The sequence below is a fragment of the Cuculus canorus genome, chromosome W (genome assembly GCF_017976375.1).
Source record: "Cuculus canorus isolate bCucCan1 chromosome W, bCucCan1.pri, whole genome shotgun sequence".
Lineage (NCBI taxonomy): Eukaryota > Metazoa > Chordata > Aves > Cuculiformes > Cuculidae > Cuculus > Cuculus canorus.
The window spans coordinates 70,265-209,962 of record NC_071440.1 but is presented as its reverse complement, the minus strand read 5'-3'; the positions used below and the strand labels follow the sequence as shown (position 1 = coordinate 209,962).

Sequence of the window (139,698 nt, the reverse complement as noted above, 5' to 3'; positions counted from 1 at the left end):
GGACCCATTGGATCATCGAGTCCAACCATTCCTAACACTCCCTAAACCATGTCCCTCAGCACTTCATCCACCTGTTCCTTAAACACCTCCAGGGAAGGCGACTCGACCACCTCCCTGGGCAGCCTGTTCCAGTACCCAATGACTCTTACTGTGAAGAATTTTTTTCTGTTATCCAGCCTGAACCTCCCCTGGCGGAGCTTCAGGCCATTCCCTCTTGTCCTGTCCCCTGTCACTTGGGAGAAGAGGCCAGCTCCCTCCTCTTCACAACCTCCTTTCAGGTAGTTGTAGAGAGTAATAAGGTCTCCCCTCAGCCTCCTCTTCTCCAGGCTAAACAACCCCAGCTCTCTCAGCCACTCCTCGTAAGACTTGTTCTCCAGCCCCTTCACCAGCTTTGTTGCTCTTCTCTGGACACGCTCCAGAGCCTCAACATTCTTCTTGTGGTGAGGGGTCCAGAACTGAACACAGTATTCGAGGTGCGGTCTCACCAGTGCCGAAAGGATGAGGTACTTAATGTCTCCTTTGCCTCAGTCTTTAATAGTAAGGAAAGTTGTTCCCTGGGTGTACATACCCAGGAGCTAGAGGAGCAGAACAAAGCTTCCATGATCCAAGAGGAAGTGGTTAGAGGCTTGCTTGCCCAATTAGACACTCACAAGTCTATAGGGCCAGATGGGATCCATCCAAGAGTATTGAGGGAGCTGGTGGACGTGCTTGCCAAACCCCTTTCCATCATCTTCCAGCAGTTCTGGCTGACTGGGGAAGTTCCACTGGACTGGAGGCTGGTCTGTCTTAAACACTGTATGAGTGTGCCTGGGGGCTTTGCATGGCTTCCTTCTTCCCCCTCAGCTGCTCATGCACACCCCAAGGGTTCACACAGTGGTTATTTTGGCAAGGGTCTGTTGAGGTGCCAGTGACCATGGAGCCCCCAGCCCTCATTCAAGAACTTTCCCAAAGGAACCTTTGCGCATGCCCCAGTTTGAGAACTTTCCACACAGAGAAATGGCACAGGCACAGCGAGCCCCCTCCCCACATGTGAACAGGGCACAGATCTGCCCTATAAATGACCCCTGCCAAGAACCCCATGTGTGTACCCGCTACCCCATGGACCAGTTCCTGAGGAACTGCTGTGCTCCACTGGTGTGGTGATTATTTTCCTTTTCCCCTACTGCTTCTTCTCTCTCTTTCTCTCTGCCTTATTTTCTCCCCTTATTTTACCTCACTTCTTTTTTTCTTGCCACTTTTAGGTGAATTTGCTTGTATACAAGTTCTTGCTGTAAACTGTTTGTTGCTTTGACCAAGTTCAAAGTAAAGAGCTGTAACTTTTGGCTGTGTTCAAAGTTCAGATTGGAATTCCGAGTAGACCCCATGTAGACAACATGTATAACATGTTTATTGGACAATTTTCTCTGGACATTAGAAAGAAACTACAGAAAGTAGAAGAGGCAGAAAGGATGTCTATTTCACAGCTTATTGAAATAGCTTATAAGGTTTATAACAACAGGGAAGAAGAAGAAGAAGCAAAAAGAAAACCCAAAAATTACAAGAAAGCCTTTTGGCAGCAGCAATAGTGAATGCCTCAAGTCGGGGCCAAGGTTCTAGAGGGAGAGGGGGCAGGCGGAGATATGTTCCCTAACCTGTGAGTGAAAACCCCATTGTGATAAATCAGTGTGCATACCATAGAAAGGAAAAAAACTGAAGATCCCAGGGTCCAGACCACCCATAAAGGGAGGTCAGGAGACAGAAGCAGGCCTGCTGATGTTGGGAATCTATGATTCAGAATGAAGGGGACCAGGGGTGAATTTCAGAGTGTCCCTAGCAGATCCCCTGGTTCCAGTACAGCTGGGGAATGAAACCATAGAATTTGTAACTGACATTGGAGCAACTTATTCAGTAGTTAACACTTGTAAGGGTTCATTAAGCAAATTTTCCATGCCAAATTGTTGGTGTATTGGGAAAACAAGAGGTCAGGCCTCTTCTTAAACCAATGGAATACAAAATTTGAAACAAAACACTAACTCACAAATTTTTATACATGCCAGAATGCCCAGTGCCTCTTTTGGGAATGGGCCTGTTAAATAAGCTGCAAGCACAAATAACATTCTCTGAAGAATCTATTCAGGATCATGTTCCTAGGGATAACGTCTGGAGAGCCCAGTTATACCCACTACAAGGAGAAAACTGTTGGAGGAAGTGCTGTCAGAAATATTGGATGCAGTAATTCCAATGGTGTGGACAACCAAAGTGCCAGGTCAGGCAAAAACAGCAACACTAATAAAGGTAGAGTTAAAGGTCAGTGCCCAACCTGTAAGAAGGAAACAGCAGCCTATAAAACTGAAGGCAAAAGCAGGCCTAGAACAACTAATAGCAAATTTTCTGCAAAATAGACTGTTATAAGAATACTAATTGGAATATAATACTCCAATATTACCTGCAAAAAAGCCTTAAACCTACAAATATAGATTGGTATGGGGGGAAGGCGTTGCCCTCTATATCAGGAAAGGGATAGAATGTGAAGAGCTGTCATTGAAGAGTAGCCACGAACAGGTTGAAAGCTTGTGAGTCAGAATAAAAGACAGAGGAACTAACAGGAAGCTTGTGGTTGGTGTATACTACAGGCCACCTGATCAAGGAAAGCCTACCAATGAAGCCTTCATCCTCCAGCTACAGGAGGCTTCACACTCGCAAGCTTTCATCCTACTGGGGGACTTCAACCACCCCAACATATGCTGAAAAAGTAGAATGGCAGGCTGTAGGCAATCCAGGAGCCTCCTAGAGTACATTGAAGATAATTTCTTAATCCAGCTGACAGAGACCCCCACCTGAGGGGATGCAATACTGGACCCGATGGTCACTAATATAAGTGAGCTCATCAGTGACATCAGGATTGGAGGCAGCCTGGCCTGCAGTGATCACATCCTGGTGGAGTTCAAGGTCCTGAAGGATATGGGGCAAGCGAGGAGTATAGTCAGGACCATAAATTTCAGGAAAGCAGACTTCCATCTCTTCAAGGAGTTACTCGGTAAGATCCCCTGGGACATGGTCCTTGGGAACAAGGGAGCAGAACAGAGCTGGCAAATATTTAAGGATGCTTTCCATAAAGCATAAGAGCACTCGGCCCCCAGATGTAGGAAATCAGGCAGGGAAGGGAAGAGAGCAGCGTGGCTGAGTGGAGACCTGCTAGTCAAACTGAAGAGTAAGAGGGAACTGCACAGGCAGTGCAAGCAGGGACAGGGAACCTGGGAAGACTACAGGGATGCTGCCTGGTTGTGTAGGGGTGGCGTCAGGAAGGCCAAGGCACAAGCTGGGGAACCAAGTGTACATCCAGACGTGGAAGGATGAACCACTGGCTGAACAGTGGAAAGGATCCTATATTACGTTGCTGAAAACCTATACTGCTGTCAAGGTGGAAAGAATCAACTCTGGGGTTCGTTATACAAGGGTTAAAAGAGCACCTCCTTTAAAACAAAAGCAGCATATTTCTAGAATCATAGACTCATAGAATCACCAGGTTGGAAAGGACCCACTGGATCATCGAGTCCAACCATTCCTAACACTCCCTTAAACCATGTCCCCAAGCACTTCATCAACCCATTCCTTAAACACCTTTAGGGAAGGTGACTCAACCACCTCCCTGGGCAGCCTGTTCCAGTGCCCGATGACTCATTCTGTGAAGAACTTTTTTCTGATATCCAGCCTGAACCTCCCCTGGTGGAGCTTGAGGCCATTCCCCCTTATCCTGCCCTCAGTTACTTGGGAGAAGAGGCCAGCTCCCTCCTCTCCACAACCTCCTTTCAGGTAGTTGTAGAGAGCAATAAGGTCTCCCCTCAGCCTCCTCCAGGCTAAACAACCCCAGCTCTCTCAGCCGCTCCTCATAAGACTTGTTCTCCAGCCCCCTCACCAGCTTCGTTGCTCTTCTCTGGACACACTCCAGAGCCTCAACACCCTTCTTGTGGTGAGGGGCCCAGAACTGAACACAGTACTCAAGGTGCGGTCTCACCAGTGCCAAGTGCAGAGGGAGAATAACCTCCCTGGACCTGCTGGTCACGCTGTTTCTGATACAAGCCAAGATTCCATTGGCCTTCTTGGCCACCTGGGCACACTGCTGGCTCATGTTCAGTCGGCTGTCAACCATTACCCCCAGGTCCTTCTCCTCCGTGCAGCTCTCCAGCCACTCTTCCCCCAGTCTGTAGCACTGCATAGGGTTGTTGTGCCCCAAGTGCAGGACCCGGCATTTGGCCTTGTTGAACCTCATGCCATTGGCCTCAGCCCAGCAGTCCAGCCTGTTAAGATCCCATTGCAGAGCCTCCCTACCCTCCAGCAGATCCACTCTTCCACCCAGCTTAGCGTCATCTGCAAACTTGCTGAGGGTGCACTCAATGCCTTCATCCAGGTCATTGATAAAGACATTGAAGCAGACAAGAAGGCTGAGGGACTCAAGAACATTTTGTCTTTGTCTTCTCTGGCAACTGCTCTTCCCACACCTCTTGAGTAGATGGACTGCAAGGCAGGGACTAGGGAGCAAAGCCCCTCCCACTGTAGGGGAGGATCAGGTTCATGACCACCTGAGGAACCTGAACATACATAAGTCTGTGGGACCTGGCGAGATGCACCCCAGAGTCCAGAGGGAATTGGCCGATGTGGTGGTCAAGCCACTCTCCATGATATTTGAAAAGTCATGGCAGTCAGGAGAAGTCCCTGGTGACTGGAAGAAGGGTAACACTGTGCCCATTTCTAAAAAGGGTAGAAAAGATGACCCTGGGAACTACTGACCTGTCAGCCTCACCTCTATGCCTGGGAAGATCATGGAACAGGTCCTCCTAGAAGCTCTGCTAAAGCACATGGAGGATGGGGAGGTGATTAGAGACAGGCAGCACAGCTTCACCAAGGGCAAGTCCTGCCTGCCCAACCTAGTGGCTTTCTATGATGGGGTGACCACACCAGTGGGCACTGGAAAACCGATGGATGTGATCTATCTGGACTTCTGTAAAGCCTTTGACACGGTCCCCCATAACATCCTTCTGAATTGGGAGATACGGATTTGATAGGTGGACTGTTCAGGGGATAAGAAATTGATTGGATGGTAGTATTCAGAGAGTAGTGGTCAACTGCTCAATGTCCAGATGGAGATCCATGACAAGTGGTGTCCCTCTGGGTCCATACTGGGACCAGTGCTGTTTAATATCTTCATCGATGACATAGCGAGATCGAGCACACCCTCAGCAAGTTTGTAGATGACACCAAGCTGAGTGGTGCAGTTGCCACACCAGAAGGACAGGATGTCATCCAGAGGGACCTGGACAAGCCAGAGAAGTGGGCCCGTGTGAACCTCATGAGGTTCAACCAGGCCAAGTGCAAGTCCTACACCTAGGTTGGGGTAATCCCCGATTTCAATACAGGCTGGGGGATTATGATTGAGAGCAGCCCTGCAGAGAAGAACTTGGGGGTGCTGATTGATAAGAAACCCCACATGAGCTGGCAATGCACACTCACAGCCCAGAAGGCCAACGGTGTCCTGGGCTGCATCCAAAGAAGCGTGGCCAGCAGGGCAAGGGAGGGGATTCAGCCCCTCTGCTCCGCTCTGCTGAGACCTTGCCTGAAGTCCTGTGTCCAGCTCTGGAATCCTCAACCTAAGAAGTATATGGAGCCATTGGAATGGGTCCAGAGGAGGGCTACAAGGATGATCAGAGGGTTGGAGCACCCCCCCATACAAGGACAAGCTGAGAAAGTTGGGGTTGTTCGGCCTGGAGAAGAAAAGGCTTTGAGACCTTATAGTAACCTTCCAGTACCTGAAGGGGGCCTACAAGAAAGCTGGGGAGGGACTGTTTACAAAGGCATGGAGTGATAGGACTAGGGGCAATGGCTATAAACTGAAGAGGGGCAGATTTAGACTAGACATAAGGAAGAATTTCTTCATTATGAGAGTGACAAGGCCCTGGCCCAGGGAAGTTGTGGATGCCCCAATCCCTGGAAGTGTTCAAGGCCAGGTTGGATGGGGCCTTGAGTTGCCTGATCTAGTGGGACATGTCCTTACCCATGGCAGGGAGGTTGGAACTAGATGATCTTTAAGATCCCTTCCAACCCAAACTATTCTATGAAACCTTTAAAAACATATAAAGATCTATTCTAAAAGGGCAAAGTCTTAACTGTCAGAGAGGTCCCTGTTTAACCCTGACCTCCCAATATAAAAAGGAGCTATTTTATTCAGCACATTAACTCAAAGAGTAATTTACATCACTGACTGTCACTATTACTGGCAAGTTTACCCAGGTAAATTAAGAATGTAACTTAATAATAAAGAAGTATTTATGTTCAAGTCACACTTTTTAGTTCCAGATGACAACTAAACCGAGGCATAGCCAGCTGTAAGAACGGCAGATATTGGCGTTATTTTAATGATCAATATAACTAACCCCTTCTTGCACACTAAGTGCGCTTCCAATAAACTACAATTGAATCCTAACACTTAGGCACTTTGTTAAGTTAATAATAATTGCACTTCTAAGTTATCCCAATACTTTAAGAGCAATAAAAACACAAACTAGCTTTAAATCAATAATAAGACCTTGGAATTGAGTCAACCATAAGGCTAAACCAGTTGATTAAATAAATACTTATTATCTGAATATCCTCTGCTAGGGAAAAATACCTTGGAAAAAAATCCCAAACAAATAAAGAGAAAAGATGTTTCAGATATACACCTCTCTAAGTGTTTTCTAGGCGAAGTAAATATGAAGAACACGGATCAAAACCGGGCACTTCCCAATGATAATTAAATCCAGCTCAATGGGTTAGACAAAAGGGAAGGCAGCGCCAAAAGTTCAGAGTGGCACGTCTCAGTCGTCTCTCTCTCCCCTTCCCCCCCGCCCCGGACACCGGAACACAAAAGACCCAGAGACTGCCGAGCTAAGGAGCAAAAATATAGGAAGGGGTGCCAAGCCTTAACTGTGGAGGCCGGCACCCCCCACCACGGCCTCTCACAAACCCCTGAATCGTGTTCGGCACCGGCTGCTGCGCGGCTTCCCTTATCCACACCCAGACCCCGCCCCTCTCCCAGGGAGGACCGAGAAAGTCTCATTGTCTCGCTCTCTTTGTCTGCCCCGCCAAGGGGGTGGGGGGAGTGAGGTGTGCGCCAGGCCGGCCCGCGGCCTTCTTCCGCGTCAGAGAGTGAATGAGAGGAAGGAGACTACCAAAGGAGACGAGAGACGCCCTCGCAAAAGGTAGCAGAAACGCCGCGGGGAGGCCCAAGCGCCCCACCGCGCCGTTCCTCTGCACACACCGCCACCACGCTAACAGTTCTTAGAAAACAAGTCCATATCCCCCTTTCCAGCCGCCCCTCAGCGCCCGCGTACCTGCTCCAGGGAGGGGACGCGGAGCGAGAAACCGCACGGCCGATGTCGGAGGCCCTGCAGGTGGCTCCGGACTGTTTCTGGGAGAGCGAAGTGCAAGAGTGTGAGGCAGGAAGCTGGCGACGCCACCGCCGCTTCCCTTCTGCGGCAGCGGCGCGGAACAAATCGCGCGACGCGCAGGAGAAGGATAAAAGGAAGATGCAAGAAAGAGAAAGAATTAAGAAAGAATAACAAGAAATGAGGGACCCGTACCCACCGGTCAGTTCCGCCTCTTCCTGGCTGCTGCTGAGGCTTGCACGCCCGCGCCCTCCTACGCGGAGGAGGCTAGGAAAGGGGAAGAGAAGACGAGGTACACGTGAAGTAGCTCATGGTACTGCCGTCATTGCCTGTAGGGTCACCTCCCCAAGACTGGGGACTATACGAGAACGGACAGAGACTCGGCGCGTGCTCTGAGAAGGTCGCCTGCCCATCGGGAGGCAAGGAAGCGGAAGGAGCCGTGTTCAGAGCCGTGACAACTGTTTCGCGCGGCTTCACCCCACCCACAGGAATGGGATGGGACTATGCGCAAGTAATTAAAGGAAACAAAGCCTTCCCCTATCCACTTTCCCTTATAACAGACATCTCCGACACTAATTAACGGTTCCGTTTAAAATTGCACGTGCAGAACAGAAGTCATCGTTGTAGAGTTAACTAAAAGGGGTTTATTAAACCCCTTTAACCCATTCTTAAATCATTAAACGATAATCAAGCAATGATTAATTGATGATTGAATGAAAATTAAATAGTAGTCAAATGGTGATTAAGTAATAATTGAATGGTAATTTAAGAGTGATTTGACAATTATTTAAATTATGTTTTAGATGATAATTTAGGCAGTGGTCAAGCACTCTATTACTCACTATGTTTCTAATAATTAAGCTACAGCTGGATATATAAATGTCATTAGCATACAATACACCTTTAGGCCTAATGTAAAATGTCACTTACCCCATTACAGATATCAGGTACCGGGTAATGGGTCTTTCAGCCTCAAGAAGTAACCTTGAGAGGTGTCCCTGCTCAAGGGGGAGATCCCCACTGTGCAGCCTGCTGCCATACAGGAGAGATCAGTGGGCTTGAGGGTGCTACAGTTATTTATATGATAAAGTGATTGACTTGTAGTCAAATTCCTGCAGAGAAGGACTTGGAGGTGCTGGTTGATGAGAAGCTCAACATGAGTTGGCAAATGTGTAGGAGTGCAACTGTAGCAGTTTTAGTTTTGTCTAGTCCCAGCTCAGACTGGTATTGTTGGCTCCTGATAAGACAGGGCCTAGATTCCTTAGTTCCTGAGGAGATATGGCCTAGCACAGTTCTCATGTTTTGCATATCAAGGATGATTTCAGTCAGGCCTACATGTCAGTGATGCCTGAACCAAAGTACTCTTCACTCAGTCAGAGTGGGTGCATCCATTACAAGCAGCCATTAGTTTTTTTAACCACACACTCCCTTTTTAGATATTCTCTGGATTCATTGGCTATTTTCTACTTATTTTTTTATACCTAAAGAGCTATTAAGCCACTAGTTTGCTACTTTTTTAAAAAAATAAGTTATCTGACTTAATGAATTGTCTGCAGTGATAAGTCAGTTTTAAAAGAAAATGGGACAATTCTGTGCTTGATGGTGGATTTTTTTCTGTGATATTATAGTATAAAGAAATTCTATTTCTTGTGAGTTTTACTGATTTAAAATTCTTAAATTTTGAGTGTTTATAAGCTATTTGCTAAAAGTAAAGGAATCTCTGTAGTATACAATGATATCAGATTGAAACATATGTTTTCCAGACAGTTGAAACAAGGATTTATTATATATGGATAGTCTCTTTGTTCTATGGCCTACCTGAAGGTTTACTGTATTTCTCACAGACTTTATTGGTTGTGATCACTATAAACATAGGGTGAACTTGAAATCCAAACCTTGACTTGCATTCAGATTTGCAAATTTGTGGGTCACTGAACCTCAAAATTAAATATTTATATATTTTTGCATGTCCAAATTTTAGATCAGGCTTTGTGTCTATTGGATGTTGATAAAGCTACGTGTTCAGAGGGTGTAACACTGACCTAGATAGGTAAGAGAGAAAAAAAGGTTACATCACTGTGGAGAGAGGGAGTTAGTAGGGTGTGCAAACCTGGAGAGCATGGAAAGAGGAAAAAGAAATCAAAGGAAAGAATAAAGCTTATTAGTTCAGAATTATTGCTCACTGTGGGAGCAACACAGGGTAGCTCATAGTTTCAAAACACTGTTAGTAGGTATAGGAGAATGATTACTTCATCATAGTAAATTAAAGGCAATTAAAATATTTGTAAGGTAATATTTCTGGAAAATAAACATATAATGAATACATATATCTTTGAATTTTACAGATCTTCTATTCCTAAGCTGCTTTAAATAAATGTTGTAGATAATTCAACTTTGCTTAAATGCAGTTTCTGCCATACTCTATTGATTTTCTGAGGCTACAGTATATTAGGACATATTTATGGGCATCTTTAAATCATTTAATCTGAAGAAAATAGCTAGAATTGGAAGGTATGGCAGGTACACCACTGAAATAGTTGGAAAAAACTCTTTTTGCCTGACATGCCTTCTAGAGCTGATCTTTCCTTGTTTGTCAGAGGGATGTCTCCCGAGACCCAAAAAGCTTCTATCAGAAATGGATAAATCTTTCAGGTAAATGGAATTGTACTGTGCTGAAGGACAGCATGCTCTGCAGAAGTATAATGGAGCTCCAACACATAAAGGCAGCATGCAGAGAATGAAAGCAGAGACAGGCTGCAGAGGAGGGATTGAGAAACATCTTCCAGGCATATAGGGATGGTATGAGGGAAAGTTAAAGCTCAGCTGGAGTTGAGACTTGCAAGGAATGTCAAGAGCAAAAGGAAGAGCTTTGTTAGGAAAATCTCATTCCCTAACAATTGTACCAATTAGTCTTTATAGTATGAAACTGTATGAACCTTCCTGTTGGATGAGATAGTGAGCAAGAAATGGCCATGAGTGTTGTTAAGCCACTGGAGCAGTAGTACAGAACATTTAATATCGAGTAAGCCATGGGCCTGAGAAGAATAAACATCGCTGGCAGAAACAATAAGGCATGAAAACAACAGTGGTCACAAGGAGGTTGGAATGAGAAAAACATACCGTGGAAAGTTTTATGAGGGACTTATGGAAGTGGTGTTGACATTTTTAGTAAGGTATAAATATGAGCTTGTAACAATAAACTAGGTCTTAGCTTGAAATGAAAGCTGAGTCCGTGCATGTTAATACACTACAAATGGCACCCATATTTGGTCTGAACAGAGGCTCAGGTAAGGAGGAGCATGGTCTGGTGGTGTACATCGGCAGAACGATTGGAGGGGCTGAAACGAAGCCCAGGGTGCACCCGTAGACACCTACCCACTGGACGGAAGGTGAGGAAGGTGATGGGGAACAGAATAACCCAGGAACAGAAAGATGTAATAGATTTATTTAAACATACTTTAAAGAAACAAAACCAAACACTAGAAATTAATGACCTTAAAGCACTTTTTGACTCGCGGAATAATGACACCAAATGCAGAGTTAGGTGCAGGTATGTGGCTGTGCACAGGGTGCAAGGGGGATCTTTCCTCCAAGCTTGCACACCATGCGTCAAAGCCAACACATATTTATTGTGCTATATTATACATATGCATTGGGTTAACATACATAGTCATGACATAAAGCCTTTGACACGGTTCCCCACAACATGCTTCTCTCTAAATTGGAGAGAGATGGATTTGATTGGTGGATGGTAAGGTAGATAAGAAACTAGTTGGATGGTCATATTCAAAGAGTAGTGATCAATGGCTCAAAGTCCAGATAGAGATCCGTGACGAGTGGTGTCCCTCAGGGGTCTGTACTGGGACCAGTGCTGTTCAATATCTTTATCAATGATATTTACAGCGAGATTGAGTGCACCCTCAGCAAGTTTGTGGATGACACCAAGCTGAGTGGTATAGTTGCCACAGTGGAAGGATGGGATGTCATCCAGAGGGATCTGGACAGACTGGAGAAGTGGGCCTCTGAGAACCTCATGAGGTTCAACAAGGCCAAGTGCAAGGTCCTGCACCTGGGTCGAGGCAATCCCCATTTTCAGTACATGATGGGGGATGATGTGACTGAGAGCAGCCCTGCAGAGAAGGACTTGGGGGTGCTGGTTGATGAGAAGCTCAACATGAGTCAGCATCGTGCGCTCGCAGCCCAGGCGGCCAACCGTATCCTGGGCTGCATCAAAAGAAGCGTGGCCAGCAGGTCAAGGGAAGTGATTCTGCCCCTCTATTCCTCTCTTGTGAGACCTCATCTGGAGTACTGTGTCCAGTTCTGGAATCCTCGACGTAAGAAGGATATGGAACTGTTGGAACGAGTCATGAAGAGGGCTACAAAGATGATCAGAGGGCTGAAGCACCTTCCATATGAGGACAGGCTGAGAGAGTTGGGCTTGTTCAGCCTGGAGGAGAGAAGGCCCAGAGGAGATCTTATAGCAGCCTTCCAGTACCTGAAGGGGGCCTACAGGAAAGCTGGAGAGGGGCTATTCATAAAGGCTTGTGGGGACAGGACCAAGGGGAATGGGCATAAACTGGAGAGGGGCAGATTTAGACTAGACATTAGGAAGAATTTCTTCACTATGAGAGTGGTGAGGCACTGGAACAGGTTGCCCAGGGAGGTTGTGGCTGCCCCATCCCTGATGGTGTTCAAGGCCAGGTTGGATGGGTCTTGGGCAGCCTGATCCAGTGGGAGGTGTCCCTGCCCATGGCAGGGTGGTTGGAACTAGATGATCTTTAAGGTCTCTTCCAACCCAAACTATTCTATGATTCTATGACTTTTCCGAGAAGTGGGTAGGGTTAGTAAGATTAGTCACTGGAACTCGATTATCATAGTAAGATTAATTACAGGAACTCATTATCATAGCTCTCCTCCTCTTAGTGCTTGCACATTTTCTCGTGATAGTGGTCGATAGGGTCTTTGGGGATGAAGGCAGGCAGTCTTCCTCACGTTGAACTTTTTACCTTTCCTCCTTGCGTATGCTATTAGAGAGCCTAGGCCACCTTCGGGCCTTATCTGGCCCAGCTGGTGGTTCCTTCACAGGAGGATAACAGTCCTTGTTATCTACTTTCAACTAGATAGTCACCACTGCGTTAAGAAAAAAACCCTTTATATCAGAATTATATATTTTAGTTAATATTCTACTTTCATTTGACGTGGGCTCGGGATCAGGAGCCTTCTTTTGATGTTTGCTCAGCATTCGAGGAAGAAACCTGGTATAAGATCGGAGTTTGATTATGGGATCAAGCAACTCGGTCAGACAAAATGGCTAGTAAGTTGTTTGGTCCCTGCCAGACTGTTTCTGAAGCGCTAAACGTGCATGTCTGCTCCACAGAGCACAGCGATGATACGGAACTGAGTGCAGGACCGTCAACGACTGCACTAACTCCCCAACCCCCTAAAATGGCTGCGCTTGCCCCTGCACTTCCAGACGGGGATGATGACAACCCCTTTGATCTGAGAAGGAGCCTGATTTATTTCCACTGTGTCCCTCAGACGGATGGGCACAATTCAGGAAGGAAGCACAGCAGATGTCGAACTGTTACAAGCTTTTACTGTGATTTATTCATGGGACGCTGGTCCCCATTGGGAACCAATTAGTTATGAAACAATAAAGGAGATTCAAAAAGCTGTAAAAGAGAATGGACTAACTGCTCCGTTCATGTTAAATTTGGTAGAAGGCATCAGTGACACATATCACCTTACACCACAGGATTGGAAATTGATTGCCCGATTGATTATGACTCCTATGCAGTATATTATCTTTACATCAAATTGGAGGGAGTCAGAGGCTATAGCAGACATGGATAATTTGCAACGCCCACAGGATAGCCCTTTGCAACATGTGGGGCTTGACACTTTAATAGGCGAAGGCAATTATATTGACAATGTAGCCCAAGCTAGAATACCAATAAAAGGGCTGTAACAATTGCAGGCTATTGTATTGAAGCCACTTAGAAATGTCCCTGATGCTGGGACTCACGTACAGTCTTTCATTAATATTCAACAAGGAGCTACAGAACCATACATGACTTTTTTAGACAAACTACAAGAAGCTCTAAATAAGCAGGTAGACAATACTCCCGCTAGAGAAATTTTGCTTAAACAAATAGCCATAGAGAATGCAAATGCAGACCGTCAGAAAGTTTTACTGCCTTTAAAGAATAGAAACCCATCACACTGCAGTTCGGGTCATCCCTATGGCAGTTAAGGACCCCTTAGGAAGCGGACTTAGTGCACTGTTAATTGGACGATCATCTGTCACAAAGCAAGGATTGTTTTACCGGGATTGATTGATGCCGATTTTATGGGAACAATACAAGTAATGGCTTGGACGCCTATGCCTCCTTGCTTTATACCAAAGGGCACTAGAATTGCTCAGTTGATTTGTACCCCATGCAGCAAATCACATATGGGGAGAAGGAGGCTTTGGCTTGACTGACCAGCCCATGATTCTATGGACACAGAAACTGCAAACATCACGACCCACATTAACCTGCAAAGTACGACACTCACAGAGCAACAAAGAACAATGTTCTACCGGTATTATAGACAGTGGAGCAAATGTAACAGTTTTTTCTTTAACAGAATGGCCATCAGATTGGCCATTGACCGAACCACTTACTGCTCTGACTGGGGTGGGGGGAGTGACTAGCCCACGACAAAGTTTACACTCTCTAATCATATATGGACCTGAAGGTCGTGTGGCAACTGTCAAAACATACGTTCTGTCACTTCCCACTGTATTATGGGGTAGAGACTGCGCAGCACAATGGGGTCTGATTTTGAGTGCCCATTTTTAATGGGGGCCACTGCGGTGCAGACCACCCTTCCTCTTACTTGGACTACAGATGAACTGATTTGGGTGGAACAGTGGCCCTCGGCAATGAGAAACTGCACCACCTTAAAGCTTTAGTGCAAATACAAGCTGGACACATTGCACCAACTACCAGCCCATGGAACACGCCTGTGTTTGTAATGCAGAAGAAAAGTGGAAAATGGTGTTTATTACAAGATTCATGAAAAATAAATGCAATTATTGAGCCTATGGGAGCATTGCAATCAGGAATGCCCTCACCAACAATGTTACCTCAAAACTGGGACTTAACCATTATAGATTTGAAAGATTGTTTTTTTACTATTCCATTACATCCAAAGGATGCATTCCATTTTGCTTTTTCTATTTCTTCTATTAATAGGGCAGAACCAAACCAACTGTATCACTGGACTGTATTGCCGCAATGCATGTGTAACAGTCCAACAATTTATCAGTGGTTTGTAGCAAAAGCTTTAACACCAGTTCGCAAATTATATCCTCAAGCCCTGATTTATCATTATATGGATGATATTTTAGTTGCAGCCTCAACACCAGAACAGACGGCTAAAGCTGTTGCAGCTGTAACAGTAGCAGTTACCCAAGTAGGTCTTTGTGTCGCACCAGAAAAAAATCCAAAAAATCCAAAAAATCCCTCTGTGGAAATATTTGGGATGGAAAATTCAAGAACAAACCATTCAAACACAGCAAGTTAAACTTCTAGATTCTGTAAAGGTATCGAACGATGTGTAAAAATTGTTAGGAGCCATAAATTGGGTATGCCCCTTGTTAGGCATCACTACAGAAGAATTACATCCTTTGTTTATGTTGTTGAAAGGAGATTCAGATTTAACCTCTCCCAGGCAATTAGACAAAGATTCTTTGGTTGCATTGGACAAGGTCACTAAAAAGCTTAGTCAGAAACAAACATTTCACAAATGTTTAAACACCCCAATTGTATTATATATTATTTCAGCCAAATTCCAACCGTTTGGAGTTTTAGCCCAATGGGTAGAAGGTGTGTCTGACAAATTTAGACCTTTAGAATGGATATTTTTACCACATCACTTTTCTAAAACAATAACTCAGCATGAAATGTTAGCTATGTTAATTCAAAAGGGTAGCAATCAATTATTGGAATTGGACAGGATGGATCCCATTATCATCTATATTCCAATGACTCAACAACAGGTAGACTGGCTTTTGCAACATTCTTTATCTATACAAATTGCATTAGCAGACCTTAAAGGACAAATCAGCATTCACTATCCTCTGAGTCCCCTTTTGAGTCTGTTTGAGTGTATGAGCCTAATTCATACCACAAAATTAAGTCATATCCCTCTTAAGGAGGTGTTGACACTTTTTACAGATGGATCAGGGAAAACTGGGAAATCAGTGATTGTTTGGAGGACCAAACAAGGCATGTGGAAATCGGACATTTGTAAAGTGTCAGGATCACTTCAAATTGTGGAATTGGCTGCAGTTGTTAGATGTTTTAAGCTGTTTTCATAACCCATAAACATTGTTACTGATTCGGCCTATGTTGCTGGCATTGTTTCACGCTTGGAGAATGTCTGTTTAAAGTATGTAGACAATGGACAGTTATATGCTTTTTTTTAAAGGAATTGAAATACCTGTTAGACAATCAACGTGAACCTTATTTTATAATGCATGTACATTCTCATAGAAATTTACCAGGATATTTCGTTGAAGGTAATCACCGAGCTGATGCTCTGAACAGCCCCTGTAATCATTCCAGACGCATTACGACAAGCATGTATGTCATGCTTTCTATCACCAAGGTAGTACAGCCCTTAGGAAAATGTTTCAGTTAACGCATGAGCAAGCTCGACAAATTGTACAGATGTGCCCTGATTGTCAACTAATCCCCAACACTACTTTTGACGGCGTAAATCCTCGTGCATTAGGTCCACTTGAAATATGGCAAAGTGATGTAACGTACATCCCCAAGTTTTGACGTCTAAAATATGTACATGTCAATTGACACCTTTTCTACCTGCATTGTTGCTTCTGCACACATGGGAGAACGGGCAAAAGATGTAAAAAAACATTTATTATATGCGATTGCTATTTTGGGAGTGCCAAAACCAGTAAAAATGGACAATGGCCCGGGGTATGTTTCAAATATAACAAAATCCTTTTTTCAACAAGGGGGAATCACACATCTCACGGGCATCCCTCACTCACCAACAGGGCAAGCCATAGTTGAATGAGCTCATGGTACATTAAAAAATATGTTGTTAAAACAAAAAAGGGGGAGCCTGGGATACGCCTCTCAAGAGAGACTATCAAAAGCTATGTATGTTTTAAATTTTTTAAATTGTTGCCAAGACAACATTCCCCCGATAGAGTGATATTTTATCACAAAATAAAATGATAACATGAGTAAAGCTAAAGTAATGCGTAACCTAGAAACGAGACAATGGGAAGGTCCATGGCTATTAATAAAATGAGAGCGAGGGTATGCTTGTGTCTCTACAGATCGTGGACTGCGATGGATGCCAGCAAGATGTGTACGACCTGCATTGCAATAATTGTGGGTATTTTATGTTGTACAACCGCCATTCCATGGATCCCCGCACAACCCAAATCGTGACAGTAATGAGAGAAGGAAATCTGAGAGAACTACAGCCACTGCTACAATTGCTGCCTTGGGTCAGCAGGACCAAGGGCCTTTTAGACCCTTGGGAAATAGAGGCAGAGGAGGAGTACGAGGCCAGAGGCAAGGGGAGTTTAATTCAAGATTTGTCCAGGAATTAAGAAGCAATCAGGGTGCATACTGTAAAAGATTCAGACACTGGAGAGGACAGTGTCTGGAATTGGGACAGGATTCCTCGGGACAAGATGTTGTAGCTGAGCTCGAATGACGGGGACCTGGGGAATCCACCCTAGCAGATCCACTGGTTAAAATAAAGCTAAGGAATTGGAATAAAGAGGTTGAGTTTTTGATAGATACAGGAGCCTCTTCTTCTGTTCTAAACCAACAACTGATACCTCTGGATAAGGATTTTGTGATGGTAATAGGAGCTACTGCCCAAAACGAAAAAGCATTCTTTATGCAGCCCATTAAATATAAATTGAGGAAACAAATGGGGTTACACATTTTTTTATATTTGCCAGGGGCACCAAGACCATTGTTGGGAAGAGATTTATTAGAACAATTAGAGGTGGAAATAATATTCGGACCAGAAGGAGTAAAATTCAAAGTGAAATAAGAGCAACTAATCAAAGTATTGAGCCTGTCTTTAATACAGGCAGAAAAAAACACACTAGTACCAGCAGAGATTTTGGAGCAGGTATTTCCAGGTGTATGGGTCTGTGGAATATCTGGAAAGGCCAAAAATGGGAAGCCCGTGAAGGTAAAATTAAAGCCAGGGGCCACTCCTGTGAGAGTCAGGCAATATCCCCTATGATTAGAAGATTGCAAGGGAATAAAGGAGATTATCGACCAATTTTTGCAATATGGGTTATTAAAATAATGTAAATCAGAATATAATACCCCAATATTGCCTGTAAAGAAATCAGATGGGAAAAGCTATAGATTAGTGCAAGATTTAAGGACCATAAATAACATGGTAGAAGATTTACATCTGGTAGTGGCAAACCCATACACCTTGCTGACCAAATTAAGAAATGATCAAATGTGGTTTACCGTATTGGATTTAAAGGATGCCTTCTTCTGCTTGATGTTGGCTGAAGAGACCCAAAAATTATTTGCGTTTGAGTGGGAGAACCCCGAAACTGGTAGAAAACCACAACTAACCTGGACAGTATTACCTCAAGGTTTTAAGAACATCCCAAGTATTTTTGGGAACCAGCTGGCTTGAGACCTGGAAACCTGGGATCCTCCATCTCACACTGGAACCCTGCTGCAGTATGTGGATGACCTTCTGATAGCCATGCAAACTAAGGAGGACTGTGTACAATGGACCGTAAGTCTATTAAACTTTTTTGGACTAAGTGGGTATCGAGTCTCTCAGCAGAAAGCCCAGCTGATACAACAACAAGTTGGTTACCTTGGTTTTGAAATCTCCGAAGGACAGAGGGAGCTCGGGACAGACCAGAAAGAGGCTATTTGCCACACACACATGCCAGAAATGGTAAAGGAGCTCAGAACCTTTCTGGGAATGACAGGTTGGTGTTGTTTATGGATATATAACTATGGACTTAGTAAAACCATTGTAGGCACTGCTGAAAGAACACCCAATGGGATCACTGAAATTGGCATGGACCAGGGAGGCAAGAAGGGCATTTGAACAATTAAAGAAGGAATCAATGACGGCCCCAGCTTTAGGCCTTCCTGATGTTTCAAAGCCATTCTGGTTATTTTCTCACGAAAGACAGGGAATGGCCTTGGGAGTGCTGGCACAGCAGCTAGGCCCCTATAAGAGGGCTGTAGCCTACTTCTCCAAGCAATTGGATGATGTAAGCAAGGGGTGGCCTGGATGCCTACGGGCAGTTGCAGCTGTAGTTCTGGATATACAAGAAGCCCAAAAATTCACTATGGGTCAAAAAATGACTGTAATGGTGTCACACACAATCTCAGTGGTGTTGGAGCAGAAAGGAGATCATTTGCTTTCCCTTTCTAGATTTTTGAAGTATCAAGCCATATTGGTAGAGCAAGATGATGTGAATATAATCACCACTAACATTGTGAATCTAGAATCTTTCTTTAGTGGAGTTGCTTCAGAACCAGTGGTACATGACTGCCTGAAGACGATAGAGGCAGTATATTCCAGCTGCCCAGATCTAAAGGAAAAACTGCTCATGGATGTGGAAGATTCCTGGTACACTGATGGAAGCAGCTTCATGAAGCAAGGACATCCCAAGGCTGGATATGCTGTGACCACCACCAGAGAAGTGATCAAGGCCAGACCATTACCCCCAGGAACATAAGTCCAGAAAGCTGTAATAATCGCCTTAACTCAAGCACTGGAATTAGCAAAGGGAAGGAAGATAAATATATGGACAGATTCAAAATACGCCTTCGGAGTTGTGCACGCTCATGGTGCTATCTGGAAAGAGCGAGGACTCCTTACTGCCCGAGGAAAACACATTAAACATGCAGCAGAAATTCTAAAGCTGCTGGAAGCTGTAAATCTTCCAGAAGAAGTAGCTATCATGCATTGTAAAGGATACCAGAGAGGTAATACTGACCAGGAAGTTGGTAACAAATTGGCAGATCTTGAGGCCAGGAAGGCTGCTGAAAGAGCAGAAATATTATCTGCTTTAATTCCAGACAGTAAGCTTCAAATCCCTGATTCTGATTTAAAATTGGAGAAGTATTCAAGGGAAGATAGAAACTTGATTAACGATATGGCAGGAAGAGAAGGTAATGATGGGTGATTCTATGTTCCAGACGGATGAATCATAGTACCATCGGGGGTACTGTGGAAGTTGGTCTTGGATGAACATAGAAAAACCCACTGGGGCGCAGATGCTCTGTATAAACAATTGAGTAAGAAATTGGTTGGTAGGAATTTGTATACTACAGTAAAACAAGTCACACAAGGATGTGAGATTTGTCTGAAGAATAATCCAAATACAACAAACAGAATACATGTTGGAGTAATTGGGAAAGGTAAGAGTCCGGAACAACAATGGCAAATAGATTTTTCTGAACTCCCAAGAAAAGGGGGGTACTGACATTTACTAGTATTAACAGATACTGTCTCGGTCTGGCCAGAAGCTTCTCCTTGCAGGACAAATAAAACAAAAGAAATCACAAGGGTATTGTTGAATGAAATTATACCTCATTTTGGAGTGCCGACAGTAATATCATCAGATAGAGGTACACATTTTTGTGCTGAAGTGGTAAAGAAGATTAGTAAAATTTTGGGAATTGATTGGCGGTTACATACTCCATATCGACCACAGGCTAGTGGCCAAGTGGAGAAAATTAATCACCTGATAAAACAGCAATTAGCTAAAATTGGTCAAGAGGCTAATTTGTATTGGCATCAAGCACTTCCTTTAGCCTTGCTTAGGATTCGAACCAAGCCAAGGACTAAGGAAGGTGTTAGCCCCTTTGAATTTTTGTATGGAAGACCATACCAAATGCATTATACAGGGGAAGATCATACCCAATTAGGTGAGAATTATCTGCAACAATACCTGATTGGTTTGCGAAAGCAGTTAGACTTGCTTGAAAAAACTGTATTAGCCACGCGGGCTAGAGGTTTAGATCAACCAGTGCACACTTTTAAACCTGGGGATTTGGTTTATGTTAAAGATTTTACAGGAAAACCGTTGGGAGAAAAGTGGAATGGACCATACCAAGTATTGTTAACAACCTTCACAGCAATCAAGATTAAAGAACAGCCGACTTGGATCCACCGTTCTCGAGTGAAGAAATCACCTACCAGCCAGTGGACAACAGAACACTTGATACCTTTAAAAATAAGGCTCACTAAAGCAAAGTGAACTGTAAAGATGGAAAAAAATATTAATAATATTGTTAATGTTTCCATTAGGAGAAACTTTATTTTCCCATAAATGGGATGCCTCAATAAACATTTGGGAAGAACTGGCTCATGTAATACACGATAGTACAGCCTTTTGTCTGAACACCAGCTCTTCAGTACAAGATGTGTTTACTTTGTGTGCTTTGGGAATCCCCGCAAGCATTCAAACCCTACGGAACTATACTTGGTTGTCAAATTCTGCTATATCTCATCTCACTTTTGCACATCTCCTCGATATGGGAACCATTACAACAAAACACGATTCTTCCATTATAATGATCAATGTTCGACAAGTATTACCAGTTGCTCATTGTTTTAGAGTGGTTAATTGTATCAAAGACTGTAAAGTTTTAGATCAGAGCAGAAGAATATAATGTAACCACACTGAGAATGTCTCTTTTAATTATGGGCATGTGAAACTTCCCATTGGATGGTTTATGTTTTGTGGCCATCAGGCCTATACCTATTGGCCTGCAAATAGCACAGGTGGTACTTACACCATAGGGCGATTAACTGTATTAATGCCATCGTAAACCCAGTTAAAGGTCTGGACAAAATGAACAAAGAGGAATGTTCACAACATAGATCCTGAATGTAATTCAGATATTACCATCTACAGTAAAGTCGAAATGACACTAGCTTCCTTTTTAACACCAGGAGTAGCTGCGGCCATGAATTATAATACCTTAAAGAGGTTTATTTGTAGCTATACCAAGAGCCTCAATTATACCTCTTGAGACTTGAAGGCCTTAATTCTTGAAACCAGGCAACTGCATGATGCAATTTTAGAAAACAGGGCTGCAACTGATTATCTGTTATTGAGACACCATAAAGGGTGCTCTGATTTCGAGGGCATGTGTTGCTTCAATTTGACCGATCAATCTCAGACTGTAGAAAACTCTATAAAATATTTGTATGGCATTCTCAACTCCATACAAGAGTGAGAAGGTGTAGATCTTTCTTGGTTAACTTCTTGGCTCCCAGCCTTATCCTGGTTAAAACAACTTTTTCTTTGTATTGGGATTACTAGTTTTGTTAACCTGTATAACGTTTCAACGTGCATTTTGGTACTATCAGCAGACAGTAGGAGACTGAGACATGGAAAAGAAATCGGATCAGACATGCAGTTGAAACAGGGAAATATTTTAGGAAGACTTTGAACGAAGAGGACTTGTGACTCTTTGCAAAAGAATTTGCAAGGGCCTTGAAAAGGGGGGGAATTGAAATGATGATTTGTAAATGGTGAGGTGGCATGTCAACTGTGAGGCGTTAAAAATAAGATCGATGACTAAGATAATAATAAAGACCTTATAAACACCTTAACAACTCTGAGTGGGATTGATTTAATTCCCCCTGAATATGCAATGAGGTTCCAGGAGTGAAGTGTGCTTGTCATTTTGGGGAAAAAATATGACTATGAAAACAATTCTGTGTATAAATGTTCTATGAAATCACTGCTTGGCAGAAGCACTCTGAGGACAAATCCCGAGTCTTCTACAGTGCTGAATAAAGTGTACTTGCCTTAATGGTTAAACTAAACTATTAAGTGCAAGTTTCTTTGTTTCAAATATCCTCGTGTGATGAGCTGACTAAATGCACAAGCTATTGAAGTAAGGATAAGTGTACAAACAAAATCTTGAAAGTAGCTTTTTTTTTATTATTTTGAACTCTCATCACAACCTGCATAAGATCGATAGATATCTATTTCATAGAATAAAACAATTTTTTTTAAAAAAGTTCACCTCAGATATTCGAAACTTAGATATTAAAAGAGAATAGTGTGTTTTTAAGAGTGATTGTGTTTTGCGGAATCAAACTTTATAACCCAATATGAGTTATAAAGCAGATATGTGTTTATTTGCTGGTAGGTATGAGGGGGAATAAGCTCCGCCCAACTCACACACTGTATAGCTTAACAAACAGCTACTTATAGTGTAAAGACATGCATATTTATGAGCATCTACTACATATTCATAACCTTTTCCCGCTTCATATTATAATTAGTTCTGGAAGAATCTCTTCAGTCTTGCGCCTGCACAGCACCTCCCGGTTGTCGTGGGCCAGGGTCTCAGGGCTGAAGTAACTCCTCTTCCTCAAGTGAACTCACCCTGAACTCAGTCTGTGTGCAGGTGCAGTCCCCTTCTGGTTACTTTCCAAACCACAAGGTAGTGATACTGCTGATGTATGCATACCAGCTTCTTCTTATCAGCAGAAGACCGCATTCCAGCTTCTTCTTATCAGCAAAAGTCTGCTTACCAGCCTTCAAGGCCTCCACTAACAGGCAGTGTGAATTGCAATGAACTAAGCTTTTTCCCCTATATGGTGTGGTTTACAATAAACTAAGCTTCTTCTAAGTTTCTTCCCCTATATTTTATATGTTTACCTATCAATTGCTTGCTATGGACTAGGAACATTTGTATTTCAAATCAGGAAGACACTTTTCAAATATGACTTTATTTATAACAATTTTGTAGATTCAGAGATAAATTATGTGAATTTACGAAAAAAGAAAAAAACTAGGGATGCCATTAGTCCTCTTTGGAGTGGGGAGGGAAAGGTTGCATGGTTACATGCTTTTACATATCAAAGTACCTTGTTGCCTTGGTTTTAAGTATTCTCATGGATAAAAAAGTGATGATTTTTCTGTTTTATTTGTAGCAATGCGGGGTTAAAAGAATGATTTTCAATAAGCCGAAAGACTGGTCATATGATCTCTGCTGGGCTCTATTTGCAGTATGCATCTGGAGGGCCTCTTTGGGGTGTCCTGGGTCCCTTAGAGGACAACTGCATACAGTCCCATTTAATTTATAGAATAAAAGGGAAAATAACCCAGAGACATCACATGCTTGCCCTTTGGTGAGAATGCATCCTTATTCATGATAAGGCTGTCCTGCTGAAATAGCTCAGTTGGTAGAGCACCAGCACTGTAAGCCTGAGGCTTGCAATTTAAATCCTAGCAGGGGGAGATTTGCAAAGTACAATTAGAAAGCATTACAGATTTTTTTCCTTGAGAGCTAAAGGGTTGGAAAGTAAAACGGACAGGTAGTTTATGTGGCTTTTGAGTAAACTATTACTTTTGTCCTACAAAAACTTTTCCAACTCTTGATTAAGGTAATGGAAGTGCTAATGGCCTACATATGGCTCATAGGACTTGTGGTAGCTGGCTTCTTAATGGCCCTCAGTGTTATCTTGATTGCTATTGATCATAGGCACCTGCATAAGACAGTTATTATGAATGGCCTGTCTGGGAGCTCTCTTGTGGTATTTATAGTAGCCAATTTCCTTATGAATTTGGGATACAAAATACCGTATGATGCCTTTGCAGAATTCTGTTTACAGCTGGTTTCTTCAACACAGCCTCCCCTGTGGTATGTGAGACAGAAGATATGTTATAGCTCAATTGCTCATCTTGACATTTATCAATTTTAAGCACTGGATAAAAGTGATATTCATTATTTGTGGCCTCATTGTAATATACCTTGCAATATGTGTTGCCATGACCTTACCTGAGAGTCTTGGGCATCACTTAGCAAACTTTGTTATTAATTACACTTTCAGCCTTGTCTCTACCGCTCAGTTTGGCTGTCAGCCAGAGGAGTTGAACTAGGGGAACTACACTTCCTCGTATTACACTGAGCTGATTCCACTAGAGTTTGAACAAAATAACATTATGTTAAAAATGCTCCTGAATTTATTTAATGTGTCTCAGGCAAGGTATATGATTAGATTAGTAAGGTTACTACTGTAGGACATTCTAAGGCACGCCCCGGCCTGTTTCTCTGGAGAGTCTCCCATCCCTACCCAATCGCTGCGGAGGGAGAGATGGCTCATCAGCGGGCGGACCAGGTATGTGATCTGGGGAATACCTGCAGGGGAAACAGGGGATGGACCTGATAAGCTGTGCAAAGATGTCTCACGTGAAAGGTGAGGGTAGTAGAGCTTATCAAGACTCTATAAGTCGCTTTGGGTGTGGTGAGATAACTATACTGCTGGCCCCTGGGAATTGGTGGTTTGGGCCCAAAGGGGGTGCTCACTGCGATAACAGAAGCACTGGGAAGAGTATGATACCAAGATCCCGTATGTGCTTATGTGGCCCTAATACTTATAAGGCTTTACTCCCTAAATGGTGTGATACCTGTATTCTGGGGATTTTATCCCCTGAAGCCTTTGAAATTAAAACTCTATTACCTTATAACATTCATTGCCCAAACAACTAAGTGAAATAAAATACAAAACAATCTGTACTGAATCCATTTGTTATCTGACGATTTGGCTTTCACCAGTTTGCATGAGCTTTCCTTCCCTGGTTAGAGTACCAGTGTTGGAAAAAGCTAATATAACTGTTTCATCTTCTCTTGAGAAAGTTGAAAATGCTACAGTAGATGCAATGCAAGCCATGCAAATAGAAATCACATCTTTATCCCAAGTAACATTGCAAATTCACATGTCCGTAGATTACTTATTAGCAGTACATGGAGGTGTATGCAGTGTACTTAATGATACCTGTTGCTTTTATGTCAATTAGAGTATGGAAGCAGAAAAAGATGTAAATCGAACACAAAATTAAAAGTTTTACATAAGGTAGCTGAAGCAAAACCTTTTTACTGGTAGGGATGGTTACCAAACACTGGAAATTTTTGAAAAAAAATTATTTTCTTATTAGTTATGGTAGTTGTCTATGTAATAGTACGATTGTCTTTATGTTGTTTAAAATTAAGTTATAAACAATTGGAAACTAGAATTGAAGGAATAGTTCACAGTGAAGTAAACCAAATGTTCTTAGAATTGTAATTAGGGAAAAAGCGACATGATGAAGTGTTCAAGAGGATTGCTATGATAATTAAATACTGCTCAGTTGCAGAAGTTCATAAATAATTACTGAAACATGTAAAAATAATGATCAACTAAAACAGTAGAAGCAAGAATGGATGATGCCACATCATTTTTGAGCGCACTGCTGGTTCTTATTCAGCTGGCTGTTGACCAGCACCCCCAGGTCCTTTTCTACCGTGCAGTTTTCTAGTCACTCTTCCCCAAGCCTGTAGTGCTGCATGGGGTTGTTGTGAGAGAAGTGCAGGACCTGGTACTTGGCCTGGTTGAATCTCATATAGCCCAGAGCCCAGTGTAAGAATGTAATTTGATAAGGATAACTGGTATTCTAATTGCAGCTGCACCAATTTATAAAAACAATTTCCTTTTTAGGCCAGTTTGTAAACAAAGAGAACCATAGAGTTTATGCCTATTATCTTAGAAAGTTTTTTCAGTTATAATAATCACAGTAATTTTATCCAGAAAATTGCATTGTATATTTATTTCCAAATTGTTAGGGACATCTGACTTTAGTACAGATGACTAAAAGTAGAAACTGTTAGGTTATGTGACAAAAAGCTTGTCTACACAACATCAAAAGACCACAGAGGAAATGAGCCCTCTGCCCTGGCCCCTTCGAGGAAGGCCTCAATCCCATAGGCCAGGATGGTAACTCATCCCAGTGAGTCAACAGGAATAGCTCTTCACAGACTGAGAAGGGGTTTACTACCTAGAACTGTTGGACACATTCTAAGATGTAGGGGGAAGGGTATTATGGGATGTTTAGGGGAGAAACCACAGACAGGGAAAGGGATGGATCTAGGTGATTTGGGGAGGCATAAGTGTATGAAAAGAGAGGGGTTAGGGAATAAGAAGAATCAGTCATTTAAACAGTCAGTATGCTTGTTGGGCCATGCTCTGTGCCTGTTCAATGCTGTTTCTCCCATCTTTTTATTAAATTACTTTTCCTGGGTGAAGAACTCTGTTCTGTGTGCATGTTTGTGCCGGCAACTGGAGTGAGTATAGGGGTGTGAGTGACTGCATGATTGCTAGTTGAGGAGATTAATGACACGGACTCCGATATCTTGGGTCGAAGACCTTTATTGCTCTTAGCGAGCTCCTTATATACACAATGTTATGTTGCGTCTAAAACTTGGCATCATTTTTGATTGGTTACAAACAACTGTTCACGCGTATAAGTTTATACTACTATTGGTTCGTTGCTGCTGTCCATACACCTAGATCAAATGCTTACTTGGTTAATTAGCTTTGCATATTTTACACACTTTTCCCCTAAGTTATCATATACATACATATATAGCCATAGCTTACTGTTACTATCCATTGTTTCCTTTTATTACACCGTTCACGGCCCTTCAAGGGCATTGTGGCCTTCGTTAATATAAAATGTTTCTACAATTCCCCCTTTCTTTTCTTTGTCAACTAGAGCGTGTAGTTGTTGATATTGCTTTTTTATCATTCCTTGGACACATTGTAGTATGCAAGGAATTATCCTTAAAATCACAATGATCACCAGTAAAATGATTCCAATTTTCATAACTAGTTCTTGGAGCCAACCTCCGATGCCCCATCCAGACAACAACTGCCTTAACCAATCTGGATCATTGTTATGTTGTAATTGTTTTGTCAAATCCTTCAGCTGTTTCAATTGATGATGTATTGATTCAGAATGATCCGATAAATTCATACAATACATTCCTTCAAATTCTTTACACCTGTGTCCTTGTGCTAATACTAAAAATCTATTGCAGCTCTATTTTGTAATGTAACATGCCTAACACTATCAACATCAGTTAAGAAGCCACTCAAAGCAATTGAAGTAGCATTAGTCTGCTTGCTCAAACAACATCCCAAATTTGTCAGCTTTGTCAAGGCTGCTGCAGTTGCTACCCCATGAGCCAATGCTGAGGCAGCTACAATTTCTCCAGGTTCCCAGAAAGCTGACTGTACTCTCACAGTAAGCCCCAAATTGATTGATAAATCATTTATTTCGTTTCTTGTTATAAATCATAGTGAGATTTGGAGTTAGTAGTGTAAGCCATCCGAGGCTACATGGCCCACCGTTAAATTTCAACAGAATTCCTCCTCACACTCTATCTCCATAAATCAGAAAAAAAATTCTACAGGCAAAGCAACTGAAAAAGAAAAAGAATGTGATACTTTAGGAAAGGTATAACTGTACCAGGCTGTAGCATTTCTATACACAGGTAAAGAAGCATTTACATTCTGACCTTTCCGAGTGATGTTATAGGTATAATTATACATTACACAGGCATCCATTATTACTAACCCATATCGCTGGAACCTATCTTGGACCGCTGCCTGTAATGACACAAGCATATCCTCGTCCCCAGGTTACCAATGGAAATGGACCTTCCTAATTTCCTTCCCAAGTTCTTACCATGATTTTCACTTGATTTTTATGTTCAATCATTCCTGTTGGCATGGTTTGCACGTTTCACTATTATAGAGATTATCTCCTGGCAATTGTAATAAATTCATAACATATTGTACGTTAGCTAACCTATTTGCTGTTGTTTCTCCCTGTTCCCTCTGTTTTTGTTTTTGCAAAAGATTTTTGATGGTGCAATGCGTTCATTCTACAATTGCCTGTCCAGTTGGGGAATGTGGAATGCCAATAAGGTGTTGCACTCTCATCTGTAAAAACTGTCAACCCATTTACCGGTGTGGTACTACACTTAGATTTTTCCTCTAGACATTCTTGTTGCAAAAAGGTTATCAACCGATGGCCTGGATGATGAATTTTAATTTGTCCACTATAGTTCGCCAAGGCCACTTGTAATTCTAAACTGTTCTGCATACTCCATTGTAAATATCGTTCTGTCATTGGAATGACTACTGTTTAGGGCTCTTTCCCATTCAAATCCTCTATCCGATCTTGACCTTTCATGATTAACTGTGAAAACATTTCTACTCTTGTTACAATCATCTTTGATGGCTTATGAGATAAGAACTGCCATTCTATAATTTTTAATTTGTCCAAATTGGTTTCAACCCATTGCATTATTAACCCAACAGGCTGATAAGCGTTATTGATGATCAAAAAATCGACAAGCCACCCATATACTACACGATGTGCTTGTCTGTTGCTTACTGCATTTTCTATTTTTTCCAACGTTTGTTCTGCTTCCTTTGTTAGTTTCCTTGGTGCTAATATATCCGTATCTCCTTTTAACAACTCAAACAACTCAACATTTGATTATCTACCCCTATCAAATTCCTGATCCAACTGATATTACGCAGCAAGATCTGCACATTGTTAAGCATTTGGATGTTAATTCAAAATGATACCCTTTGTGGTTTGATGGTTTTATCCAAAAATTTTCACCCCAAATACATCCATGGTGCAACACTCTGCACCTTTTCTGGTGTGATATGCAACTGATGTTTTTGCATCATGTCACATAATTCCTGTTTATACCCTTCCAAATTATCCTTCCCTGTCACTAGTATATTATCCATATAATGATACACTAATACCTGTGGATATTTTTTCTGAAAACTTTATGAAGTGGACTCATTGTTGGTGCATTTTTCATCCCTTGTGGTAACACCACTCATTGATATCTCTACACCTGTCCCTGTCTGTTTGTTGTCGGAACTGAAAAGGCAAATTTTTCACTATCGCTGGGGTCAATAGGTATGGTAAAAAACCTGTCCTTTAAGTCAATACCTAAAATGTTCCAGTCTCTATAAATCCTTGAGGACTGACCAAGGGCCATCCTTCTGGCCAGTCTTTTTCTGCCATGACAGTGACATCTGCAACTGTATCCACCAACACAGTTATTTGAATTGTTTGATTTTCTAATATCAATGTCACCTTTAATTGTGGTTTTGATTTTTGAATTTCTAATGCCCGTGTTATCTGTTTATCTTGTCCTGTATATCCAAAGCCTCCACTTGCACTTTTTTTTTTTTCCCCAGTTTGAGGGGCTTTACTTTTAAAAGGTACTAATTGTGCTATTAGACCGAATGCCTGACACAGAATAACGAAAACAAACAAACATACTGGATGACCATCAAGTCGTCTGTGGGCTTTTCTCTGAGTAATGGCTTTTTCAATTTTGCCCAAAGTTTTTTGCACGCACTGTCACTCGTAAGAGTAGGAGGTGCTGTTAAAGCCATGTCCCCCTTAGGAAGATCAAATAATGGACTTAATTCTGCATTAGTAATACCCAAATAAGGTTTAACTCGATTGATTGTTCCTAGGAGCTTTTGTAAATCGTTTGAACTACTATTTGCAATTTGACTTGCTGAGGTTCAGTTGTGGCATTCAAAATTTCCACTCAAGATATTTCCAGGTCTGAATTTTTTTTCCGGTGCGACTTGAAGGTCTATTTTCTGTAATACAATCTTCGAAATGGTAATAATTGAGCAACATAACTGCTTTGAGTGATATACACAGGTGGGAAAGGAATATAAACCATAGCTTGTATTTGTCCAGTAAAATCAGAACTAATAACACCGGGTTACACAAAAAGACTTTGCAAAGTAACACTCGAATGACCCACTAACCAAGCACTTAAACCATTACTGATAGGACCAAAAGCTTGGAGCGATACCTTGTGAACGCATTAATCCCTTATTTTGATTGAGGAGGTTGTGGAGAAGATCCAGGCGGGAGCATTTACTGTTGTCACATGTCTCCACCACGCACTGGGTTGCTGGTTTCCTTTGTTCTTTAATGTTAACGGTTTACCACCAATATCGTATTTGGAACAGCATTGATTTGTAAAGTAAGAACGTTTTCGACATTTATGGTAACGGTCCAGGCGTTGTCAAATTCTTGGCCCCTTTTGTCTGTTTTTACCAGTATGGGAATTTTCAAGACTGCAAATGCATTAACTTTTCTATTCCTTTGCAGTTTTTTAATATCAGAGGATACTCCTGTTGGAGGAGGGGAGCCCCAGAGTCAATGATTCACACCTCCTAGAGGAGTGAATCATTGCTCGTTTATTGTAACATCTGAGGGTCTATTTATACAGATAATCAGAGTGCATGTTTCCATGGAATCAGAATATTTACAACATATCCTAATCGTAAAGTCACACTGTTGAACTACGCACCCGGTTCCCATGCCTGGTTCTGACTTTATCAAGCCAGCCTCCTCATTCTCATGAGATAGCAAAGCTCTCAGAAAACATCACAACCTTGAAGCCTTATACTAAGGCTTTGTATCTAAGAACTGACTATAGGCCTTTGTGTCTAAACATTGATACTTTAGCACATTCCTTTCTACTGATCGTCATAGGCAGGGTTGTGCAAGCAGGCTTCTAGGATTACAGCATGTCCAGTTTGTTCCAATATATTTCCTACAATTCCTCCTTTTTCTTTTTGCACAACCCAAGCCTGACTATCTAGACGAGTTGCTATTCTTCTTAAACATGCGAACAAACAACAACCAAAGAGCAACATTAAAATCAACGGTAAAAAAGACATCATTAACGACTTCATCAAAGAGGATAGCCATCCTGTAATTCCCAATTTTTGCAACCATGCTGTAAGCAGGTCCTGACCAATCGTGATCTTCTTCAAGTTATCCTTCAGCTCTCAGAGTTTTCTATGAATGCTCTCAGAGTGAACGCTAAGATTAAAACAACACTTTCCTTCTCCCTTTTTTTAATTTTTAAATTCTATCCTCTGCAGCCTTTCACTTCAAAGGTCCCAGGTAAATCTACCCATTTGCCAGCTTAGTGAATGTTTGAGATAGAAAGGTCTGAGAGGTGCATTTTTAAGATTAATTAAAACAAACAGAGGCTCAAACTCCTGTAACCAAAACCCAAATCTTACAGATGTTTAAAGCACTTTAAACACACACACACACACACACACACAGAACCACCTTTTTGAGAGCTTAATATGCCCGTACAATATTGTTTATGACCAGTCAATAAGAGTAGCATGATGGTATGAATATTTAAACTATACACGGTAGCGAACACACAAAATCACTATACGACTCGTTGGATATTGATCTTAACATTTGGAACTTGGTTATCTTCTGCAAGTTCTTTCTTCAACTGTTTAGTTGCTCGCCGTCGTCACTGGCTGGCCTCTCGTGATGTTGGCTGATCGGAGCAGGCCACGTCCATTTACTGGGCACCCATACAGGTCTGCGATCTGTGGAAACACAACTATATCCTCGCCCAGTAAATAAAAGCGGGCTGGGTCCTTCCCATAAACCTGTGGTAGGATTCTTATACCTGATTCGAACTTCAGAGATAGGTTGCATTTTTGTATTACTGTTGTGTATGACAACAGGAGGCTGTTCTAACCCTGCAGACAAACTCAAGTAATTAAGGGTGAACAGCACCTTGCTCAATCTAGTCTGCACATCCCTGTCTCCAGACATCTTTTGCTTAGCTAGATAATCCTTTAGAGTGCGATTTGCTCTCTCAATGACAGCTTGCCCTGTTGAAAGGTGTGGGATTCCCGTGATGTGCTTTACTCCCCATAATTGTAGGAATTTCTGCACCCGTGTTCCGACTTATGCAGGGGCGTTGTCTATCTTAATACAATGTGGGACTCCCATTATGGCGAAACAGACTGCAAGGTGTCGTATCACATGAAGTGCCTTTTCCCCAGTTTGTGCTGTAGCCCAAATAATTTTTTAATAAGTGTCTATGCTAACATGTACGTATCTTAAGCACCCAAATTCTGGTATATGGGTTACATCCACTTGCCAGACCTCATAGGCGCTCAGCCCTTTTGGATTAACACCTAAGCCCAGACCTGTTCCATGTGCACTGCATTGAGAGCAGGATCTTACAATCCCATGAGCATCTGCCCAAGTGAGGTCAAGCTGTCTTTTTAACGCTTTGGCAGATTGGTGAAGCATCTCGTGGCTCTCTCTTGCCTTGGCAAAGGAGCTGACTGGTAGTGACACTGACTAATGAGTCAGCAACAACATTGCCTTCCCCCAGACCCACAGTAGTGCAGCGGCTCCTTATATGTATTACACAGCACGGTTGTGTTCGGAGTGCTATTGCCTTTTGGATTTGTAAAAACAGTTCACCAAGTCTCTGATTCGCTGGTAGCTTGAGAATGGCATCTTCTATTTTCTGTACTACTCCCACAGCATATTGGGAATCTGAAACTATATTCAGAGGAACATGCAGCCAATTGGACAAGGCCCAGGCTATGGCTGCCAATTCAAGTGTTTGGAGAAAATCTGTAATATTCCCATGTATTCTGTGGTCATTCCATCGTCCATTCATTTTCCACACACATACTGCCATCCTGCTTTTCTTTCCGGCGTCTGTAAAGACAGTCTGCCCTTTAACTGGTTGCTGTACTATTTTTAGTTTTTCCAACTATTGATATCATCCGATAAGCTGTATGCGCTGATCTGTGGGCACCGTGCTTGTTACTTTACCCTGGAATCCAATCAATGCTGTCTGCATGAATTCTGAGTTCCTTAATATCCACTCAAAGTCTGCTGTTCTTATGGGCAAACTTATCCACTCTGGTTCCTGACCACATATCTCCTTACAATGCTGCCTACCCTTTTCAATGAGGTGACTGCCAACCTCAGTCCTTTGCCATACACTCTTAGGGGCTGTATAAGGCAGAAAAAGCCATTCAAGCAAAGTTAAAGAATTCGAGTCTTTTGAGGATATTTTAGGTCGCCTGGCATCATTTGGCTCCCTTCGGGCAGGGGACTCTCCCCTTTTTTCTTTTTGCCAGGTGGGCCATTACAGTAGAATGGCAAAAGGGTGTTGTGAATTGTAAATAGTCCTACAGGGACATCATGTAGCATTCGATCAGCAAAGGATTCCAGAATCTTGTCATTCAGAAATCCCAACGGAGCTTGGTGCAGTGGAAGCCACTCGATGGGTTGGCCTGGGTCTGTCCCACGAAGGAGTGGCATAAAGGGTGCGAGTTGTTCATTTGTTATTCCTGCAATATTGCAGATCCACTGTAAGTCTCCAACCGATTTCTGAGCATCGTTCAACGTCTTGACACTAGATGTCAGTATCAATATCTGTGGCCTAACAGTCACAATAGCTATAGTCCAACCTAGATACTTCCAGGGTGCCCAATCTTGGACTTTTTCGGGTGCTATGATGAGGCCCTTATAATTAAGCTGGGATTCCAAGCATTTAATAAGCATATCTGTGATAGGTTCCTTCTGACAAAGCAAGATGTCATCCATATAATGATAGATGAGGGTATCAGGGAGCTATTTACGAATAGGCTTAAGAGCTTGAGAAACAAAGAGTTGACTCATGGTAGGAGAATTCTTCATCCCTTGAGGGAGGACAACACATTAAAATCTTTCTGTTGGTTCAGCTTTGTTTATCAATGGCAAGGTGAAGGCAAAGCGAACGGTGTCTTCTGGTTGCAGCGGGATAGTAAAGAAACAGTCTTTCAAGTCGATTACCAATAAGTGCCAATCCTTTGGCAACATCGTTGGCAATGGCATACCTGGTTGCTGTACCTCCCATAGGCCACATCTGATGGTTTACCTTGCGACGATCACACAGGAGGCGTCACTTCCTGGAATCACACTTTTTAGGCGTCACTTTTTAGGGATCACAAAGATAGGTGTATTCCAAGGACTGGTCGAAGGTTGGATGTGTCCAGCTTGGAGTTGTTCCTTTACTATCTGATGTACGATTAGCAGCCGTTCCTCTGTTAATGGCCACTGCTCAACCCAAACAGGGTCGTTAGTCTTCCATTGTATTCGAGGGATTGCTCAGCAGCGGCCATTAAGATAAATTCGAAGATGGAGGAATGGTCAAAGTTGCTCCAACCTGGGATAACATATCACATCCAATCAGTCCTCCGAGATCTCCAGGTAGAGGCATAACATATGGTTTTATTGCAATGTCTTGCCCCTTGGACAATTTCAGCTGAATCACATGACATCTTTGTAATGGCACGATGCCACCACCAATGCCCTGTACTTGATCCAATATAGTGGTCAAAGGCCAATCTCAGGGCCACACTTGTGTGCTGATGATGGTGACATCGGCATCAGTGTCAAGCATCGCCCAGATCTTTATTTGCTTTTCTTGTTTGCTAACTGTTAGATCGATCATGGGTCGTTCATGCATCTGTTGTACCAGATTTACCATGGCATCTCCCGTGGACCCAAATCCATGGCTTCCTCTTTCTGGGGTGTTTTGAGACCTGTCCCATATGGTGCATTCTCTTTGATAAAGGATCAGCTGTGCGACCCTAGTCCCTTTTCTTATGATCAATGGCGGTGAAAGTGTATATGCAATAACCATGACTTCCCCTATGAAGTCGGCATCTATAACTCCTGGCAGGATAATTAGTCCTGCGAGTCCAGTTGAAGACCTCCTGATAAGCAGAGCACCTGTGGTGCTATTGGTGGAACATACTGGCCCCTTCACCCCAGTGGGAATTTTCTGGGCTATGTTAGTCATCAACGTCACATGTCTTGCTGCTGCCAAATCGATTCCCAGGCTGCCTCGGGTTGCTGGCGGGGACAACTGCTGGATGATACTAAAGGGCCCGCCACTTTTGTCATCACGCAGGGACCCTTCAAGCCTGGCTTTCCCGTTTTTTGCCAGTCTGCATAAATCACCAGCATGATTGCTTTTCTGAGAATGGTCACACCACACAGTTGCAGTACATGCCTTTCGAGAATGCCCCTTCCTGACGCATTTATAGCAATCTCCTAAACTGACCCTCCTGTCTGTTTGTGTTGGCATTCTTCCAATCTTTTGTACTGCCGTGGCTAGAAGGGAGGTGATGGGAGACATAGCAGCTGAAACAGCTTGCGCTATCATTTTTCCTTGCTGGGTACTTTGTGCTCTGCTTGCCACTTCTATCATATCAACTACCTCAGAAGATTTAGGGAGAGTGGCTAAGGTCGCTTTTGTCTTTGGATTGGCATTCTTGAAAGCAAGCAAATTGAACATGCTTTGCTTTCCAGCTTCGTCCGTTCCCGTTTGATTTGCTAACACTGCTGATAATCGGTCAACGAAATGAGTATACGGCTCTGTGAGTCCCTGCTTCACGTTAGTGAAGGTGGACGATGGATCTTCCCCTGGTAATGCATATTATGCTTGCCGAGCAGTGACTGCAGCCAGATGATGTAAGGCTATTGGATAATTCAACTCTTGGGCCATGTTAGAGTATGCCCCCTGTCCAGTAATCATCTCTGTGGTTATTCCTGCTAAAGGATCATTGGGAGCTCTTGGTCGTGCCACCTCTAGGGCAGCCTAAAGAGACCTTTCCCATAGGATTTGTTGCGATGGTGTGAGAAGAAGTCTGGCGATGTTACGACAATCTATGGGGGAATTAACATAAGCCGTATGTATCCAATATAATGCAGATCTCGCTTCCTCGGATTTTATTCCTCCCTTCTTTATCACCTTTTTTATTTGCTGTAGAATTTTCCAGTCACGCTGCTCGAAATTAGGTTGTGGGTTATTTGCATTAAATACAATCGGCAAAGCAAGGGAGCCTGCTGGCTGCGAATCCCCATCTAAGAGAGCATCTCGAATAACTCCAGACCACCTGTTACCGGTCCTTGGCCGACATAAAGGCTCGGCATATTGTGGGCACTGAAGGTGCCGAGGGTGTCATTGGCACACAAAGCTTATTAATCATCTCTCTAATTGAGGAGGCAGGGACAGCGGACACTGGACCTTCTGGATTTTTTATACGATCTTCTAACAAATGAAGGGACTTTTTCATTCTTTCCTGAAGAGTTTGCATCGTTGATTCTACCTGTTTTTGTAACTCTTTAAGTTCAGTGGAGTTACCTGGCATTTCCTCTACCACGCCATCTTCTTCCTCCTCTGACTCCTTGCTACTTTTTTCTGGCAACGCAAGGGTCTTGGGAGGGGAAGGGAGAGGTGGGTATAATTTAGCCCAACAGCTTGATCCACCCTGCACCTTATCAGTGCAGCTGGCTACTGTGGACACATGCGGTTCCTGTGTCATTGCACTTCCACCCTCTGATGGGTGAACATCGTGTGCCTCTGATGCAATGGGGTCGTCTAGGTCCTCAGACGCATTCCCCTTTTTTACAGCCAGATTTAAGAGCTTGCGGACGCTGGTACAAACTTTCCCAGACATTCCTTTCATTGGGTAATTCTGGCCCAGCCCAAAGAAAGCACTCACGTGACTCGTCGTGGTAGGATGAGTTTCAGCCGGGGAATTGGGGGGGCTATGGTGAGCACAGCGGCAGCGGCAACTTTTGACTCCACCGTCAGCGCTTGTAAAGTATGAATGACAGTCTGCCAAGTTTCCCCACAGCCCCCAAAAGGCTCTTAGCCCTTTTTCATGATCGTGCAGTCCCATAATTCATCCCCCACGTTGTGCCATGCAGCCCAGTCAAAAAGATGAGAAGGATTTGCAAGAAATCCTTTCTCCCTAGCCCATTGAACGAGCTTCACTAACATCTTTTTGGTAACTGCTTCACCTCACTTAGCGAGAATACCTAATAGCAGTTTTTGCGCTGCAGCATAATCAGATTCCATGTCTGCAAGCAAGAAAAGCAGAAGGAAGGTAGCGACTCAGTCCGCAGTCACTGACTCGTGGCCGATATCTCTGCCGGCTCCCCATAGCCTTCGCTCCAAAACCCGAAGCTAACCGCTCAGCTTTTTGCTAGGGGTTCAGCTTTTCGCTAGGGTTCAGCTTTTCGCTAGGGTTCAGCTTTTTGCTAGGGTTCAGCTTTTTGCTAGGGGTTTCAGCTTTTTGCTAGGGTTCAGCTTTTCGCTAGGGGTTTCAGCTTTTCACTAGGGTTCAGCTTTTCGCTAGGGGTTCAGCTTTTTGCTAGGGGGTTCAGCTTTTCACTAGGGCTCCTGCTTTTAACCCTTACCGCTTTTCACTAGGGTCCGGCATCGAAGATTCACCCTTTCCGCTTTTCGCTATGGTCTCTGCTTTTACCCCTTTCCGCTTTTCGCTAGGATTCGGCACCTTACCACTTTTCACTAGGGTCCAGTGTCGAAGATTCACCCTTACCGCTTTTCGCTAGGGTTTGTCGTCAAAGATTCACCTTTTCCACTTTTCGCTAGGGTCTACCTTTTGGGTGCCACTTGTTGGAGGAGGGGAGCCCCGGAGTCAATGAATGAGTCCTCCTAGAGGTGTGAATCATTGCTCCTTTATTGTAACCTCTGAGGGTCTATTTATACAGATAATCAGAGTGCATGTTTCCATGGAATCAGAATATTTACAACATATCCTAATCGTAAAGTCGCACCGTTGAATACTCCTTTTGGACTCTTAAATCATGCTCTCAATTGTGTTGGGCTAAAATCCCCTTTATGGTTGTCTGCACTAGGACCCAGCAGTTGCTGATCTAAGAAGGGGCACTGGAATGCAGTGTTCTTCATAAATTGTTACTCCCCTAGAGAGATAAGGACTCCCAAGCTGAAAGAAAAAAACCTTCATATTCAAAAAGAAATCAGCAGAAAGGGGGGGGGGGGGGGGGGAAGAAGGTGGGGGGGGAACTCACACACAGCCACAGGGCTGGGGTTTTTTCCCATTTTCTTTTTCTATTTTCTATGTTCTTTTTTGTATTTTTCTATGTTCTGTTTTTCCTTTTCAATTTTCTTTTCTGTTTTTTACTTCTGTATTTTCTATTTTCTTTCTTTTTTTTCTATTTTTGGTTTGGGTTTTTTTTTGTTTGGTTGGTTGTTTTCCATTTTCTTTTCTCTCTCTCCTTTCTTTTTTTCTAAATATTTTAAAATTTTGTCCTCTGTAGCCTTTCACTTTAAAGGTCCCAGGTAAATTTACCAGTTTGCCAGCTTAATGGACGTTTGAGATTGAAAGGTCTCAGAGTTGCATTTTTAAGATTAATCAAAACAAACTGATGTGCGAAAACAGACAAGGGGGGCTGGGAACATTCGTTAGAGCTTGGCGTTGTTCGCCTTGAAGACCTTGGAAGTTGATAATGAAGGAGCCAGCTAGCAGAAGTTTACTGATAAGTAGGCATTGGAATGCAGAAAGCTGGCTGCATTTGGTTCAGGAGTTTGAAAACAGCCAGAGGAGACTGAGTCTGCGCAAAGTTCAAAAACAAATATATTCATCCTGATGAAGACTTCCTACTTCATCCCTAAGACCCTGGCCCATGACCACCAGGAGGCACTACACAGGCACAAGACTGGAATGAACTTTCCAGATCTAATTATAATATGAAGCAGGGATAGGGTATGAATATGTAGTAGGTGCTTATACCTATGCATGTCTTCACACTATAAGTAGCTGCTTGTTAAGCTATACGGTGTCCAAGCTAGGAGGAGAATCCCCTTGCACCCCAGCACTGGAAATAAACTTACCTGCTTTATAACTCATTTTGGGTTATAGGATTTGATTCCGCAAAACAATTTGGCACCCCAGATGGGACAACCCTCTCTGCCCGGCTGCAGGATGGATGGGGAGTGGGACATTCTAAGGTGCTCCACGGTAAGCTATTTCTCTGGAGAATCTCCCATCTCTACCCGATTGCTGTGGGAGGAGAGACAGCTTATCAGCAGGCGGATCAGGTATGTGGTTTATGTATGATAATTTGGATCTACCTGCAGGAAAAAGAGGGGATGAGTCTGTAAGTCATGTATGGGACGCCTCACGTGACGATGAAGGGCTAGGTTCATTTTTCCGAGACCCCGTAAGGCCGTGAGGGGGGATATGAATCCCCTACTTGCTCCCAGTGAGGAGGTGGCACTGCCCGCCCCTGGGTAAAATAGCGAATTCACGGCTGTGGTCTGGGTGCTCCCTGCTGTGATGGCAAAGCACCAGGTGAAATATAATCCCAAGATTCTCATAAATTGGAGAACGTTGAGTGAGGGATTATGGTATAATCCCAAGATTCTCGTAAGGTGGAGAACGTTGAGTGAGGGGTTATGGTGTTATATATGGTATTATAGATAATATTATAGTATATACTATTATGAATTGGGTACTCCTTGCTGAGGAAGCAGGAGTGCTGCATATGAGATAGCTATCATCTGCTACACCTGTTGCAAATCTTCAGTATCGGTACCGTGTATATTTTAACATCGTTAAGAGCTCATTTTAAACTTCTCATATGTTGTGGAGTGTTTGTATGTGAGTGCATGGGTGCATGAGATGTGCAATTGAGCGCAAAGCGAGTGCGAAGTTCCAATCCACAGTTCTGCTCTCCTGCGAAGGGAGCAGCCAGAGACGAACGAAGCAAGTGATCACTGCTATACTTTGTGTGTTTTATGTCATAAGTATACTCTGTGAATTGTTTGACGTATAACAGAGTACCAGTGGAACTGAAAGGGATAGCTTACCAGGGGATGTTCTTCCTCCATAGACAGCAGCCAGAGGTGGACGGAGCTCAAAATGTTGAAAGACTTGCAAATTGTTTAGAAGCCCTGTTTGTCTTGATCCTAGGAATGCACCTATGAAGCCTTTTAATTCCAAACGTCCATTGAGCCGGCAAATGGATATATTTACCTCAGACCTTTGGAATGGAAGGCTGCAAAGGATGAAATTTTAAAATACCTAGTGTAGAAGAAGAAAAAAAAAGGACAAAAAACAGGGAGAAGAGGAGAAGCGGCTAAGACTGCTCCTCCCTTTTCCCCCCTTCCTAGTATGCGAGTTATGGGAGTTAGGTGCTGTGTGTGTGAGTTAACCCTTACCCTCCTGGAATGTGAGTTAAGTGTTCTGTGTGATAGAAAAGAATAATTTGAAAGTGTAAAAGCAAAAGTTTTGCATAGATGGGGAGCCAGAATTCTGTAGGCTGTGGGAATGGATCAGATTTGGTGTTCGGACTATCATAAAGTTTTATTGTGCTATTCAGCTAGGTTGGGATCACTCTATTGTCCTGAGTGTCTGTAACCTGTAGATGGGAATTGTTGTTGTTGCTAGTCTTGTGGGAAGACCCTGAGAACTTAGAGACAGGACATTTGTAAGTGTTTAAATGGTTTGTGGAAGTTGGAGAAAGGTAGAGTCGGAAGGTAGTATAATGGGGGCAAAACCAAGCAAGAATTTCCTCAGGTAAGCCCATTAGGATGCATATTACTGGAAGGAATTGGCAGGGGAGCCAGAGGCTCCATGAGTTAGAAGAGGATTTCAGTACCGTTTTGCAACTAATGTTGTTTTTAAGGAGAGAGGGAAAGTGGAATGAAGTGTTTTTCACCCTCCAAAACCATCCAGAGTGGCAAAGGGATGGTGGGATTTTGTCGCTGCAGGACCCTATGGGTACTTACCTTTGAGCGGGAAAATAACAATTTAAAGGTAAACTGAGGCAGTGTTGTGTGTGATGTGCAGTATTGAGCAAGGGTGCACTAGAATAAATAAAAATCACTGGAGAGCAGAACAGAACAAGATTTATCTGATTTGCTTAAGCCTCCCCCTCAATCACAGGAATGGGATGTGGGCTCAGACGGGTCCCCCCCCGAATATCCCGGTATCTTCCTGAGTCAGGGAAAGGTCTGCTTTGACAGTTTTACAGGCACCTCTCTGGGAAGAACAAGACAAAAAAAGAAAAAAAAAACCAAACAAACAAAAAAACCCAAAACCCAACCCAAACCAAAACTGATTGTAAAACTGTAGGGGATTTGGAAAGAGTATTTCCCACCCAAGACCCAACATGGGATCCAGACAGATCTAAACATGTAGAAAAATTACAGGTATATTGGGAGTGAATCTCGAAGGGAATGAAAAGGGTCATTCCCAAACAAGTAAACAAGGTCCCTCTAAATGACCATCTGAATTCCTAAATCGACTGAGGGATATAATGTGCTGCAACACACTGCTGGATCCTGTATCAAGGGTAGGAATACAACAACTAGGTTTTGGTTTTGGGCCAGTCTAAAAGAGGAATAGTGGCTCATGTGAAGGAAGACTGACGGGGATGTGGGGAATCCACCCTAGCGGATCCACTAGTTATAATGAAGCCAGGGAAAGAGGAGAAGAAAGCAGAATTTTAGTTGACACAGAGGCAACGTATTCAGTTTTGAACTAAGCTTTGATGTCCCTAGGAAATGACTACATCATGGTAAAAGGGGCAACTGGCCAAAGTGAAAAGGTGTATTTTTGTGAACTTCTAAGATATAAACTGGTAATACAATGGGGCATCTGCAGATTCTTATATATGCCCAACTCCCCAAAGGCACTTTTGGGGAGAGATTAATTAGAACAATTGTGTGCAATAATCAAATTTGAAAAGGGAGAGATTACTCTGGAGGTAAATGACCAGCAGTATATGCAAATAATGGGTTTATCCTTAGTCAGTGTTCCCACAGAAGGAAATATCAGAGAAGAAATTACAAACCAGGTATATCCTGAGGTATGGGTCACTGATGTGCCTGGGACTTAGGGACTATAAATAAAATAACCATAACCTTTACCCGGTAGTGGCAAATCCATATACCCTGTTAACTGTATTAATACCTGAACTAACCTGGCTTACTGTTTTAGACCTGAAGGATGCCTACTTTTGTCTCCCTCTCCATGAAGTCACTTGGAAAATATTTCCATTTGAATGGAAAACACTGAAAGAGAGTGCGGAACTCAACTCACCTGGATATTTGGTAATCAACTTGCAAAGAGGATCTTGAGGCCTGGAAGCCCTACCTGAGGAAGGGAGACTGTTACAGTATGTAGATAATACCCTGATTGCCACCAAGACAATGCTTGCATGACCTGAACACTGTTAAACTTTCTGGGGTTCCAGGGATACCGGGTATCTAAAAGAAGGCCCAAATAATGCAATCTACCTGGGCTATGAAATCACTCCTGGACAAAGACCTTTGGGACAGGCCTGAAAAGAGGCAATATACCAAACTCTGTGACTGTAAACAGTGAAGGAGTTACGAACTTTCTTGGGGATGACTGGGTGGTGTCAGCTATGGATCTATAACTATGGACTGCTTGTTAAACCCCTGTATGCACTAACCACTGCCAAACAGAAATACCTCCAACAGAGCAAAGAGGCTATGCAAGCTTTTGAACAGCTGAAGAAAGCCCTGATGTCGGCCCCGGCCTTAGGACTTCAAGATGTGAGTAAGCCATTTTTCCTTTTCTCTCATGAGAAGCAAGGGATTGCCCTAGGGCCTGGCTGTTTACGAGCAGTTGCGGCCGTCGTGCCATATATCCAGGAGGCACGAAGATTTACCCTGGGCCAGAAAATGACTGTTAGTGTCTGGAAGCAAGAGGTGGGCAGGGACTTTCTCCACAAAGATTCCTAAAATACCAAGCTATAATGGTGGAACATGATGGTATGCGAATTGTGGTTACTAACATCATCAACCCAGCTTCATTTCTCAGTGAAAATACGGGAGAACCAGTGCACCAGGACTGCTTAGAGACCACTGAGGCCATATACTTGAGCCATTTGGACCTGAAGGACAGTTCCATGGAAGATGCTGAGGGCTGGTTCATGGATGGAAACAGCTATGTCTTAAGCAATAAAAAGACATACCAGTGCAAAAACATCAAGCATGCAGAGGGATCCTGAGACTGCTGGAAGCAGTCCAGCTACCTGAGAAAGTGACAGTCATGCACATCAAGGCACACCAGAAAGTGAATTCAGAATTGGGGAGGGGAAATGAGCTGGCGGACAGAGAGGCAAAAGTGGCAGCCAAAGGTGAGGTAAAAACAAAAGGGGCTTTGATCCCTGACAGGCGAATCTCTGTAGAAGGTAAGCCAGAATATACCAAGGAAGATCAGATAATCATAAACTTGCCATAGACCTGGAAGGGTCATATAATAAAGAAGGGTGGCTCCTCACTCCACAAGGGAAACTAATCATTCCCCCTTATTTAATATGGCCTTTGATGAGGGAAGAACACAGGAAGAGACATAGCGGGGCAGAAGCTTTATATAAACACCTAATTAAAGGGATTGCAGCTAGAAATTTATACACCATTGTGAGACAAGTGGCTCAGCAGTGTGACCTTTGCCTCCACACTAATCCCAAAACTATCCCAAAACAGGAATGGGCCAAATTGGAAGAGGCAACAGGCCTGGGCAACAATGGCAGATTGATTTTTTGGAACTCCCAAGACAGGGAGGATGTCGATACTGATACCTTTTCAGGTTGGCTGGAGGCATTCCCTACTAGAACAGGGGGATAAGCAGAACATTAATACAGGAGACAATACCGCACTTTGGGGATCCAGTAACTATGTCTCCTGATAGGAGACCACATTTTATGGTTAATAGGACTATCCATAAAAAGGCATCCCAAATTACTGTCTCAACTATGCCTACAGATAAGAATACAAAGACTTGTATTTCCAATGAATTAGACTGTTGGCATAATTTTACATTAGTACAGACCGTTAAGGTGGTTTGTCTCTGGGCCTGTGATGCCATTTGGCTCTCATTCAAATTTAAATTAAATACTATAGCTAAGCCTGTTACAACCCAGAATTTATGAAATTAGTCCATATATAATCAGGAATACAGGCCAACAACAAATGCTGTTCAACCCAGAATGGCCTCTTAAAGGTGTTGAACTGCTAATGCAAACTGATATTTCTGAAATTCAACCAGCATGCTCTCATTTCCTAAAAACATCCTTTGAGGGCTGGACAGCCTGGCTGTGAAAACAAGTGCCCTTCAGGGGTAGAACACAAAGGGGCCTAAGCAGAGTGTTAGAGACAGAATTGGAGGTCCTAAATGGAATTGACTCAGAAATACTAATGAATAAATTGACAACAAGAATTCATTTGGAAAATAATGCAATCGATTCTCAAGACATCTGCCTCGACACTGAGAAAAGCATCTGTCCCTTTGAGGTCCATCCAGATGCTAATCAGAGTACTGTACTTGTATATATCATAGAATCATAAAATCACCAGGTTGGAAAGGACCCACTGGATCATCGAGTCCAACCATTCCTAACACTCCCTTAAACCATGTCCCTAAGCACTTCATCCACCCGTTCCTTAAACACCTCCAGGGAAAGCTACTCAACCACCTCTCTGGGCAGCCTGTTCCAGTGCCCAATGACTCTTACTGTGAAGAATTTTTTTCTGATATCCAGCCTGAGCCTCACCTGGCAGAGCTTCAGGCCATTCCCTCTTGTCCTGTCCTCAGTCATTTGGGAGAAGAGCCCATCTCCCTCCTCTCCACAACCTCCTTTCAGGTAGTGTAGAGAGTAATAAGGTCTCCCCTCAGCCTCCTCTTCTCCAGGCTAAACAACCCCAGCTCTCTCAGCCACTCCTCATAAGACTTGTTCTCCAGCCCCCTCGCCAGCTTCGTTGCTCTTCTCTGGACACGCTCCAGAGCCTCAACATCCTTCTTGTGGTGAGGGGCCCAGAACTGAACACAGTACTCAAGGTGCGGTCTCACCAGTGCTGAGTACAGAGGGAGAATAACCTCCCTGGACCTGCTGGGCCAGGGTTGCATGTTTGAGAATTGCTTGCACCTCTATAGCAATAGATGAGATAATTATGGATAGTAAGAATCACTCTTCTAATCACAATTTCTAATTTCTGTATTTGTAATTTTGTTAAGATTGTTGGGTGTGAGTTTTTCTTATTTAGCACCAGTCGTATCCCATCAGCTGATAAAGTCCAATTATACAATATTTCACAAATTATCACCTATACCTATTGGAATGAATCTTACATTGGTAAAATAATGAAGCAGTTAATGAAATATCAGGACTTGATTATAATTCTGGACAAGGTCCAGGAAAGTGGGAAAAGACCCTGATAACAGTCCACCACAACACAGAGGAAAGAAAGGGGGTCCTAAAAAGGGTAAAAGAAATTGGAGGGACGTGCTGTTTGGATGGTCCCCTACCGCGACTGGCATTCTAAATAAGTTGTGTCACCCTATTATTAACCTTCTGATGCTAGTTTTAGTTAGTTTTGTTTCCTCTGCTGTTATTTATTTGGAATTCGAGAATGCTACAACGACTAACAATTTTGACTTCCATGGCTAGTGCCCATGAGAATGCATTAAAAGGGTAATTTTCCAACAAAATATCATCCAATTCCCTTTCAAGAAACAGATTATACATTTGGCAAATGAATTTGCCCATGTTAAAAGACAGGGGGGAATTTAAAAACAACCAGAAGAGACTGTGCCTGTACGCAGTTCAAGGAAAAAACTTTTTTCATCCGAGGAATACTTCTTACTTCATCCCTAAGACCCTGGCCCACGACCACCAGGAGGCACTATGCAGGTGCAAGACTGGAGCAAACCTTCCAGAACTAATTATAATACGAAGCGGGGAAAGTTATGACTATGTAGTAGGTGCTTATAACTATGCATGCCTTTACAGTGTAAGTAGCTGCTTGTTAAGTTATACGATGTGCAAGCTAGGTGGAAAACCCCCTTGTACCCCAGCGGTGGAAATAAACATACCTGCTTTTTAACTCATTTTGGGTTAAAGGGTTTGATTCCGCAAAACAAGGCTTGCCCTTAATTCTTACCCATAAGCTCTCAACTTGTTCCTTGGCCACCTCTAGGTTGAGCACGATCCATTCCAGTTGCTCCCTCACATTAAGAGCAACTCCACCACCTTGCCTTGCTGGCATGTCTTTTCTGAAAAGCACATAGCCATCCATGACAGCATTCCAGTCATGCGAGCTATCCCACCATGTCACTGTGATCACAATGAGGTTTTAGCCCTGCAACTGCACACAGATCTCTGGGTCTTCCTGTTTCTTCCCCATGCTGCATGTGTTGGTGTACAAACATTTCAGAGCAGTACTTGAGCATGCAGGTTTCCCAGGAGGGTTGGAGGATGGTTTGCATTGTTTCTTGTGGAAGGTAGATAAGGAATGTGTGTCACTTCCCTGGTTGGCCTGTCTCATTTCCCAGTTGGATGTGATGGCATGAGCATTGCCATTTTGGACTCTACCTCCTAAGTCCTTCATTGTACAGCGTACTTCACCAAATTGACCAGTCTACTGCCAAAGATTCCCTGGCCCTTTCTAGACAAGTGAATTCCATCCCTCCATAACAGGCTATAATAATTGAAGAATGTCTCATTCGTATAAAAGCCAAAACTCTCCTGACAGCACCAGCCACGTAACCAAGAGTGCATTTATATGCCTATTTCTGGCTGCCTCCTTCCCGCCAACTGGTAGAATAGAGGGAAAAAATAACTTGGGCACCTATATCTTTCACTCAGATCCCCAAGGCTTTATAGACTGCATTCACAAGGAAGATATTGCTAAACTGGAGCAAGTTCAGTGGAAGTTACCAAGCTGGTCAGGGAGGCGGAGCACTTGCCTTATGAGCTGATGACAAGGGAACTAAGGCTTATCACTTAGTGTGATTGACCAGTGTGACTTGTCATTGCCTCAGTTATCATGCCAGTCATGGGTTTGTGTCTCTTTATTTTCTTGTTTGTGGCTTCCTCCATGCCTTATTCCTTTTTTCATTGAACAGGTCCTTGACCAGATACCCCCAAAGAAGCAGATGGTCTCTCCTTCCACATACTCTTGCAGTTTTCATTAGCTTCCTTTTTTTTTTTTTTTTTCCAAACAAAAAACAAACCTGTCAGCAAAACAGTTCTTCATTTCCCTCCTGTTCCCTATCAGAAATCAGTAATTTAAAAGTCAGGAAACACCATGTGCTGAAACCAACACGTTAGCATTTTGCCATTTATTTCCTTCTGCCAAACTCTGAAAAATTCCTTTGTATAAATTAAACAATGAAAAGATGTTATTTTGAATTCTATATCATTACAGTCAACATAACAATGCATCTAAAAATTGTGTGTCCACAATATAGCAGGTATACATTTTTAGGAAATGGAAAAAAAAGAAATTCTAGGCTTGTTAAAAGGATAATGGTCCGTATTTTTATTAACAGGTTAGCAAATCAAAATGGATTACAATATTTACATGTTATTTGAAAAATAAAGTAGTGATAAAAGCATGTAACAATTATTTATTTTTTAAAATTTTTGGTAGTTATTACAAACACTCAGTCCAGGTATGAAATTTTTAAAAGACATTTGAAATGAGACCAATTGAAAAACAAATACAGGCACAAAATTTATACTTTTCCCTCCAGTGCATTTTCTACATGATGCTCCCTCCTTGAAAACCAGCACACACTCCTCCAAAACAAAAAAAATCCAGCAAAACCACAAGTGACAAATCTTTAACAGCAAAACACCATGCTTCTCAAATAGCACCAATTCAACAAATGCAATTTATTTGAAGCTGTCTAGGGCAACATTTCCTCAGTAACTTCTTTACTGCCCCCCAACAAAAAAAAAAAACAACCCAAGACAAAGACACGTGCATTTCTAAAACTAGTTTTTTAGTCAAGTATTTCCTACTTTTTTGGAAAGAAAGTCTTTGTTCAAAATCCAAACATACCATGGGTACCAGATCCTGTATTCCTTATTCAGGCAAAATTTCTGTTGAGTAGGATTTCCACCAAAGAAAAAGTGCAGGATCAGCCACAAGGTAAGTAGATTCCTATTCAGTCTATACTGGTCCCCTCATGCTAAAAGCTAAGGAGTAGGGGGAAAAATTAGCAACTCCCATCTTGGATCACCTAGATCTCCAGACTCAATGTAGTATTTAACTATTTATCTTGTGCTTGCAAAAATATGCAAGAACTGACATCATACTCTCCCACTATACCAAAACAAAAAAAAAAAGCACACCCACTCACCCCACAGACCTGGGTGGTGGGGTAGGGGGAAGAGATGATGACATCAATCTTGACAGAAAGTACTAGTGCGAGATGAATAGATGCTCATTTGAAAACTGCTAGAATAATTATGAGGACCGATGTGTTTGGCCCATAAGATGCATTGCTGTGCTGTTAGTTTGGTTTTTCAGTTTAAAAAAAAAACAACCAACCTTTAAGTTTTAAAAATTATAAACACTCACATAACAAGTTTTATATTCACAAGAATTCCTTTCCCTGTCCCCTTCCCCTTTGGAAAAATATAACACCACCACTAATTTTGCATGAGAAAGTTAATTGTGTCATTTTTGCAACAGTTTAAGCTGATAGGAAATAAACATATGGGAAACAAAACCACACAATCAGTCATATTAAACCTATCATCAAATACTAAAATTATAGTTGAATGCTAACAAACAGCTTACCTGGAATAAAGGATGGCAATTCATAAACCATTATCTAGAAACTAAAGACACTCTCTCCATTTTTTTTTTTTTTTATTTACTAAAATAATTTAAAAAAATCACAGTATTTTAGGAAATAAAATCCACAGTGGGATTTTAAGCACAATTTGTTTTCCTTTCTTTATTTCTTCCTCCTTTCATAACCTTGCCCAGTAGTCTTTCTAATTATGATAACAACAGGTAGTACTAACAAATGCAGAGATGTCCCTTTGTTAATTTTGAGGTATAAGGAAACTGCTTTAACCTCTTTTAAGCAAAGAAATTTCTGGCTTGTTTTTGTTTTCTTTTCTAAAGCAGTTGCATTGTCTGGAAAATCATAATATACTGAAATTAGAAAAATGCTCCAAAATTTGTGTATTGAAAAGTTACATCACCCCTCAACCATGCTCATTATGCTTCTGTTTGCACGCAATACAAGTCTCAACTGCAAAGTACATTGTGTAATGTATAGACACAGGGAACTGTGTCATTAGTCCAATATGAATGTAACTTCCCATTGTCAAGATCCAGAAGAAAAGATGCAGTGATATAATGGAACCACTTATTCCATCATTTAAATAACTTAATATACATACACTCACATAGGTACCAGTGCTTTGAAAATAGATCATTCATTCCTAAAAGCAGCTTTGTTTCTTCCTTCTGCCCACCTCTTCCTGTTCAAGTAAGTTGATTAAAATCACATCAATTTTTTATTTGTTTTTGGCCTCTGAGGTCTCTTGGAGAATTTTGTCAGCAGCTACAACACTGACTGTAGTTTCACTGTGATGGGACGAGTCCACCATTTTCTCAGTGCTTTCCTTTTCTTCTACTGTCAGTGCATTAACAGTCTTTTCTGTGGTCTCCTTCAGTTTGCTGTCCTCTCTGCTCCCTTGTTTACTTTCATTCAGAGCCCTGAAAACCCAAGCAGCAGAAAATGGAAACCTTTACAATCCAAACATGCTTTGGATACAAGGAAATAGGAAGAGTACATCTCCAAAACAGTTAACAAACATTAAAGTTTGCAACATTTCAAATACTTTTATTTAAACAGACAAGAAATAAAATTTTCTCTTATAACTTATCCCTCCCTAGCCTAGCTACAATATTACATTCAAATGTCTTGCCAGTAATTCTGACTAAGATTTCCTCTTTGATGAAGCCCTAACCAGCAAAGACATCTGTTCTATTGAACAGATCTTTGTCAAGAGAAGGAAAATGAATGGTCCAGAGATGCCTATTATTGCACAGCATGGACTGATATTTAGGAGTGTGAAAGGAAAATATCTTTACTATTAACTTCACTGTGTGCTTTTTGGGGATTACTCATTGAGATTTATTTTTTTTTCCTTCACTTGAAGCCGTTAACACTTCTCTGTACATAACTCTTTGCACTGGAACTCCAAGTTTAGTTGCAAGCATGCTAAAGAGAAATAATAAAGAGGAAAAAGCCCAAAGAAACCCAGGTTCCATATAATTTGCTGCCATTTCCATGCTACTCTACTGGAAAGTAAATATCAACAGACTCAAGTAATGTTAATTTTGGACCAACAAACCTTGAAACGAAATTTAAACTTTAGGATCATAGTAAAGAAAATTTATGTGCTACATTTAGATTTGATAACAATAGATTTTAACTCCCAAATAGAGGGATTTTCTGGACCGATCGACATTCTGTAAATCCTTGGCCATCTGTAGATAAAAGTTTCTGTTGGTTTGAGGTCTGATGTAAACCTGAAACTGGAAGGGTGTTTGGACATATGGAGATATTCAGGTACTGGTTTAAAAACAATAGTTACCTTGGATTTCTGGGTTCCTGGGTCAAACAGGATGCATCTGATTGAGTAAATACATTTGATAATTGCATCCAACAATGTTTGTGTTAGACAGAATTCCTCCCTCATTAGAATAATCTGTCATATCCCTGTGTTTGCTTTCGTTACAGGGCATTTTAGGGGAAAGGGAGGAATGGATGAGGAGATGCACAAAGATCAACTGCTACATTTGGCTGCTATGCAAAGGAGTCTCCAAACCAACTTACATGCCATGCCTCAGAATATGTCGTTCCCATTCAGAGCCCTCTGTAAATGATCGGCCACAGAACTTACATGGAAAGCGCTTCTCTGGAGTTCCACTGTCAGGATACATCATGGACTCTGGGAAAGAACAAAATTATCTGCACATTCATGGACATCAGGGCAAGAAAGGACCTTTATGATTATACTCCGATCTTCCCTACTGCCCTTCAGGGAAGAAAAAATATCCCGAAGAAGCAAAAGATTTTCCTTTTAAAAAGTAGGTATTTCTGAAATTGTCTTCCCTATCCTAAAAATGCAAGATGTGAAAATTCTATAAGCACCACTGTTGGTAAAAGCCCATGATATTTTTTTAATATCTTAAAAATATCTTAGGAACATCAGACAGGCAGGAGACTTACAGAAGATGGGCCCTGGTTAATGATTACCTTTTGTAATTTTTGTGGTATGAGAACATGTCCTTTTAGTTAAAGTTTGTTCCACTGTATGGTTCTGTTTTCTCTAGATAAGAGAGACTAGGCTTTTGGAAATAATAATGTAATTTATTAGCATGACTTCTGAATGGGAAACTGGGGTCTTAATTAAATTAAGAAGTTCCACGCCAGCAGTTTAGAGATACTGCCAATAACTGGGAGGAGATTGGGAGGAGTTGACCAGTAGGTGAACTTAGCAGGCACTTTTTGGAGTGAAGACCACTAGGTACCCCTAAAGACCCCCCTTTGGAACATGCACAGAAGGTGCAAGGAATGACGTGGCAGTTATTATAATTACATGTAAATACCATAGAGTGTCCTGAGTTGGAAGGGACCCACAAGGATCACCAACTCCTGTCTCTTCACAGGACAACCCCAATGTTCACACTGTGGGGCTGAGGGCATTGTCCAAATGCATCTGGAATATTGTTACTGCTTCCCTGGGGAGCTGTTCCAGTGCTCCACCACCCTCTGGGTGAAGAACCTTTTCCTAATGTCCAACCTAAACCTCCCCTGGCATATCTTCCTGCCATCCCCACGGGTCCTATCATTGGTCACCAGAAAGAAGAGATCAGCACCTGGTCCTCCTCCTTCTCTTGTGAGGAAGCAGTAAACTGCGATGAGGTCTCCCCTCAGTCTCCTCTTCTCGAGGCTGAACAGACCAAGTGACTTCAGCTGCTCCTCACATGGCCTCCCCTTTAAGCCCTTCACCAATTCCATATCCTCCTCTGGACACTCTCCAGTAGCTTTAGATCCTTTTTATACTGCAGCACCCAAAACTGCATTCGCGGTGGGCCCTCACCAGTGCGGAGCAGAGCAGGACAATCCCCTCCCTCACCCAGCTATCAATGCTGTGCTAGATGCACCCCAGGACACAGTTGCCAACTTGGCTGCCAGGGCACACTGTTGGCTCATGTTCAACTTGCTGTCGACTAAAACCCCCAGATCCCTTTCCACAGGGCTGCTCTCCAGCTTCTTGCTGTAGCATATCGAGAGTTGTATTGAGACTGTAGTATATCGAGAGTTGCTGTGTCTCAGGTGCAAAATCCGGCATGTGCCCTTGTTAAACTTCATGCGGATGATGATTGCTCAGCTTTCCAATTTGTCCAGATCCCTCTGCATGGCCTCTTTGCCCTCAAGAGTGTCAACAGCAAATATGTGATTACATGCATGATGAATAATGTATGGCTTTGTGTAACTTTGTGTACAAATGAAGGCGACGAGCCCCTTGAGGTGTGCTTGATTTGAGAGAAACCTTTAGACACCCAGGATTTGTGCAAACCTGAATAAAACAATATCTCTCTCAGTGATATAGTTATTGGCTTATTGCACACTGTGTAACAGATCCACATTTTGGACACCACCACTAAAGTCAATTAACTACAATATGGAAATGAGGAAGGAATGGGACTTTCAAACTAATGCAGTACTTTCCACTTAGACACCTACATTAACAGCTAAGATTTTGTATTAATACCTAAAAATGAACTGAGGTTCTCTGAATTTACTAGGATTTCAAGAAGCTACGGAGCCACCTTGTAGCCTTTCAGTACTTAAAGGGGGCTTCTAAGAAAGATGGAAAAAAAAATTTAGCAGGGCCTGTAGTAATAGGACAAGGGGTAATGGTTTTAAACTAAAAGAGAAGAAGTTTAGGCTAGATATTAGGAAGATATTTTTTTCGCTGAGGGTGGTGAAGCACTGGAACAGGTTGCCCAGAGAGATGGTAAATGCCCCATCCCTGGAAACATTCAGTGTCAGGTTGGATGGGACTCTGAGCAACCTGATCTAGTTGAAGATGTCCCTGCTCACTGCAGGGGGGTTGGACTAGATGACCTTCATGAGCCCTTCCAATCCAAATCATTCTATGAAAAGTCACAATGTACATCACAGCTGAAAAATCCTATCTTCATCTTGTCTGTTCTGTCTATTTGCTGAGATGTTTTATTGCTCATTGTATTTGAACAAGTGAAGAAAATGTGGGGGTTTACATCAAAGCCAACACTGAAAGTTTAGTGTGGAAAATAGCTTGAAAGCAAAACCAAAAGAGAACATTGAAGTCAATATGTAATTTTGAAATCAGTGGTGCAAATCTTAGGAAAAAGAGAATTGGTATACTTGGCATCTGACAGTCATAAGAAATTGTCATCCCCTCAACATGAAGTCTCATGAACAAGAGAATACCACTGAAAGGATAGCATCTTAACTATACAGGTGTTTCCTAATAAGTTATATAATACTTTTAGGGCCTCATTTGCAGAAGTGTCAAGCACCTAGTTTTATATCCTGAGGGAACAGCATTCCTGAAAGCAAATCCCCATGTGAAAAGAGACAGCTTTAACAAAAGATGAAATATTTTCTAATAAATTAAGATCACCACATAAATCTTTAAAAATAATTGCATGGATCATCTCACTTCATTCTTATTGCTGGAAATGAGACAGCATATACTCAGAGCATTAATTTCTTAGCATGAATTATCTTAAGAATCTAAAGAATGTCTTTCTGACTCCTCCCAAATTTCATAATGAAAGAAAAGGCATTTTTGCTTCATTGCAGTTCTTATGCCCGCTCACTTGGTTTCTTCACTCTCAAATTTACTCCATTAGATATCAGCCTATAAACTCAGAACCACCCATGTACTCGATTTTCTGCTCCATATGTTAAATTTTGTAACGGTATTTTTATAGAACATAGAATTAAAGAATCATGAAGTTTGGAAAAGACCTCTAAGATCACCAAGTCCAACCATTAGCCCAACATCACCATGACTACTAAACCACGTCCCCAAGTGCCACACCTACACGCTTTTAGAACACCTCCAGAGATGGTGACTCTACAGTCTGTTCCAATGCTTGACAACCTTTTTGGTGATGAAATTTCTCCTAATATCCAATTTAAACCTCTGCTGGCACAACTTGAGGCCATTTCCTCTCACCATATTGCTTGTTACTTGGGAGAAGAGACCAACGCCCACCTCGCTACAACCTCCTTTCAGGTAGCTGTAGAGAGCAACGAGGTCTCACTTCAGCCTCTTCTTCTCCAGGCTAAACAATTCCAGTTGCCTCAGCCACTTCTCATAAGACTTGTGTTCCAGCCCCTTCACCAGCTTCGTTGTCCTCCTCTGGACACACTCCAGGATCTCAATATCTTTCTTGTACTGAAGGGCCCCAAACTGAACACAGTATTTGAGGTGTGGCCTCACCAACACCAAGTACAGGGGCATGATTTACTTCCCTACTCTTGCTGACCACATCATTTTTGATCCAAGCCAGGATACTGTTGGCCACCTGGGCACACTGCTGGTTCATGTTCAGCCGACTGTCAAACAGCATCCCCAGGTCCTTTTCCGCCAGGCAGCTTTCCAGCCACTCTTCACAAAGCCTGTAGTGCTACATGGGATTGTTGTGACTGAACTTTAGGACCCGGCACTTGGTCTTGTTGAATTGCACACAATTGTCTTCGGCCTATCGATCCAGCCTGTCCAGTTCCCTCTGCAAAGCTTTCCTTCCCTCAAGCAGAGCAACACTCCCACCCAACTTGGTGTCTGCAAATTGACTGAGAGTGTACTTGATCCTCTCGTCCAGATCATTGATGAAGATATTAAATAGAACCGACCCAAACACTGAGTCTGGGGAACATCATTTGTGACCAACCACCAACTGGATTTAGCTCTGTTCACCACAGCTCTCTGGGCGTGGCCATCCAGACAGATTTTTACTCAGTGAAGAGTATACCTCTCTAAGCCATGAGCTGCCAGCTTCTCTAGGAGAACGCTGTGGGAGACAGTGTCAAAGGCTTTACTGAAGTTTAGGTAGATAACATCCACAGCCATTCCCTCATCCATTAGGCTGGTCACCTTTTCATAGAAGGTGATCAGGTTGGTCAAGCAGGACCTGCCCTTCATGAACTCATCCTGGTTGGGTCTGATCCCTTGGTTGATCTTCACTTGCCTGGTGATCTACCTTCTGGCCCTTCTTGTAGACGGACATCACAGTGGCAAGCCTCCAGTCATCTGGGACCTCCCCTGTTAACCAGGACTGATGATAAATCATGCAGAGTAGCTTGGCAAGCTCCTCTGCCAGCTCCCTCAGTACTCTTGGTCGAATCCCATCCAATCCTATAGACTTGTGACTGTTATGGGGGTTTTATCCTGCTCCCATCCCTGCCTTCCAACTCAGGGGGTTGAATACCCTTGGGGATAACTGGTCTGACTACTAAAGACTGAGGGGAAGAAGGCATTAAGCACCTTAACCTTTTTCTCATCCTCAGCAGCAATGTTCTACTCTGTATTCAGTAAAGGATGGAGATTCTCCTTGGGTCTCTTTTTGTTGTTGATGCATTTGTAAAAGCATTTTTTTTGTTGTTGTCTCTTACAACAGTGGCCAAATTGAGACTGAGCTGGGCTTTTGTCTTTCTAATTTTGTTTCAAATTTTTGTGATGTTTCCCACTGTAATGGCTCTTTACACTTAAAAAAAAATCCCTTCAATCTAGAAGAATAAAAGCTTATTTCATATTTATTAGCATCAGTTCTTTACAAGAGCAAGAGCAAAGCAAGGTCCCCTTCTGATATGAGCAACAGAAAGTCAATGCCCTGGGCTCCATTTACATCTGGATCTGACACCTATTGTTAATACCATAGACACGGTCCAAATTTATAAATACCACTTCTGGCTTGAGCTAAAGCAGAACCAATTCTCTAACTTTTCAGCTAAGCCTCTTCTAAGTAACTTCAGTTTCTTAAAGTTAACAACACCTTTTTCAGACTGTAGTTGCCCCTAGAAGTGATTAGCCTGATGTTTATCACCAAGGTAATGGGGCATTGGTATGTAGAAAGGCCATTGCTAATGCCTATTTCTATGGTGAAAAAGGGTCACACCTGTAGGGAGGAGCAGACAAGACTGGTAACCCCAAACTGGCCAACAAAGTATTCCATGCTAGACACGTCATACTTAGTATAAAACTGAGGGATCACAAGGGTCAAGCTCTCTTCTTCGATAGCACATATCCAGTGAGGATCTCGTCCATCTGTCTGCCCCGATCCCAGTCCGTGCATTCCTGAATCCAGTTCGAGTCCAGCTCCTGCCTGCCTCCGAGTCCAGCCTGGGATGTTCCCCACACATGCCCTGCAGTGTCAGTGGTGAAGTATAGCTGGGGAAGTCTGATTTGGTTTTGCAATGTTGGAATGTGATTTGGAGGTAAGGAATGGAACTACCCTGGCTTCAGAGTTGCCCACCAAAGTGATGGCAAAAGAGGAGAGATGCAGGATGTAATGCTTTGTAAGCACTAGGCAGACAGTGGGCAGACAACAGTCCCCAAAATAAGCTTGGCCACTGAATTATATCCCTCACTGGTATTATGTGGAGCAGCAAAGCTGAACACAGATTACCAAAACAGAATAATCTGACAATCCACTAAAATACCCCACTTATGTCTTTTTCTAAGCCCTCATAGATGTTATCTGCACAGCAAAAGATGTTATCAGTATTTCCCATAACATTTTGTTTTGAGCGTGATTTGGTTTTCTTAAACAGAAATCTTGTCATAAGCATTAGAAACACAAACTTCGTCCAGGAAGTGTCTTGATGAACCCTCCATTTTGCCCATACTGACAAGCTGCCACCACTTTTATGTGTGAAAGCCGACAAGGGGGGCTGGGAATGTTCGTTAGAGCTTGGCGATGTTCGCCTTGAAGACCTTGGAAGTTGATAATGAAGGAGCCAGCTAGCAGAAGTTTACTGATAAGTAGGCATTGGAATGCAGAAAGCTGGCTGCATTTGGTTTAGGAGTTTGAAAACAGCCAGAGGAGACTGAGTCTGTGCAAAGTTCAAAAAGAAATATATTCATCTCGAGGAAGACTTCCTACTTCATCCCTAAGACCCCGGCCCACGACCACCAGGAGGCACTACGCAGGCGCAAGACTGGAGCAAACTTTCCAGATCTAATTATAATACGAAGCGGGGATAGGGTATGAATATGTAGTAGGCGCTTATACCTATGCATGTCTTTACACTATAAGTAGGTGTTTGTTAAGCTATACGGTGTCCAAGCTAGGAGGAGAACCCCCTTGCACCCCTGCGCTGGAAATAAACATACCTGCTTTATAACTCATTTTGGGTTATAGGGTTTGATTCCGCAAAACAACTTAAGGAATCTGTCATAGAGTCAACAGTTGATCTTGATGGAACTGACAGAGCCTATTGCACTATCCAGCATAAAAGAAGAAGCAACTGTACTCACCTTTCTCTTCAGTCTTGTGGCTTAACTCTTTTTCTTCCTTATCGCTGCTGGAGCTCTCTGTTTTATCCTTCATTTGTTCCAGTTGATCCAAGTTAACATGTCCAACCAGCTCAAAATTACGACTCACCTTAAAAGAAACGGTTTTGTCAACAATAAATGCCATCATCAACTATCAATAAAAAGCAACACATCAACAAAGCTATAGGCTGAAATGGAAAATGTATCAGGCACCTGGTCAAATTAACACTCATTATGATGTTTTGGCTGGGACAGAGTTAATTTTCTTCATAGTAGCTTGTATGGGATTGTGTTTTGGATTTGTGACCAAAACAGTCTTGATAATACAGGGATGTTTCAGCTCTCGCTAAGCAGTGCTTACACAATGTCAAGGCCTTTTCTGCTCCTCACACTGACCCACCAGTGAGCAGTCTGAGGGTGAACCAGAAGTTGAGAGAGGACACAGCTGGGACAGCTTTTTCACCATATTTTCTCACTATGCTGGTTTTGGCTGGGAGAGAATCAATTTTCTCCATAGTAGCTTGTATGGAGCTATATTTTGTATTTGTGACCAAAACAGTGTTGATAACACAGGGACTTTAATTAATGCTGAGCAGTGTTTACACAGCATCAAGGCCTTTTCTGCTCCTCACCCTACTGCATCAGCAAGTAGACCGGGGGTGCACAAGGAGTTGGGAGGGGACACAGCTGGGACAACTGCCCCCAACTGACCAAAGGATCTTCCAGACCATGTGACATCATGCTCAGCAATTAAAAGCTGAGGGAAGAAGACAAAAGGGAAGGGGATCTTCAGAGTGACGTCCTTTGTCTTCCCAAGTCACTGTTACACATGATGGAACCCTGCTTTCCTGGAGATGGCTAAACATCTGCCTACCAATGGGAAGTAGTGAATGAATTCCTTATTTTGCTTTGCTTGCATGGGCAGCTTTTGCTTTCCCTGTTAAACTGTCTTTAGCTCAACCCACGAGTTTCCTTACTTTTACCCTTCTGATTCTTTCCCTATCCTACTATGGGGACTGAGCAAGTAGCTGTATGGTGCTTCATTGTCAGCTGGGGTTAAATGAAGACACTCATTTCCCTTCAAACACAATTACATTCACTGTTAATGATTCTGATTTCCTTTTTTGTACTAAATTTATCCATATTTGCTTCTCAAAATGATCCTATTATTTGAGAAGCTTCCCTAATTTTGAGGTATTGAAAGTAAAAAATCCAAGCAATGCTAAGCACTCTATTGTATCTCTCCTTTCACGGGAGTGTAAAACTGATAGGATCAAACCACTATTGCACACTGTCACTGCAGAAAAACCTTTTGTGAATGCGTTATTCAGCCTCGTGTGTGAAAAACTGGGACCTGAGTGATCACTTTGACAGACAGCTCAATTCATTGAGTGTTCTTATGGACATTTGGGGGTAGGAGGCATGGAATGGGGGAACAGCTGCCCTAGCGTGGGTTCTCCATGGTTTGGAGTCCCTTTGAGAATATCTATCCGCTCCACCACAAAGCACCTTTTACTCTGTTGTTTCCCTCCTGCTCTCAATTTCCTTGTTCTCTACATTTCCACCTACTCTTTCCATCATTTTCTACCCTTTAAAAAATGTTTTCACAGAGGCATCACCAGCTTCACTCACAGGCTCATCATTGGCCAGCGGTGGGTCCATTACTGAGCTGATTTGAACTCTCTGTTGAGCAGAGGGCAGCCCCTGAACTCCCTTCCACAGAGGCCACCCCTGCAGCCCCCCCATCCTTCTTGCTACAAAAACCTTGCCAGGTTCACTCAATGCAAGCATACAGCTTAAGACAGTACATATTGTGAGAAGAGATCAGGAGCTGCCCTGTGCAAGACAGAGCTGATTCTAGCCAACTATGTGATGGATGCATAGCTGGCTAAATCTGAGACAATCAGCTAAGCCAGCAGTGCCTCTATGATAACATATTTAGGAAAGGGTAAAACACTGCATAGCAGTGTGAGGAGCGAGGAACAACCCTGCAGACACCAAGGCCAGAGAAGGAGGGGGAGGAGGTGCTCCAGGCACCAGAGCAGAGATTCCCCTGCAGCCCATGGAGAGAGCCACACCAGAGCAGGTGGATATTCCCTGAAGGAACTGCAGCCCACAGAGAGCCCATGCAAAAGCAGATTCTCCTGATAGGAAGTGCAACCTGTGGCGAGGACCCATGCTGGAGCAGTTTGTGAAGGACTGTGTTCCCTGTGGGAGGGACCCTACCCTAGCGATGAGGAAATGTGTGAGGAAGAGGTAGCAGCAGCAGAAGAACTGTTATGAAATGACTGCAACCCCCATTCCTCATATCCCCTGCACCACTCAGGGTGGAAGTATGTAGAGGAGTTGGGAAGGAAGCAGTGAAGTTGAGTTTGTGAAAAATACGCTGGGAAGGGAAGGTGTTTAAGTATTTTGGTCTTTGTTTCTCATCACCAAACTCTATTTTAATTGTCATAAATTAACTTAAGTTTGCCCAAGTCAAGTCTGTTTTGTCCCTGACAGTAATTGGTGAGTGATCTCCCTGTCTTTATCTTGACCCATGAGCTTTTTCACCATATTTTCTCACTATGCTGGTTTTGGCTGGGAGAGAATCAATTTTCTCCATAGTAGCTTGTATGGAGCTATATTTTGTATTTGTGACCAAAACAGTGTTGATAACACAGGGACTTTAATTAATGCTGAGCAGTGTTTACACAGCATCAAGGCCTTTTCTGCTCCTCACCCTACTGCATCAGCAAGTAGACCGGGGGTGCACAAGGAGTTGGGAGGGGACACAGCTGGGACAACTGCCCCCAACTGACCAAAGGGATATTCCAGACCATGTAACATCATGTTCAACAATTAAAAGCTGGGGGAAGAAGAAGAAAGAGGGTTCGTTAGGAGGTATGGAGATTGTCTTCCCAAGTAATCACTATGCATGATGTAGCCCTGCTTTCCTGGAGATGGTTGAACACCTGCCTGCTGATGGGAAGTGGTGAATGAGTTCCTTATTTTGCTTTGCTTGTGCTCTTGGATTTTGCATTGCCTATTCAATTATATTTATCTCAACCTATGAGTTTCCTCACTTTTACTTTTCCTCATATCACTGGAGGGGGAGTAAGCAAGCTGAGGTTAACCCACAACACTCCTCCTGTCCTGTTTGAGGAGGAGGAGTGAGGGAGTGACTGAGTGGGCCTCTCCCTGCCAGTCAAGATCAACCTACCACACAGTGGCATGTCATCAAAAAGCAAGCTACCCTAAACACGACAGTGTGTTACTATCATGTCTGTAGAACTGACAGCTGTGTTGAGGTACTCTGACTTAACAAGTCACCTATTACATTTAAGGAAAGAAGCCCGCATGCATGGCAGTTACTGTGACTCAGCTCATGCAGAAAAACTCTTTAAGGTGCAGTAAGGCTATTATGCACCTGAGCCCAAAGAGTGGGCACAAATTAGCCAGATAACTTAGAAATTATTAAAGATAAGGGGGAAATAACTCTTACTACAGGTTTTTATTGGAGAGAAGGGAGACCCAAGAAGAGGAAAAATCTTCCCAGCATGATGCACTCACTCAGAGGGGCGGGGAGTAGTGCTTCTTGGATCTCCTAGGATCCTTGCTGTGGTCACTGGGAGATGTGCAACATCTGTAGACAGATTCTTAAGTAGCGATAAGGACCAATAAAGGAAGACAAGCAAAATTTCTCTGGGCAACCTGTGCCAGTGCCTCACCACCTTCACAATAAAAAACTTCTTCCTATTATCTAATCTAAATCTCCCCTCTTTCAGCTTAAAACCATTATCTCATACTATCACTGTACTCCCTATTAAACAGTCCCTTCCCAGCTTTCCTGTAGGCCCCCTTTAAGTACTGGAAGATTGCTAGAAGTTCTCCCTGGAGTCTTCTCTAGGCTAAACAAGCCCAACTCTCTCAGCCTGTCCTTGTATGGGAGGTGCTCCAGCCCTCCAATCATCTCCATGGCCTCCTCTGGACTCTCTTCAACAGCTCCATGTCCTTCCTGTGCTGAAGACTCCAGAACTGAACACAGTACTCTAGGTGAGGTCTCACAAGAACAGAGTAGAGGGGCAGAATCCCCTCCCATTCCTTGCTGGTCACACTTCTTTTGATGCAGCCCAGGGTATGGTTGGCTTTCTGGGCTGCAAGTACACATTGTTGGCTCATGTTGAGCCAACCATCTACCAGCACCCCAAGTCCTTCTCTTCAGGACGGCTCTCAATCCATTCTTCGCACAGCCTGTATTTGTGCTTGAGATTGCCCTGACCCAAGTGCAGGAACTTCCACTTGGCCTTGTTGATCTTCTTGAGGTTCGCACAAGCCCACCTCTCCAGTCTGTCCAGGTCCCTCTGGTTGGCATCCCTTTCCTCCAGCATGTCGACTGCACCACACAGTTTGGTGTCATCTGCAAACTTGCTGAGGGTGCCCTCAATTCCACTGTCCAAGTCTGCGACAAAGATAAACAACACCGGTCCCAATACCAACCGCTGCGGAACGCCACTTGTCACTAGTGTGCACTTGGACATTGAGCCACTGATCACAACTCTTTGAGTGTGACCATCCTGCCAATTCCTTATCCACAGAGTGGTCCATCTGTCAAATCCATATCTCTTCAAGTTAGAGACAAGAATGTTGTGCAGAACAGTGATGAATGCTTTGCATAAGTCCAGGTAAATGATGTCAGTTACTCTTCACTTACCTGCCAGTGCTGTGGCCCCACTGTAGAAGGCCACCAAATTAATCAGGCACAATTTGCCCTTAGTGAAGCCATGTTGGCTGTCACCAGTCACCTCTCTGTTTTCCATGTGCCTCAGCAGACTTTCCAGGAAGATCTGCTCCATGATCTTGCAGGGCACGGAGTGAAACTGATCAGTCTGTAGTTCCCTGAATTTTCCTTTTTTAAAAATGGGGCTTATGCTTCTCCTTTTCCAGTCAGTGGAAACTTCACCAGACTGCCACGACTCCTCAAAGATGATGGAATAGTGGCTTAGCAATTTTCATCCGCCAATTACCTCAGGACCCACAGATTCATCTCATCACGTCCCATGGTTCTGTGCACATTCAAGTTCCTTAGATGATCTCACACCTGATCCTCTCCTACAGTGAGTGGCTCTTCATTCTCCCAGTCCCTGCCTTTGTCTTCTGAACATTGGACGATGTGGCTTGAGCCCTTGCCTATGAAGACTGAGGCAAAAAAGTCATTGAGTACCTCGTTCTTCTCCATATCCTGGGCAACCAGGTCTCTCGTTTCCTTCTGGAGAGGGCCCACATTCTCCCTAGTCTTCCTTTAGTGTCTGAGTCACACAGCCTTAATGTTGTTTCATAAATTAAAAAAAAAAAATCTTATAATATATACAAATGCTTTTTCTGAAAAGATACAGAACTTGAGACAAATTTAAGTCCAGCACAGAAGCATTCTCCAAATTTTTTTTTTAAAAAAAAATAGGTTGATTATTCAGAGTGGACATGCAAATAAACTAGATACAGCATTTGCAAGAAGTAGATTATTACAATTTAAATCCCTTTGGATGTTACCTTGTGCTCATCTCGAAGATGAGTGTCCAGCTCCTCTGCATGTTTGGTCTCATAGTAGCAGAGTTGACATTTATAAGGTTTAAGTTCATTGTGCTTCTCTATGTGTTGCTGCAAACTCTCATCACTGGAGCAGGTAAAGGTACACTTATCACAGCGGAAAACAACTCCCTGCAAGTATTTTGACAGTTTGGAACGGCAAACTTCAATGGGAACAACCCGCTCTTCTGTGTGGAGAGGGGAATGTTTATTAAGTTTTAAGAAATAAAAATCATCAGGCAATCAAGCAACAGCTTGCAATAGATCACCCACACAAGAAAAAGGATCTGTTATTTGTGTATGCAATCCGTCTACCAAGCTAAAACTGGACCAATAAAGAAATACAAGAAAATTCCCTTTCTTATACAGGCAGGGTTAATCCTACATGAATTGTGTCCAGTCAGGGTCCAGTGGGAAAAGGGACAGGGGTGCACATGCTCAAAGAGATAACAGGAGTTAAAACTGTGATTTTTGAATGCATAACAAGAATATTTTAAAAGATATTTACAGCTCTGTGCAATTAAATTCACTGAAATAAGGTAACAAGTTTTCAAAAGTGAAAAAAGTTCCAACAAAGAGTTTTTAAAAGAGAAATACTATTTAAAGCATTTGAAAATTATATTTTTCTCAAGAATGTGACACATTTTAAAAAACACTAAACCATGGGATGGTATAAAAGGTTTTATCCAACATTTTGGAGCAATCCACCATCCTAATCCATACCATTAAAACCCATCACCTCTCTGACAATCACCCTCACGCTTACCTACCAAATCACAGGCAACACAACACAGACTGACTTCCCAGCTTGAATTTGGACTTGCATATCACCATGAACCTACTTGGCAATCACTGGCTCTGGTTCAGACCTGTGGTTTAACTTCCCGTCTTGATCTTTGATCTGTATCTTCACTGCAAATTTACCTGATGATCTGGACTCTTGGTAGAACCTGGCCATCATCTCTGGGTCTGCCCTGCTTGCCTTGCTCAGGTACTATGGGGCTGGGTCCTGGCCAGCAAGTCTGGTGTCTGGTCCTTGCTGCTCCATGACAGTAATGACTTAAATGGTAAATGTGCATGTATTCATGTCAGTGAGCCTTATGCAAACAATTAACTTAAAAATTGTAGTTATTTGAATTTAAAACATCATATTTAGCAAGGTGATGCTCTAATAATCTCTGACCAGTTTAATAGCTGTCTTTCATCACCCCCACCCCCATATTTGGCTAATAATTTAAACTTATTGTATCTGAGCAACTGGCAAAAAAGCAACAAATGGTGAGTCCTATCAGGAAATTGTGAAACTTATCTTTGGCTTCTGTATACAAATTTCAATAAAGTTCAGCAGTGTCCACAAAGGTTACCATGCATGCACTGTAAATAGTTGGCATGCTATGGAACAGTTTAACAAAAGCATTAAAGGGACTCAGTCGGAAAGAATCGGTGGCAGGGACAGTAAGTTTGGCAGCTGGGCACTAGATAGAGGCCAAAAAGCAGTTGCCTGAGCTGGGGAAGCCCAGGAAACCCAGGAGGGAGCAAAGAGTGAGTGGCTCCTGATTCCCAGAAGCAGCAGCTGCCAGGCAGCAACCACGGAAGATTTAAACAGCCCCTAAGGAGCACCAGTGACCAGAGCACTGCGAACAGAGTGGATAAACAGGTACATGGTGAGGCAGAAAAGTGGGGCAGGGCAATTTGCATGGACAGTTTGCATGGGCAGTTTGTGCAGACAAGGCGAGTGGGGAGGGCGCTGGAGCTTGGCCAGAATGACCAGAGAACCATGATGGCCACTCGGCAGAAAATGAAGACCTCTCAAAGCTCTGCACTGGCCATGACTGATGCAGCCTCCCAGACAGAGCCCCAGTGCATGCACGCTTTCACCCAGATGCTGGGCTGCATGGCACACCCTCCTCTTACAGCGATGGGGAATTCTCCTGTGGGAGGAACCCCTCCGCTTGGTGACAGAGCTCAGGGAGAAGGTGAGCAGGCCAAGGACCATCAGGGAGTGTGGGAGGGAGATTGACCACTGGAGCAACACCCTATGCTCCCTGTCTCAGACTCAACAGGCAGGCGTGCCTCGTGTGACAGACGACGCCCCATCCTCTCTCCATCCAGCTGAACAGAGAAATGTAGGAGATGGAGGGGAATGGCAGCAGGTTCCTGCCCGGCACACAGCCATGTCTTCCCTGTGACAACCTCAGCCTCCCAGGTTCCCTTGCACAATAGATATGAAGCTCTGCAAGTGGAACTCAACCTTAATGTGGATGATGGGTCTCACAGCCTCAAACCATTCCCTAGGTTAAGACACCCTAAGCCCTCCATCAAAACAGCCTCTGTAACGAAGAAAAGACGGGTCATTGTCATAGGGGATTCCCTTCTGAAGGGAACGGAAGACACAATCTGCAGACGGGACTCATTTCATAGGGAAGTCTGCTGCCTACCTGGGGCCTCAGTTAGAGACATGCAAAGAAAGCTTCCAACTCTGGTCAGGCCCATGGATTATCATCCACTGTTGAGTTTCCAAATAGGTAGCAATGAAATTCATACAAGAAATCTGAGGGCACTTAAAAGGTTCTTCAGGGCCTAAAGACTTATGGTGAAGGGCTTGGAGGCACAGGTAGTGTTCTCATCTGTCATTCCAACTACAGGAAATGACAGCGTGAGGACTAGGAAGAGCCAAGAAATAAATACCTGGCTCCAAACTTGGTGTGAGTAACAAAACTTTTGATTTCTTTGATCATGGGTTGGCTTACACAGCACCAGGCTTCCTGTCCAAGGATGGGGTACATTTGTCCCCAAGGGGCAAAAGGATAATTACCAAAAAGCTAGCAGGGCTCATTAACAGAGCATTAAACTAGATGTAAAAGGGGAGGGGGACAAAACTGGGCATGACAGAAAAAAGCCTGGGAACAGCACTCCAGTGTCTGGGGAACGGTGTGCCAGCAAGTCACTTTGGTCTGCCACCTCAGAGGAAGTGGGGGATAGTACTTCAAATGGCAGCACAGATGTAAAGATTACTGATAGGTTAGAAAATTCAGTGGTAGTCACTTAGGAACTGAGACTTTTCCCCTTAGGAGTGTAGCAGGATCAACAGCCCAACTGAAGTGCACCTACACCAATGCACACAGCATGGGCAACAAACAAGAGGAACCAGAAGTCATTCTAAGGCAAGAAGACTATGATAAAATTGCCATCACAGAAATGTGGTGGGATGACTCACATAATTGAAGTGCTGCTATGAGTGGCTATAAACTCTTCAGGCGAGATTGGCGAGGAAGGAGAGGCAATGGGGTAGCCCTCTATGTTAGAGAGTGGTTTGATAGCCTGGAGCTCAGTGATGGTAGGGTTGAGTGTCTATGGGTAAAAATCAGCAGAGCACCTAACAAGACAAATATTGTGGTGGGAGTCTGCTACAGACCACCCAGCCAGGAAGAAGAGGCTGATCAGATATTCTTCAACCAAGTGGGAGAAGTCTCACGAACGCTATCCCTTGTCCTTGTGGGAGACTTCAACTTACCAGATGTCTGCTGGAAGTATAGTACAGCAGAGAGGGAACAGTCTAGACAGGTATGGTTGGAGCTGATGATCTCAAAGGTCTTTTCCAACTCAGGGATTCTATGACATCTGCCCCACCTTCCCCAGCATCATCTCTGAAGAAGTTTAATCACTGCTTTAGACAAAAATACTTGGGCTATTTGTAATACAGGTCTGAGATTAAATAGTGAAGCAATTAATATGCAAATTATTTATAGTATATAAAGTCAAAGCAGGCATATGTTTTGCTCACAACATGAGGTAAAAAAATGTGTTAACACCCTAAAGCCCTTATATATGAAAGTTTACTATTCCAGAGAAACAGATGACAATTCTATTAAATGGAAGGATGGAACAATAATTTATACCAAAAAAGAAAAATAAAATAGTTACTAAAAAGCAAAGGCCTTGAGGATTATAAACAAGGAGCCTGATGAGTAAAAGCAGACAGGCAGGGGTTGGGAATGCTCACTGGAACTTGTGCTGTTCATTAGCAAAGGCCTTGAAAACTGATAAGGGGGGGAGCCTATATGCTACTTCTGCTGATAAAAGAAGAGCTGGAATGCAGCATCAGCAGTCTCAAGCTGGAAAACAACCAGAAGGGGACTGTGCCTGCGCACAGCTCGAGGGAAAAAAAAAATTCATCCTGAGGAAGACTGCTGACTTCATCCCTAAGACCCCAGCCCTAGACCATCAGGAGGTGCTGCGCAGCCGCAAGACTGAAGAGAACCTTCCAGAACTAATTATAATACGAAGGGGGGCAAATTTATGAATATGTAGTAGGCGCTTATAACTATGCATGTCTTTACACTATAAGTAGCTGTCTGTTAAGTTATGCGGTGTGCAAGCTAGAAGGAGAACTCTCTTGCACCACAGTGCTGGCAATAAACATACCTGCTTTATAACTCAATTTTGGGTTCTAGGGTTTGATTCCGCAAAACAATTTGGCGACCCAGATGGGACACCCTCTCTGCCCGACTGCAGGACCAGTTGGGAGTGGGACATTCTAAGGCGCGCCCTGGACTGCTTCTCCGGAGAATCTCCCATCCCTACCCGATCGCTGCGGAGGGAGAGACGGCCCATCAGCGGGCGGACCAGGGCCGAATGGAAGGCTGAAGAGGGTGAAATTTTAAAATAACTAGCACAGAAGAAAAAAAAAAAAAAAAAGAGAAAAACGGGAAAAGCGGCTGAGAGTGCCCCTCCCTTTCCCCCCTTCCTGGAATGCGATTTAGGCTTATCTGTTCAAGCAGTTTCATTGTTGTGTGTGAGTTAACCCTCTCCCTCCCGGAATGTGAGTTAAGCCTCTCCCAGAATGTGAGTTAAGTGTTTTGTGTGTGAGAAAGAATAAATTGAAAGTGTAAAAGCAGAAAGGTTTGTGTGGACAGGGGGTCAGAGACGAGTCAAGTTTTGAATTATTGTTGTCAGTTTTGTGAGTGATCCTTGAGAGTCAGTGGAGTCAGGTTGTCTGAAACGGTTTGTGTGGAAGTTACAGAAAGGAAGAGCTAGAAAGTAGTTTTTGCAATGGGGACAAAGCCAAGCAAAGAACTGGGGGGGAGGGGGCCTCAGTGAGTAAGAAGAAGATTACAATACCATTTTGCAACAAATGTTGTTTTTAAAGAGAGAGGGAAAGTGGAATGAAGTGGTGTCACCCTCCGAAACCATCCGGAGTGGCAAAGGGACTGAGGGATTGTGCCGCCTCAGGACCTTATGGTACTCGTCCTTGAGCAGGAAAATAACAAAGAATTTAAAGGTAAACTGAGGCGGTGTTACTCGGTGTGCAGTATTGGGCAAAGGTGCACTAGAATAAATAAAAAAACCCTAAAAGTGGGCGCAGAACTCAACTCACCTGGATATTTGGTAATCAACTTGCAAAGGATCTTGAGGCCTGGGAAGCCCCACACGAGGAAGGGAAACTGTTGCAGTAGGTAGACGATACTCTGCCATCAAGACAACGCTTGCATGACCTGGACAGTGAGTCTGTTAAACTTTTTGGGGCTCCAGGGATACCGGGTATCTAAAAGAAGGCCCAAATATTGCAACGCGAGGTGATCTATTTGGGCTTTGAAATCAGCGCTGGACGAAGAACTTCGAGATAGGCATGAAAAGAGGCAATATACCAAACTCCGAGACTCCAAACAGTGAAGGAGTTATGAACTTTCTTGAGGATGACTGGTTGGTGTCAGCTATAGATCTATAACTATGGGCTGCTTGCTAAACCTCTGTATGCACTAACCACCACACAACAGAAATACCTTCAATGGAGCAAAGAGGCTATGCAAGCCTTTGAACAGCTGAAGAAAGCCCTGATGTCGGCCCCAGCCTTAGGACTTCCAGATGTGAATAAGCCATTTTTTCCTTTTCTCTCATGAGAAGCAAGGGATTGCCCTAGGGCCTGGCAGTTGCGGTCGTCGTGCCAAACATCCAGGAGGCACGAAGACTTACCCTGGGCCAGAAAATGACTGTATTAGTCTCCCATACAGCATCTTCAGTACTGGAAGCGAAAGGTGGGCACTGGCTTTCTGCACAAAGGTTCCTACAATACCAAGCTATAATAGTGGAACATGATGATGTGGGAATTGTGGTTACTAACATCATCAACCCAGCTTCTTTTCTCAGTGGAAATACAGGAGAACTAGTGCACCAGGACTGCTTAGAGATCATTGAGGCCACATACTTGAGCCGTTCAGACCTGAAAGACAGTCCCATGGAAGACGCGGAGAGCTGGTTCATGGATGGAAACAGCTATGTCTTAAGCGGTAAAAGACATGCCGGGGCAAAAACATCAAGCATGCAGAAGGATTCTGAGACTGCTGGAAGCATTCCTAAAGTGAGGTAAAAACAGAAGGGGCTTTGATCCCTGACAGGCAAATCTCCCTAGAAGGTAAGACAGAATATACCAATGAAGATCAGAAGCTTATCACAGACTTGGAAAGGTCATATAATAAAGAGGGGTGGGCCCTCACCCCACAAGGGAAATTATTTTTCTCACTATCATAGTTATAATCCAGGGAAAGGAGAGCACCTCTAGCCAAAAGAATACTGAGTGGCCTTGGTCCCAAGATTTTATTTGGTATACTGGAGTCATGGGAAATATTCTGATCAAAAGGGTTTAAAGCTATCAGCTGTGGTTATGCATGAAAATCAAGTATATGTGAGGCAAGAAAGGAATGCGGGTAGAGAACAGGGGATTTGACAACTTCAGGGGACTGTAGGAGAAGAAATCAAAGTAGGATGCTGAATGGTTAATAGGACTATCCAGAAAAAGACATCCCAAATTACTATCTCGACTACTCCTACAGATAAGAACACAAAGACCTGTATTTCCAATGAATTAGACTGTTGGCATAATTTTACATTAGTACAGACCGTTAAGGTGGTTTGTCTCTGGGCCTGTAATGCCTTCTGTATTAGCTTTAGGAACTAATCAGTTATCAGAAGTGTTACCAAAGTAGGAAAAGGTGGAAGAATAGCACCATGAATTAATAAGTAAATGCACTCGGTGTGAAGTTTCAATCCTGGTAGACTCTGGTAAATTTTACCTATGACCCTGTCACTAATACGGCCACAGCCTTTGTGTTGAGCATACATAACTCTTCAATATATGTAATCCACCCCATCATTGCATTAGGATTAAACCATGATAAAACTGTGCTCTGTCCTTCCGAACATAGAACATGGGCATGAATGGTGAATGGGAAATGGCAAACTGTAAGTTTCGAGTCTTGCATTACACGAGAACAACTAGGATTCATTTGCAAAAGTAATACAATCAATGCTCAAGACATCTGCCTCAACACTGGGCAAAGCATCTGTCACTTTGAGATCCATCCAGATGCTAATCAAAGGACCATAATTGTATATATGGGCCAGGGTTGTGTGTTTGAGAACTGCTTGTACCTCTGTAGTAATAGATGAGATAATTATGGATAGTAAGAATCACTCCAATTTCTATATTTGTAATTTTGTTAAGATTGTTGGGTGTGACTTTTCTTATTTAGCACCAGTCGTATCCCATCAACTGATAAAATCCAATTATACAATGCTTCACAAATTATCACCTGTACCTATTGGAATGAATCTTACATTGGTGAAACAATTAATGAACCATCAGAATTTGGTCAAAATTTTGAATGAGGTCCAAGAAAATGGGAAAAAGACCCTGATAACAGTCCACCATGACACAGAGGAAATAAATAGGATCCTAAAAAGGGTAAAAGAAGATATGAGCCATCGTTGGTGGGAGGTGCTGTTTGGATGGTCCCCTACTGTGACTGGTATTCTAAATAAGTTGTGTCACCACATTATTTTCCTTCTGATGCTAGTTTTAGTTAGCTTTGTTTTCTCTGCTATGTTGTGTATTTGGAATTGTAGAATGCTACAACGACTAACAATTTTGACTTCTATGAAGATGCGTTAAAAAGTAATTTTCAAGCAAAATATCATCCAATACTCCTTTGAGAGTTAGATCATGCATCTGGCAAATGAGGAGGAGAACCCCCTTGCACCACAGCGCTGGAAATAAACATACCTGCTTTATAACTCAATTTTGGGTTATATGATTTGATTCCGCAAAACAAGCCCTACTACTGATCTTGGTGGGTTGTGCTGGAAAAATATCAAGACATTTCATGACAGGAAAATTTGCTGGAAATGATAATAAAAAACTAGTTGCACTGTCCAGGGAGGTTATTCTCCCTCTGTACTCAGCACTGGTTGGACCGCACCTTGAATACTGTGTTCAGTTCTGGGCCCCTCACCACAAGAAGGATGTTGAGGCTCTGGAGCTTGTCCAGAGAAGAGCAACAAAGCTGGTGAGGGGGCTGGAGAACAAGTCTTACGAGGAGCGGCTGAGAGAGCTGGGGTTGTTTAGCCTGGAAAAGAGGAGGCTGAGGGGAGACCTTATTACTCTCTACAACTACCTGAAAGGAGGTTGTGGAGAGGAGGGAGCTGGCCTCTTCTCCCAAGTGACAGGGGACAGGACAAGAGGGAATGGCCTGAAGCTCCGCCAGGGGAGGTTCAGGTTGGATATCAGAAAAAAATTCTTCACAGTAAGAGTCATTAGGCACTGGAACAGGCTGCCCAGGGAGGTGGTCGAGTCGCCTTCCCTGGAGGTGTTTAAGGAACGGGTGGATGAAGTGCTTAGGGACATGGTTTAGGGAGTGTTAGGAATGGTTGGACTCGATGATCCAGTGGGTCCTTTCCAATCTTGTGATTCTGTGATTCTGTGTGATTCTGTCTGGACTAAATGAAAGACCAACAGCTCTGCTGGGCATGGAGCAGGAGTTCAGACTCTTATGGAACTTTCAACAGCTCACAAGGTTTGCTGTTATGAAGACCAAGAGGAAGTTGAATTAAATCTCTTCTCATTGTTTGCCTGTAAAGTATCCACTGACTTCGTATTTTCCGTACTCACTCCCTGATTGAGCCCACAAAGGATGAATTGTGCTTGACAAACCTGACTGCCTTTTATGATGAAATAGCTCACTCAGTGGATGAGAGGAGAACTGTGAACATCATCTACCTTGATTTTTAGAACAGTCTTTGAAATTATCTCCAACACCACCCTTGTTGACGAGCTGGCAAGATTTGGACTGGAAAGATGGACTACAAGATGGGTAGAAAACTGGCTAAACAGAGCCATTAATTACCACCTTTTGAGGTAAGAAAAGTTAGATTGGCAAGTAGTCATGAATGGCATTGATTCTGGGTCTGATAGTATTCAATATCCTTATAAATTATCTGTATGACAGTATTGAATACACTCTCACCAATCTTGTAGATGACACAAAGTGGGTAGAAGTAGGTATACCAGAAGGTAGAGAAACCTTACAGAGACCTTGAATGACTGGAAGACTGGACCAACAGGAATTGATTGAGGTTTAACAAACATAAATGTCAAGTACCACACCTGGAACAGAATAATCCCCAGCATCAGTACAGGCTGGGTTCTAAATAACTGGGATGGAACTCTGCTATAAAGTACTTGGGGATTTTGGTTGACAGCAAGCCGAATATGAGACAGCAGTGTGCCCTGGTAGCAATGAAGGCAAATCAACCCCTAAAAGGTAGTTATAGAGAAGATGGAGGTAGTCCCTTCATATGGATGTATGGTGACAGGACAAGAGGCAATGGGCATAAGTTACTTCAGGGGAAATTCCATTTAAATATAAGAAAATTCTTCACCATGAAAACAATTAAAGCATTGGAATAGGTTATCCAGAGAAGTGGAATCCCTTCTGAGGGGAACAGAGTATGCCAACTGGACCCAACCCACAGGGAAGTCTGCTGCCTCCCTGGGGCCAGGGTAAGAGATATTACCAGAAAACTGGTAATGCCCTCAGACTATTACCCACTAGTGTTTTTTCATGTAGGCAGTGAAGAGATAACAAGGAGACATCCTAAAGCAATCAAAAGGGATTTCTGAGCCCTGGGATGGTTGGTTAAATAGTCAGGTGCGCAGGTGGTATTTTCTTTAATCCTTTCAGTAACAGGGAAGAATATAGAACTGAGCAGGCAGATCCAGCTGGTCAACATGTGGTTCTGAGGTTGGTGTAATAGGCAGAATTTTGTTTTTTTCGACCATGGGATGGTCTATTCATCATCAAGTCTACTGTCGTCTGATGTCATGCACCTCTCTCAGAAGTGGAAAAGGGCTTTTGTACAAGAGCCATCAGGGCTGATTGATAGGGCTTTAAACTAGATTTGAAGGGGGAAAGGAGCAAAACCAGGCTGGTCAGGGACAAGCAATGGGAAGGCATGTCAACGTCTGAGGAGCTGTATCCTAGTTTCAGACTGTTCCATGAGGAGATGGGCACAGTGAACCACGCTTGAAGTGTTTTTGTATGAATGTGCACAGCATGAGGAATAAGCAGGAGGAACTGGAAGCCCTGGCCCAGTCCCAAAGATACGACATTATTGGCAGAAGTGAAATCTGGTGGGATGAGTCCTGTGCCTGGTGTGCCAGGATGGATGGTTACAGGCTCTTCAGGAAGGATAGACAGGGCAGGCGAGGCAGGAGGGTGGCATCGTATGTAGCAGAAGGGCTGGAATGCATGGAGCTTGCAGTTGGCGATGGCATAGTTTAGAGCCTCTGGGTAAGGATTAAGGGACAGACAATTGAAGCAGATGTCATCGTGGGAGTCTGCTCTAGGCCACCCAATCAGGACTAAGACACTGATGAATTATTCTTTAAGGAACTAAGGGATGCCTCCAAGTCATCTGCCCTTGTCCTCATGGGGGGCTTCAACTGGGAGTCCCACACAGCTGGGACAAACAGGTCCAGAAGAGTCCTAAACTCTCTGGACGATAACTTCATGGCACAGGTGCTGAAGGAACTGACCAGGAAAAGTGCCTTCCTTGATTTGTTGCTAGTTAACAAAGAGGGTCTCGTGGGTGAAGTGCTGATCGGAGGCTGCCTTGGCCACAGGGACCATGAAGCAATCAAGTTTAACATCTATGATAACACAAGGAAAACTGACAGCAAGACCTCAACTCTGGATATGAGGAAAGCAGAGTTCAGGTTGCTCAGGGAACTGCTTAGTAAGGTCCTCTAGGAAAAAGATTTGAAGACTCTGGGGTCCATCAGTGTTGGTCACTTTTTAAGCACCACCTCTTAAGAGCACAGGATCAGGCAATTCTGAAATACCGGAAGTCAAGCAGGTGACGCAGAAGCCAGCCCAGCTGAACAGGGATCTCCTACTGGAACTGAGGCATAAAAGGAAGGTGTATGGCCAGTGGAAAAAAAGGACAAGTGACATGGAAGGTCTAAAGGTATACTTACTGTTCACCATTGTAGGGCAAAAATTTGTGCACCGTGTGGGACAATAAAAAGGGCCTTTTAAAATATGTTAATAACAAAAGGCAGGGCAGAAATAACATTGGCTGAGTACTTGATGAGCATGGACACCTTATAAACAGGGATTTAGACAAAGCAGAGACATTTAATGCTTTCCTTGCCTCTGTCTTCAATACCGATGATGGGCTTGCCCCCCCCCCAACCCCAGAGCCCTGGGCTGGAGTACCAAGACTGTGCAAATGCTAAACTCCCAATCAACCTCACACTTGTGCGGGATTTGCTGATCCGTCTGGGTCCCTATAAGTCGATGGGATCTGATGGGGTTCATCCCAGGGTACTTAAAGAGGAGCTGGCTGAAGTCATAGTGAGACCTCTCTCAATTATTTTCCAATGCTCTTGGGAATCTGGAGAGATACCAGTTGACTGGAAGCTGGTAAATGTCCCTGTCTTCAAGAAGGGCAGCAGGGATGACCCCGGTAACTCCAGGCCTGTAAATCTTACTTCAGTGCCTGGTGAGATGATGGAGAAGATTATTCTGGGAGCCATTGAAAAACACCTAAAAGACAGTACAGTCATTGGTCCCAGCCAGCATGGGTTCACAAGGGGAAGGTCCTGCCTTAAAAACTTCATTTCCTTCTATGACAAAGTTACCCACCTAGTTGACCAAGGAAAACCAGTTGACATAATCTTTCTGGATTTCAGCAAGGCCTTTGATACTCTCACAGCATCCTCCTGAACAAAGTGTCCAGCATCCAGCTGGATAAACATACAATGCAGTGAGTGAGCAATTGGCTGATGGGTTGGGCTCAAGGGGTCACAGTGAATGAGGTGACATCAGGCTGGCAACCAGTCACTAGCAGGGTTCCACAGGGATCCATCTTAGGACTAGTATTCTTCAAAGTCTTCATAAATGACCTGGACGCAGGACTCGAAGATTTACTGACCAAATTTCCTGATGACACGAAACTAGGGGGAGATGTTGACACTCTTGAGGGCAGAGAGGCCCTGCCGAGGGATCTGAACAAACTGGAGAGCTGGGCAATCACCAACTGCATGAAGTTTAACAAGGGCAATTGCCAGGTTTTGCTCCTGGGACACAGCAACCCTGGATGTGCATACAGTCTGGGGAGCAAGAGGCTGGTGAGCAGCCCTGCGGAAAGGGATCTGGTTGACAGCAAGTTGAACATGAGCCAAGTGTGTCTTGGCAGCCAAGAGGGCAACCATGTCCTGGGGTGCATCCAGCACGACATTGCTAGCAAGTTGAGGAAGGTGATTGTCCCATTCTACTCTGCACTGGTGTGGCCCCACCTCGAGTACTGTGTACAGTTTTGGGTGCTGCAGTACAAAAAGAATCTAAAGCTACTGGAGAGTGTCCAGAGGAGGCCACAACGTTGGTGAATGGTCTAGAGAGGGAGTCATATGAGGAGTGGCTGAAGTCACTTGGTCTGTTCAGCCTGGAGGAGACTGAAGGGAGACCTCATCACAGTCTACAGCTTCCTCACAAGGGAAGGAGGAGGAGCAGGTGCTGAGCTCTTCTATCTGGTGACCAATGATAGAACCCCAGGGAATGGCAAGAAGATGTGCCAGGGGAGGGTTAGGTTGAATAGTAGGAAAAGGTATCAGAGGGTGGTGGAGTACTGGAACAGGCTCCCCAGGGAAGTAGTCATGGTGCCAAGTCTAACAATATTCAAGAAGCATTTGGAAAATGCACTCAGACACATGGTATAAATTTTGGAGTTGTCCTGTGCAGGGATAGGAGTTGGACTCAATGATCCTTATGGGTCTCTTCCAACTTGGGTCATTCTGTGATTCTCCCTTGATGGAAATATTCAAGACCTGGCTTGACAGGGCCCTGGATAACCTAATCTAAAGTCCTGTGACCATCAAACGGTTGGACCAGATGATCTCCAGAAGTCCCTTCCAATGCAGACTTTCTATGATCCTATGAATCTAAGTTAAATCTCTCAGAGGAACTGATCGAGCAGAGTAGGTGACACATGACAGAACACTCTCATTGGCAAACTGGAAACATCCTGCTGGCCATAACGCTTAATGTTGCAGCTCAGTAAGAATCAACTTCTGTAGTTATTCAATAAGAGGCAAATAGTCTTAATTTCAACTGCATGCTGCTTAATCAGGGACTTGGGATGCCACCATTTTGAAAGCTATAATGTAAGTTAGAGATCTATAACTAGTTTCTTGCTTTGCTGGAGGGCTTTTTTTTGCATAGGAGAGACATTAATACAGAAAATGAATCAAAAACTTCAGTCTTCTGACTTTATACAATGTACTGTTTCCTCTACCTGGTGAATAAATGTGCTTAAACCACAGCTTAAGGCTGTCCTTGTTTTATAAATCCAAATGGCTATAAGTAAGGAAGACTATCTGAGACTGTGCAACATCCCTCAATCCTGTCTTCACAGCAGCACCTTCTTTTCTGTACACATTAAACCCTATCAAAATCCTCTGCTTTAGCTGCCACAATTAGACACAGCAATAGGTTTTAAGCTGGATATATACACCAGAAAGAAAAATTTTAAGAAAATACCTTAATTCCATAACTTACTGGATGCTGCGTGCCTGAGAAAAATCCTTGCCCTTCCCTCAGAAGTCTATAAAACTCTTTAAATGATAAATTTTCATTTGCATTAAAACCTTTATTCTGTTTTACCTCCCTCTAACACTCCAGTGAGCATATATTCACATCCCTTCCTACTACAGTTTTGTTTCAGCAGCACAAAGGGTCAAGGGTGCTTTGTGCAACTGAAGCTACAGCTATAAAACCCACAGATCTGGTGTCACATGTTCAGGAGGTAATCACCCCTGCTTCCTAGCATTTGATCAGAAACAGCTCTGTAAGGTTAGCACAACTGCTTGAATCTAAGAAGTGCTACTCTAGTGTTGCACCTCAACATTCTTAGCATTGTCTACTTTTGCTGGAAGTTTGCCTAACCAGGCCCAGCAAGATCTCCCTCATGTTTTTTTTTCGTCAGACCTTCTCCACTTAATCTTGGGCACAACCGCAAGCCAGAGAACACTATCTCACAAGATATGCCTAAGTCAGTATTTGAGCCCCAGGGAGGGGAAGTGAGCAAGCAGCTGTGTGGGGCTCAGTTGCCATCCAGAGTTAACCCACAACAGCAGGAGTCTCAGCCCAGAGCACTGCAAAAGCTCTCTTCTGAGAGTTAATAGAATAGGAATCTCTAATCATGACTTTAGCTAGATTAAAAGAAAAAAAAAAGGGAGGGGGGAGTGTCTTAAAGAGAAAATAAACACTCTATTTTTTTTTCTTGTGAGAAGAAATGGAGAAGAATTTCAAGCAAGCAGTCAATGGATATTTTTAAGGCTCTAGAGTTATTTGGTGCATCCTACCACAGTGTTTATGATAGCAAGCACTTTTGAAACATACATAGGAAACAATCTTGACCAAGGTCCAAGTTGCAAATGAGTCTAACTCTTGCCAAATACGTACTTCATGACTGTTGACATCTCTAGAGGAAAAGCTTAAAAAGAATTTTAAATCTGTCCCACTTCTATGTTGGTCAACTTTATAGTTCACAGAAAAGAAGATTTACTTAGACCTGATCTATTAAACATACCTGAGCTCATATACAGAGAAAAAACTTAATTGATCAATCTGAAAGAGTGATGTTCTGTTCAGCATTCTCTTTGTCAGATATAGATATATACAGGGACATCTTTACCTCTGTGCAGAACTATATGATCAATCATGTTAAGTTTGTATTTGGTGTGATATAGGCAAAGAGGACAACGAAGGTCTTTGGATCCTTCCTCAGGAACTGCTGAATGCCCAGCTTCCACGTGCATAGTAAAAGCAGATCTGTGAAATGGGAGGGAGACATAGAAGCAGTCAGAAGAGGCATGTATGGAACGCTGAAGTGTCACAGCTATATTACAGAAGTGGTGTATAAAATGGTACAGATATTACTCAGCTTTCTCTTCATAAAGCCACATGGCATTTCAGCAGGACTACTCACATGGATATCACATATCCCTAAGTAAAGGAACACACATTCTGCACAAGTTATTCTTTTGCAGTGATTGTTCTGTATCACATTGCTACAATTAGGATGGCAAAAGTATTTCAAATCTTTGTGCTTGTTATTTGTTTGCCTTTGGCAAAGAGAGATATTTTAGCAAGTTCAGTAATCCTTTCGATGGTCCTTCAACTTTGAAGGGTGAAAAAAAACTTATTTCTGATCGCAAAAAAAAAAAACCAACCTCAACAGCCTCTCTATTTTAGGATTAGCCCCACAGCAGTTGAAATGTTTAGATTCAAGATATGAAATAGACTTGCACCTACAATAAGTATGATACCAAGCTGATAAGTTTGAAGGCTTGAAAATGCAAGTCTGAGAATACTCCACAAATGAACAGTACTTTGTACAACAAATCTCATACCATTAGCTGCATACTTAAAAGATACAAGAAACTTGCATGCAGAGGAAAATTAACTATGCACCTATGAAGCCACAAAGTCAAGTACTAAAACTAGAGGTGTTTATAATCTTGGGGGAATTAATTAGATTCTTTATTTCCTGGGGTAGTGCTAAAGCATGCAAGAGCTAAGCTGCTGGCTGCATTAAATTACAGAATTTAAAGTCCCTTTGAAAGTTCTCCAAGTCTGTTAGTTTGAATGAAAAACAAGTTACTAACACAACTGGCTTTGGGCCTGATCCAATGATCATTGAAATCAATAGGTGATTTTATCAACTTCAGAGGATGCTTTTGCATGTTTAATTTCCTATGGTGACTGGAAGTTTTTTTTTAAAGAGAGCTCAAGTGTATGTTGCACATTTAAAGATAAAAGGCTTAATCCCAGAAAATTTGAGAAGCTACAATAAAGAATACAACTCTCTTTATGCAACTATGAACATATGTAATTGTAGCAATTTTGTTTAATCCTGGTAGGAGAAAAGGGCAATAGGAAAATGTGAAAAGATACATTGGACTTGTCAAGAGTTGGAAATGCTTAAAACAAATGATAATCTGAAGCAGCAATAGTAATCTGGAATTAAACAGAAATTTATGCAATGTAACTGGCAAGGAACTGAAGCAACAAAGCCTGATCCCTTATTGCTGTATAACTTGAGGCTGTTCTTGTATGAGGTCTTTCGTGTCTAATGTCCAGCACATAGATAGACATGCACACAATACAGTGGGCGAACAATTGGCTGAAGAGTCAGGCTCAAGGAGTTGTAGTAAATGGGTTAACATCTGGCTGGTGGCCAGTCACTAGTCGAGTTCCCCAGGGCTCAATTTTCATAGAATGATAGAATCATAGAAGCATACAATGGATTTGTTTAGCAAGGACCTTAAAGATCATCCAGTTCCAATCTCCCTGTCATGGGCAGGGACATGTCCCACTAGATCAGGTTGCTCAAAGACTCATCCAACCTGACCTCGAATACCTCCAGGGATGGGGAATCCACGACTTCTCTGGGCAATCTGTTCCAGTGCCTCACCACTGTCACAGTAAAAAATTTCATCCTAATATCTAGTCTAAATCTCCCCTCTTTCAGCTTAAAACCATTACCCCTCATCCTGTCCCTGCACTCCCTGATAAGGAGCCTCTCCTCAGCTTTCTGATAGGCCCCCTTTAAGTACTGGAAGGCTGCAATAAGTTCTCCCTGGAGCCTTCTCTTCTCTAGGCTAAAAAAGCTCAACTTTCTCAGCCTGTCCTTATATGGGAGGTGCTCCTTCCCTCTGATCATCTTCATGACCTTCTCTGGACTCACTCCAACAGATCCATGTCCTTCCTGTGCTGAGGACTCCAGAACTGAACGCAGTACACTAGGTGATGTCTCACAAGAGCAGAGCAGAGGGGGAGAATCATCTCCCTCTACTTGCTGGTCACACTTCTTTTGATGCAGCCCAGGATACATCTGGCCTTCTGGGCTGCAATTGCACATTGCCGGCTCACATCCAGCTTTTCATCCATGAGTACCCTCAAGTTGTGCTTGAAATTGCCCAGACCCAGATGCAGTGACTTCCACTTGGCCTTGTTGAATTTCATGAAGTTCGCACAACCTCACCTCTCAAGTCTGTCAAGGTCCCTCTGGATGGCATCCCTTCCCTCCAGCATGTTGACCACATCACACAACTTGGTGTTATTGGCAAACTTGCTGAGGGTGCCCTCAATCCCAGTGTCCATGTCACTGACAAAGATGTTGAGTGCACACAGTTTGGCATCAATATTCAAATAGGAGGAGCTGTCGATTCCCTCGAGAGACCTTGCAGAGAGATCTGGATAGATTAGAGTACCGGACCATCACCAACCGTATGAAATTTAAAAAGGACAAATGCCGGATTCTGCACCTGGGACAATGTAATCCTGCATGTATGTATTGATTGGGGGACATGAAGCTGGAGTGCAGACCTGCAGAAAGGCCCTGGGAATTTTGGTTGATGCCAAACTCAATATGAGTCAACAATGGGCCCTCGCAGACAAAAGGGCCAACTGTATCCTGGGGTGGATTAAGCACATTATAGCTAACCAGTCAAAATAAGTGATTGTCCCACTATACTCAGCAGTGGTGAAGCCTCACCTCTAGAACTGTGTACAGTTTTGGGGACCATGATGTAAGAATAATATGAAAATATTAGAATGTGTCCAAAGGAGGGCAATAAAGATGGTGAAAGGATTAGAGGGCATGACTTGTGAGGAAAGGCTGAGGATACTAGGTTTGTACAGCTTAGAGAAGAGGAGACTCGAGGGGGTGACCTCATTGCTGTCTACAACTTCCTCATGATGGGGAATGGAGAGGGAGGTGCTGATGCCTTTTCTCTGATGTCTGGTGATAGGACTCAAGGGAATGGCTTAAAGCTGAGTCAGGGAAGTTCAGATTGGATATTTGGAAAATGTTCTTCACTGAGAGGGTGGTCAAGCATTGGAACAACTCCCCAGAGAAGTGGTCATGGCACCAATCCTGTCAGTGTTTGGACAACACTCTTAGATATATACTTTAATTTTTAGATTGCCCTGTGTGGAGTCAGATTCAACGGTCCTTGTGGGTCCATTCCAAAACAGGATATTCTATGATTCTATCATTCTGTTAGGAAAGGCTGAGCATAATTCTTCAGTAGAGCCTCTCTTCTGTACTCAGTCACACTATCTATTTTCACAAATCTCAGATTCACTGAATCACAGAATTGTTTAGGTTGGAAAAGACCTTTAAGATCATAGAGTCCAACTGCAGACCTAACACTACCGAGTCCACCACTCAACCATGTCCCTAAGCACTACATCTCTTTTAAATCCCTCCTGTGGTGGTGACTCCACCACTTCCCTGGGCAGCCTGTTCCAATTCTTGCAACCCTTTCCGGGAAGAAATTTTTCCTAATATCCAGTCTAAATCTTCCCTTGCGCAACTTGAAGCCATTTCCTCTCATCCTATCACCTGTTACTTGGGAGAAGAGAACAACACCCACCTCGTTGCAACCTCCTTTCAGATAATTGTAGAGCCATGAGGTCTTCGTTCAGCCTCCTTTTCTCCAAGCTAAACAGATCCAGGTCCCTCAGTAAAGCCTTTGACACAGTTTCTCACAGCATTCTGCTTCAGAAACTGTCAGCCTCTGGCCTGGACAGGCACACACTCTCACCAGAGAGTGGTAGTAAATGGAGTTAACTCCAGCTGGAGGCCAGTTACAAGTGGGGTTCCCCAGGGCTCAGTACTGGGTCCAGCTCTGTTCAATGTCTTTATCAATGACCTGGATGAAGGCATTGAGTGCACCCTCAGCAAGTTTGCAGATGACACTAAACTGGGAGGAAGTGTGGATCTGCTGGAGGGTAGGGAGGCTCTGCAGAGGGATCTGAACAGGCTGGACTGCTGGGCCGAGACCAATAGCATGAGGTTCAACAAGGCCAAATGCCGGGTCCTGCACTTGGGGCACAACAACCCTATGCAGTGCTACAGACTAGGGGAAGAGTGGCTTGCACGGAAGAGAAGGACCTGAGGGTGCTGGTTGACAGCTGTCTGAACATGAGCCAGCAGTGTACCCAGGTGGCCAAGAAGGCCAATGGAATATTGGCTTGTATCAGAAATGGGGTCACCAGCAGGTCCAGGGAGGTGATTCTCCCTCTGTACTCGGCACTGGTGAGACCGCACCTCGAATACTGTGTTCAGTTCTGGAGCCCTCACCACAAGAAGGATGTTGAGGCTCTGGAGCGTGTCCAGAGAAGAGCAATGAAGCTGGTGAAGGGGCTGGAGAACAAGTCTTACGAGGAGCAGCTGAGAGAGCTGGGGTTGTTTAGCCTGGAGAAGAGGAGGCTGAGGGGAGACCTTATTACTCTCTACGACTACCTAAAAGGAGGTTGTGGAGAGGAGGGAGCTGGCCTCTTCTCCCAAGTGACAGGGGACAGGACAAGAGGGAATGGCCTGAAGCTCTGCCAGGGGAGGTTCAGGTTGGATATCAGAAAAAAATTCTTCACAGTAAGAGTCATTGGGCACTGGAACAGGCTGCCCAGGGAGGTGGTCGAGTCGCCTTCCCTGGAGGTGTTTAAGGAAAGGGTGGATGAAGTGCTTAGGGACATGGTTTAGGGAGTGTTAGGAATGGTTGGACTCGATGATCCAGTGGGTCCTTTCCAACCTGGTGATTCTGTGATTCAGCCACTCCTCATAAGACTTCACCACTTTCGTTGCCCTTCTCTGGACACCTCAATATCTTTCATGTAGTGAGAGGGCCAAAACTGAACACAGCATTTAAGGAGCAGCCTCACCAGTACTGAGTACAGGGGACAATAACTTCCCTAGTCTGGCTGGCCACACTATTGCTGATACAAGCCAAGATGCTGTTGGCCTTCTTTGCCACCTGGGCACAATGTGTCTCATATTCAGCTAGCTAGCTGTCAACCAACACCCCCAGGTCCTTTTCTGTCAGGCAACTTTCCATCCATTCATTCCCCAAGCCTGTAGTGCTGCATGGGGTTGTTGTGGCCCAAGTGCAGGACCTGGCCTTGTTGAATGCCATACAGTTGGCCTCGGCCCATCAATCCAGATCCCTCTGTAGAACCTTCCTTCCCTCGGTCAGATCAATACTCCCACCCAACTTGGCGTTGTCTGCAAACTGACTGAGGGTGCACTTGATCCTCTCATCCAGATCATTGATAAAGATATTAAACAGAACTGGCTCCAACACTGAGCCCTAGGGAACACCACTTGTGACCAGCTGCCAACTGGATTTAGCTCCATTCACCAGAACTCTTTGGACCAGCCAATATTTTACCCAGTGAAGAGTACGCCCATCCAAGCCATGAGCAAGCAGTTTCTTCAGGAGAATGTCGTGGGAATGTCCAGTCTGAACTTCCCCTGATGCAGTTTCTCCCCTGTCCTATTTACTGTAGTGAGTACAAACTAGTTCAGGTGTTTCTTTTGCTTTTCTCTTCAGCAGATGGTACAGGCTGTTGTAGGAATGAAGAAAAAGAATTACATAGATGCTGCTGTGAGCTTTTATGGCATTTCCCTGGTCACCATTGGTTGTGTTTCTCCTAGCTATAGCCAGTTCTCACAAAGATTGCATAAGTCTTTTTAAGTGCTAAAAAAAAAAAAATCCCATTAGAAGTTCAGCTTATTCGTTTTGCACAATACTTACTTAAAACCTGTATAAAAGGAACAATCTTTGCACTTGAAGAGTTTCTTCCCTCCATGTTTGTCACGGTAATGACGTCGAATGCTCTGTATGTAACCCGAGAAGAATTCACAAAATTCACAGTTAAGGATAGCTCCTGTTTTTTCCATTCCTGCAACAGTCCCAGGAAGTGGGGTTTGACCGATGTTATTGTTCTTGGCCAGAGCTGCAGACTGGTAGTGGTTCAACTGTTGCTGAACATCAGGAGGTTCCGAGTATGAAGAGTCTGTAAAGAAAGAGAGAAGGAAGTTGTCATTCCAGGTGGATCAATGACATTTAAAGATTCCAGGCCTGCTCCAGCAGGCAGCCTTCTGAAGAGATAAGAGGATTACCATTTCTTCATCTAACCTGATTTGTAAATCAGAAAGAAAAAGGAAATTGCTACAATATTTCCCTCCCCTTTATACAGTCCAACAGAAGACTGTCACACCATTTTAATGACATTTAAAAAAAACACAGACTAGATATGTTTCAGCACACAAACTAAAAAAAAATAGAATACTTGCTTAAAAAAAAAAAATGGAGGAGAATCTTGGAAGTTTCCTAATACATTGATTTGATTGTGGAAGTTAGTAATTCAGCTAATTTGTCCTATATAATCCACAACTGCCCATGAAAGATACAAGTAAAAGCAGATAAAGCACAGATGAATTCAGTGTGCCATTCCTGAAAAGATTACAAAAAGCTCTTTGCTTAATCTTTTTTAAAAGGAAAAAAAAAGATGGTTAAAAAAAAAAAAAAAGTCAGAATACAAAGTGCACCAGCCACCTCCTGTTTTGATGGATGCTTCATTTCCAAAGTATAATTCCCTGAGGCTTCATATCTATGAAGTCTCAAAAACATAGACTTAATACCATCCATTCTAACCAATCAGTAAAGAGAAACAAAAGGCAAACAGGCCAGTACAGCACTCAGTGTGTGAGTGCATTGTTGCAGGGGAGCTGGGACCATACTGTGTAACAGTTTTTTGAAGTTCCTGTACTACTTTCCAGGTGTATGGTCTCCAGTATATGCAGTAGCAATAATGACAGAAGAAAAGGTATCAATTGATACATGTACATACTTTTGTTGGCCAAATTCCGTAATATGAGTTATATCAGTTTGCCAGATTTGTAGGGCCTGTAAGCCTCTAGGATTTACTCCATAAACTGTTGGAAAATGTTGGCCTTGACAATCTGGACATGAGGCAATGATAGATCGAGCTTCAGTAGTAGAAAGTTGAAACTCTCTCTTGAGTGCTCTGTGACCCTGGTGAAAAAATTGATGAGAAGCAATTGCTTGTTGCATAATGTTTGGTACTGGTCCTAATGCTACTGCAGATACTAATTGGTCAGCCCGGGCATTTCCTTCTGCTATAAAACCAGGTAAGTCAGTATGGCTTTTTATGTGTAGAATATAACAGGGTAGGCTGCGTTTTTGTACGGTTTCCCACAGGAGCTTCATAACTCCAAACAACAGGTGGTTTGTCACTTGTCCAAGAACTGTTTTATCCAATCTCTGCACTAGGCCTGCAACATAAGCAGAGTCAGTTACCACATTTATGGCTTGTGGGAACTGTTGAAATGCCAATGTGACTGCTCGTAATTCCACCACTTGTGGGGAGCCTTGTTGATGCTCAATTAAATGTTGCCAATTTTGTCCATCAAACCATGGAACAGCAGCTTTTCCTGTTTTCCCAGACCCATCTGTGAAAACTGTGGATCCATCAACAGGTGCTGTTTGGCTTAACAATTTCTGTGCGATAGAGATTTGAGTTCCCAGTTTACAAAGTGGATGGGAAGGAAAATGATACGATATCTGGCCTGTAAAATTAAGTAGCGCAGCTTGAAGTGCAGAACTATTGGCAAGACGCCATTTAAAATATTGAACTTGTAGAGGAATAACAATACATTCTGGATCTCGTGCCAATAGTTCCACACATCGTGTTTGAATTTTTATCAGGCCAGTCCCTTCGAGCAATGATAGTAACGTCAGCCCCTGTGTCAAGCAGTCCAGATATTTGAATGGAATGTGGAAAAGCAGTGTTCATAACAAGGATACATTTCATTTGTGGTCTTGTGTCTGAGAGAGATTGTGACCAACAAATTTGAGGTGGTCCAGTGGATCCAAATCCCCCATCTCCACGGATGACTGTTTCTGTTTTAAAAACACTGCTTTTAAAAGGCACCAATTGTGCAATGCGAGTTCCCTCTTGTATTGTAACGGGGGGTGATAGTAGAAACCATTGCAAAAATCTGTCCTGTAAAATCCTCGTCAATTACTCCCACATGAACTAGAATGTTTTGTAAGCTAACACTGGAACATCCGATAAGTAAAAATGGCTCTCGAACTCCCTGTCTAATTGTTGCATATTTATCCTTCGTTGCAGCGATCTCGGCTGTTCTCATCAGTGCTTCAAGCCCTACTGTTTTTACCTGCTCAAGCACTGAAGGGTGCTACTGAGCTTGATGCTGTGGATTACTAAACTGCCCAGTTCCTGTTAAAACGTCTGCACCATTCCCATATCAAGGGTCTGACTGGGGGAGCTGCAGGTTCCGTATTGCCTGTGCACCTGCCCTTTGAGTCCAAATATTTCGAAAAACTGTGCACTGAACAGGCTGAAACATAATTTGTGCAATTTGGGCAAAGTCATATGGTGTCATTTCTTCCATAGTTAATAATCGAAGCAATTGCATTGTTGCAGGGGAGCTGGGACCATACTGTGTAACAGTTTTTTGAAGTTCCTGTACTACTTTCCAGGTGTATGGTCTGTGCTCATCCATAATTCCCCATCCTGGATGCCCCCGGACCACCGGGAATGCCATAGCTGTCACAGGACTTGGGTCACGTTCCTTTAAGGGTGTAGTTATTGCCTCAGACAATGTCCAATGTCCTTCAGCATAGCCTGTTGTTTTACCTTTTGCCAAAATACATATGGATCATACGGTCTCACAGTAAGCTGTGCCGAGGGTGAATCCCACGCCTGAGAGGTTTGAGGTTTACCAGAGGAACCCCCAGAGGTTATCTCGGTGTTAGCCTCGATCTTTCTGGTTTTTGAAGCAGCCGCCTCAGTGCCCCCCCCACCTCCGCCACGGGATTGTCCCAATCATCCGGCTCATCTGGCAAAGGCGGGAGTACCAAGGGATTGTACGCTTCGGGTGCCCCTCGCTCTTCAGGGGGCAGTGGAGGGGCGGACTGCGTTACGGGGTTAACCCACCATCGGCTTTGTTTATATATCAGACAGGCTGAGTCTGTTTCACCGTCTGACTCATCAACAAGAAAACTTTTTCGCGCTAACCGAGATGGTTTATTCTTTGGGTGCGTTAGCGGATTTCTTGAATTTAGGTGTTGAAACTCAGATAGAGATGCAGAGTCTGGGTCGGCAGTTAATATAGAAAATTCCTCTTGCTCTGTTAACAGATCCTTAGCAGATGGAGGCTCGTCTCGGGAGGCAAGGGGTGAAAGATCTTGCTCTGCCCGATCCCTCTGTTTTTTATAGTCTTTCAAAATATCAAAGAAAAGGCACCATGTGGTTAACAAAGATACTGACTCTTTGTCTCCGTGTGAAGCGCTATCAAACAGCCAGTTCCCTATTTCTTTCCAGTTCGAAACAGTAAATGATGTCATTATATCTGGAGTATAACCCTGTCTCTTACTCCATAAAAGCATCTTTTGCAACATTAATTCCTCTAGCTTTACCCCCTTCTTTTCTAGTATTTGCTTCCACATGCTTATAATCATTTCCTCCTCTTTTGTTAGTGAGGCTCCCATCTTTTTCCCCAGCAGCTCACCTGCACTCGGTGGCTTCTTAAAAGTCCCGGATCCGGATTTAAGCAGCTTCTCTCGCTGCTCCTCTTGGCTATTATTGCCGAAAACTCTTTTAGCAGCTTCTCTCGCCGCTCCTCTTGGCTATTATTGCCAAAAACTCTTTTAGCAGCTTCTCTCGCCGCTCCTCTTGTCACTCAGTGTGTGGACTTCATCTGTCTTCAAGGGAGTAAAATGTTTGTTTTCTTTTCTCACTGCAATAGAGATATTTATATATGCTTTAGAAATGAAAACCAAACCAACACTGACAACAAAAAGAACCAAACAAACCCAGAACATAGGGAGAAAAATGTCTCCAGGCTCCCCAGCTTCATCATCAGGTGTACAGCAGAGACATGAAAGCTTCTGGTAAAATGATTTAAGCTGGTCTTTTGTTCCTCGTGTCCGAGTCCCATGAGCAGAGACTCGATCACAGTATATTCATCCTCTTTGTTCTCATCACTCCTATGGCAGGTTTGCTCACCACAGATGGCTCACAATGAATTCTACCCATTCAAATCTTAAGGCCCTGTGTTACTCACAGCTGCTTCCAGCTTGCCATAAGGCAAATGAAAGCAATTGTGGGAAAGAAAAATGACACACTTCACACTAAAATCTTATTCAGTACAAGAAGTACACCGTGGTCCTGCTCAAATATATTTAAGAACTACACAGACAGCCAGTAGTGGCCAGAGAGGCACTTTCCGTGTGGTGTTGTACATACACCTCTGAAGGGAATGTAGCCTGTGTGCAACCGATGCTGGAGCAGGCACAAAGGACAGAAACCATTACACATATCACCTCAACTTTCTACACCACCTATTTCAGAGGAATATTTGACAGACAACGTAATGTAAAAATAAGGGAAGATGAAGCTGAGGAGGGGAGAGGATAGATGTTTATCTGTTTGTCTAATTGTCTTCTTTTTTTTTCAGTGCCCAAATCAGTGATGGGAGGTTTGTGCTGGCTGGCAATAAATTAACACAAGCAAAATTTCCCAACTTGAACTGTTTTGCCCACGACAGTAATTAGCAGGGAATGTGGGCAACACTAGGAACTCTTATGGGCTGGACTTGGAACAATTGGAATGATTTTTGAGTCTCCAGAGAGAGCCTTGATCCTGCTATTGGGAATTTGTGGTGGTGTACTGTGGTGTGAGTGGTGCATTATGTGTTTGGGGGTGAGTGTGAACACTGAATAGTTGGGAAGGGTCACAAGGGACCAAGAAAATGGTACTGGGATGGGAAGATGATTGGAGGAGATGGGAAGGTGCTTGCTTCGAGCCCATGTTCTAGTTGCCAGGAACCTGGACCACCTCCCAGTAGAGACTCCAAGAAAACTAGCTTGGGGCTTGCAGACAGAAGAGGGTACATATAAAACACTAGGAGAGAGATGTGCTGCTTTCTGTGAAGGTATGTCAGCACGTTGTAGGTAGGCTTCAGGTAGAGCTCCAAAAATATTTTCAACAAAGCTTGCAAATCAAGCTGACATTCTTTCCCAGAGTAATGACTTACTCAAGGAAGCTGTAATATGTTGCTCAGTGCAAAAGGGAGAGCCTTAATCAGACTTTAGTAGCTAGTGGTGCTAATTAGCCAGATAAAAGACTATGCACTGAGCCACTTCAGGAATAGTCAGTGAGCACAAAATGTCTGGTATGACTGCCATTGACTGGACTAGGATCCTGAAACCTGGGATGATGATATTTGGGACTTTAATGATGAATTAATAACAGAAGCCTATCAAGCAGCCCCTAGTTACTGTAATTAAGTAGATCTATGCAAACAGGGGCATTATTCCCCAGAACACAATCACCCAACAGGTCTTTTACTCAGAGCAAGATTAAGGCTATGTGGGAAACTTACAGCCAACACCCTCAGGAAACTGCTTTGCAGTGGCTATGGAGATGCTGGGAAACCAGAGGAGGTGGGATACAGTTGATGGCTCAGCAGAGCAAAGCTCTTGGGGGTTTGGGTCCTATGCGACTTGTAAACACTGCCCTATGTAATGGAGGTGGATTTGGTGATCAACTGATAGAGGGATATGTTAAGAAATGGTCTGATCTTATTGATCCCAAAAATAAGATATCCACATGGATGGATTGGGAAGAAGAAGGTAATTGACTGCAGTTGCTTGGGTTGATGGAATGCATTCACAGGCAAGGGGGGAGGGACCCCAATAAGGCTATGGCAACTGATGCCATGGCCCAATAGCTCTGATGATTAGACAGCATTAGACAGAGTTATTAATGCCCTTCTGGCATCACCTGACAGCTTGGTGGGATGCCCTGTTAACCAACGAGTGACCTACATGTACTGTACTAGGAAGAGCATTGTTGGTAATGTCTGAAGTCCAGTAGTCTGGTTGACCTTGAAAAAAAACATCAGGAAGGTATGGGAATTCTCCATGCTCCTGCCCTACAAACTAGGACTTATGGATGGTCCTGAAAAGGGGAAGAATATGACTGACTGTGATAAAAACACCCATTAGATATCTAGCATTGCGAGTCAAGGAATTGCAAGTGCAAGGCAAAGGTCAGCACTCAGTTAAACCACTGACTTCTCCTGCTCTGAACTCCAGGCCATGTACTGTTTGGGTAGCTGAATTGAATTTACTGCATTATAGGGACCTCATCACTGGCCTGGCAGCAAATGGGGATAACTGTATATATTGGACTATCTGGGTACCTCAGCAGCATTCTGCCTTAGCACACACTGCCCTCATCATGAAAAAAAACCCTTGAGTTTTGATGTATGTACATCCAAATCTTTATATCAAGTAACCTGAAAAGAATCAATCTGAACAGGCAGAGGAACAGCAGCAAGCTTTTGAGCAGATCAAGCAGGAAATAGCCCATGCAATGGCATTAGGACTTATCTGGAAAAACAGTGATGCAAAACATTTGTTATATACCATTGCAGGAAAAAGCATCATATGGAGCTTGTGGCAATGAACCCCTTGAGATGTGAGGATGGTCATTGGGATTCTGGAGCCAGAGTTACAAAGGGGTATAAAATAATTATATCCCTCTGGAATAAGAAGTCCTGGCATCATATGGAGGTGTTCTGAGTGCCGCTGAAGTATTAGGCACAGAGCAGACACTGTGGTTATGCCCCAGACTGCTGGTCCTGAATTTTATGTTCAAGGATTCAAAACCTACTTGGGGAAGAGCAACCACTGCTATGTGACAGAAATGAGTCCTGACTCTTATCCAGTAGGCACATACTGGTTCAGGCTCCAGCCTAGAATTAGTTCAGCTTGTTAGTCAGTGGCCAGCAAATCAACAGTAGAAGGAACACTGAACTCCTTAGACAGTTGATGCCCCAGCATATAGATTTCATTTACTGATAGATCCTTTAAGATAACAGAAGGAAATAGGAGATGACAAGCCACTTCCTGGAAGCGCTCCACAGGAGAAGCTGCAACTTGCTGTGAGACACTGTTTTGCTTAGAATGTCTCAAGCATTTTCATCTTGGATTGGTTAGAACGTCCTAAACACTCTCCAGACAGGATGTTCTGCAGTTTCATTGCACTGAGGAACGGAATGCAATGAAAAGTTGGACTCAGTACCCAGAACTGAGTTCCCAAAAATTAGCCAAGCAGAGCAGAGGAGAAGCTGCGCTTGACTGATCAATGAAATCTTTGCCTAGCATTTTGGAGGTAACCAATACAAATACAAAAGCCCCTCATGAACCCTCAGAGACACCTGCCAGACATACACATAGAGAAACCACACCACCATCATGCCTCCTCTTGCCTTCAATGCTAATGAGGGAGAAAGGGTCATGAAGCAGTGCTGCATAAAAGGTATCTCCCTGGGCAACCAGCCACGAATCCATCACCCTATGGACCTCAGCAACAGACAGGCAGACAACTCAGAGAATCATCTCTGGAACAAAGGGTGGTGACATTTCTTGATTTTTCTCTCTTTTTCTCTCTTTTTGCCTTTCTCATTTCTGTCCCTTTATTTTCCCTACATAACAATGTCTATTTCCAGTAGCCACAGCTATAACCTAAGGAAATATAAATGTCAATTGATGAAAAGGATTGCTGGTGTCTTTGCACCTTAACTTAAAGCAGCTGGCTTTTATGAACCTTTTAGGACCTTTTAAAGGGACCTAACACTTGAAAGGAGACTAGAAATTCCAATCAGTTTGCAGAGGTAATGGCCTTGAGGATCAACTTGGAACACGCTCCAGTGTGTGACTGACCAATAAATCTCTACAATGGAAAAAGGCTCAGGGGAGACGGGTAAGGGTGACGTGCCCAGGAAGCTCAGAGGAAGCTCAGAGAATAAAGCAAAGCAGCGGACATTATGTCAATATAAGGGGGACAGGAAGGAGGCTATTGTTTTAGACAAACTGCTATGTCAGTTGAGTGGATTAACCGGTGGTGTAAATGGTTCTCCCCAGTTCATTAAAATGGTGTGAATGTCTCCCTTTGATTAGCAGGACTGGCATGGGGGGAGTGAGAACCTGTCTCAGCCCAACATAAAATATAAATATTAAACAACTAGCAAAAGAAATTTGAAGAGAGCAAAAGGCTTGAACTGACTTAACCCACGTATTCCTTGCAGGCAACTGGATACACCCATTGTCATGATGTTGGTCGTTTTATAGAGACTGGTAATGGGAATCGCATTGGTATTATGATTGAACTGTGTACTGCAATTGCTATTTACTGAGAAGCGTAACTTATGTTTGTATTGTGTTTTCAGTTTTTGGAAGGAGAATCCAGGGAACTGCAAGCCTGTGAGTTTAATGTCAGTGCTGGGGAAGGTTACGGAGCAGATCATCTTGAGTGTCATCATACAGCACTTACTGGATAACCAGTTGATCAGGCAAAGTCAGAACAGGTTTATGGAAGGCTTTGGAAGAAGTGAAACAGTGATTTGTAAACAGTGAGATGGAATGTCAATGGCAATGTGTTAAAAAAAACAACTAACGGTTAAGATAACGATAACGACTCTTACCTTCTTGTCACCAAAGATTCATTGAGATTGAACACTTAGATATGACCACACCTTAACGACTCTGGGGGGGATTGATTTCATCCTCCCAGATATGCAATGAGGTTCCAGGAATAAAGTATGCTTGTCACTTCGAAAAAATATGAATATGAAAACATCTCTGTGTATATAAAGTTCTCTGAAATTACTGCACGGTTGAAGCACTCTGAGGACGAATCCTGAGTCTTCTCCAGCCCTGTATAAAGTGTACCTGTCTTAATGGTTAAATTAAACTATTAAGTGTAAGTTTCTTTGTTTCAGAAAGGACAGGCATCTCAGGGGGACTACAAGGATGAAGTGAGATCATGCAGAGACAAAATCAGAAGGGCTAAAGCCCAACTAGAACTGAAATTGGCCAATTCTGTGAAAGATAATAAAAATGTTTCTATAAATAACAACAAAAGGAGAATCAGGGAGACTCTCCATCCTTTACTGGATGCAGGGGAAACAATAGTGACAAAGGCTGAGGATAAGGCTGAGGTACTTCATGCCTTTTTTGCCTCAGTCTTTAATAGTAAGGACAATTGGGTACCCAGCCCCCTGAGCCAGAAGACAAGGATGGGGAGCAGAACAAAGCCCCCATGATCCAAGAGAAAATGTTTGGAGACCTGCTCGGCCATCACACAGCACACACAGGACAATGAGGTGATCAGGAAAGGCAGGTCCTGCCAAACTAACCTGATCTCCTCCTATGACAAGATTATCCACTTAGTGGATGAGGAAAAGGTTGTGGATATAGTGTACCTGGACTTCAGTAAAGCCTTTGACGTTGTTCCTCACAGCATTCTCCTGGAGAAACTGGCTGCCATTGGCCTAGACAGGCATACCCTCTGCTGAGTAAAACATTGGCTGGATGGCCGGTTCCAAAGATTGTTGGTATATGGAGTTGAATCCAGCTGGAAGCCGGTTACAAGTGGTATTCCCCAGGGCTCAGTGTTGGGTCCGGTCTTGTTCAATATCTTTATCAATGATATCTTTATCGATGATCCTTGTGGGTCCTTTCCATCTCTGGTCATTCTATGGTTCTGTGATCTGGATGAAGTGACTGAATGTACCCTCAGTAAGTTTGCGGATGACACAAAGCTGGGCAGAAGTGTTGATCTGCTTGAGGGTAGGGAGGCTCTACAGAGGGATCTCAACAGGCTGGATCAATGGGCTGCAATCAACAGTATGAGTTTCAACAAGGCCAAGTGCTGGATCTTGCACTTGGGACACAACAACCACATGCGGCGCTAAAGACTTGAGGAAGAGTGGCTGGAAAGCTGCCTGGCAGAGAAGGACCTGGAGATGCTGGTTGACAGCCGGCTGAATATGAGCCAGCAGTGTGCCCAAGTGGCCAAGTCCAATGGCATGCTGGCCTGTATCAGAAACAGTGTGGCCAGCAGAACCAAGGAAGTGATTGGTGAGGCCACACCTCAAATACTGTGTTCAGTTTTGGGCCCCTCACTACAAGAAGAACATCGAGATGCTGGAACGTGTCCAGAGAAGGGCAACAGAGCTGGGGAAGGGTCTGGAGCACAGGGGTAACGGGGAGCGGCTGAGGGACCTGGGGCTGTTTAGTCTGGAGAAAAGGAGGCCAATGGGAGACCTCATTGCTACCTGAAAGGAGGTTGCAGTGAGGCTGATGTTGGTCTTTTTTTCCCCAAGTAACAAGCAATTGGATAAGAGGAAATGGCCTTGAGTTGCGCCGGGGCAGGTTTAGACTGGATATTAGGAAAAAAATCAGCACTGAAAGGGTTATCGAGCCTAGAGAAGTGGTATGGTCACCATCCCTGGAGGGATTTAAAAGGGGTGTAGATGTGGTGCTTAGGGACATGGTTTAGTGGTGGAATTGGCAGTGTTAGGTTTGCGGTTGGACCCGATGATCTTAAAGGTCTTTTCCAACCTAAATGATTCTATGAGTCTATATTTCATTTCATTCTGCTAAATCCCATGTAACGTCAACTGTTTCTAAATAATTAAATTTGATATTAAAAATTACACCCTCCACATGTGGAATATCTAAAAGAACCTGGTCAGAGACTATTGGACTCTGACAGTGTATACACACACATATGGATGGCGGCTAATGCGGTGTGAAAATGGCTCAAAGAATGGTGTTCTGATAACTTATAGTGACAAGGAAAACCAATCTGGGCAGCAGAAGAATGGAAAGCAATACAACAGCTACTGAAACAGAAACGTCCCTTGATATGTCATATTAACTGACATATCCCAAATTCAAAGGCAACTCAAGAAGAAAAACAAAATAACCAGGCCAACCACTTGGTCCAGCTTGCCAGCATAAATTTGGTATGGGAACGTACAGAGGATTTATTTTTAGCCAGATGTATTGGGTTTCTCTGTCAATATTTTGGTAGCATAGGGGGTGCTGTAGGGGTGGCTTCTGTGAGAAGACACCAGGGGCCATTTCAAAAATGTACTGAGCAAGCTAACACCATGGCACAGTCTAAAGTAAAAGAAGGGTACCCACAGCCATCTCAAGAGGCAAAATTAGCTACAACTGAAGCAGAAAACCACAGGATAACAACAGGGAAGCTGCAAATCTCATGACTGAAATTTTAACTATTAAACTTACCTACAGATTACCTCTACAGAAAAAGTAACAAGATTAGCAAGACATTAAATTCCTACCTGCATTATGGACTTCAGCATCTGAATACAATAGTGTTCTCATACCCAAAAGGGAAAGTAGCTCTCTGAACAGAAAGCAATAGAAACGATTGGCTACATGTGCACCATTGCCCTTCCAGATGGGCAGACAGTGCGCTCCAGTGAGGAAACAGACAGCTTTTAACTGTTAGGAACTGCAAGAGTTTCAGCCAGTTAGAATTGGGTATTGTCCACCCAATTCTATAATTGACATGGTGTGCAGTTGCTCAGGGAGAGAGGCCATCAGATCACCTGAGAGAAAACAGAGGGAACCCCCAGCCCTGCACCTATTCTGCATATTGTGCAGCTGGATCTGCTACACAGCCCCACCCGACTTCCTACTGGTTTATGCAGGATCATGCCATCTCCCCTGTGGGACAGGGAGGTCATGTTAGAAACTGTTATGCTGACCCACCCAGCTTCTCTCCTAGATTATGTTGCCCCTCCCACGGAACAGGGAAGTCATATCACTTGTTAACATTAATTATATCTGCAACTAAAAGTGCTTTAGTATCTGAGCCCATTTAGTCTCCACACTCTCAATTCGGTCTCAAACTGCAACAATGAATTACTGCAGTTTGCTGGTATGCTTACTGGAAAACCAAAGGAAGTCTTAGTGACTCAGGAAGGGGTGGAGAGAGGCAATGTTTCCGGAAGTGCCTCAAAAGTTATTTTGCCATTCTGAAAAATTTATCCAGAGTATAGACACAATGACTCAAACTGTCCGTCAACTCTGCTGAAAGTCATCATCGTCTCTTTCAAAAGAGCCTACATGTATGAAAGGAACTCATAGTCTCCACTACAGTGGAATGCAGAAAATGTTGGTTTCATACACGCCTGGATACCATAGATTCATACACAGGGGAAAAATACATAAAGAAATCTCCCTGCTGAAGCAAAATGACTATTCAAGTTTTATATGCTACATAGAAACTATGAAAAGTGTGTCAGAGTCCTAACAGGAGAGAAACCATGATGGTTTCAGAAGTAATAAAAAAAAATTAAAAAATATTTAAAATTAAGGTTCTCATCCAGTTACATAAAACTTATTTGGAAGTCAAATTATGATCTTGCTATTTGTAGATTCCTTAAGAGCCATCAATGGACATAGACACAACAGCTAAACGCTAAACGCAACCCACCTGAAGCAAGCAATAAGAACAAATGAGAACACCACATGTAAATGTTTAAGTATTAGAATCAGAGGCAGTTGAAAATTTAGAGGGGAAAAAAGTATTTACCCACACCCCCCCCCAGCTAGACAAATGTAATACAAGTATTTAAGTAAAGTATTTGTAAAATCAGAGTTGGGGATGAAGGGAAAACTATTACTTAAGAAAAGCAATAGACTTGCTGGCTTGAGTGCATGTTATATCTGCAAAGTATTAATGAAGAAATATCCCAATGAACACAGGGAGCAAGGCAGATAAAGTTGAAAGCATCACACTTTCCTGGTAAAGCCGTACTAGAACATCAACTACAGAGTCAGACAGGTTAGCCTCTATATGGCAAAAGAAACTCATCAAAGAGATGTTTAACTCCTGAGTTCTGTGCAAACATGGAGTAGCGCAGAAAATCTCAATAAGCATTTAAAACCTCTTTGGGGAAAAATGTAATTATAATATCAAGTAGAAACCCAGGGCATTATAGATCTGTGAGAGGTCATCCTAAAGAGACCGAAAGGAAAATATCTGGAATGATATTTAATTTAGTATGCATGGATTCAAAAAAGAGATAATCACAACAAAGAATGTCAGAGAACCATAAAGAAAAAAAAAAACAGAAGACAAAAGGTTTTTCTCTTTTGATAATAATATGCTCTTGAAGACAAATCACAATGCAGGACCACCCCAAAAATATGTCCAACAGCAAGTAGAACTGCACAAATAATAATAATAATAATAATAATAATAATAATGTTAAAAATAAGGTAATGCTAAGGGTGGAGAGGTTTAATAGTAGTCTATGAGATTTACAAGTATAATCACTACTGAAATTCAGTAGGACTCAAAGTTACCATCTCATGCAGTGGTGGGAAAGCATATAGTCATGAGTGACAGATGCTTGGAGAGCGGGAATGTGAAAAAGTGGAGTATCATACAAAGTCTGGCAAGACTATACACTTTTGTTCACTTTATGCCACACACCATTGGCTTGGAATATAACATTCTGGCATTAAACTGGGGGAAAAGGGAGGACAGAGAGCACAAGAAGATTCAGAATGATGCATCATAATGTTGGAGAGTTTAAGGACTCATACTGTATAAAGAAGTTCTAATGGGTGCACATTTGAAAATAAAATTGAAAATAATTCTGATTTATACTAAGAATACTTTACATTGTTAGGATGATGCAAAGAAGCTGTAATGGAAATGTGTTATATCCTGACTAGTTTTACACTCAAAAAAAAGAAAAATGAGGGCAATCAGAATAGAAAGAAAAGCTGCTGGAATACAATTCACATTTAAAAGTTCTGTTGAATATGCATTATAAGAAGTAATTTCAGTACCCTCAAGGCTGCTTTTAGAACATTTCAATAGAATCGAGTAATCATTTAGGTTGGAAAGGACCTTTAAGACCATCAAGTCCAACCGTAAACCTAACACTACCGAGTCCACCACTCAACCATGTCCCTAAGCATCACATCTCTTTTAAATCCCTCCCGTGGTGGTGACTCCACCACTTCTCTAGGCAGCCTGTTCTAGTGCTGGACAAACCTTTTGGTAATGAAATTTTTTCTAATATCCAATCTAAACCTCCCCTGGTGCAAGTTGAAGCCATTTCCTTTCATCACTTGTTAATTGGGAGAAGAGGCCAATCCCCACCTCACTACAACCACCGTTCAGGTTCTTTTAGATATTCCACATGTGGAGGGTGTAATTTTTAATATCAAATTTAATTATTTAGAAACAGTTGACGTTACATGGGATTTAGCAGAATGAAATGAAATATAGACTCATAGAATCATTTAGGTTGGAAAAGACCTTTAAGATCATCGGGTCCAACCGCAAACCTAACACTGCCAATTCCACCACTAAACCATGTCCCTAAGCACCACATCTACACCCCTTTTAAATCCCTCCAGGGATGGTGACCATACCACTTCTCTAGGCTCGATAACCCTTTCAGTGCTGATTTTTTTCCTAATATCCAGTCTAAACCTGCCCCGGCGCAACTCAAGGCCATTTCCTCTTATCCAATTGCTTGTTACTTGGGGAAAAAAAGACCAACATCAGCCTCACTGCAACCTCCTTTCAGGTAGCAATGAGGTCTCCCATTGGCCTCCTTTTCTCCAGACTAAACAGCCCCAGGTCCCTCAGCCGCTCCCCGTTACCCCTGTGCTCCAGACCCTTCCCCAGCTCTGTTGCCCTTCTCTGGACACGTTCCAGCATCTCAATGTTCTTCTTGTAGTGAGGGGCCCAAAACTGAACACAGTATTTGAGGTGTGGCCTCACCAATCACTTCCTTGGTTCTGCTGGCCACACTGTTTCTGATACAGGCCAGCATGCCATTGGACTTGGCCACTTGGGCACACTGCTGGCTCATATTCAGCCGGCTGTCAACCAGCATCTCCAGGTCCTTCTCTGCCAGGCAGCTTTCCAGCCACTCTTCCTCAAGTCTTTAGCGCCGCATGTGGTTGTTGTGTCCCAAGTGCAAGATCCAGCACTTGGCCTTGTTGAAACTCATACTGTTGATTGCAGCCCATTGATCCAGCCTGTTGAGATCCCTCTGTAGAGCCTCCCTACCCTCAAGCAGATCAACACTTCTGCCCAGCTTTGTGTCATCCGCAAACTTACTGAGGGTACATTCAGTCACTTCATCCAGATCACAGAACCATAGAATGACCAGAGATGGAAAGGACCCACAAGGATCATCGATAAAGATATCATTGATAAAGATATTGAACAAGACCGGACCCAACACTGAGCCCTGGGGAATACCACTTGTAACCGGCTTCCAGCTGGATTCAACTCCATATACCAACAATCTTTGGAACCGGCCATCCAGCCAATGTTTTACTCAGCAGAGGGTATGCCTGTCTAGGCCAATGGCAGCCAGTTTCTCCAGGAGAATGCTGTGAGGAACAACGTCAAAGGCTTTACTGAAGTCCAGGTACACTATATCCACAACCTTTTCCTCATCCACTAAGTGGATAATCTTGTCATAGGAGGAGATCAGGTTAGTTTGGCAGGACCTGCCTTTCCTGATCACCTCATTGTCCTGTGTGTGCTGTGTGATGGCCGAGCAGGTCTCCAAACATTTTCTCTTGGATCATGGGGGCTTTGTTCTGCTCCCCATCCTTGTCTTCTGGCTCAGGGGGCTGGGTACCCAATTGTCCTTACTATTAAAGACTGAGGCAAAAAAGGCATGAAGTACCTCAGCCTTATCCTCAGCCTTTGTCACTATTGTTTCCCCTGCATCCAGTAAAGGATGGAGAGTCTCCCTGATTCTCCTTTTGTTGTTATTTATAGAAACATTTTTATTATCTTTCACAGAATTGGCCAATTTCAGTTCTAGTTGGGCTTTAGCCCTTCTGATTTTGTCTCTGCATGATCTCACTTCATCCTTGTAGTCCCCCTGAGATGCCTGTCCTTTCTGAAACAAAGAAACTTACACTTAATAGTTTAATTTAACCATTAAGACAGGTACACTTTATACAGGGCTGGAGAAGACTCAGGATTCGTCCTCAGAGTGCTTCAACCGTGCAGTAATTTCAGAGAACTTTATATACACAGAGATGTTTTCATATTCATATTTTTTCGAAGTGACAAGCATACTTTATTCCTGGAACCTCATTGCATATCTGGGAGGATGAAATCAATCCCCCCCAGAGTCGTTAAGGTGTGGTCATATCTAAGTGTTCAATCTCAATGAATCTTTGGTGACAAGAAGGTAAGAGTCGTTATCGTTATCTTAACCGTTAGTTGTTTTTTTTAACACATTGCCATTGACATTCCATCTCACTGTTTACAAATCACTGTTTCACTTCTTCCAAAGCCTTCCATAAACCTGTTCTGACTTTGCCTGATCAACTGGTTATCCAGTAAGTGCTGTATGATGACACTCAAGATGATCTGCTCCGTAACCTTCCCCAGCACTGACATTAAACTCACAGGCTTGCAGTTCCCTGGATTCTCCTTCCAAAAACTGAAAACACAATACAAACATAAGTTACGCTTCTCAGTAAATAGCAATTGCAGTACACAGTTCAATCATAATACCAATGCGATTCCCATTACCAGTCTCTATAAAACGACCAACATCATGACAATGGGTGTATCCAGTTGCCTGCAAGGAATACGTGGGTTAAGTCAGTTCAAGCCTTTTGCTCTCTTCAAATTTCTTTTGCTAGTTGTTTAATATTTATATTTTATGTTGGGCTGAGACAGGTTCTCACTCCCCCCATGCCAGTCCTGCTAATCAAAGGGAGACATTCACACCATTTTAATGAACTGGGGAGAACCATTTACACCACCGGTTAATCCACTCAACTGACATAGCAGTTTGTCTAAAACAATAGCCTCCTTCCTGTCCCCCTTATATTGACATAATGTCCGCTGCTTTGCTTTATTCTCTGAGCTTCCTCTGAGCTTCCTGGGCACGTCACCCTTACCCGTCTCCCCTGAGCCTTTTTCCATTGTAGAGATTTATTGGTCAGTCACACACTGGAGCGTGTTCCAAGTTGATCCTCAAGGCCATTACCTCTGCAAACTGATTGGAATTTCTAGTCTCCTTTCAAGTGTTAGGTCCCTTTAAAAGGTCCTAAAAGGTTCATAAAAGCCAGCTGCTTTAAGTTAAGGTGCAAAGACACCAGCAATCCTTTTCATCAATTGACATTTATATTTCCTTAGGTTATAGCTGTGGCTACTGGAAATAGACATTGTTATGTAGGGAAAATAAAGGGACAGAAATGAGAAAGGCAAAAAGAGAGAAAAAGAGAGAAAAATCAAGAAATGTCACCACCCTTTGTTCCAGAGATGATTCTCTGAGTTGTCTGCCTGTCTGTTGCTGAGGTCCATAGGGTGATGGATTCGTGGCTGGTTGCCCAGGGAGATACCTTTTATGCAGCACTGCTTCATGACCCTTTCTCCCTCATTAGCATTGAAGGCAAGAGGAGGCATGATGGTGGTGTGGTTTCTCTATGTGTATGTCTGGCAGGTGTCTCTGAGGGTTCATGAGGGGCTTTTGTATTTGTATTGGTTACCTCCAAAATGCTAGGCAAAGATTTCATTGATCAGTCAAGCGCAGCTTCTCCTCTGCTCTGCTTGGCTAATTTTTGGGAACTCAGTTCTGGGTACTGAGTCCAACTTTTCATTGCATTCCGTTCCTCAGTGCAATGAAACTGCAGAACATCCTGTCTGGAGAGTGTTTAGGACGTTCTAACCAATCCAAGATGAAAATGCTTGAGACATTCTAAGCAAAACAGTGTCTCACAGCAAGTTGCAGCTTCTCCTGTGGAGCGCTTCCAGGAAGTGGCTTGTCATCTCCTATTTCCTTCTGTTATCTTAAAGGATCTATCAGTAAATGAAATCTATATGCTGGGGCATCAACTGTCTAAGGAGTTCAGTGTTCCTTCTACTGTTGATTTGCTGGCCACTGACTAACAAGCTGAACTAATTCTAGGCTGGAGCCTGAACCAGTATGTGCCTACTGGATAAGAGTCAGGACTCATTTCTGTCACATAGCAGTGGTTGCTCTTCCCCAAGTAGGTTTTGAATCCTTGAACATAAAATTCAGGACCAGCAGTCTGGGGCATAACCACAGTGTCTGCTCTGTGCCTAATACTTCAGCGGCACTCAGAACACCTCCATATGATGCCAGGACTTCTTATTCCAGAGGGATATAATTATTTTATACCCCTTTGTAACTCTGGCTCCAGAATCCCAATGACCATCCTCACATCTCAAGGGGTTCATTGCCACAAGCTCCATATGATGCTTTTTCCTGCAATGGTATATAACAAATGTTTTGCATCACTGTTTTTCCAGATAAGTCCTAATGCCATTGCATGGGCTATTTCCTGCTTGATCTGCTCAAAAGCTTGCTGCTGTTCCTCTGCCTGTTCAGATTGATTCTTTTCAGGTTACTTGATATAAAGATTTGGATGTACATACATCAAAACTCAAGGGTTTTTTTCATGATGAGGGCAGTGTGTGCTAAGGCAGAATGCTGCTGAGGTACCCAGATAGTCCAATATATACAGTTATCCCCATTTGCTGCCAGGCCAGTGATGAGGTCCCTATAATGCAGTAAATTCAATTCAGCTACCCAAACAGTACATGGCCTGGAGTTCAGAGCAGGAGAAGTCAGTGGTTTAACTGAGTGCTGACCTTTGCCTTGCACTTGCAATTCCTTGACTCGCAATGCTAGATATCTAATGGGTGTTTTTATCACAGTCAGTCATATTCTTCCCCTTTTCAGGACCATCCATAAGTCCTAGTTTGTAGGGCAGGAGCATGGAGAATTCCCATACCTTCCTGATGTTTTTTTTCAAGGTCAACCAGACTACTGGACTTCAGACATTACCAACAATGCTCTTCCTAGTACAGTACATGTAGGTCACTCGTTGGTTAACAGGGCATCCCACCAAGCTGTCAGGTGATGCCAGAAGGGCATTAATAACTCTGTCTAATGCTGTCTAATCATCAGAGCTATTGGGCCATGGCATCAGTTGCCATAGCCTTATTGGGGTCCCTCCCCCCTTGCCTGTGAATGCATTCCATCAACCCAAGCAACTGCAGTCAATTACCTTCTTCTTCCCAATCCATCCATGTGGATATCTTATTTTTGGGATCAATAAGATCAGACCATTTCTTAACATATCCCTCTATCAGTTGATCACCAAATCCACCTCCATTACATAGGGCAGTGTTTACAAGTCGCATAGGACCCAAACCCCCAAGAGCTTTGCTCTGCTGAGCCATCAACTGTATCCCACCTCCTCTGGTTTCCCAGCATCTCCATAGCCACTGCAAAGCAGTTTCCTGAGGGTGTTGGCTGTAAGTTTCCCACATAGCCTTAATCTTGCTCTGAGTAAAAGACCTGTTGGGTGATTGTGTTCTGGGGAATAATGCCCCTGTTTGCATAGATCTACTTAATTACAGTAACTAGGGGCTGCTTGATAGGCTTCTGTTATTAATTCATCATTAAAGTCCCAAATATCATCATCCCAGGTTTCAGGATCCTAGTCCAGTCAATGGCAGTCATACCAGACATTTTGTGCTCACTGACTATTCCTGAAGTGGCTCAGTGCATAGTCTTTTATCTGGCTAATTAGCACCACTAGCTACTAAAGTCTGATTAAGGCTCTCCCTTTTGCACTGAGCAACATATTACAGCTTCCTTGAGTAAGTCATTACTCTGGGAAAGAATGTCAGCTTGATTTGCAAGCTTTGTTGAAAATATTTTTGGAGCTCTACCTGAAGCCTACCTACAACGTGCTGACATACCTTCACAGAAAGCAGCACATCTCTCTCCTAGTGTTTTATATGTACCCTCTTCTGTCTGCAAGCCCCAAGCTAGTTTTCTTGGAGTCTCTACTGGGAGGTGGTCCAGGTTCCTGGCAACTAGAACATGGGCTCGAAGCAAGCACCTTCCCATCTCCTCCAATCATCTTCCCATCCCAGTACCATTTTCTTGGTCCCTTGTGACCCTTCCCAACTATTCAGTGTTCACACTCACCCCCAAACACATAATGCACCACTCACACCACAGTACACCACCACAAATTCCCAATAGCAGGATCAAGGCTCTCTCTGGAGACTCAAAAATCATTCCAATTGTTCCAAGTCCAGCCCATAAGAGTTCCTAGTGTTGCCCACATTCCCTGCTAATTACTGTCGTGGGCAAAACAGTTCAAGTTGGGAAATTTTGCTTGTGTTAATTTATTGCCAGCCAGCACAAACCTCCCATCACTGATTTGGGCACTGAAAAAAAAAGAAGACAATTAGACAAACAGATAAACATCTATCCTCTCCCCTCCTCAGCTTCATCTTCCCTTATTTTTACATTACGTTGTCTGTCAAATATTCCTCTGAAATAGGTGGTGTAGAAAGTTGAGGTGATATGTGTAATGGTTTCTGTCCTTTGTGCCTGCTCCAGCATCGGTTGCACACAGGCTACATTCCCTTCAGAGGTGTATGTACAACACCACACGGAAAGTGCCTCTCTGGCCACTACTGGCTGTCTGTGTAGTTCTTAAATATATTTGAGCAGGACCACGGTGTACTTCTTGTACTGAATAAGATTTTAGTGTGAAGTGTGTCATTTTTCTTTCCCACAATTGCTTTCATTTGCCTTATGGCAAGCTGGAAGCAGCTGTGAGTAACACAGGGCCTTAAGATTTGAATGGGTAGAATTCATTGTGAGCCATCTGTGGTGAGCAAACCTGCCATAGGAGTGATGAGAACAAAGAGGATGAATATACTGTGATCGAGTCTCTGCTCATGGGACTCGGACACGAGGAACAAAAGACCAGCTTAAATCATTTTACCAGAAGCTTTCATGTCTCTGCTGTACACCTGATGATGAAGCTGGGGAGCCTGGAGACATTTTTCTCCCTATGTTCTGGGTTTGTTTGGTTCTTTTTGTTGTCAGTGTTGGTTTGGTTTTCATTTCTAAAGCATATATAAATATCTCTATTGCAGTGAGAAAAGAAAACAAACATTTTACTCCCTTGAAGACAGATGAAGTCCACACACTGAGTGACAAGAGGAGCGGCGAGAGAAGCTGCTAAAAGAGTTTTTGGCAATAATAGCCAAGAGGAGCGGCGAGAGAAGCTGCTAAAAGAGTTTTCGGCAATAATAGCCAAGAGGAGCAGCGAGAGAAGCTGCTTAAATCCGGATCCGGGACTTTTAAGAAGCCACCGAGTGCAGGTGAGCTGCTGGGGAAAAAGATGGGAGCCTCACTAACAAAAGAGGGGGAAATGATTATAAGCATGTGGAAGCAAATACTAGAAAAGCAGGGGGTAAAGCTAGAGGAATTAATGTTGCAAAAGAAGCTCTGATGGAGTAAGAGACAGGGTTATACTCCAGATATAATGACATCATTTACTGTTTCGAACTGGAAAGAAATAGGGAACTGGCTGTTTGATAGCGCTTCACACGGAGACAAAGAGTCAGTATCTTTGTTAACCACATGGTGCCTTTTCTTTGATATTTTGAAAGACTATAAAAAACAGAGGGATCGGGCAGAGCAAGATCTTTCACCCCTTGCCTCCCGAGACGAGCCTCCATCTGCTAAGGATCTGTTAACAGAGCAAGAGGAATTTTCTATATTAACTGCCGACCCAGACTCTGCATCTCTATCTGAGTTTCAACACCTAAATTCAAGAAATCCGCTAACGCACCCAAAGAATAAACCATCTCGGTTAGCGCGAAAAAGTTTTCTTGTTGATGAGTCAGACGGTGAAACAGACTCAGCCTGTCTGATATATAAACAAAGCCGATGGTGGGTTAACCCCGTAACGCCGTCCGCCCCTCCACTGCCCCCTGAAGAGCGAGGGGCACCCGAAGCGTACAATCCCTTGGTACTCCCGCCTTTGCCAGATGAGCCGGATGATTGGGACAATCCCGTGGCGGAGGTGGGGGGGGCACTGAGGCGGCTGCTTCAAAAACCAGAAAGATCGAGGCTAACACCGAGATAACCTCTGGGGGTTCCTCTGGTAAACCTCAAACCTCTCAGGCGTGGGATTCACCCTCGGCACAGCTTACTGTGAGACCGTATGATCCATATGTATTTTGGCAAAAGGTAAAACAACAGGCTATGCTGAAGGACATTGGACATTGTCTGAGGCAATAACTACACCCTTAAAGGAACGTGACCCAAGTCCTGTGACAGCTATGGCATTCCCGGTGGTCCGGGGGCATCCAGGATGGGGAATTATGGATGAGCACAGACCATACACCTGGAAAGTAGTACAGGAACTTCAAAAAACTGTTACACAGTATGGTCCCAGCTCCCCTGCAACAATGCAATTGCTTCGATTATTAACTATGGAAGAAATGACACCATATGACTTTGCCCAAATTGCACAAATTATGTTTCAGCCTGTTCAGTGCACAGTTTTTCGAAATATTTGGACTCAAAGGGCAGGTGCACAGGCAATACGGAACCTGCAGCTCCCCCAGTCAGACCCTTGATATGGGAATGGTGCAGACGTTTTAACAGGAACTGGGCAGTTTAGTAATCCACAGCATCAAGCTCAGTAGCACCCTTCAGTGCTTGAGCAGGTAAAAACAGTAGGGCTTGAAGCACTGATGAGAACAGCCGAGATCGCTGCAACGAAGGATAAATATGCAACAATTAGACAGGGAGTTCGAGAGCCATTTTTACTTATCGGATGTTCCAGTGTTAGCTTACAAAACATTCTAGTTCATGTGGGAGTAATTGACGAGGATTTTACAGGACAGATTTTTGCAATGGTTTCTACTATCACCCCCCGTTACAATACAAGAGGGAACTCGCATTGCACAATTGGTGCCTTTTAAAAGCAGTGTTTTTAAAACAGAAACAGTCATCCGTGGAGATGGGGGATTTGGATCCACTGGACCACCTCAAATTTGTTGGTCACAATCTCTCTCAGACACAAGACCACAAATGAAATGTATCCTTGTTATGAACACTGCTTTTCCACATTCCATTCAAATATCTGGACTGCTTGACACAGGGGCTGACGTTACTATCATTGCTCGAAGGGACTGGCCTGATTCCTGGCCCGTGGTACCTGCAACTTCAGGAGTAATTGGACTAGGAGTTCCTTCGACTAACCATGCAGAAGCCACAAAAAGATATCATTGGAAGGTTTTCCAAAAACAAAAAAAAAAAAAAAAAGTAAGTTTGTAGCCCAGGCACTGAGTGTTGTACGGCAGAAATATCCTGAATGCTATTGCTATCATTATATGGATGACATCTTATTGGCTGCTGCAATGTCAGAACAACTAGGAGAATTGGAAAGGGACACTAGACAAATGTTGGAATGTTATGGCCTGGTCATTGCCCCTGAAAAGGTACAACGTGTGAAGCCGCGGTTGTATTTGGGCATGAAAGTGCTGGCCAAAACAGTCCAACCTCAGGCAATTGAGATAGTAACTGAAATCAAAACTTTAAATGATGTTCAAAAAATAGTTGGAATTATAAATTGGCTGAGACCTTATTTGGGTCTTACATCATCACAAATACAACCCCTAGTTGATCTGTTAAAAGGGGACACAGATATTGCAGCACCCAGGATTCTAAATAAGGAAGCCAGAAATGTTCTGACACTTGTAGAGCAAGCCATTCAGGAAAAGCATGTCTGGCGCATTGACCTGACTGGAATTGTGCAGGCATTGGTCTTTGTGGAAGGCTCAATGCCCTATGCTGCGCTCGTGCAGTGGGATCAGGGGTGGGAAGACCCCCTCCATATATTGGAGTGGATCTTCTTACCATTTTGAACAAAAAAGGCTGCTCCAGGATTATATGAGCTGTTAGCTCAACTCATTATAAAAATTCAAACACGATGTGTGGAACTATTGGCACGAGATCCAGAATGTATTGTTATTCCTCTACAAGTTCAATATTTTAAATGGCGTCTTGCCAATAGTTCTGCACTTCAAGCTGCGCTACTTAATTTTACAGGCCAGATATCGTATCATTTTCCTTCCCATCCACTTTGTAAACTGGGAACTCAAATCTCTATCGCACAGAAATTGTTAAGCCAAACAGCACCTGTTGATGGATCCACAGTTTTCACAGATGGGTCTGGGAAAACAGGAAAAGCTGCTGTTCCATGGTTTGATGGACAAAATTGGCAACATTTAATTGAGCATCAACAAGGCTCCCCACAAGTGGTGGAATTACGAGCAGTCACATTGGCATTTCAACAGTTCCCACAAGCCATAAATGTGGTAACTGACTCTGCTTATGTTGCAGGCCTAGTGCAGAGATTGGATAAAACAGTTCTTGGACAAGTGACAAACCACCTGTTGTTTGGAGTTATGAAGCTCCTGTGGGAAACCGTACAAAAACGCAGCCTACCCTATTATATTCTACACATAAAAAGCCATACTGACTTACCTGGTTTTATAGCAGAAGGAAATACCCAGGCTGACCAATTAGTATCTGCGGTAGCATTAGAACCAGTACCAAACATTATGCAACAAGCAATTGCTTCTCATCAATTTTTTCACCAGGGTCACAGAGCACTCAAGAGAGAGTTTCAACTTTCTACTACTGAAGCTCGATCTATCATTGCCTCATGTCCAGATTGTCAAGGCCAACATTTTCCAACAGTTTATGGAGTAAATCCTAGAGGCTTACAGGCCCTACAAATCTGGCAAACTGATATAACTCATATTACGGAATTTGGCCAACAAAAGTATGTACATGTATCAATTGATACCTTTTCTTCTGTCATTATTGCTACTGCATATACTGGAGAAACAGCAAAAGATGCTATTAGGCATTGGCAAAAAGCCTTCGCCACCTGTGGTGTTCCTCGACACATTAAAACTGACAATAGTCCCGCTTATGTTTCTGGGCGAGTGAAAGCATTTTTACAGTCTTGGGGTGTCAGCCATGCTACAGGTATTCCTCACTCCCCCACTAGTCAGGCACTTGTAGAATGTGCCCATGGTACACTTAAGTGCCTTTTACAAAAACAAAAGACGGGAATGTCTGGGGAATCACCTGAAGCAAGGCTGAACAAGGTGATGTATGTATTAAATTTCTTAACTATCAATGAGGAACATCAGAATCCCCCAATGATTCGACATTTTGAATCCTTGAAGTCTACCACAGCTATCTCTGATGGAGTGAAGATTCAAGTGAAGGACCTTCAAAGTGGTCAGTGGTCAGGCCCATGCAAGCTATTAACTTGGGGTCGAGAGTATGCTTGTGTTTCCACAGATGAAGGACCTCGGTGGTACCCTGCTCGTTGTGTTCGCCCTGCTGTGGATAAGCCACGGAGGCCACGTGTGGAGAATCAAACAGCTGGACATGAGTGTGATGGATAGCCCTTGCTAACATCAAAGAACTGCCATAACAACTGGAGTATAAATCGTATACCGGAACCACAAGTTAGAGTTTTTAGGATCAGTAGAAATAGAGTATAAGTCATGTACTGGAACCACAAGTTAGAGCTGTTAGGATCAGTAGAAACAGAGTATAAGTCAATGTTTGTATACTTTTCAGATGCACCTATGATATTACTCAGTGCGGTCAAGTGTTGATGCTGCTTTACTTGCCTGTTTCAAGAGCGGGTATGTTTGTAGTTGTGCTGTCGATGTTGCCCTGCATTGTGTGTCTGCTGCGAAGGGCCCCCGCAGCAGCCAACACAGGCAATCTTTAACGGGCAATTTTCATTAGCACAAATACAAAAAGGGGGAATTGTGGGGTCCACAGCGGGCTGAGGACCCCTGCTTAATGCACCCGGAAGGAGATCATGGGACGGGAAGTGGGCAGACAATATAGGGCCATGCATGAAAGTAGTACCATCCATTCACAGAATGTTTATGTATAAGCTAATCCAATCATGCGAAGACGCGTGTGTTAATAAAGGGTATAAGAGGCACGTGTAAGATCAAGCGCGGGGGCGCCGGCCAGCCATGTAACTTCAATAAAGAAACTTGCTTCCACATCACCTTGTCGTGTCTCAACAGTGACACATCCTGAGGAAGACTTCCTACTTCATCCCTAAGACCCCGGACCAAGACCATCAGGAGGCACTATGCAAGCGCAAGACTGGAGCGAACTTTCCAGATCTAATTATAATATGAAGCAGGGATAGGGTATGAATATGTAGTAGGCGCTTATACCTATGCATGTCTTTACACTATAAGTAGCTGCTTGTTAAGCTATACGGTGTGCAAGCTAGGAGGAGAACCTGACTTGCATCCCAGCGCTGGAAATAAACATACCTGCTTTATAACTCATTTTGGGTTATAGAGTTTGATTTCGCAAAACATTTCTAATCTCCTTGCAAGTGTTTAGGTCCCTTTAAAATTACAGTTATTTCAGAGAACTTTATATACACAGAGGTGTTTTCATATTCATCACGTTTTCGTGATGGCAAATATATCATAGTTTTCTTGCCCTACAATGACTTCTAATTCCTCCTGTTTGTTGCCCATGCTGTGTGCATTATGTGTGCCTGACAGCAAGAGAAAGAGATTGAAAGAGGACAAGGGAGAGTATGATCAAGGAACCGATTGACTTACCAGCATGAGTTTTGAGTATATGAGTTTTCAAGTGGCTGTTGTAAGAGGACTTGAATGGACAGAGCTTGCAACGGAATGGCTTATGGTGTCCATGATGAGTCTGTATATGACGATCCAGACTGATCAAAAGACAGACAAGAAAAGGAAACAAAATAGTATATCATTTTAGATATTCTTTCAGATTCAAACCAAAAACCTAGTAACAAAAATAAGTAAGAGCAGGCTAGATTCAGCTATCCTTTTCATGCTGGTTCTTTATATCCAAGAGGTCTGCTTATAGAAAAGGGCAGAATCTAATCCGAGGAAGAAAGAGATCTGTGACCAATTTTATCACACAGAATGCAATTCACTTAAAGTCAATAGGGTAAAATTACTATAAAATAAATTAGACCCGATCCAGACTATCTCTTATAGGATCAAAGCTATTTGAGGCAAAACCAAAAACAAGCGAGAAAGACCCCAATCAGAATTAAAATATTCAAGATTACCAAAGATGTATACAAAGCACTGACTGGAACAACTACTCCTGGCACATCAGCAGCTTATACGCAAGGAGCTCCTGAGGAAGGATGCAGCTTTGCATGTTACAAGCAAGTTTCTGCACAGAGCTGTAAGAGGAACCCTTCCTTACCCTCTCAGCTACCTTTACATAATAGGTATTAGGCTGTGGGTATGGTAGATGAAGGACATGATGAGATAGAACAGGTGGAATCTGTGCAAGTACTCTCATCAAGGACTCTCATGATGTAATGGGTGTCTACTACTGATCACACAGACAGCATTGATGAGTTATTCTATAGGCAATTAGGAGAAATCTCTGAACCAGTAGCCCTTCTCCCTATGGAAGATTTCAACTTCTCAGACATCAGCTAGGAATATCATATTGCTGTGAAGAGCAAGTCTGGGAATTTCCTGAAGTTTGTGGAAGACAATAACTTGTCACAAGCACTCAGTGAGCCAACTAGGAAAGATGGTTGACCAAGATGGTTGGCCAACTAGGAAAGATGGTTGACCAAGATAGAATCATATAATCATAGAATCACCAGGTTGGAAAGGACCCACTGGATCATCGAGTCCAACCATTCCTAACACTCCCTTAAACCATGTCCCTCAGCACTTCATCCACCCGTTCCTTAAACACCTCCAGGGAAGGCGACTCGACTACCTCCCTGGGCAGCCTGTTCCAGTGCCCGATGACTCATTCCGTGAAGAATTTTTTTCTGATATCCAGCCTGAACCTCCCCTGGCAGAGCTTCAGGCCATTCCCCCTTGTCATGTCCTCAGTCACTTGGGAGAAGACCCCAGCTCCCTCCTCTCCACAACCTCCTTTCAGGTAGTTGTAGAGAGCAATAAGGTCTCCCCTCAGCTTCCTCTTCTCCAGGCTAAACAACCCCAGCTCTCTCAGCCACTCCTCGTAAGACTTATTCTCCAGCCCCCTCACCAGCTTCGTTGCTCTTCTCTGGACATGCTCCAGAGCCTCAACATCCTTCTTGTGGTGAGGGGCCCAGAACTGAACACAGTACTCAAGGTGCGGTCTCACCAGTGCTGAGTACAGAGGGAGAATAACCTCCCTGGACCTGCTGGTCACACCGTTTCTGTTACAAGCCAAGATGCCATTGGCCTTCTTGGCCACCTGGGCACACTGCTGGCTCATGTTCAGTCGGCTGTCAACCATTACCCCCAGGTCCTTCTCCTCCATGCAGCTCTCCAGCCACTCTTCCCCTAGTCTGTAGCACTGCATAGGGTTGTTGTGCCCCAAGTGCAGGACCCGGCATTTGGCCTTGTTGAACCTCATGCCATTGGCTTTGGCCCAGCGGTCCAGCCTGTTAAGATCCCAAGAGGGCCAACCATGTCCTGGGTACATCAAGCATGACATTGCTAGCCGGTCAAGGGAGGTGATTGTCCTGTTCTATCCCACACTGATGCGGCCCCACCTTGAGTACTGGGTGCCACAGTATAAAAAGGACATAAAGCTACTGGAGAGTGTCCAGAGGAGGATATGGAATTGGTGAAGGGCTTAAAGGGTAGGCCATATGAGGAGCAGCTGAAGTCACTTGGTCTGTTCAGCCTGGAGGATATTGAGGGGAGACCTCATCGCAGTTTACCCCTTCCTCACAAGGGAAGGAGGAGGAGCAGACGCTGAGCTCTTCTCTCTGGTGACCAATGATACGACCCGAGGAAATGGCAGGAAGATGTGCTGGGGAGGGTTAGGTTGGATATTAGGAAAAGGTTCTTCACCCAGAGGGTGTTGGGGCACTGGAACAGACTTCCCAAGGAAGCCATTACAACGCCAAGCCTGACAGTATTCAAGAAGCATTTGGACAATGCACTCAGACACACAGTATGAATGTTGGGGTTGTTCTGTGCAGGACAGGAGTCGGACTTGATGATCCTTGTGGGTTCTTTCCAACTCAGGACATACTATGATTCTCTGAAAGATGCCCTCCTAAACTTGCTGTTTGTGAATAGAGAAGGGCTCATGGGAGATGTGATGGTCGGTGGCTGTCTTGGTTACTGTGATCACAAAACGGGTGAGTTTAAAATTTTCAGTGTAATGAGAAAAGGACAGCAGAGTTGCTATCCTGGATTTCAGGAGAGTAAACTTCAGGCTATTCAGGGAGCTATCCCTTCAGGATCTGCTTTTGAGAGCTTAGGCGTCCATGAGTGCTGGTCAGTTTTTAAGATTCACCTTTTAGAAACACAGGCAAAGGCAATCCCATTGTGTCAAAAGTCAAGAAAGCAGGCCACAAGACCAGCTTGGCTGAACAGGGAACTCACAATGAAAAAAAGAAATCGTATGATCTCTGGAAGCAAGGTCAGGCATCACAGGAAGATTACAGAGCTGTGGTTTGCATATGCAGGGAGAAGACACGAAAGGCCAAAGTTCAGCGTTGAAACTGGCCAGTGATATGTCAGACAACAAGAAGGGCTTTTTTGAAAGAGGAGGTCTAAAGAAAACACTGGATTGATGATTGTTGAAGATGGTCGCCTGACTAATAGAGATGAAGGAAGAGCAGAGACATTCAATGCTTTTTTTTGCCTCAATCTTTAATAATACTGATAGACCTTGGGCTGCATGGTCCCCTGAGTTGGAAGACTACAAGTGTGGGAACAGAGACTTTCCATTTGTGGACCCTGAAATTATAAGGGACCAGCTGGATGTTCACAAGTCCATGGGGCCTGATAGGATTCGCCCCAGAGTACTGAAGGAGCTAGCAGATGTTACAGCAGGACCTGTACCTGCTGTAACAAAATATGAAATATCAAAATACCAAAGATCTTGTGAGTCTGAAGAGGTCCCCACTGACTGGAAGCCAGATAATGTCATTCCAATTTACAAGAAGGGCGTGAGGGAAGACCCAGGAAACTACAGGCTGCTTAGTCTAACCTCAGTGCCTGGAAAAATGATGGAGAGGATCATACCAGGTGGCACTGAAAGGCATTTAAACAGCAATGCAATCATCAGGCACAGGCAATGTGGGTTCAAAAAGGGAAAGTCAAGTCTAATTTGATTTCCTTTTATGATAAGGTCATCCACCTACTGGATGAAAGGAAGGCAGTGGATGCAGTTTATCTAGATTTTAGCAAGGCCCCTTTGGCTGGAGAAGAATCACCACCCTCGACTTGCTGGACATGTTTCTTTTGATGCAGCCCAGGATATGGTTGGCTTTCTGGGCTGCAAGTGCACTTTGCTGGCTCATGTTGAACAACTCATCCACGAGCAGCCCCAAATCCTTCTCTTTGGAGCTACTCTCAAGCCATACTCTGCTCAGCCTGTATATGTGCTTGGTGGTATTGCCCTGACCCAGGTGCAGGATCTTCCACTTGGCCTTGTTGAACTTCATGAGGTTCACACAGATCCACCTCTCAAGCCTATAAATATATCAGCAGCAAAAGGAGGGCTAAGGTAAATCTTTACTGGATGTGGGAGGAAAACAAAATGACAAAGTATGAAGAAAAGGCTGAGGTACTTAAATGTCACCTTTGCCTCAGTCTTTAATAGTAAGACCAGGTATTCTCCAAGTACTCAGCCCCCTGAACTGGAACACAAGGATGGAGAGCAGAATGGAGCCCTCATAATCCAAGATAAAATGGTTATAGATGTGCTGCACCACTTAGACACACATAAGTCTATTGGGGGTCAGATGAGAACCACCCAAGAGTACTGAAGTACTCACCGAGCTACTTTCCATCATTTATCAGCAGTTGTGGCTAACTGGGGCGGTCCCAGTTGACTGGAGGTAAGCAAATGTGACACGCATCTACAAGAACGGCCAGAAAGAGGATCTGAGGAACTACAGGCTTGTCAGCCTGATCCTGAGACCGGGGAAGCTTATGGAGCAGATCATCTTGAGTGCCATGATAAGGCACTTACAGGATAACCAGGTGATCACAGCCATTTAGCATGGGTTTAAGAAAGGCAAGTCCTGCTTGACTAATCTTATTTCCTTCTATGACAAGGTGACACGCTTAGTAGATGAGGAAAAGGCTGTGGATGCTGTCTACCTGGTCTTCAGTAAAGCCTTTGACATCATTTTCCACAGCATTCTCTGGGTGAAACTGGGTGCTCATGAATTGTGTGACTGTACTCTTCACTGGGTAAAAATGTGGCTGGATGGTCAAGCCAAAGAGTTCTGGTGAATGGAGCTAAATCTAGTTGCTGGCCGGTCACAATTGGTGTCCCCCAAGACTCAGTGTTGGGTCCAGTCCTGTTTAATATCTTTATCAATGATCTGGACAAGGGGATTGGGTGCTCCTTCAGTCAGCAGACAATGCCAAATTGGGTGGGAGTGTTGATCTGCTTGAGGGAAGGAAGGCTCTGCAGAGGGATCTGAACAGGCTGGATTGATGGGCCGAGGCCAGCTGTGTGGCATTCAACAAGGCTCAGTGCCAGGTCTTGCACCTGGGCCACAACAATCCCATGCAATGCTAAAAGCTTGGGGAAGAATACCTGGAAAGCTGGCCAGTGAAAAGGGACCTGGGGGTGTTAGTTGACAACCATCTGAACATGAGCCAGTAGTGTGACCAGGTGGCCAAGAAGGCATCCTGGCTTGTATCAGAAATAGCATGGCCAGCAGGAGCAGGGAAGTGATTGTCCCCTTGTATTTGGCCCTAGTGAGGCCATACCTCAAATACTGTGTTCAGTTTTGTTGGCCCCCCACACACACACTACAAGACACTGAGAGGCTGGAGCGTGTGCAAAGAAGGGCAACAGAGCTGGTGAAGAGTCTAGAGCACAAGTGTTATGAGGAGCAGCTGAGGGATCCGGGTCTGTTTAGCCTGGAGAAAGATCTGAGGGGAGACCTTATTGCTCTCTGCAACTACCTGAAAGGAGATTGTGGTGAGGTGAGTGTTGGTCTCCCAAGTAACAAATAACAGGAGAAGAGGAAATGGCTTCAAGTTGTGCAAGGGGAGATTTAGACTATTTCATCATCGAAAGAGTTGTCAAGCATTGGAACAGGCTGCCCAGGGAAGTGGTGGAGTCACCATCCCTAGAGGGATTTAAAAGAGGTGTAGATGTGCTTAGGGACATGGTTGAGTGGTGGAGTTGGCAGTGTTAGGTTAACAGTAGGACTTGATAATTTTGAAGGTCTTTTCCAACCTAAATGATTCTGAGAATCTGTGGCTGGTGACCAGTCATCAGCGGGGTTCCTCAGGGCTCAATTCTAGGGCCAGTACTCTTCATTACATTTATCAATGATCTAGATGCAGGAGTTGTATGCACCCTTAGCAAGTTTTTTGGTGATACCAAACTAGGAGGTGCTGTTGACTCTCTCAGGGGAGAGAGAGGCCTTGCAGAGGGATTTAGGTAGATTGAACTATGATTAATAGGAAGAATGGTAACGTGCTCATTTTTAAAAAGAGTAGAAAAGACAACCCTGGAAACTACCGAACTGTCAGCCTCACCTCTGTGCCTGGGAAGATCATGGAACAGATCCTCCTAGAAGCTATGCTAAAGCACATGGAGGACAGGGAGGTGATTAATGGCAGCCAGCATGGCTTCACCAGGGGCAAATCCTGTATGACCAGCTTAGTGGCTTTCTATGATGGGGTAACCACAGCAGTGGACATGGGTAAACTGACGGATGTGATCTGTCTGGAATTCTGTAAAGCCTTTGACATGGTCCCCCACAACATCCTTCTCTCTAAATTGGAGAGATATGGATTTGATGGGTGGATGGTATGGCAGATAAGAAACTGGTTGGATGGTCTTATTCAGAGAGTAGTGGTCAATGGTTCAAAGTCCAGATGGAGATCCATGACAAGTGGTGTCCCTCAGAGCTTTGTACTGGGATCAGTGCTGTTTAATATCTTCATCAATGATATTGACAGCGAGATTAAGTGCACTCTCAGCAAGTTTGCAGATGACACCAAGCTGAGTGTTGTAGTTGCCACAGTGGAAGGGATGGGATGTCATCCAGAGGGACCTGGAAAGGCTGGAGAAGTGGGCCTGTGAGAACCTCATGAGGTTCAACCAGGCCAAGTGCAAGGTCCTACACCTGGGTTGGGGCAATCCCTGATTTCAGTACATGATGGGGGATGGCATGATTGAGAGCTGCCCTGCAGAGAAGGAATTGGGGGTCCTGGTCTATGAGAAACTTGACATGAGCCAGCAATGTGCGCTCGTAGCCAAGAAGGCCAACCATATCCTGGGCTGCATCAAAAGAAGCGTTGCCAGCTGGTCAAGGGAGGTGATTCTGTCCCTCTATTCCTCTCTTGTGAGACCTCATCTGGAGTACTGTGTCCAGTTCTGGAATCCTCAACATAAGAAGGATATGGAGCTGTTGGAATGGGTCCAGAGGAGGGCTACAAAGATGGTCAGACGGCTGGAGCACCTCTCATATGAGGACAGGTTGAGAGAGTTGGGTTTGTTCAGCCTGGAGAAGAGAAAGCTCAGAGATCTTATAGCAACCTTCCAGTACCTGAAAGGGGCCTACAAGAAAGCTGGGGAGGGACTGTTTAAAAAGGCTTGTAGTGATAGGACTAGGGGCAATGGGTATAGACTGGAGAGGGGCAGATTTAGGCTTGATATAAGGAAGAATTTCTTCAGCATGAGAGTGTTGAGGCACTGGAATGGGTTGCCTAGGGAAGTTGTGGATGCCCCATCCCTGGAGGCGTTCAAGGCCAGGTTGGATGGGGCCTTGGGCAGCCTGATCTAGTGGGATGTCCCTGCCCATGGCAGGGGGGTTGGAACTAGATGATCTTTAAGGTCCCTTCCAACCCAAACTATTCTATGATTTAATGAAATTTAACAAGTCGAAATGCTGGATTCTGCACCTGAGATGGAGTAACACCAGGCACACGTATAGAATGGGAGAGGAATGATTGGAGAGTAGCCCTGCAGAAAGGGATCTGGGGGTGCTGGTTGATAGCAGCTCAACATGAGTCAGTAGTGCCCTGGCAGCCCACAGGGTAAAATGCATCCTGGTGGCACCAAACACAGCGTAATCAGCTGGTCAAAAGAGGTGATGAACTCGCTATATTCAGCATTGGTGCAGCCTCACCTTGAATACTGTGTGCAGTTCTGGGCCCCACAATTTAAGAAGGATGTGAAGGTCCTTGTATGCATCCAGAGGAGGACAACAAAGTTGGTGAAAGGGCTGGAAGGAATGTCCTATGAGGAGTAGCTAAGGACTCTGGAGTTGTTTCATTTGGAGAAAAGAAGGCTGAGAGGCAACCTCGTTGTTCTCTGCAGCTTCCTGAGGAGGGGAAGTGTAGAGGGAGGTGCTGAGCTCTTCTCCCTGGTATCCTGTGATAGGACATGTAGAAATCATTCAAAATTGCACCAGGGCATGTTTAGACTGGACTGAGTATTTGTCAGTCTAGGATGCCAGTAAAAAAAAAAAAATAATCCAATAAACCTCATTTCTTTGTGGCAAGCCATGAATAAATGATTAAAATAATTCTAAAGCTTCCTAGATGTAGGCAAAGAAATGTCATGAAGAACATAATTATTTATTATGACCATGCATTTTTCATGTGTCACATCAAATAAGGGATGATTTCTTCAACCTATTTCAAGTATACCACACTGATATTAAGATCATGTTCATAGACTGAAATTGCATAGCACAAAGAGGAACAAAAAAATCTAACTTTAAGATTGGTTTGTGATAACTGTTCAACACTAGAAATGAAATCTCTCTCAACTAAATAAGATCCACAGTACTACTTAAAAATAAGGTAGATGTATGGAAAGCTACTGAAAAATAATTTTTCCTCTTTATGGCTTTTTTTATTTCATGCATTTGACAGGACTGCATTAAGTGACGAGCATCTTTTGCTTGGTGTACATTTCACCTACACAGAACAAAAAGAGAACTTGAATTCAAGAGGGTATAAAAAAAGAGACTTTTTATAGTCATGGGCAAGGGTAAAAAGTTTGAGGGGAATAGTAAATACTTAAGTCATGAGAAAGAGAAAAATGTGGCTTGAAATCGAGTGTGCTCTCCTTCAATGTCAAGCAACATAAAAAACAGTCATGCTAGTCTGTGCTTCTGCTGAAAGCAAACCATAACTTACTTGTGCCTGAAAGCAGAGACAAATGAGCAATACTGGCAGCTGTATTTGTCTTCCCGAGTAAACATGGACAGAGCCAAGTGACTCCTCTCATGAGATCGCAGACCCTGCATAGACATTAAAACCCGGTCACACTGGCTGCAGTGGTAGTCCACAGGACTGGTTTCATCTTCCAAGGGTGCTCCAGATTCAGTTTCTGTAAATTCCACAGTGCCAGGGTCTTTGGCTCCCTCAAAACCCTCCAAAGTTGTGCTTGAAGAATCTTCAGCTTCCTGCTAAAAAACACATATCCCCCCCCAAAGCCATCAATTCTTTCTCCCTTCACTTTCTAAAATTATCGCTATCATACTACACTAATGACTTTCTGTAAAAAGAGAGACTAGTCTTTAATTATATATATGCACATACATTAAAAAGCAAACAACCCATCTACTGGTCCCTTTCTTAAGTGTTAATTAGCATAGCACACATTTTTCAGCAACATTAAAACTGAAAAGTATATTTATATCATGTTTTCTGGTCTTAGATTTTAACATTTGTTCCCTGCTGTTTAGTATCTACTTGCTCAAAAGATGGTATTGACCCCATATAAATTTTACTTAAGAAGCAGGGAAAGAGCAGGAATCATTCAATAGAAGGGAAGCATCTCATTCTGTCATAGTATCAGATAAGCTAAAGGAAGGTCAGTGGAAGGACAATGAAAGCTCTTAGGTAGAACAATTTAGACTGAAGGACTCAGCTACTTTATACAGCACACGGCTGATGTCATGAAATAGGCACACTTTAGTAACATTCTGAGGACTGCAGAATGAGATTTTGCTGAGTATTCACTGCAGCAAGAAAAGGAGGAGAACTGCATTAGCAGTTCCTGCAACCTTACTGTACCTGCGATATCCTGTAAAGCTGGCTGTGGAGCACAGCCTGTCCTCAGAGACATTCTAGGTGGTCTCCACTTGCATAGGGAGGAAACAGCAGCACATTTACAATTAACCACTTGAATTGGACTTCTGGCTCAGCTGGCTATTTGGATTTGTGTTTGCAGCACCATAATTTCACTTTTGCATATGGGTTGGAGAAAAAAAAAAAAAAAAAAAAAGAAAAAAACCTCACACTTTAAGGGTCTAAGAGAGCAGAAAAGTAGCCCAGAACAGCTGAGAGAGAAGCTTCTGCTCATAAATCAAGCTTTTCAGTCATCCATGATATCAGTTCCTTTGTGGCAAATAAGAAAAGAGAATTAAATAGCTTTTGTGCCCTAGATGAAGAGCAGAAGTCAAAACATCTTAAACAAAATGTGCTGCAGAAACCTGAAGAATTAGATTGGAATGTCATGCTTAACTTCAGAATATCCAATCCAAAACCCATTTGAGTCCATGGGAGCCCTCTACAGGCTTTCAGTTAGGTCTTAATATCAAACAAAAAACGCTGTCAATTCACAGAATTCTCACCTTTACTGTAGCTGACACAGAAGAAACATTCCCATACTGGACATGCTTACGGAGATGATTACAGATGGCTCGAAGCGTTGGATGAACTTCCACACAAAATTTGCATTTGTAGCCAACTACTTTCCTCTCCTTAAGTTTTGAAGCATCTTCCAAGTGTCCAAAAGCCTATTGAAGCATGAATATTAATCAGTTACAGTAATGTAATACTGAAACATACTTCTCTGATATCTCATTTTTAGGAATATACCCAGACCAGATTTTGCACTTTAAGGGAAACTGCATTTTAGTGTACACATATGTATTGTGTCTGGCTGGGATGGAGTTAACTTTCCCCATAGCAGCTCTCATAGTGCTGTTCTTTGTATTGGTAGCCAGAAAGGTGTTGATAACACACTGGTGTTGGCTTCTGCTGAGCAGTGCTCCACAGCATCAAAGCTGTCTCTCCAACATTCCATCCACACCAATAGGCTGGGAGTGGGCAAGATCTTGGGAGGGGACACAGCTAGGACAGCTGACCCCAACTGATCAGAGATATTCCATACTATATGACATCTACTCTGAAATAAAAGGAGGAGGATGGGGGGCATTCGTTATTATGAAGTTTATCTTCTGGAGCAACCACTATGTGTACTTAAGACCTACTTCCCGGGAAGCAGCTAGACATCACCTGTTGATGGGAAGTAGAGAATAAAACTTTTGTTTTCTTTTGCTTCTATGTGTGGCCTCTGCTTTTGCTTTGTTAAACTGCCTTTATCTTGACCCACGAGTCCTTTTCCATCTTATTTTCTTCCCTCCCTGTCCTGCTGAGGAAGGGAAGCAACAGAGCAGCTTGGAAGGAACCTGGCATCCAGCCAAAGTCAATCCACTACAACATGCTATTGCACAAAATGTCAACCTCAATTTGCACTGAATTCTATTAAAGCCCTCAAAATAGGTGGGCAGGACATGTGCATAGGAAAAACCTTGAGTTTCTGCATAAATGTAGTCCCCTACAAGACCATTCAGTTTTAACTTACAAGACCAAACCATGCTCTTTCATAGCTTGCCCCCACCCAATTGTATGCTTTTCTACACCAAATATAGTTACTCTAGATGGGGAGAAGGATACAGAAAAGAGTAGCAGAATTTGGTCTTCTGTTCACAGGAACACTTGCCCAAAGCTTAAAGTTATTGGATAGATGCACATAAACATCAGTTTCTTTATCAGAAAATTTACTGAAATAAATAAGCTTGAGAAGGAAATTAATGTGTTATTTCAAGGTATATTGCTGAGCAGTAGAATATGACATTTGCTAAAGAATCGATGAGAAAGCTAACAGCAGCCTAGCAACAGAATAATAAATAACTGTCAAATACAGATAGCCAACCATAAGGGTGGGAGGGAGGAAGAAAGATAGGGAAAGATAGGTTTTCCTGAAGGAAACAGCTGGAAGGAGCAGAGCTTCCCATGTAGCCTAGGAACAGATGAAGAATGAAGGAAACTAAAGCAGAATATGTAACTGACTTATAGAACCCATTGACACACTGAGTCACTCATCAACCTGCATTCATTTGACTGTCAAAGAGAACATACAAATGGGTATTAGTAATAAGGAGTCTCTTGGGGTACAGAAGAACAGCTTTTGGTTTGTTTTCCTCCTTGTGGAGAGGAAGCAGAGAAGGAGACCAGGCACAGAGATCCTTACCCTCTCCTGTTTGAAATCTGTAAAAGCACCATCTGTGTATTTCTGCTTGCTCAAAAGCTGTTTCCTCCTCTCCTGATGTTTGGCACACTTCTGGAATTTCTCATTGTGACTATTCAAGTGTGAGGTCAGCTCTGCCATGCTATGCAATTTAGTATCACAGTGCTTGCACTGGTAGACAGCATTATGAGAGCGGGTACCACTTGCCACTATGGTAAAGTCTCTCTTCAAATCCTTGCTGTGGTGGTCTGTGTAATGCATGCAGAGCAGCTCTGCTGTGCTGAAGGATAGCTTGAAACATTTTATGCATCTGAATGGAAGCCACTCATTTTCCTGAGCCTCACTCTCCACCTCAGGCTCTTCAAAGGCATTCTGTTCTTCAGCTGGAATTGACTTTTCATGTTCATCAGCATACACGGCAGTGAAATATCCCCCCAGCTTGCTCGCATGCTGCTTCTTAGGGAAAACACCAGGGTGACGCTTCATGTAGTGGGACACAATACCTTTTTTGCTAAATGATTGAAAGGAACAAATTGAGCATTTCTTCTTTTCCACAGCCCTCCTCAGCTCCTCACTTAACTGAGGAGTGTCATCTTTGGGAGGAGATGTAATGATCACTTTATTGGGTTTGTCGCTTACTGTCCTGGAAGCTGCTAAACAATGAGTGTAGTAAGCATCAATGTCATGCCTTTTCTGGTAGTGTGCTGCAAGCCCTTTGCGGATAGGGTTGGTGTAGGAACACAAAGCACACTTGAAGAGGTTGTTCTTGCCTTCTGGTTGTGCCTGAACATTATTGTGCTTGATGCGGTAGTGCCTGGCTATCCCCTTACGGGTAGAACAGAAGTATTTGCAGAGTTGACACCGGAACACTGTGTGAGACACTAAGCGAGAACTGGAGAAATGAGGTGCTGAGATAGAGACTTCTCCAACACCATCAGAAGCAATTTCTGGGGAGGCCTTGATTTCATTTACTATGTCTAGCTCCGCTGAAGCAGAAAACTTTGGTGGTGACTGAGCAAAAACATCAAATTCAGGCTGATTATGGTATTTCTTATAGTGAATTTTGAGCTTCTCCAGTGTGCCATGGGTGTAAGGGCATAGTTTACACTGGTATGCACCATAGCCTTGCTTGAAAATCCTACTGGTCTCTTCTGTGTCATTCTGGGCGATGTCATTTGACTGTTCCACGTCATGCACAAAGTCTTCAGCAGTGACCTTTACTGATGGGTGCCGTTTTTGGTAATGTGTGAGGACACCATGAATGCGTGTATTAATGTATGGGCAATGTCTGCACTTATACACAGCCCCTGGGTTAATGTCTATGTCCTGTGCAAAGTCAGAAGCTTTCACTTTCGTGCCAGGATGCTTTTTGCCATAATGTGTCAGGAGGCCGTGCAAGTTACTGTACTCAGACTGGCAAACTGTACACTGATATGGAGTGGAGGAGATGGCAGGGTTTGCAGAAGCCAGCTGAATAGTTTTTTCATGGGAAAGGCTGGGGTCCTCCATATCCTGGTCCATCTGCGATGTTACCTGTTTTTCAGAATTAATCCTGGCCCTAACTTCATCAAGTTGTGTGTCAATTTTCTCAGCAGCATCTTTCTCCTTAATAATATCTAACAATACAGATTCATCCCCATTCGTAGCCCAAGGGTGAAAAGTCTGGTAATGATTAGTAATATCCCAAATGGAAGATGCTTCAAAAATGCAGTCTCTGCATTTATAGGTCTTTGCCTCTGTTGGCATCACTAGGGTAGGAGGGGAAGGATCTGGACCTGCCCAGAGTTTAGTTGCCATATATATACAGTCAACATAATGTTCAGGATGTCTCCTTTGGTAATGCACAAGCAAACCACTTGGTTCCCTATGTGAATAAACGCACCATTCACAGTGATAACCGGCTTCTATCAAGCCATCCAAAAATGCCCATCTCAGAATGGACGTGACCGTGGCCTTCATATTCGGGTGGTCTTTCTTAATATGCTTCCTCAATGCATAGAAGTAAGGTGATGTGTAGCTACATTGCCTGCATTTGAGGTCTCTCAGCTTTGTCTTGTCCTGTTCAGTGCTGGAGATGTGAGCAGGCATGCTGCTAGATGATTTCTTCTGGTTACGATCACAAAGACTTCTAATGGTGGCTGTATGCTGCCTAATCACATCTGCATTGGCTTTGAAATCACGATGCTTCTTTTGATAATGAATGAGCACACCTTCCACGGTCCGGTTTCCATAATCACAGTGCTGGCAGAAGAATATTTCATTCTCAAGGGTATTCACAGAGCTCTCAGAATGGCCCCGGCTCAACTGCTGCACTGACACTGGCAGTTTCTGAATTCCAGGTGGCAGCTCACCAGCCTTCATCATTGCCACAGTAGGGGGTGCCTGCCTGATGTACTTGGCAGTGACCTTTACTTCTGGATGCCTTTTCTGGTAGTGGACAAGCACTCCCACAACTGAACGGTTGCTGTATGAACAGTGTTTGCAATAGTAGAGTTCAGAAGCAAGGTCTGGGGTCAGTGGTGGGGGAGGTGGAGAAGCCAAGTTGGACAGTTTTGAGGAGACAGACACTCCCATCTCAAAAGACATTTGAGCCAGGGCAGAGCCCCTGTCAACAGAAGCTATATGCATGGTCTTTTGAATTCTGAAATATGATGCTTTTTCTTCAGGATGTTTTTTCTGGTAATGCACCAGAACTGAATGCATGTTAGGGCTTGCAAATGAGCACACATCACAGTCATAAACAACCACAGAAATGACTGAAGGTGCCTTTTGATTTTCACATTCAGGACTAAACTTCTTTGTAGCACTTTTGTTAAAATTTGCTGGCACAGTAGTTCCATGAGCCACGGGAGTAAAGTTTGCCATAGTTTTTGGAGCAGAATTCAAGATCTCTCTCAGCGTCTGAAACTCTGTGTTTAGCCCCTCTTGGTGCTCAACCACATAGCTTGAAAATATCATTGCATTGTTAATTTTCACTGTTGGATGCATTCTTTGGTAATGTGGCATCAGGCTTCTAACATTTGGGCTAGTGTAAGAACAGAAGTGACAGTGGTAGATCAGATCAGAGTGATTGAAGTTCAATACATTCATAGCTTCAGGGTGATGCTCTCTGTAGTGTTCCTGCAAGTCTTCAAAGTTTGCATAATCAATATAACACTCAAGGCATCTGTATACTGCACTGTGATCATTGGGATCCAAGATATACCTAAAGCTGAATTTTATGTAGGGGTGCATCCGTTGGTAGTGGGTGCTAACACTCCTCGCGGATTTGTTGCTAAAATCACAGTGTTTACAATAGTAAAGACTGCCAGAGTCATTAATCTCCATATTTTTGTTGTTCTGATCAGGGTCATACATATTTGCCTGGCTTCCCAGAACAGGGGTATTAGGATTCTCTTGGTCTTTCATGTTAATTGGAGAAAAATAATCTTCCTCATCTTCAGATAAAGTGAGCTCGATCTCTGCTCCGTTGGTGGAATTATAATCATGATGCATGTTTCTGAAGCTTGCATCCTTCTGGGAATCATTAGTCTCTCCCTCCCACATTTGCTGGGGTGCATAAGAACTAGAAAGCTCCACCAATGGTTCTGTTTGTTCTTCTTCTCTGTCTAATTCCACTTCTATCTCCACCTCGTTATCTTCCTCCTCTTCCTCTACATTAATCACAGCATCTTCTTGCTGTTTGTTTCTGTTTATTTTGCTCTGCAGGTTGCTTGCTATTTCATCAATTCTAGTTCTTTTCTTCACTGGTGAGAGATCCAAAGGGCAGTCATTTGACACCTTCCGAGCAACCTTAGCAACAAAGTTATTTTTAGATGAGAGGCCAAGAATTGAGGTCTGGCTTTTCTTCACTGTGCTGACAGAGGTGAGAGCATCTGTCTTGCTCTCTTGTGGCATGTTGGATGGCAGTCCATCATATTTTGGTAAGTTGTCACAAAATGAGTGCTTGTGCTGTTGATGAACTCTGAGGCCTTTCAAAGTAGTGGTAGAATAGTTACATATTGTGCACTTATAAGGATGCTGTGAATGGGGTTGATGCAACTGCTGCTGTTGCTGCTGCTGCACTGTTTCCATCATCCCAGCTGACTTTCTTCCATTTATATTTCCACTTTCATAAGAAACCATGTTGTCATTCAAAGAGGAGACAATGTTTTCACTCTGAGAATTCACAGTGTCCCAGTCTGATGTTGTACCTGCATGACATTGACTATGAGCTCCAAGTTTTAATGAACTCTTACAGGTGAAATGGCACTCATCGCATTTGTATATAGTTGTCTTCCCAGACAGGTGGATATTCTCAATGTGTCGGGAGATGCTTCGGCGGTGCATTGTGAGGAAAGGGCAAAAAGGACATTGGAACTTGTTCATGTATCTTCTAAAGGGAATCCCTTTCGTTTCCAACAACTTGTTGCCATCAGATCCCATCAGTTGCTTTGCAGATATTCCTGAAGTCTGGTGGTCCATGGAGTTCAAGCCATTATCACTGTCCACTTCATTTAGCTCTTCATCTGAGCTGGAGTCATTTAGCATACTGTTTGTTTCTAAGTCAGCAGAAGAATTTGTCATGTCAGCAACTCTATAGCAGGATCTGTCAGACAAGTTAACTGTGCCCGAGTTGTGATGTAATTTAGACTTCATTTGAGGATAAGACACAGGAGAAAACTTAGAGAATACAGAAGAGTTAGGTCTGATAAGGGAATTGCCTGTAGAACTTCCGAAGTTAGAGACATCAGCATTCAATATATCACGTCCTGTCATATTCATAGAGATATAATTAATAGAGTTTGGGGAGGCATTCTGGGCACTTTTACTCTGCATATCAGATGCACTGGTTCTGTTGTGTTCCTGCCTCAAACTTGACAGCATTTTTACCATGCTGCGGTGCTTCTTCATCATATGGTCACACCAGCGCTCCCTTCGAGGTGTCTGGTAACTGCACCATTCACAGCAAAAGTTGCCTCTGGACTTTGTTAGAGGCTTGACCATGGACTCCAAAATACTCCATTCTACCACCTCTGCAGGTAATTCCTTGCAGGTTTCCTGCACTGGTGCAGAGGCAGATGTCAATTCAGATACAGCAGGGGTAGGAGGAGGAGTTAAACTCTCCTTCAGATTGTTTTTGTGATACATTTTCTGGTGCTTAATAATCCTTGCACGCCTTGGTGATTTGTAAGTGCAGAACTGGCAAGAGAAAACTTTGCCAAACCCCTCATGCATCATGATGTTGTAATTTAAGGATCCAGCAGTGTGTGACCCTACTGAGCTCCCCCCAATTTGTGCTCCGTGAACCTTGCGAGTATGCTCTATGAGGAGGTTTTTAGATCGGAAGTAACGCACACAGAATTCGCACTGGAAAAACTTGCTGGTTGGTTTAGGATTTGGAGCCATATGTTGACCGTAAAAAATTTGGCTCTGGCTATAACAACTTCCAGTCCCCATCTGAGTTGTTGCATTTTGCCCTAAAAGAAGAGTTAAAAAGTAAATATGTAAATAAGTAAAATTAGACCGTCTCCCCCCATCTACCCTATATGCATATGAATAAACACACATCCTGAACACGTTAATCACACCAAAATTCCCTCACTTATTTATTATTAGACCTGTGCATATGAGAACAGTCAGAAAACTAACAGACAGCAGATAATTTGGGATAGACAATTTCCAAAGTAAGCTTCTTGAAATAAAAAGGTACACTAATAAAGTTCAAAACTCTTGTAGAGCTCATGGTGGCATAAAGCAAGGAAAAAAAGCAATATGAAGAAGCATGTGAAAAGCAGCAAGATGACAAATCCATGTTTGCATTTACAGAAAAAAAAAATGTCTGTAACTAAACATCATTCACTGCACTACCACAGTGATAAAGAGAACAGTTTTTAAAAAGCACACTGAAACACACCAATTAAAATGCAATTAAATAAATCACATGTGAGACAGGGGTTTATGGTTGAGTTTTACCTGCTATTTCATCTGCAATTGTAAATTCATCCTTTACAGAAGAAAATTCAGTCTCAGTCTGGTTGCTAGCATTCATGGAGCCAGACCTTGGCTGGCTAGGGGTTTCATCGGAGACATCTGTTGGCTGCAGAAAAGCAGTATGAACATCCTGAATGTGAGCTTTTAGGTATTCATAGGATGGAGCTCGGAAATCACAGCCATCACACTGCAGTACCTCCATGGTTCAGGAACGATCTTTTGCATTAGAAAATTCTGCAAGAAAAACAAGGAAAGGAGAAGAAAAGATGCAGGGGTTTGGTTTGTGGGGTTTTTTTTTCCGTTTGGTTGGATTTGGTAGGGTTTTTTATTTTGTTTTTACAGAAATGCAATTCAGTGAATTCTGAAAATATATTAACACCAAGCTCCCTATCATATGACTTAATGATTTCCAGAAATTCCATAATTACTGCAGCCTAAAACTAGACTCTTTCAGTAGACTCTTAGCTTATGTACTGTCATAAATAGAAGGACACACAAAATACAAGAAATGCAAAAGTCTGAGACCCTCCTGCCCTGTACAGCAATTGGGCACAAAAGTAACCTATTATTTTAAAGCAATGACTCATTTATTAAGTTTCCCACACATTGCACTGGGCCAAGACAACCTAGGAGTTCCAGAGGTCCAAAATGCAATAGCAGACAAAAACACTGTACTGTGGAAACATTTTCCATGTAAATTACAAAAGCATTTTCAATGTATTTACTGTAGAATGTAAAACTACTTATATAGCAAGATAACCTGCTGCAGGCAAAACAATCTCAACTCAGGGAATTTTACTTCATTTAGTTTATTGTCAACTAACACGAACTCTTAATTACTGGTTTAGATATTGAGAAAGAAAGACAACAGTGAAACAAACAATTAGGGAAACACCTTTCCCAGGGTCAACTATAAGACAAGACACTTATCATCCACTGCTCCCTTAGTCTCAACTCCCCTTGTTTTTGCCACATGTTGCATCTGATCTGTTCCAATTCCTTCAGCGATGTGACAGACAGCACAGGAGGTTGGGGTCAGCACATAATGGTTTCCTTCTTCCCCTCTTTGTTTCTTACACATAATGGTTTCCTTCTTCCCCTCTTTGTTTCTTACTCATCTTCCTCCATTGTTCCTTACTTATTACTGCTCTGTTGCAGTATGGGTTCCACCATGGGCTGCAGTCCCTTTTAAAGGTGCCACTGCTCCCATGTGTGGAGCACCTCCTTCCAAGAGCATGCCTCCTACCCCTATTGGCAACCATCTTTTCTTAAATATGATTGAGCAGAGGCACCTTTATGCTCCTCTGATTCTTTGAAAGTTTGGCTTGCAATGGGTTCTTTACATTTGTTTCAAAACTGGCTGGAACTTGCTGTTAATGGCCTCCTCTCACACTGCAGCCCCTTTCACCAAAACCCAGCCATTTGTGCCCAATATAAAACTCAAAAACACTAGAGCACAAAGAGAGGACACTGTATAAAAGAATGCTTTGCCTTAAAGCCTGTGATAATAAACTTCTGGCAAGTCTATTTCTGGACAGCAAGCACACAGACACTCCAGTGTTTAATCTACATTACTGTGCTCACTGCAATATGTCCCCCCCACCATCTCCAACAACAACAACAAAAAAAAAAAACAACCAAAAAGGCACAAACCAGGTATGAGAATATACAGTTCTGCAGTATTTGGCAAATCGCCTTTAACAGTTATCTGTTAGTGATTATCACTAGATTGCAAAAAAACCTCCACACTCACAAAAGATCCTCTCCCTCTTTGTAAGTGCAAGGCCTCTTTCCATTTGGGACAGTGATAGTAATCTGCTGGTCACAGCTTTGGTGAACAATGACATCCCTCCCTGAATGGAAGGAACAGCACTTTGACATTAACATTTACATGTTGTCCAAAATACTTTGTCCCAAATTTTAGTTTCATATATACAAGGTCCAACACACAAAAAAAATGAGACTGCCTGTAACTCTTTATTTAACAAATTAAGAAAATCAACTATGATCACCTTTACAATAGTTCCCTTCTGAGTTGACACTCAGCTGCATACAATGCTGCCAATGTTCAAAGCAATTCTGTAGATCATTTTCTGAAAGGCTGTTGAGGATCTCCATAATTTTTGCTTTCGCATCTTCTACCGACAAAAAAAATTGTTTTCTTTGAGCACTGGCCTGAGCTCTGGGATCTCTTCACCGTAAGCCTCAGTCAATAATTGAAAAGCTTCTGTCACAGATTTCTTTAGTTTCACAAGAAACTTGGTGCTAACTCGCTGCTCACTCTTGCACACTGACATTTTCCAAGTGAGGGTAAGAAAACATCTCTGTTTGAACATGTCCACCCATATCGAGTAAAGCAATTGAGCTGAGCCTTGTCTCACTATGACAGATTATAATATGTTCTATAACCATCTCTTTGTCTCTTCCCTCCCATTCTGGGTTCCTGAGCTATAGGGTTAGTCTCGGGCAGAGGGCGTGTGATGTGTGGTGTGTGTCAGACCTCATGCAGATACTTAAGTACAATACATTGGGAAGAAATAAAAACATTGCTTCTTTCTCCTCCCCCTCAACTTCTGTCTCCATTCACTTGCTCCTTTCAAGAAACACTATTTTCTATAGGTTTTAACAAGCCTAGATATAAAATATCTAAAATAAGGCAAGCATATTGGCTCAACCATCATCATTTATGCAATATACAGATATTCATATCTAGCAGAAACTAAATGGAAGATCCACAGTGCACTTCAAGAAAAAGTCCTGTCTATAAAAGAAGCATTGTTTTTTTTTAATGCAGGAAACAAATCAACCTTCTGTTCATCTTGCATCTCCTCTCTCAAATAGTTAACATACTAAACTTGTGGCTGCTGCCCTTTCCCATTATCACAGTTCAGCCCCGGCCCGGCTAAATTTCAGCAGCTAAAAACCGTGTAGTTGGACTCTCAAATCCTCCCCCCACCATTCATAGGGAAAGGAGAAAGGGAAAGGAGAGGAAAAAGCTTGCGGGTTGGAAACTAAAACTACAGCTTTAATGAAATAATAATAATAATAATAATAATAACAATAATCATAGAATCATAGAATCACTAGGTTGGAATGTAATAAAATATATACACATATATGAGAATGTGCCCCCACCCCTCAATGACTGTACATCACCACAAATAGTGTAGAGCAGACACGAGGAAATGGGTCCACGGCTAGGAGGGAACTGAGCTCAGGAACCAGATTCAAGAACGCACGGATCCAGGATCAGGAGGAAACAGACATATGAGATCCTCACTGGATGCCGGCCATCGCAGAAGAGGGCAAAACCCTTGTGATCTCTCAATTTTATATCGAGTATGACATATATGGGATGGAATACTCTGTTGGTCAGTTTAGGGTCATGTGCCTTATTTGCCCCTCCTGGCAGGTGCAGCCCTTTTCTGCCAGCATGAGGATGGCCTTGATATAGGGATAAGTATAAGCACTGGCCTTTTTGCATATCACTCTCAAAAACATGTAGTTAGTTTTCAGAGAATGAAGTTACTTACAGCAACTGAGTTAGTCACAAAACTGACTCTAATTTAGCTCAAACCACAACACCCTTATTCCAGCATTCAAATTAAGGAGAGATCTATTATTAAAGCTGAGTTATATCAAATGTGGCAAGATGTTAAAGCTTCTAACGGTGTTCTTTGTTCCAGTTAATTATTTCTCCCTTTAAATAAGCTCTTTGAGGGTTCATCACCAAGATTCATTTTCCTCCTTTTCTCCCCGAGAAAAACCAAACAGGAAATGGAAAAAAAAGACAATTAAGATTTTCTTCATGTAAATGAGACCCATAACTAGGGGGAAAGAAGTTATAAACAATTGTGTTTTTAAAAATGCTACAGTCCCCACATGCAGACAATAGAAATACATTGTGGCTATTTTCCCCTTTTTACAAATTAATTGCATAACATCTTATTTTTCCTGTAATTATAAGTACTTCAGAATTTCAAGCATTTGAAACAAAGTAGTAAGGCAAAAATAAATTTAAAATTAAGAAATGGCTTTCTACAGCCTTAGATTTACTTTCATTTTAAGAGTAGCAGGACTACATTGGTTTCATCCTCAAAATATGGGTAAAAGTTGGGTAAGAGAAAATTAATGGCAGTTTCTCAAAAACTTTATTCCTGGTAATATGTATAAATAATCAAGCTACATATGAGGAAAATTATCTTTTTTTTTGTCACAAGGAGGGTGAAGATCAAGACTAGTTTATCAAGAGAGAAATATCCTCCCCCTCCATTTCATAATATACTGTTCTTACTTTCTACTTAACTCTATGAACTAAACAAGTGCCTTCTTGTAATTTACAAAAAGGTTCATTAATGATCTTAGCGCCCTCAAGTCATCACCAACTTCAAACCTGGCCCTTATATGTTTAATTTGTTCTGTCTGCCTCTGGCCTAGACAGGCGCACCCTCTCCTGGGTGGAAAACTGGTTGGATGGCCAGGCCCAAAGAATTGTGGTAAATGGAGTTAACTCCAGCTGGAGGCCAGTCACAAGTGGTGTCCCCCAGGGCTCAGTGCTGGGTCCAGTCCTGGTCAATATCTTTATCAATGACCTGGATGAAGGCATTGAATGCACCCATAGCAAGTTTGCAGATGACACTAAGCTGGGAGGACGTGTTGATCTGCTTGAGGGTAGGGAGGCTCTACAGAGGGATCTGAACAGGCTGGATCCATGGGCCGCGAACAACGGTATGAGATTCAACAAGGCCAAGTGCCAGGTCCTGCACTTGGGACACGACAACCACATGCAGCACTACAGACTTCGGGAAGAGTGGCTGGAAAGCTGCCTGGCAGAGAAGGACCTGGGAGGTGTTGATTGACAGCTGACTGAACATGAGCCAGCAGTGTGCCCAGGGGGGCAAGAAGGCCAATGGTATCGTGGCTTGTGTCAGAAACAGTGTGGCCAACAGGACCAGGGAAGTGATTGTGCCCCTGGACTCGGCATTGGTGAGGCCGCACCTCAAATACTGTGTTTGGGGGCCTTCACTACAAGAAGGACATTGAGGTGCTGGAGCATGTCCAGAGAAGAGCAATGAAACTGGTGAAGGGGCTCGAGAACAAGCCTTATGAGAGGCAGCTGAAGGAACTGGGGTTTTTCAGCCTTGAGAAAAGGAGGCTGAGGGGAGACTTTATCACTGTCTACAACTACCTGAAAGGAAGTTGTAGAGAGGTGGGTGCTGGCCTCTCTCCCAAGTGACAGGTGATAGGACAAGGGGGAATGACCTCTAGCTGCGCTAGGGGAGGTTCAGACTGGATATCAGGAAAAAGTCTTTCACAGAAAGGGTCATCAGGCACTGGAACAGGCTGCCCAGGGAGGTGGTTGAGTCACCATCCCTGGAGGTATTTAGAAAATGGGTAGATGAGGTGCTCAGGGATATGGTTTAGTAGTGGACAGGTATGGTTGGACTCAATCTCAAAGGTCTTTTTTAACCAAGCAATTCTGTGATTCTATGTGATTCTATGTCCAATTTTTCATCCACCAGTAACCTCAAGTCCTTCTCTGCAGAGCTGCTCTCAATCCATTCATCCCCCAGTCTGAACTAATACTGCTGATTGCCCTGACCATGGTGCAGGACCTTGCACCTGTCACTCAGGGGTCCATACTGGGACCAGTGCTCTTTAATATTTTCATCAATGATATAGACAGTGAGATCAAGTGCATCCTCAACAAGTTTGCAGATGACACGAAGCTGAGAGGTGCAGCTGACAGGCTGTCCAGGATATCATCCTGAGGGACTTGGACAAGCTGGAGAAGTGGGCCCACGTGAAACTCATGAGGTTCATCAAGGCCAAGTGCAAGGTTCTACACTTGGGTTGAGGCAATCCAGTTTCTACAAAGGCTGGGGGATGATGTGATTAAGAGCAGCCCTGAGGAGAAGGACTTGGGGGTACTGATGGACAAAAAGCTGTACATGAGCCAACAATGTGCACTCGCAGCCCAGAAGGCCAACTGTACCCTGGGCTGCATCAAAAGCAGCGTGGCCATGAGGTCAAGGGAGATGGTTCTCCCCCTCTATTCAGCTCTGGTGAGACCTCACCTGGAATACTGTGTCCAGCTCTGGGGCCCTCAGCACAGGAAGGACATGAAGCTGTTGTAGCAGGTCCAGAGGAAGGCCATGAAAATGATCAGAGGGCTGGAGCACCTCCTATACAGGGACAGACTGAGAGAGTTGGGGTTGTTCAGCCTAGAGAAGAGAAGGCTGCGGGGAGATCTTGGAGCAGCCTTCCAGTACTTTAAAGGGGGCCTGTAGGAAAGATTGGGAGGGGCTTTTTAACAGGGAGCGTAGTGATAGGATGAGGAGTAATGGTTTTAAACTAAAGTGAGGGTATATTTAAACTGGATATAAAGAAAAAATTTTTTATGATGAGATTTGGTGAAACACAGGAACAGGTTGCCCAGGGAGGTAGTGGAGGCTCCATCCCTGGAAACATTCGATGTCTGGTTGGATGGGGCTCTGAGCAACCTGATCTAGTTAAAGATGTCCCTGCTCCTGCAGGGTTGGGTGGACTAGATGAAATATAAAGATCCCTTCTAACCCAAACCATTCTTCAATTCTATGAATCCTATGTTCAGTTTTGGGCCTTTCAGTACAAAAAAGACATTGAGGTGCTGGAGCGCCTCCAGAGAAGGGCAGTGAAGCTGATGAAGGTCTGAAATACAAGTGTTATGAGAAACAGTCAAGGGACCTGGAGCTATTTAGTCTGGAGAAGAGGAGGCTGACAGGAAACCTCACTGTCTCTGCAGCTCCCTAGAAAGGAAGCTGTAACAAGGCAGGGCTTGGGCTCTTCTCCTGAATAACAAGGTATAGGATGAGAGGAAATGGCCTCAAGTTCCTCCAGGGGAGGTTTAGATGGGATATTAGGAAATATTATTTCACCAAAAGTGTTGTCAATCACTGGAACAGGCTGCCCAGGGAAGTGGTAGAGTCACTGTCCCTGGAGATATTTAAGAGACATGTAGATGTGGTGCTTAGGGACATGGTTTAGTGGTAGAGTTAGTATTGTTAGGTTTGTGGTTGGACTTGATTTTTAAGGTCTTTTCCAACCTAAACAATTTCGTGATTCTGTAAAAACTGCTGCAAAATTACAGCTGGGATAGAAGAGTGAGACTATGCGAGAGAAACAATGCTGCAGACTCCAAGGTCAGTGAAGATGGAGGGGAAGGAGGTGCTCCAAGCACTGGAGCAGAAATGCCCCTACAGCCAGCCCATGGTGAAAATCATGGTGAGGCAGGTTGTCTCCCTGCAGCTCATTGAGTACTCCACACTGGAGGAGGTAGATATGCCCCAGAGTCTGTGACCCTGTGGAGAGTCCACGCTGGAGCAGGCTCCTGGCAGGATCTGTGGCCCCACAGGGAGAGAAGCCCACACTGGAGCAGGTTTTCTGGCAGGACTTACTTATGACCTCATGGGGGACCCACACTGGAGCAGTTTGCAAAGAACTGCAGCACTTGGGAAGGACTCACGATGGAGAAGTTCGTGGAGGACTATCTCCTGTGGGAGGGACCCCACACTGGAGTAGGAGAAGAGTGTGAGGAGGAAGGAGCAGCTGAGAAAACGTGAGATGAACTAACCACAATCCCCATTCCCCATCACCCTGTGCTGCTCAGGGTGAGGAGGTAGAAGAGCCAGAAGAGAATTTGAGCCTGTGAAGAAGGGAGGGGTGGGGGGAAGGTGGTTTTAGATGTGTTCTTATTTCTCATTATTCTGCTCTGTTCTTAATTGGCAATAAATTACTTTCCCCAAATCGAGTATGTTTTGCCCATAACTGTAACTGCTGAGTGAACTCCCTGTCTTTATTTGGACCCATGAGCCTTTCATCATATTTTCTTCCCCGGTCCAGTTGAGGAGAGGGATTCATAGACCATCTTGGCGGGCACCTGGTGGGCAGCCAAGGTCAAACCTACCACACTGTGGGAGCACTACTCAGCAGAAGATAAAACACCATTGTGATATCAACACCTTTCTAGCTACCAATACAAAGCACAGAGCTATGAGAGCTGCTAAGGGAAAAGTTAACTCCATCTAATACAGGCATCTAGATTAGGGTGGGATAAATGACCTTCTAGAAGTGTCTGTCTCCCACTATCGCATCTAGTGAGAGCCTAGGCTCATCTCAGGCTTGATGCCTTACTTTTCTGAGTCCATAAGTTATTCTAGTGGTGCATACTTTTCTTCCACTATTAAATAAGTGGTATTTATATAGCAACCATTTTCTAGTACTACATTCCGCCTACTGCATCTTGTTATAGCTTAGTACAGATTCCTATTGTATCAGGCACACACTGGCAAAGTAACTACATTAGCTAAATATCACTTCTCTGAAAAGCTAAGGAGACTGAACTTGCTGAAGGCTCTTACTCTGAATCATGATTTTTCAGACTTCATACCACTGCATTCCCCTGAATCACAACATTTTTACCCTCTGTTTAAGAAAGTGCTGACTTCACAAATGAATTCAGAATCTCAGGAAGAACACATATCTATACAGATAGGTAAGTTAGATGATAATATCTCCTTCTGTTGAACATATCTACATTATTCCATTTATCCATTCAGGTCATTCTTAATGATATCTACATACCTATATCTATAAATCAGTATCACTGATTTACAAAGAAGTCAGGACATAAGAAATAAAGTGAAGTCATTTCTTAAGCAAGCCAAAGAATGGTTTGATCCACATTTTCTATCCATTAAAGATATAAATGGAATGAAGAGCTCCTTAAGTTCCGTCTAAGCATTTGTGGTTTTTTGAAAGTTACACAGAATGTCTCTCTGACAGCATGTTTTCTTTACAATGGTGTATTCCAAACACTGTTTGTTCCTTGAAGACAATAACATCTTGTGTTCAGTATGCTCTGCTGAACAGATGTCTCTTCTTCTGTAATCACCTCTATTTGGAGTTTTCATCTATCTTAAAGCTAAGGCCAAGCAGAGAGCTGGAGCCAGGTCCAAATTAGCAAGAGTTTTGACTGCTGCAAAGTTTCATAACATTAAAATTAGACCTTGGAAAGTAATAGAATATACATAAGATTTCTGGGAAAATCTATACATATGCATGTAAGTGGGAAATATATTCTGTAACCAGCTTTTGTCTCGCTGCACATGATCAATGGAGATCACTCCTGCATGTTGCCCAGGCCTAATAAAGGATGCTTGTTTTCTAAAACAGCAGAACAAGTCTTAGAGAGTTTTATTTGCCAGCATTTTTGGTATCACTATAAATTGTAAAAATGCCATTCAGTAATAAGAATCAGGGAAGGACAGAAGGGCAAAACTGCACCACGCTCAGCCATGAATTGTATCCTGGCCCTATTGACCAAAATTTTCATGTACCCCAGCGTCACAAGATCCACATGAAGGGTATCACTGAGTCAAAGAAGCTCTAGGAAAAAGTCCCAATTAGGAGCAAATAACTTACAAGAGGTCTCACCATTTCTCTGACATGCTACCCACACACTGATCAGCAACAGCAGCCTTTAAAGATACTGCCAGCTCACACTTCTTCCCACAGGTAGGAATTTGGCTGGCCCAGCAGCCCCCACACTGGCACCTCTGTCAGATAATATACCTTTGCCTAGAAATTGCACACAGAGTGCTTGTGAACTATCTGCAAGTGAAGAAATAGGTTAGCCACTGCCAGGTTATATGAATATTCAAAGCAATAAGCATGGTAAACAGTTCTTTTTCCCCACACTGACAGCAGAGTGCTAAATCAACACATCTACTGATACTGCTATGAGCTCTCAAAAGGTTACAAAGAATAGCTTTACTTTTCCCTTCTTTCTTGCTTACTGTAAGAGAGGGAACAACAAACAGCCCAGAGGTTCTTCAGAACTTCAGTCTGCCACAAAGTTACTCAGGTTGGAGACTACATTTGACCTCCAAATTTACTGTATTTTTATTTAACCTTAAATGTGTGTGCTCCACTGTATCTGATGTCAGGTAAAAGTCTGAATCCACAATTCGCAATTTTAGCTTTCAACTTTTGGCTCTTGCTTTTAACTAAGCTTAGATAAGATCTCATCTAATCTTTGCCCACAGCTATAACTTCACTCCAATTTCAATAACTTTAGCTTTATACGCAGCATACAGAATTACAGATACAAACCTGTTTTTACAAGGCACCTGTGAAAAAAAATAAATATATGGATCTAAAAAAAAATACTCCTGGGTTTGCAACTATAATCAGTAAGTAGTTCCACAAAGATATTAACATTTTTAGTTAAAAAAACCTCCAAAATGCAATACCATTATATGGTTTCTGTTTCATAAAGGCTTTGACTTTCCCGCTATGATCTCAGTCTTGTTTTAACACATATTTTATATTGGAGTGCTTTCCAGGAAGCATATGGCAATAGAACTAGGTCAACTGTTAACCAAATAACAGGAATTTGCTCTGCAGAGTACAAGCTTCAGAAGCTTGCTTAAGGAGTGAACTCTTCAGAATGTGTCCTTCAGTAAGGTTGAAGCTAACAGTTTCAAATTATTTTTTTTAAAGCTACAAGGCCATCCACATTAGAAGGCCTCTGGTACAAATCAGTACCATGCTTTTCAAACTTGAAGTCAGTCATTATCAAGCCATGAGACTATAATCAATTCTTGAAGTTGAACGTGCAACAGCATTAACATTGGTCTTCTGATGCCCTCAAAGATGGATATAGACTCTTATCTTTTTATATCATTCTTTTTGGGCAATACTTTTATTTAAAATCCCACAGATTTTGAAGTCATTGTTTTATTTATTCAAAGAAAGCAAATGAAACCCAGCTCTGGCATGCCTGTAGCAGAGTAAGTTCTAGTATATTAGAGCTTCCCAAGCTTCAAGTATAGGAAGATATCCTTGAACTCGGGAGAAACTATCTGCCACCACCATCTCCCACCAATCTGACAAAAGACCAATCACTGGATTTTTAAAACTTAAAGAGGTCACAGAACACCTGGGAAGTTTATTTATGAACTCTTCCTCTGCAGATTTAGACACTCCAGCTCATATGGTTATTTAGGTTTAATCAAATAAAATTCTAAATAATAGAACGTTCCTGCTAAGAAAGCAGAAGCAACCACAACACATTTATAAGGTTTCTTAGTAGCTACATAATGATAGTCTATGCAGTATCACTTGCAGAATTTCATACTATTCTTCGTTTCACAGATGCAGTGTAATGCTCTTAAACGATTACAGTTTTTGAGCAAACTATCTCTATGTAAAGCCAAAAGGTTCTACAACAAAACTTCATCTGAAGCTTGGGACTTCCACAAGACTGAACATATATTTCTCCAGATTAGAAGAGCAACAGATTTGGATATGAAAGAATTATCTACTGCATTAGCACCTATTGTCTCTTACAAATGAACTACAACCATGTCCTCACAACCACAAACTAGCACCTCACTTACATGAAGTGGTAGTTAAAAACCAAGACCATCTCATATACACAATTATTTCCAAATGCCTCACTGAAAACTTGAAGATAATCAACCTTTGTAG

At 43.2% G+C, this 139,698-nt stretch overlaps 1 protein-coding gene across 1 annotated transcript; it reads right to left on the bottom strand.

Annotated features, from left to right (window-relative positions):
* Positions 1-49,317: 49,317 nt before the first annotated feature.
* Positions 49,318-128,368, bottom strand: LOC128850274 (zinc finger protein 462-like). Its single transcript, XM_054053291.1, has 11 exons — positions 128,149-128,368; positions 122,197-127,652; positions 120,512-120,676; positions 119,070-119,173; positions 110,547-110,665; positions 83,873-84,134; positions 77,965-78,101; positions 62,899-63,122; positions 57,352-57,478; positions 50,646-50,760; positions 49,318-49,519 (listed from the first exon to the last, which is right to left on the bottom strand). Exons 1-11 carry the CDS (start codon positions 128,366-128,368, stop codon positions 49,318-49,320), a joined length of 7,131 nt encoding a protein of 2,376 aa, XP_053909266.1.
* Between the last annotated feature and the right edge of the window lie 11,330 nt (positions 128,369-139,698).

What these genes read in the sequence shown, in the direction of transcription:
- LOC128850274 (XM_054053291.1), bottom strand. Translation starts at nt 128,368, where the DNA reads ATGGAGGTACTGCAGTGTGATGGCTGTGATTTCCGAGCTCCATCCTAT. An exon ending in CAGATTTCAAACAGGAGAGG is followed by an intron (nt 120,677 to 122,196) that starts GTAAGGATCTCT and finishes ATGCTTCAATAG; the next exon opens with GCTTTTGGACACTTGGAAGA. An exon ending in GTCTCTGCTTTCAGGCACAA is followed by an intron (nt 110,666 to 119,069) that starts GTAAGTTATGGT and finishes TCTTTTGATCAG; the next exon opens with TCTGGATCGTCATATACAGA.